Below are 144179 nucleotides of genomic sequence, written 5' to 3'. Positions count from 1 at the left end.
AGGATAGGATAGCCTGGAGGGCTGCATCAAACCAGTCTCAGGACTGAAGAGCACAACAACAACAACAAGCTAAACGGCACTAGCCGCAGCGTAATCTAGTTTTCTAATCTACACCGTGGACTTAGCCGCTTTATAACTAAACAAGTAAGTACTAGCCTGATCAACACAAGTACAGAAAAACACAAGCATGCGGCAATGGCCTTGCTAGTTATCAGCTGTGCAAAGCGGGCAACCTCGATAAAGCACGTTGTCCCTTACAGCCAGTAGAGAGTAATCAACCCAAGCCAGATACTGGTCAACACAAACAACCTAAATTAGGCCGCAGACGTGCGTGCAGTGAAAATCCATTTGTGAAACACAGTCACTTAGGAAAATAAAACAATACGATTAAGAAAATTTCATAAAAGACGCCCAGCAAAATTAAGAGAAATTCATAAACACAGGTCAAACTCCATGTTCACTCGGACGAGGTCTTCGCGAAACACATGTCCTCCGACAGTCCAGATGTGGATGCACCCGACCGAGAGACGGTTTAAACCACACTGATGTAGTAACTCTTAATTATCACAAGCACATTCAACTGTAGCTACTGAAGGTTCAACGTAGTATACAAGTGAGAGTTACTGGTCCTTTCCTTCAAAATAAAGTGCCAAACTCTTTTCCCCTTCAATTGATTGACTCTGTGACTCATGCATTTATTGATAGAGGAAACCAGTACAGGATTTCACTAAAATTGCACAGACACAATGATATTAACAGATAACTGATCGTCTCACAGCTGAGAGAAACGACTCAAAAACACTTCCACTTCCAGGGAAATACTAAGTAGTATGTAACCCCACCCTTATGCGCACGTCGGCGCCATGAGAACATCTCATATCAACTCCTACATGTACGAGTTGACGCCTCAGTGATTTAAACACGAAAAAGTCCTATCACCATAGAGAATACTGCTAGCGCATTCCGTTTCACTCCGTGTCCCGAGAGCAAAGACACAACCTCCGGCCGACTACAAGTCTTAGGTCGCGAGCTGCCAGGCAAAACCACGTGGAGAGCGCCGCACGCTGTACGCTGCAGGATTTTAAAATACATGAAAGGGAGGATCACATGGCTGCGTATCTGTACTGCACTGAAAACACTGCACAAACCTGCAGATGTAGGCGGTATGCGCTGTGCGACTTGTTTCCATTCGCACACAGAACCTACTGCTGTAAAAGTAATGCTCTACTTATCTCGTTGCCCTAAAGTTTGCTTTCAGTACTGCTCGATTTTATCTAGAATTTTATTGTCCGGTAGTGTTAGGCGCACATCAACAATGGCACGCAGCACTACTGTGGATAGGTTTATTGATGAAGACTGTACCCTGGCCTCTCCCTACTTTACCTGTTCCAATTGCGAATGGTGATTAGGATGAACGATTGTGGTAAGCCTCCGTGTGAGTTCGAACCCCCCCAGTTTTACCAAAAAAAAAAAAAAATGTTCAAATGTGTATGAAATCCATGGGACTTAACTGCTAAGGTCATCAGTCCCTAAGCTTACACACTACTTAACCTGAATTATCCTAAGGCCAAACACACACCCATGCCCGAGGGAGGACTCGAACCTCCGCCGAGACGAGCCGCACAGTCCATGACTGCAGCGCCTTACACCGCTCGGCTGATCACGCGTGGCCCAGTTTTACCTACAGGGTCTTTTCTAAGTGATTCAAATGGCTCTGAGCACTGTGGGACTTAACATCTATGGTCATCAGTCCCCTAGAACTTAGAACTACTTAAACCTAACTAACCTAAAGACGTCATACAACACCCAGTCATCACGAGGCAGAGAAAATCCCTGACCCCGCCGGGAATCGAACCCGGGAACCCGGGCGTGGGAAGCGAGAACGCTACCACACGACCACGAGCTGCGGACAGGGTCTTTTCTCATGCTGTACATCTGAGAAAGTAATATATCCTGCCACAGTAGTTGAATGATCACTTCCGTGACGCTTTCACTCTCTTAAATCAAACCTCTGACGAAACGCACTACTCTTCTTCGGACCGTCCTATTTCCCTTATCAAACACCAATGGAACGGGTCCCAGACTGACGAGCGGTATTTAAGGATCGGTCTAGCAGGTTTCTGTAAGGTATGCCATTCTTGGATTGCACTTCCTGAATTTTCTTCCAATGAACCTCTGTCTTGCATCTACCATTTCAGCAATTTAATTTTATAAGTCGTTCCATTTTAATCTTCAGAACTGAACTACTTCAAGCTATGAAACAAAGTTTTGCTTCAGAATACGTACTGATATACTGGATATATACTGGAATAAAATATCTAGACAGGTTTTCAAGTTTTTTCACCTTTAATCATTAAAAAAATTATGTACATTATTGTGCACAAAATGCAGCAAAGATTACCAGAAACAAAGTAATGTTGAATACAAAATACTTTTCTTTCATGGAAATGAGAGAAAAATACATGAATAACTAGAAGTCTAACAATAATACAATTAAAATGCTTAGTGTTTACTTGACTTTATGGAAATCAAAAAATAATTGTGATCCTTTTTTATACATATATGTATGTAACTTTTGCCACAATAAAAATGAGTCTTTCTGTTAGAGTTTTCGTATTTGCACCTTTTTCCTTTTTCATTTCCATTCAGGTGTGGTGTATGATTTGTTGCATCAGGTCTTACTTCATTAATAGGCTTACATTCGTTACTACTCTTCTCATCGAATCGTAAATTGCTGTCGTGACAGGGTCTTCCTCTCTTTCTTGGCCCTACTTTTCCCACTTTTATAAGTCCTTCACCAACTTTCATGCAAAACTGCATCAGGTCTAGTATATTTTTCTTTGTATCACTCTGCACTAATACTGCACGGAGGATAATGGGTGATCTGGGGAAAATGTGTCGTTTATATTGCTCTTCTTGCAGAGTATCTAAGTTAGTGTATTCACCCAGTTTATCAGATTCTTTTACATATCTTTAGAAATATAAAAGAAGGCGTGATAGCTCAGCATTATCATCCATCATTCCACTTTCTTGAAAAGTTCCTGGCCTGATAAACACACCTTTCTTCCGTTTAACTTTGTTCTTAGTAGTGACTGAATCGACATTTTCTCCAATCACATGAAGATCTTCTCTAATCACACGATGATCTATCTTTTCTAATCACACGATGATCTTCTCCAACAACATGATAATCTTCTCCAATCACCTGATGGTCAGAGCTGCAATTTCAGTGACTTGAGGGTCAACGTCTTCGGATATACCTGCCACATCATCAGCTCCAGTTTTGTCACCACACACTTGTGTGTAGTTTGGTGAACTGGGATCCACTTGCAGCAAATTTTATTATGCTTCTGCATCATTCAGTTCTACGTCGGAGCCAAAACCAGAATCTTTTAGTTGAGCACAGTCTGTACGTCCTCTTCCTTATGTAGCTCTAAAATGTCTGTATAGATGTTGATAGATTTCAGTTCTCTATGATACATAGTGTCGTAATTACTTGCCTTACAAATCGGTAATCTACTGTAATTACAGAGATTATTATGAACGTACATCAGCCTGGACGTTACAGATAAAGGTATAGCATAAAACTATCTCCAAATAGTCCAGAAACTCAACGTAACGTCAAAATTCTTTCAGTGCTAAACAAACAATGAGATTACTTCAATTTTCTGCTACACCATTAGTGCACTGTGTTTAATTAGTATATGCCATCCGTCAATTATTTCAACGTTGAATTTAACGTATGAAGAGAAAACACGACTAGATAATTCATAGAATCGTCCTAGGAGTAATAAGACATCTATGTCTCAGTCTAATTCTTTGCCGTCATGCTAGTGCAGAGTTGCAGCTAGTTCTTCTGCGTGATCATGGCTTCCTAAAGCACTTAAAGGGTCAACAACCGATTCACAATAGTAAAAGGAAGTAGCACACATACTTTCAGTGCTTTAGGAACGTGTTAATCGAATGTAAAGATAATTGAATGTGGTAGTGCATAATTATGCACATGGGTTCTGAAGGGCTTAAATCATTCTGTACGTACACTCCTGGAAATGGAAAAAAGAACACATTGACACCGGTGTGTCAGACCCACCATACTTGCTCCGGACACTGCGAGAGGGCTGTACAAGCAATGATCACACGCACGGCACAGCGGACACACCAGGAACCGCGGTGTTGGCCGTCGAATGGCGCTAGCTGCGCAGCATCTGTGCACCGCCGCCGTCAGTGTCAGCCAGTTTGCCGTGGCATACGGAGCTCCATCGCAGTCTTTAACACTGGTAGCATGCCGCGACAGCGTGGACGTGAACCGTATGTGCAGTTGACGGACTTTGAGCGAGGGTGTATAGTGGGCATGCGGGAGGCCGGGTGGACGTACCGCCGAATTGCTCAACACGTGGGGCGTGAGGTCTCCACAGTACATCGATGTTGTCGCCAGTGGTCGGCGGAAGGTGCACGTGCCCGTCGACCTGGGACCGGACCGCAGCGACGCACGGATGCACACCAAGACCGTAGGATCCTACGCAGTTCCGTAGGGGACCGCACCGCCACTTCCCAGCAAATTAGGGACACTGTTGCTCCTGGGGTATCGGCGAGGACCATTCGCAACCGTCTCCATGAAGCTGGGCTACGGTCCTGAACACCGTTAGGCCGTCTTCCGCTCACGCCCCAACATCGTGCAGCCCGCTTCCAGTGGTGTCGCGACAGGCGTGAATGGAGGGACGAATGGAGACGTGTCGTCTTCAGCGATGAGAGTCGCTTTTGCCTTGGTGCCAATGATGGTCGTATGCGTGTTTGGCGCCGTGCAGGTGAGCGCCACAATCAGGACTGCATACGACCGAGGCACACAGGGCCAACACCCGGCATCATGGTGTGGGGAGCGATCTCCTACACTGGCCGTACACCACTGGTGATCGTCGAGGGGACACTGAATAGTGCACGGTACATCCAAACCGTCATCGAACCCATCGTTCTACCATTCCTAGACCGGCAAGGGAACTTGCTGTTCTAACAGGACAATGCACGTCCGCATGTATCCCGTGCCACCCAACGTGCTCTAGAAGGTGTAAGTCAACTACCCTGGCCAGCAAGATCTCCGGATCTGTCCCCCATTGAGCATGTTTGGGACTGGATGAAGCGTCGTCTCACGCGGTCTGCACGTCCAGCACGAACGCTGGTCCAACTGAGGCGCCAGGTGGAAATGGCATGACAAGCCGTTCCACAGGACTACATCCAGCATCTCTACGATAGTCTCCATGGGAGAATAGCAGCCTGCATTGCTGCGAAAGGTGGATGTACACTGTACTAGTGCCGACATTGTGCATGCTCTGTTGCCTGTGTCTATGTGCCTGTGGTTCTGTCAGTGTGATCATGTGATGTATCTGCCCCCAGGAATGTGTCAATAAAGTTTCCCCTTCCTGGGACAATGAATTCACGGTGTTCTTATTTCAATTTCCAGGAGTGTATAATTACAGATATTTAATGAATGTGACTCCTTTCGCTGGTTGTTCATCAATCGGGTAATTATACAATAACGGGTCTTTCCACCTATTTAACACGATACGTTCCATTTGTTTATATTAAGCGTCAGCCGCCAATCCCGAGCACTAAGCTTCGACCTCTGCAGGTCTCTTTATATTCTGCTGCAATTTTCTAGGGTCATGACACATCGGTATAGAACAGCCTCGTCGGTTGACAGCTGTGTGAAACGTCCGACGTTATCAGCTCTCTTATCATTTTTCAAACTGATATACTGTGAACAGTGACGGAGCTATAACGTTTTCCTGGGATGCGACCAATGTTATATCGAATACATGAGGATTAAAAAGTGGCACTAATCTTCAGGAAGGAACTGTCGGAATCCGGTCGACCATCGCAACCTGTTATGGTTTGAGTAGTTGTAGGCTTGATGCTGAAGTTTCCTATACGGCCGACTTTGTCAACTTCTGTCATCAGGAAATTGCAGTCTTTGTCAACGCCCGTGGAGCCGTTACGTACTATTAGCATGAACGTGTCTAACGTATTGTATACGGCCGACTTTGTCAACTTCTGTCATCAGGAAATTGCAGTCTTTGTCAACGCCCGTGGAGCCGTTACGTACTATTAGCATGAACGTGTCTAACGTATTGTTCCATCTTCAGTGATAATCATACCTATTAAGTAAGACAATCCACCTTAATTTGACCCTCCTTGTAACTCTGTTCTTTTACATTAACATAGTAACTTTTTAAAGTAAAGGGAACACCGTGAATGTTAAATTTCACTTAGATCCTCTAAGTTATGACAACACATACAGTAGATCATTTCGTCACAGTTCCTCCTTAAAGCTTGGCCTTGATTTTCACTTTGCCATGGCACTGAACTGTTAAATTAAGAAGAGCCTCCAGTAAGTTTCCAGACTCATATATTTCTGCAAGTCGCTTTGTTTGTCCCACTATGTGACTCTGCTGCTTCCATGAACCTGCTGCACATTCTCATGGAATACTGATTCACTACTAGTAGAAGCCAAGACAATTCCTTTCTACAATTTCATGATACCAACCCATTGGTGTTGCACATTTGGTAACGGAATTGCAAGTTTCCATCTGACGGCGATAGCTGTCGTACGAAATCTGCCGGACCCAATGGTGCGCGCCCACTGAACGTCGGCTACAGTAGCTCGGTACCATGAGAGCCCTCTGCCGTCACAATTGGCGATGGCGGGTGGGAACCACTCGCGAACTTGTACTTGGAGTCTCATCGCTATGACACCATCGTTCGCACTTAGCTCAGTGGGCCTCAGCCAAGTTGATGTTAAGACAGCAGGCCTCTGTTTCTTGCACAATTATTGGTAATGAGTCATCATACATTTGGAGAAATACAAACTAAGTGAATCTTTTGTTTACTGTGTTAACTTGTTCGTTGCCAGCCGCTGCGGTCGAGCGGTTCTAGGCGCTTCACTCCGGAAGCACGCGGCTGCTACGGTCGCAGGTTCGAATCCTGCCTCGGGCATGAATATGTGTGATGTCCCTAGGTTATTTAGGTTTCAGTAGTTCTAAGTCTAGGGGACTGATGACCTCAGATGATAAGTCCCATAGTGCTTAGAGTCATTTGAACTAAACTTGTTCGTTAATCATTTCTACTCCTATTCAGCTTTCCTACGATGACAGTTTCCACACAGCTCAGCACTCCACACACCTCTCGTTACCACTGTGTGTGAAGTTGTACACAATAGATAAGCGGCAATTTGCTCACAGCTAGCTTTTAAGCAGACCGTCAGCGGCTGTGCGCTTACCATGATGTATTGGGGCAAGTTGAAACCATATACCGCAGCATCGTGGCCAGAAGTTGAGGCCACCCGAGGTTGTTTCTGAATGATGAAACTATTTTTTGTGGTGACGATGATGATGGTGGTGGTGGCAAATTGCTCATACTGGTTATGATATAACCTTCACTGTTACTACTTCCTGGCGAGGTAAGCCCGCAGCTCGTGGTCGTGCGGTAGCGTTCTCGCTTCCCGCGCCCGGGTTCCCGGGTTCGATTCCCGGCGGGGTCAGGGATTTTCTCTGCCTCGTGATGGCTGGGTGTTGTGTGATGTCCTTAGGTTAGTTAGGTTTAAGCAGTTCTAAGTTCTAGGGGACTGATGACCATATATGTTAAGTCCCATAGTGCACAGAGCCATTTGAACAATTTTTTTGAACCTGGCGAGGTAAGAACATTGTATTTCTTTAAATCAAGAAAGGGTGAACTTTGTCATCACTGACTGACTGACGTAACTAGAGTTGACATGGCCTCCTGTGTCAAGTAACGCATACGAAATCGGCGTGACGTCATGCTGCCAGATTTCGTGTCACCCCCTGTGACGTGTCCTCGGAGTCTTTCGCGATGTCATACATGAATAAAGCGTTCTCGGTTTTCAAGTAGCGTCAATTCGAATTAAATCCTCGAGCTTTCGATGACCATCTCCGCCATCGTCGTCAGGACTTCACTGACTGCCGGGGCTGCTACGGTTCCTCGCTTATGTAGGCATGATGACATCATCAGCACCAAATCAGGTAGACCCAATGTGGCGCGCGCGCGTAAGTCGACCCGGGCAGCTGGCGGAGCTATTGCCCGTGGCAGCACCGGTGACGTCAGGTAGCTCCAGGGGCAGGCGCCACGTTTGAAACTGCCGCTCCCGCGTCGCGCATCTGTCTTAGCTTTCTTTCGATGTCCAGCGCCGGCCCCCATCCCTTATGAGTATGTACCCCTGGTCTCTGTTGAAACTGTTGTTGTTTAATCGAATCTCGGCCGCTTCCTTTATAACGGAGTCCCGATATGTAGATGAATGAGCCAACACTTTTGTATTTTCGAACTGTATTTTATGTCCGTTTTCTAGGCAATGCTCCTCTATGGCCGACTTGTCAAGCTCCCTTTGTTTTATATGGCGCTTGTGCTCAGTACAATGCTCCAAAACCGTGCCAATTGTTTGTCCGATATACATGCTGCCACATTCACAGGGTACACCACACACGCCGGACACTCGAAGAGCAATGTCATCTTTAACAGAGCGCAACATATCTTGTATCCTGTGGGCGGACCGGAACACTGGTCTTAGTCCATGTTTCTGCAGCAGACGTCCTAACTTGCTGCTAGTTGCTCCACAGTATGGCAGGAATGCAGTCCGTCTGGCCTCTTCTACTGATTCACCACGTGTATTTCGTCGGCGGCCCGTGAAAGCGTTTGCGATGACTCTTTTGCTGTATCCATTTTCCCAGAAAACACGTTTTAAGTTCTGCGGTTCAGACTTGAGGTGGTCGTTGTGAGAGATAATCTTCGCACTAAGAACCAACGTGTTCAGGAATGCTTTCTTGTGTACAGGGTGGTGGAAACTATTGGCGTTCAAGTACCGATCAGTGTGGGTTGTTTTCCGGTACACTGAATGACCAAGCTGGCCTCCTGCCTTCTGCTCAGCCAAAACATCCAAGAATGGTAGCTTGCCGTGCCTCTCCATCTCGACAGTAAATTTAATGTTGGGATGGACACCGTTCATGTGATCGAGGATTTTATTCGAATTGACGCATCTTGAAACACCGAGAACGTTTTATTCACTCCCTGTGATGTAGGAACGCTAGGAGCGCTACCAGACGCATTAGAACGGAAATAACTGGTCAATTCTCTGTAGTCTCTCAATTGTGTTGCTGAAGATGTTAATAACTGATTATCATGTGGTTCAAATGGCTCTGAGCACCATGGGACTTAACTTCAGAGGTCATCAGTGTATCATGTGGTACTGGTAATGTTTTATGGGGTTCATTGTTAGAGATAAGTAACTGATACAGAGTAGGGATGTACTATGTGAATAGATATAATCAGTTAATGGGTAAAGACTGCAGACGGTTTCAGTGGTGTTGTCCGAAGAACGAGGTCCCATGGCAAAGTTGCTATTTCAAGACGGAGCCACAAGTAAGGACAGTAGCCGCCTGACATAGCAGCGAAATAGAAACCTCGGAGTAGATTGTCTATTCGGAGGTTCTACTGCTCTAAAAAATTATCGACGTATCGATATATCGATAATTCTCCCAAAAGATACCGATATATCACAGCGATGTTTTCTCCCCGATAGTTAGATATATCCATATCGAGTGGGAATATCGAGTGCCGATATTTTTACTTTATATTATATTTCTTTCGCAATTTTCGGGAAATACATGAAATTTTTCCTTTGAAATTGTAATAGAACATAATTTTACTTTCACTAAGTGAAGGAGTCTTACTACTTCTTGAGCTCCCATCATGTCCAGTCTCTCTCTCTCTCTCTCTCTCTCTCTCGGACTGTGTGAAACAAGTATAGGTTGGACAAAGAAGTAGTCCGATTGCACTGGGGGGGGCGGGGGGGTGGCGATGTGAATGGAATAACAAGATATCCGATGTGGAGAAATAGCACACCATCTCCGTTAATAATGTTTTTAACGCAACTAGTGTGCTATTTCTTCATGTCGGCATCCTTCAAAAACAGCTGCTGAAAAAGATGACCATAATCTAAAGGACAAAACTGGTTTCTGCGGTGAGCGGAGAAATGTGAGGGGATGTGCCGACGTAATGAGCGCTCGGTGCTACCAACAGAAACTACGACGTCTAGCTCCTTCACGCACTTTTCACACCAACTGCTAGGTCGCTGGCTTTAGCAGAAATGAGAAAACAGGAAAGTCGTCATGAAGTGATCCACACAAATTCGATATGAGACGAAACCGAACGACGGACCCGTCGGACATCTTTTACTGAGCCACTCACATGCAGTTACCATTGTTAGCAAAGTGGTTATCGCCTAGCGTGAACGTGAATCGTTTTCCTTTCAGTTCTTTCTCTAAGGAGGATAAGCAGCCAGATAGCTTGTTGATGTACAGAATATCTCAAGATAAATCAGTACTTAAATATACAGATCTAAAACCCGCAGAATATTTACAAGCTACAGCCAATATTTTTATAGAATGACATGTCGATAATTTTTCATCGATGTATCGATACGCTTACGATGACAGTACCATCTTACTTCAGAGCCAACAGGCGAGTTGTATTGTAAGAACTGTATAGAAGTTTATAGTCAATTTTACTCCGGAATGAGACTATTATTCTGTATTGTGTCATGTGATAAGTCATCGAATACAGCTGCAGTAACAATCGTAAGTGACAATCCCGTGGACATGGATTGTTTCCAGGTTATGTATTCTATCTTGTTCAAGTTTTAATACAGTAATGTAATGTTTTGTGTGCCATAGTACCTGATCGACCACTTCCAGAAGGGTTCCAGGCTTTCTACGAGCAATTACAGTGCCGTCACGAATGTCTCAAATGTCTTTTTGTCACGCACGTTTCTTATACTGTTATCAAATGACCAACGTACACCCGCCTTCGCCTGAATTAAATAATGCAGTTTCTGTCGCTCGCTGTCTTCCCATCTTGATATTTACAGAATATACGTTTCTTGAGAATATCTTGGGATACGTACATAGATATTCCGTTGTGGAGCAAGGTTCGTGACACTAGGTGATAGAAAAGTTAGAGATATATTACCTTAACGAATTTGGCCTGCTGACTAAGCCAAGGAGAACAGCCAGCTTGATCTCTTCTTCTGTGGTGAGCGTAAAACAATTTGTGATTATGGAAGCACCATCATGCAAACACTTTCGTTTATGTCAGGGGCGGGCAGGAATCCTGCACGTGTGCGGTGCACTTGCACGCGTGCAGTTAACAGGTGTTCCGCGTGCACACAGGGGCAAGCTGGCCACTCGCTTACCTCCCATCCCCACCATACCTTCTGTCCGCTCCTTCCTCTGTAATGCGTTTTGTTTCCTAGCTTGCTTTATTGAGTGAATGAATAAGGTTAGTAGGAGTACTTGAAAGAAATCATGGTTTGAAAGAGTACCTATTACCTACGATACGTTTTATTTAATTGTCACAGGTGGAGTTTACAATACGTTTAACATCTGGAACAAAATTTCTACATACAGACAAACACAAACAGTTACGTAAATTTTCATCACTGATGTTTACTCTTAACCGAGACTTATTAATTCAGCAAATGGTTTTCCAGCTCTCGCTATATTAAGCGCAGTCTTATAACTTGCACATACCGCTGGGCTATTGTTGTTGTCGTCCTGAAAACTTGAAAACAGTGCTCCATAAAATGTTAAATCAGTTAGATGAGAGACATGACGAGAGAAAGTCGCAGATCTCTCGTGACAACAGCAACTACGACAAATTCAAATGGCTCTGAGCACTATGGGACTTAACTGCTGTGGTCATCAGTCCCGTAGAACTTAGAACTACTTAAACCTAACTAACCTAAGGACATCACACACATCCATGCCCGAGGCAGGATTCGAACCTGCGACCATAGCGGTCGCGCGGTTCCAGACTGTAGTGCCTAGAACCGCTCGCCCCTTCGGCCGGCCAACTACGACAGATTCATCTGGTTTCGTCAGATCGCTCTTCTTAAGCTCAATCAATTCCCCATCCGCTCAGAATCCGACAATAAATTGTACTCGTCCTTGTGAAATTTATTATAATGGCCTTCAATACTAAACTTCCGTTGACCAGCGAGAATACTGCCACATATTAAACATTTCGAATTTTCACGTTTTTGCACAAAGAAAAAATTATTCTCCCGTTACTTTTTAAAAGATAGCAAATCTCCACTTCTCTGTTTCTTGAAATACAACGTTCACTACATAGTGCTCGCTTCGCATCAACGTCCGCAGCTTAGCCTGACACTACACTGCCGCAACCTGCCGGCTGTCGCCACAGCCCCGGTCGACACCTACACGCGAGCAGCACATGTGCAGCGCTGTGCGCTCATGAGCCGCATGCAACGTTTGCCCGCCCCTGGTTTATGCGATTCCCCAAAATACTTTTATCAAATTACCGCTATCTTCAGTAGGTTCTTTATTCTAAAACATGAGAGCTACTTTCGTTACATTATATTACAAGAAAACGTTATTATAATTATGTTATACTCAATTTACGGGTGTCCATCATAATGCGTGGACGAAGGGCTTCAGCTGATGATATATATGAGAAAAAGTACCACAACAGCTGTATCTAGAGGATGTATTTATTCTATCACACGACTAGTTTCGGCTACCCATTACCTCCATCCTCAAGCCCCATCACAGCCTTGATGTATTTACTGTGGGATCCTAGTTACTAACACTCGTGGGCAAGTAACAATGATCCCGCAGTAAGCGTGCCAAGGAAAACAAATTCTGTTTTGACAGTGGTGGGGCTTGAGGATGGCGTTGAAACTGGTCGTGTGATAGAATAACGACATTCTCAATATACAGCTGTAGCTATACTTTTTCTCATATATATGTTACACTATTTGGTTCCTGATACGTGTGCGAATAATCTGATGTTATCTTGTTACCGTATAGACATTTCAATTCGCTTAAAGCCTTCATGGAAAAATCTTGGGTGTTATCTTGGGTGATAATAAACCGCTTCACCTGTATTTAGTCCTTTATTTTTAGGTCCGAACCGGTTTCATGGCTCTAAGTCACATCTTCAGGTGAACATATAACTGAAACATTAGAGCTAAAAAACTCGGAACTTTGTACCCATCATTCGATGTCCGTTAGAACAAAACACCAATAAAAGTCGGTATGCCATGAAGTAAAACAGCCGGATTCCTATCCAAAATAGTGGATGAATCCACTTCTCCCATCTAAAAGCAATCGCGAGCACAGGACGCAGCCGCATGCTGTGTCTTCCTGGAAAAATATTTAGTGTTGCCAATGGAACAATGACGGTTCCCAGGCGTGCATCTCTTCACCCGAAGGAAATCAGACGGCCACGAATGTCTTTCTTCATGCCTCCAAACATATGCAAATCACATGGGGAGAAATCGGTATTGTATGGAGTCTTCGCATCGAAACTTCTGCAGCGTAGTCCAAACATCCTGGGCAACATGTAGCCCACTCACATGTCTGTGTGGGGGTGAGGTGAGATGCGGGGAGGGGGTCATTTCTGTGCTGCGTCATGTGTCAGTTCCCTTTAAGCAGTAGAGAATGTGGTTGCTGCAGAGTGGTCGTTTTTGCCTTCCTCTCTGCTGCTATAGGTTTTTGTATTTAATATTTTCGCTCTAACATTAATTGACGATGTAAGCCAATGGTTCCTAACCCATCTTAAGCCATTATCACTGAGTGCAATCAGACATTAGCTAGTATCCTCGTCCTCCTTTCATCCCCCCCCCTCTCCCGCCCCCCTCCCGCGCTGTCTGTGCCCCTTCCCGTCCTCCATATCATAACAAACTTTAGCACATAGCTTAACTATAGAATGAAAGACATTTCTTAGAACACTTTTATTTATAAAATGATGGAAGATGTGAAAGATGAATGATATTTAATGTGTGTGTGTGTGTGTGTGTGTGTGTGTGTGTGTGTGTGCGTGCGTGCGTGCATGCGTGTTAGAATGAATGATGAAGCAACCAGCTGTGCATCGCAAATGCTGCCCACAACTGCCTTCTCAGATAAGAAAGCTAACTATCCACAATGAGGCTACACACTTGTTGCAAAACTTACGTCACCTGCATTACTCTTCTTCACTTGCTTGAGCTGCACACTGTAACCCTCTTTCAAATCAAACAATTTCAAATGCGGGTACTATACTTACTATTCGTAAACTACATCATTGCTGCATTCTGTACTACTGAATTTGAAAGGTTTCAAGCAGTTAATGCTTTCTGTGTAACCACTCTAATAATAATAATAATAATAACAATAATAACACTGTGTACAGCTCTGCTGACCATTATGTAGCTCCTGGTGTATCGAGGTGTCAGTTAATTCATTTATCTGTTTCGAAGCGATAGTGAAGCAATTTGTGGACTACTGCAGGTAATATCTATAACTCGGAGAAGACATTTTTTTGAAATATTTAGCAGTTGTTACGTACGTGTCTTACTTTTATCGTGAGCTATGTACGGGATAAAGGACGACATACGTGTGTGTTGGGTGTCCTATATCAGGAATCTGTAACCTCCACCACATTAATGCTATTATCTGAGAAAACGTAATTAATTATAACGTATATAATCAGTATTACAGTCCTACAAAGTTGTGATAATGACCTTTCGAAAATAATTTGGATCCGTGGACTGAAACAGAATCGAATTGTTTAGTTTTTATCCTTCAGAAAATTTCAAAAAATGTTCAAATGTGTGTGACACCTTATGGGACTTAACTGCTCAGGTCATCATTCCCTAAGCTTATACCCTACTTAACGTAAATTGTGCTTAGGACAAACACACACACCCATGCCCGAGGGAGGACTCGAACCTCCGCCGGGACCAGCCGCACTGTCCATGACTGCAGCGCCTTAAACCGCTCTTTTTTTTTCATTTTGTTCGTAGTTGATCGTTGTATTTGGTCGTTGCGGACGTCAGATGACATCCGTCAAAGGTCGTTTGTTGATCCTTCCACTCAGTTTTTTTATTACAGAGGCCAACCAGCTCTCTGACCGAACACGCTCAGCTACCGCGGCGGCTGTAACCGCTCGGCTAATCCCGCGCAAGCCTGGAAATTTCATTTTACCCCTAAGGGGTAATTACCCCCCCCCCCAAGTTGGGAAACACTGGTCTAAACCATTGCTGTGTTTCAGAACGTGTGTATCATATTCGAAATCTATACGGTGGTGGTTTTCATTTATTAAGTGTTGAGCGAATGTGGGATGTGTGCTGTCACTCTTCAGAGCTTCCATGTGTTCTCTGTAGTTTTGATCGCACTCGCATCGTGATTAATTTGAGGCCGTTCCTGCTGGGTGTTACAATTTTCCCGTACGTGAGTACCTGCGGACCGAGGCTCGTGTGCCCTGGTAGCCTTTTAGTTAATTGCGCACTGATTTACTCGAGGCTACGCGCGAGTCAGCCGGAATGAAGCACTGCGCGGGTTGAGATACGGCGCCAGACGTGGTCAGCCGGAAGGCGGTCCCGAGGACCGTGCCGCTAGCCTTGTGTGTTTACGGAGAGGGGCCGCCCTATTAAAATTAGTTACGGGCGCGCGGCTGCAGATAGCGGCCGCTGTCGTCTCCGGGCGCGAAATTGGAATGGCTTATCTCCGCGCCGAGGAGCGCCGTGCCGCGGGCGTGACCGATGCTACAGCGCAGGACTTCCCTGCTGCGGCGCCGCTTCTTGCAGGTAGGCGGGCGTGCTATTGTTCCCCACGCGAGAGCGTTGCTACTACTGGCGCGTTACCGTCATTGTCTGAGGAACGCGTACTATCTGTCTGCGGGGCATTTGTCTGACCCCTCCATACTTCAGCGCACATATCTTCTCACCACACTGTTGGAAAGCATTCGCGGCTCTGCGTCGAAACTAGCGCTTTTTGTAGAAGTGAACGTCTCGATTCGTTGTTCTTGTCGTCGTAGTATTGATTAAGTGTAGTTGGCACGTGAGTAAACGCAGAGGAACTGAAAAGAGTTCAGCAGACACACTGACGAAAATGAAAGATATTACACCGTGATACAAGAGTCCGAAGTTTATCAACGTTTATGGGCAGGTTCATGGCGCAGTGGGTGTTAACTGATTCAACTTTCAATCTACTCGTACCTCTTGTCCATCAACAACATCAGTATAAAGTCTGATTCCAGGGTCGTAACTACAGAGATGAAGGCCTCTGGGCAAGTACCTCTGCTAGGTTTTTGTGCCCCATTGTAAGTATTCTTCACACACACACACACACACACACACACACACACACACACACACTCACTGGTCATACCGGACTCGAGAGTCCATTACCGCAGCAACGTATTTTCGCCATCTGTCCCTGTCTTGGGCTATTTCCTTCCATTGACCTTCAATACCTAGGCTCCTCAAGTCAGCCTTCACATTGTCCTCCCATCTACGCCTCGGTCTCCCTACAGGACGTTTACCCCCTAAGTGTCCTACCAGTACTCTGCTCGCTGCTCTGCCCTCATCCATTCGAGCTACGTGACCCGCCCATCGCAGCCTACGTGATTTAATAATGCTGATTATGTCAGGGCTTGAATAGAGTTCGTGAACCTCTTCGTTATGCACTTTTCGCCACTCTCCGCTAACGTCATCCCTTTTTGCTCCGAAAATTTTCCTCAAAATTTTCTTTTCAAATACTCGAAACGGCTTTTCATTTTGCACACCGAGAGACCAAATGGTTCAAACGGCTCTAAGCACTATGGGACTTAACATCTGAGGTCATCAGTCCCCTATATTTAGAACTACTTAAACCTAACTAACCTAAGGACATCATGCCCGAGGCAGGATTCGAACCTGCGACCGTAGCAGTAGCGCGGTTTCGGACAGAAGCGCATAGAACCGCCCCTGAGAGACCAAGTCTCACACTCATACAGCATAACTGGTAGAATAATAGTTTTGTGTATTTTAATCTTTAAATTCCTAGACAATATCCGTGATGAAAGTAATCTATTCAGTGAGAAGTAGCACGCATTTCCCATCCGTAATCTCTTCTTCAGTTCGGATTCAATCACATTTCTCGAAGTGATGTCCACGCCTAGACACTTAAATGTATTTACTTTTTCAAACTGCACGTCTCCAACTTTTAACATTTCCTGATCTACTGCTGTTGGCATTCTAGTAGTAACCAGGTATTTAGTTTTGTCTTCACTTATCCTTGGACCTACATCTTCACTAGCCTTATTAAACGCATTTGCATTTGCTATTACAGCTTCTTTCCTATCGCTAAAGATGTTTAGATCGTCTGCATACCCTTATATCTTAATATTTCCATTTAATTCCACATCCTCTGAATTATCTGCTGCCGGCCGGAGTGGCCTTGCGGTTCTGGGCGCTACAGTCTGGAGCCGAGCGACCGCTACGGTCGCAGGTTCGAATCCTACCTCAGGCATGGATGTTTGTGATGTCCTTAATTTGGTTAGGTTTAATTAGTTCTAAGTTCTAGGCAACTGATGACCCCAGAAGTTAAGTCGAATAGTGTTCACAGTCATTTGAACCATTTTGAATTATCTGCTGCCATTCGTACAATATATTCTAGGACTAAATTATTAAGTAGCGGAGACAGGACATCTCCCTGCTTAAGTCCGTTCTTTATTACAAATTCTTCTGACTCCAATTTCCCCACGCGTACTCTACCTTTTGTGTTTTTCAAACTCGCTTCTATAAGTCTAACATACTTCATTGGTATTCCAAGTTCCAAAAGAATTCTGTACAATTTTGATTGCAGTACTGAATCATATGTTTTTGTTTATTTTTTATACAAATAAGGGGAGAGTTGCTCGCGTAATAAGGCATCCCCCTCTCCCCTCTCTCTCTAAATCTCTACCTTCCCTTCGCTTTCTCTGTTACCTCCTTGTGTCTGTCCTTCTCTTCCATCAATCGCCCTCTGCCCGTCTCACCCTTCTCCAAAGTCTCACTGTCCATATCCTCTTCCCTCTCTCTCTGTCCATCTCCTCCTCTCCCCTTCCTCTGTCCACTTCATCATTCCCCCTTCCTCACTATCCATCTCAGCCCCCTCTCTCTGGCCCACATGGGCAGCCTCTGAAAGGCAGGCCAATACAAACCACAAAATACACCTCCTCTGTCCCCTACCCCGGAAATCAATCTATCCATCTTCTCCTCCCTAATTCTCTCTGTCTATCTCATCCTCCACCACTCTCTCTCTCTCTCTCTCTCTCTCTCTACCTATGTGTCAGCAATAGAAAACATCTTCTTGACCGTTTCTCAGCTCCTATCGGAGCTAGGAGGTTCTCGACGCAACAGTGCTAATTCTCATTTAAAAAGTAGCATGTGTACCAAAGTTTCCTGAAATCACTCCAGTGGTTTACGAGGAGCAGACATGTGAATTAGATGAAATACACATATCTGATATGCAAATACAAAATGCGAAATACCTATTTTTATTTTGGATTTGAAATTCTTTTTTCAAAGGTATTTTCTCTTTTATTTGAGATACTTGCAATATAGCTATTTTCTATTCTTAAACGGCAAAATGTTTTCCTTGAATTTTTTCTAAAAGAATTTTGCAGTTTTTATTAATTAAATGAGTCATTTGTTTAAACGAAAATAGTTCGAATCGGATGACCCTAATTATTATAAAAGACAGTAAGATTTTAGCACAAATTATATTATATTATTATTTGTGTAACGTAAAACATACAGAAATGATCTGATATTACCATGTGCTTTCAAAAGGAAGTGAAGGAAGGAGGGAGTGAGATAAAAATAGCATTTTTGTGAGGTCACGAGTTCACTTACGGATAACACTGAGGGACTTCATTCGATGTGGCGGTCAGAGCTATACCTTTGTAAAAAACTTCTGCATCTACGGAGGAATGGAAAAGCTGCTTTATCTTCTACTGTCGATAGTCGTACACTAAACATCATCCTCCCCATTAGCTGCCGGCACTGTAGCTCAGCGTGTTCGGTCAGATGGCTGGCTGTCCTCTGACATAGAAACACTGAGTAAATCAATCAAAGATGAACCTGAAAGGGTTTCAAGCGACCTCCGTCCAGACCATATGCAACGAACAACCACGAACGAAATGGGAAGAAATGTGTTCAGCGCGTCTGACTACAATGCACCAGTCCCGGTTTCGATTCCCGGTCGGGTCGGAGATTCTCTCTCCTAGGGAACTAGACATTTTGTTATTATCATCATCCTTTCATCATCATCATCGACATACAAGTCGCCCAACGTGGTGTCAGCTGGAAAGACTAGCAACTCGGCGGGTGAACTACCCCAGGTGCAGACTCCCGACCATTAATGCCATAAGCTCATTTCACTTTTTTTTTCAACTGAACATCAAGTTGTTAAACATCATAATATAGATAGTTCTAGAGAACTAACCTAAAGTAGAATTCCAACATTATCGATCTATGTTTGGCGACGTGTAAAATTGTATTGAAAATTATTAATTTACAGTCGCTGGAGTACACAACAATGCTTAGAAGTCTACTTTTCGTGGATCTCATAATGCACCCTAAGAGTTGCTGAAGGTGTATATTTCTGCGCTCTCGGCTATTGTCTGTCTATAGTTCATACACGACAAGAAATCGCCTTGGCCCTAGTTCTTGTCTTGCCATGTCGGCACAATTCGGAATATTTCGTGTCGACTGCTTCCGTTTTCAAGTTCTTCTCCTGTTGAACGACTGTTTTCCTTTGGTGGAATGATACTGAGGCCACATAGGTGGAACATGAGAGACTAAATATTCGAGCCATTAATAGTGTCAAAATCAGTGAGATAAAGTCTGTAAGATGTTTACTAATTAGAGGTATTTTATTTGAATAAAGATATTTTGCGTTTTGTATTTTAATACTTTTATTTAAAATTATTTTTATTTACGTTTTAAATAGAAAAAATAACCAGGTATTTTCATTTTGGATTTAAATACCTTTAATAAACTATTTTGCACATCTAACATGAGGAGATGCTGGATATCATACCTACAAACACACCCGCTTTTGTATGTATAAGGATAGTTTAGGTTTAAAAAGAAAACAGTTGTTTGATTTTTAATGTTTTAGTAAAACAAAATGTAGTCGTCACAATATTTTCTCTAGTATGTAAACACCTGAACCAGATACTTGTTTGTACGTTAATATACATATCAGATACTGCTTACAGCTGTTGTGGTATTTGATCGAAGATTTCGTTGATGGAGCTCACCATGATTGTTTACTCTTCGTTTCTGCATAGCTTCTCCAACCTACGTCCCTTGAACCTCATTAACGAAACTATGATCATGTGGTGTTTCAAACAAAATGCACGACTGGTTTGTGAATTTCTTGGTAGGGCGTACGCATCAAGTTGTCCTAGATGGATAGTGATCAACATACGTATAAGTAACGTGAAACCTGTCCCATAAAAGTGTGTTGTTTTATGACCGTTAATATTCTCTTTACATAAGGGGCGATCAAAAAGTTTCAGTTTGAGGGCGTTTGTGCAGTGTATGCTACGTAGTGTGACCCTGATGGGGTATATAAGCACCGACTTGTAGGCAAGGGCTTAATGTGGTATTTGTGTCTCACCGACGTGTGCACGTGAACTTTGGTGACGTTATTACCACGTGCGTCTAAAAAGGACCAAAGTACTGTTATTATTCTCTAGGCTGCCGAAGGTCGAACACTGGTATTAATAACAGCATAGCTGCCAAAAGCTACCGTAGTTGAATGCTAGATCAGAGGGTGCTGTTAGTTCGTCACATACGTCCCCATATCACCAATGGCGTAACGCAGAAGTTACGCCAACTTCAGTGATATCAGTGGTACACACTCGACTACCCGTTCTGTAATCCCGATCCCTCCCCATGTGATTATCATGCCTTCGGTCCCTTAACAGGGTTGATGAATCTTATCGGACGAGGATGTGACGGACTTCTTCAAGCAGCGGGACACGGTGGTTCACCAAATCCGTATCTTAAACGTGGTGCGTCGGCGAGATGATTGCCTCAATGTTGATGGTGATTTTGCTTGTATTCATACCGACTCTGGACTGTACGGCCTTCCAAAGGAAACATTTTGAACACCCCTTACACTGTTCGGAAACTTTGCCTTGAGTACTGATAGGAGACTGGCTCTCGGAAACATTTCGTTGATACATGATTCTGTCGAATACAGTAAAGATCAATCTCATCCTACCCCCCAGGGGGTTCACAACTCTTTTGTGGACACGTGCGTAGCGAGCACGGGACCCCGAGCTAATGTGGCCCTCCTTCCTTTCCGGGCTGCATACCTTCCCTTTCCTCATCCTTCCCCCTCCCCTATCTTCGCCCCCCCTCACCTCTGGCTCTTTCCTTCCCTTTCTCCCCCTCTGGGAGTATGGTTTGTGCCTACGTCCGGAGACGGACGCTCTAAACTGTTACAAATTCCTTGCTTTCTATACTTGCAAGTCTTCGTCCTTCCTTTGTCCTTCTCTTTTCCTTCCCGCTTCTCTCTGCACTTTTCTCTGCTGCGGCGTTTGAGACCCCTCTTCTTTCCTTTCCCTTTCTCTTTTTTTCCTCCCTGTGCGTGTCTGAAGGCCGCCCCCGCACTTCCATGCGTAGCCGGTGACGGGGTAACGCGTAATTCCCCGCCCCGGGTAGACAGGTAGGACACGTACGTACCCCCTGGTAACGGCCAGGCCCAGGGAGGGGTGATTACCTGAGCTGATACCTTCCGAAAGTGCCGATTGGTCCCTCCGTCCGTTTGTCGGGAGGTGTGACCTGAGGTGTGAACAATCACCTAAGGCGGGAGTGCCCTCAGTGAGGGCCCCCACAAGGGAGGAGCGCGCCATCGGAGACGCTGGTAATCATGGGGGATTTTCCGCAATGGTTTCCTCACCTTCCACTATGTCTGCTCACAAACGTAAGTTCACTGAGTCTCAGCCACAGACAGTTCTTCCATCGTTGCCACAGTTCCTTGTTGTTTCTCGGTCTGACGAAGGTCACGACTTCTCCACGGTCAACCCTTTCATTATTCAGAAAGGTGTCGACACAATTGCAGGTCCTGTAAAGTCTTGTTCCAGATTACGGAATGGCACCCTGTTGTTAGAAACAGTCAGTGCCCTCCAGGCACAAAAATTGCTGCGTACTTCTCTGCTCCACACCTTCCCTGTCCGGGTGGAACCGCACCGTACCTTAAATTCCTCGCGTGGAGTCGTTTATACACGCTCCCTCGATGGTTTGTCTGACGAAGAAATTCAGCACTACCTGTCTGACCAGGGCGTAACGGCTGTTCATAGAGTTATGAAAAGGGTTGACACGAACATCATTCCAACCCGCACTGTCTTCTTGACATTTGACAAAGTTCAACTCCCATCGAAAATCAAAGCAGGCTATGAGATTATTTCTGTTCGCCCTTATGTCCCAAACCCTACGCGTTGCTATCGGTGTCAGCGGTTCAATCACACCAGCCAGTCCTGTTCCAATCCGGCCAAATGTGTTACGTGTGGCAAGGCTGCCCATGAGGGTGCTTGTCCTCCTCCATCCCCTCGCTGCATCAACTGTATGGGTGACCACGCTGCTTCCTCTCGAGATTGCCCCGTTTTTAAGGACGAAAAGCTCATCCAGGAAATAAGAGTGAAGGAAAAGGTGTCGACCTTTGCTGCTCGAAAATTATTCGCCAGTCGCCAGCCCACCGTGCCTCAGACAGGAAAATACAGCACTGTCCTTGCTTCTCCTCGGCCAACAAAGGAGGCGGCCACGCAGACTTGCGACCTCACCTTTAGTGCCACGGTCGTCAGATCGGCCAGCGCAAAGATTGCTCGTTCAACCTCACCACTTTCGCCTGCCCACTCTATGGCTCACCCTTCATCGGGTTCTGCTAAATCTCGAGCCCAAAAGTCAGACACCAAGCCTTCCAAAAAAGAGCATACTCGTGAAGAGTTTTTACGTACCGCAACTTCCCAACCATCTGTTCCTCCTCCATCCAAACATCATACTTCTAAGAAGGCAACAAAGAAACCCAGTTCCTCTCCTTTTCCGCCAAGGCGTGTCCCATCTACAGCACCACCTGGCGGAAATCGCCCTCGGCCGTCTTCTGTGTCGCCGAGGCGCACTGCTGGTGGCCGGTCAACCGGCCGATCGCTGGTGGCAGGAGCTGCCCCTGACCAACCTATGGATCAGGATCTTCTGCCTTCGGCTGAATGCCATTCCATGCTGTCGGTCGCTAGCTCCGAACAGTCTTTGAGTTGACAGCAACTTTGGTCACATTCCTCCATTTTCTGTTCACCCCATGTCCATTATCCACTGGAATATCCGCGGCATTCGAGCCAATAGGGATGAATTGTCGATCCTCTTACGATCCTACTCGCCGGTCATCTTCTGTCTTCAGGAAACAAAGCTGCATCCCCATGACCGCTTTGTTCTCCCTCATTTTCAGTCCGTCCGATATGGTCTCCCCTTTGTTGAAGGCACTCCAGCCCATGGAGGACTCATGATTCTTCTCCATGATACTCTCCATTATCACCCAATCCCCTTAAACACTTCCTTCCAAGCTGTCGCCGTCCGTCTTTCCCTTTCCGGATACACGTTCTCTCTTTGTACTGTATACATTCCATCGTCCACACCAATGGCACGAGCTGATCTCCTTCATCTTCTTGGTCAGCTTCCACCCCCCTATTTGCTGGTTGGGGACTTCAATGCCCACCACCCGCTTTGGGGATCTCCACATCCTTGTCCACGTGGCTCACTATTGCTAGACGTCTTCCACCAAGCGGATCTAGTTTGCCTCAACACTGGGATCCCTACATTTTTATCTGCCTCCACGACAAATTTATCTCATTTGGACCTTGGGGTCGGTACTGTTCCGCTAGCTCGGCGCTTTGAATGGTTCGCCCTTGATGATACACACTCGAGTGACCACTTTCCATGTGTCCTTAGACTGCAGCCTCAACTGCCATACATGCGCCCGCGACGATGGAAGTTTGCCCAAGCTGATTGGACACTTTTTTCGTCTCTAGCGACATTCGATGACCGTCACTTTCCCAGCGTCGACGACGAGGTCACACGTATTACCGACGTTATTCTTACGGCTGCGGAACATTCAATACCACGCACCTCCGAATTGCCCCGGCGCCCCCCAGTTCCTTGGTGGAACGAGGCATGCCGTGATGCCATACGTGAGCGGCGACGTGCTCTCCGCGTTTTCCGCCACCATCCTACTTTGGCCAACTGTATCCGCTATAAGCAGTTCCGTGCGCGATGCCGTCGCGTCATCCGCGATAGCAAGAAGGCAAGCTGGAAATTCTTTATTAGCTCATTTAACACCGTCACTATCTCCTCGGAAGTTTGGAGTCGGCTTCGACGGTTCTCAGGCGCGCCTAGTTTCTCCCCGGTCTCTGGGCTCACTGTTGCGCATGATACATTCGTGGACCCCGTCGCAATTTCTAACTCGTTGGGTCAGCACTTTGCTGAGATTTCGAGCTCTTCTAATTACCCGCCAGCGTTTCTCCCGAAGAAACGTGCAGCGGAAGTGCGACCTCTTGCTTTCTCCTCTCAAAATCGCGAAAGCTATAATACTGTTTTCTCCATGCGGGAACTCCAACATGCACTCTCTTCTTCTCGCTCCTCCGCCCCAGGACCGGATGGTATCCACGTCCAAATGTTGCTGCATTTATCAACCCATAGTCTGCATTACCTCCTTCGCCTTTATAATCGAATTTGGACCGACAGTACTTTTCCCAGACGTTGGCGGGAAGCTATCGTCGTTCCCGTTCCGAAACCTGGAAAGGACAAACATCTCCCCTCTAGCTATTGCCCCATTTCTCTCACGAGTAGTGTCTGTAAGGTTTTGGAGCGTATGGTGAATTACCGTCTAGCGTGGTGGCTGGAGTCCCGCAGTCTTTTAACACCTGCCCAATGCGGATTCCGAAAGCATCGTTCTGCCGTTGACCATCTTGTTGCTCTCTCCACTTATATCATGAACAATTTTCTCCGGAAACGCCAAACAGTAGCAATATTTTTTGATCTGGAGAGAGCATACGATACCTGTTGGAGGACGGGCATCCTCCGCACACTGTTCTCTTGGGGCTTTCGAGGTCGGCTGCCCCTTTTTCTCCGCGAATTTATGGCAGAGCGCACATTTAAGGTGCGGGTGAACACTACTCTCTCCCGTACTTTCTCCCAGGAAAACGGGGTACCCCAGGGCTCCGTGATGAGTGTTGTACTGTTTGCCATTGCCATCAATCCAATTATGGATTGTCTCCTTGCTGATGTCTCGGGCTCCCTCTTTGTGGACGATTTTGCGATCTACTACAGCTCTCAATGGACCAGCCTTCTTGAACGGCGTCTTCAAGGATGTCTCGATCGCCTCCACTCTTGGAGCATCGAAACCGGCTTCCGTTTTTCTCCCAGTAAGACCGTTTGTGTTAATTTTTGGCGACGTAAGGAGTTTCTTCCACCCTCCTTACATCTAGGACCTGTCAACCTTCCGTTTTCAGACGTCGCTAAATTCTTGGGTCTTATGTTTGACAGGAAACTATGCTGGTCCTCCCACATTTCGTATCTTTCGGCTCGCTGTCTGCGATCCCTCAACACCCTCCGTGTCCTGAATGGTACCTCCTGGGGAGCAGACCGAGTGGTCCTTCTCCGCCTCTATCGCGCCTTAGTGCACTCGAAATTGGACTATGGAAGCATAGTCTACTCCTCTGCTCGGCCGTCTATTCTTCGGCGTCTCGACTCTATCCACCACCGTGGATTACGTTTAGTGTCTGGAGCTTTTTACACCAGCCCTGTGGAAAGCCTTTATGCTGAGACTGCTGAACCTCCGCTGTCCAGTCGGCGAGCAGTCCTTCTGAGTCGTTATGCCAGCCATCTGTCTTCCATGCCTGCTAATCCAGCCCATGACATATTTTTCGACGCCTCCTTTGATGTAGGCTATGCAGGCCGCCCCTCCTCCCTACTACCACCGGGAGTCCGTTTCCGTCAACTACTCCATTCTCTTTCCTTCCGCTTTCCAAAAACCTTCTTGACAACTTGGGGTACAGCACCGCCTTGGCTCCGTCCCCGGATCTGCCTGTTCCGTGACCTTTGTCGATTTCCCAAGGTTGGTACCCCTTCACTTGTTTATCGTCGGGCATTTGCTGCTGTATGTGCACAAATGACGGACGCCACATTTATTTACACCGACGGCTCGAAAACATCGTTAGGTGTAGGGAGTGCCTATGTTGTTGGCGACACCCCAAATCACTTTCGGCTTCCCGACCAGTGTTCGGTCTATACTGCGGAGCTTTACGCTGTTCTCCAGGCTGTCCACTATATCCGCCGCCATCAGCGTATACAGTACGTTATCTGCTCCGATTCTCTCAGCTCTCTCCTCAGTCTCCAAGCTCTTTACCCTGTGCACCCTCTGGTCCACCGGATTAAGGACTGTCTGCGCTTGCTCCACCTGGGGGGCGTCTCGGTGGCGTTCCTCTGGCTCCCGGGACACGTTGGTATCTGCGGAAATGAGGCGGCCGATATTGCAGCCAAGGCTGCAGTCTCTCTTCTTAGGGCAGCTATTCCATCGATTCCCGTCGCCGATCTACGGAGCGTCTTATGTCGTCATATTGTTCATTTATGGCACGCGCATTGGTCGACAATTCCCCAAAATAAATTGCGGGACGTAAAAACTCTTCCTTGTGCTTGGATCTCTTCCTCCCGAACGCGTCGTCGGGAGGAGGTAATTTTAACTAGACTCCGGAAAGGGCACTGTCTTTTTAGCCATCGACATCTTTTAAGCGGCGATCCTCCCCCACTCTGTCCCCACTGCTCTCAGTTGTGGACGGTAAGACACCTTTTAATTGAGTGCCCCTATTTTACTCCGTTACGCGCCCGTCTACAGCTGTCGCCTGATATATCGTCAATTTTAGCAGATGACACGCGATCGGCCGATCGCGTTCTAGAGTTCATTCGTGCCAGTGAAATGACGTCAGTCATTTGAAGTTTTTTTTTTGGGATAACCAACCCCTTTCTGTAGTGGATTTGTAAGCCTTCTTTCTGCTTTTAGTTTCTCCAATTTTATGCCTTCGTTCCCACTGCTGCTGGTTTCTATTTTAGGTTTTTTACTGTTTCTTAAGTCCCGGACCGGGCGCTAATGACCGTGGCAGTTTTGCGCCCTAAAACCACAAAAAAAATCTCATCCTAGTATTCCAGTATTTCATTTTTAATAGGACTGAGATCTTTCAGTTTGCCACTTCCTTATGCACTGTTTAATGCATGCGCTGTAGCCGGCGGCCAAACGAGAAGAAACCAATCGGAACAACGGAGGCTGCGAGAGATCAAGTCGAGAGGCAATCAGATTGCCTCCAGTTGTGGTAAGGAAAGTGAGCCTACACATTAATTGCTAAAATCCACCGTGTATGTTAATCCCAACACATCTTTTTAGTCGGAAGTATTACATTCAGGAAGACACCGCGTAGTATGTAGTATGTACACCCATAACAGTTACACACTGTTATTTACTCCTGTCTGCTGTTCCATCTGCAAATAGTGTGTGCGGAAAACGGCGAGCCTATAACTAAACTCCAGTTTCTCTGTTTTACCCGTCGCGCTTATTTCGCGAGATAAACATGGGAGGACGTAACAGATTGCCTGACTCTCCTTCGAAAGTGGTTTTCCCTCGTTGCGGTTCCAGCCTGCTGCATTAGGAGCGAAGTGTTACTTCCTCTCTCTGTAATCCGCTTAAGTGGTCGTACCAATTAGTGAGATACCTGGGGACGTTGCGCTTCGGTGTGTTACTGCCTCTGATTTGAGATTCTGCCGCTCGGCGGTGCTCTCATCTACGTATGCTCAGTGGTTCAATAGTCACTAGCTACACTCCTTCCCGTACGTAGAGTAACTTAAACTAAGGACATTTGTCCTTCTAGGATGGTAGGACTGTTTCTCGTTAACTCACCTAGGTCTATTCTTGAAATAAATCTGTGCCAGGCTAAATTTCGTAAAAGCGAAGTGTTACCAAATAAAAGTATGAGTCAAATAAATCGATTTAAAAGTCTAACAAATTTTTAAACACTCTGCATGGGTAGTACAACCAGTTTTATCGTTTGTAAACGAGCTCTCTCAGTTTCAAAGCTCCTAAACTAACAACGACACTGCTGGTCACTGTTAATGAATCTTCGACAGCTTTAAGAGTATTACGCACATGGAATAAGGTGTCTAGTTCTCTGCCTAGCGCAAAGTTGTTGATATCAAGAAAGTATACTTTTTGTTGTTATAGGTCGCAGAATAACGTAACTCAAATGTTAACTTGATATGGGAACGGCTGTATCTATGCAGTGTCTCACGTTCAACTGTCTCCGTTCCACTACAATGTATAGACTGAAATACCATGTAGTCATAAAGTTGTCTGTTTTGGACTGTTGGTCGGAAACAGATACGCATTGGATGTTGATGCCTGCTTGTGATCCTGTTCCTTTATCTTCAACAGCCACAAAACGGCAGCTGAATTCTGATCAGGTGAACTCTTGAACATAATTAAGTGAAGGCCACAGTTCAGTGTATGATACTTAAAAGTGGACAAATTAGAAATGGCCCAGACAATATTTCACACCCTTTCACCCAGCTGCTTACATCATCTGAGCTGGGAGCGAATGACGTAAATTTGGTTGCCTTTCTTAAGGTGCATGAAATATTTTCTGTTCTAGTTTTACACTGTTCGATAATCCTTAAGGAACATTGTTGGACAGGAATAATCACAGACCGTGGTGGACGCATAAAACACAGTAGATACATAATAGAGATGGGATGATATATTTATAACAAAAATGGTACAGTGTTCACCACATGTGAAAGCAGTGTAAAAGACATAAATAATGTTCACGTTTGACACAGGTCAGACTCCGAACATAAAGATCGTTATCGGACCATTAGTAAGGAATATTTTCTCCTTGGGCACTAATGCATATTTGGGACCTGTTAACCATGCTGCCGCCAAATTGTAGAGGAGTCCTTGGGATATATTGTCCTACTCCTCTCTCAAGGCGGTTTTGAGTTCCTGCACGGTTCGGGGAAGGGGTGCTCTTTGAGAACATCATACCAAGCATGTCCTCTAGGGTTTAGGTCCAGAGTGTAACCTAGGCCCATCCATACCTTCAGTACCTTCACTTTCCAATGTGTCCGATAACGCAGCAACCCTGTGTGGGCGGGTATTGTCATTCATGACCGAAAATTCGGGACCTACCGCACCCCTGAACAGAAGGCCATGATCCAGGGTGATGTCCCTGCAGTACCGCTGTGCTTTAATGGTACCTCGCGCAAACATATGCAGCGGTAATCAGCCTTTGTGCGTAATACTTTTCCACGCCATAACGCCTAGGCCTTACCTATGACGTCCGTCAGCGTTCCGTGGCGTGTCTCTCGGCATTAACTGGTGAAAAGAATCACTTACCACAGTGAAGCGGGATTCGTCGGAGAACATCACCCTGCAACACTGTTGTTGACGTCAGCTAACGTGCTCCCTGTACCAACGAGCTCTTTTCGGTGATGGCGTGCTTGAAGTGAGATGCATTTAACAAGCTTCCCAGAATGCAAACCAGCCTGATTTAATCACCACAAAATGGTTCTGGAAGAGATATGTATACCGACGGTCGTTGCAACATCCGCCGCGATCTACTGAGGAGTGAGATGTCTGCTTCTTCACACCACTAGGACTACTCCTTCGATGTCGTCGTCCACCGGTATGTTTTGTATAGCATTTTGATCTTCAGAAGTCTTTTTTAATCGCGCAGTGAGACTTTTGAACTCACCCACAGTACAGTAGTGACATTTTGACCTCTTCGAGCCGTCCAACTGTTCGATCTCGTAGTCATTTTCTCGTATCATAAAGAATGTTGCATAATCAGTTTCACAATAAATTTCGCAAACACTGAACTGCACGAACGAACACAGTGCGTTCGTGCGCAGGCTTCGCTGCAGCTAACACGTCCCGCCATCTACATTTCCTTCATTGTCGTTGGTCGTCTGTTCCACAGCAACTGGCAGTTGTTCCGTAGAAGCTGGCTGGCAGTTGTTTCTTAGCAAGTGGCACTTGTCCTTTAATATCTGTCAAGCAGTGTATTTTTCCGAACTTGTAGAGGGCGCCACGTTGTTCAGAAGAAGAGGTACTACGCACTTTAAACGAAACTTTTAATATGAGACAGATTTGTACAAGATGGAAGCCACTATTCTTGAAATTAGAAATGAATTTCTCGTATTCCCTCAGTGGCATCTGTTACAGACAAATTGAACCGTGTTGGCCGAAGGCACAATATTACACTGAAAACTTGGATGTGAAACACAACTCCACTGGCAAACGGAACAAAAGGCGGTTCGTAATAATCATTGCTAGGCGAAACTGAACTACTGGTTTCGACAACTCCTCTCTACAATTGAAGGTGGAACATCACCAAACTGCTACTGTGCATATATGACGCCAACCATTTATACCTTGGGTTCGCTAGATGCGGAAAGGAATTTCGTTGACTTCTTATGCAGCCGACTAAAAAGAAATAAAAAGTTTCCTCGAATATCTTGACCGTCTTAGTGTTGTCAATAGTACGTAAACATTTGATAAACACTCGAGGATTTCTTGTTAAAAATTGCAGTAAAATGTAATTAACGAGTCTCTGGCCGGCTGTTGTGTCCGAGCGGTTCTAGGCGCTTCACTCCGGAACCGCGCTGCTGCTACGGTCGCAGGTTCAAATCCTGCCTCGGGCATGGTTGTGTGTGATGTCCTTAGGTTAGTTAGGTTTAAGTAGTTCTAAGTCTAGGGGACTGATGACCTGAGCTGTTAGGTCCCATAGTGCTCAGAGCCATTTGAACCATTTGAACGAGTCTCTGTATGTATGTATGTATGTATGTATGTGTGTGTGTGTGTGTGTGTGTGTGTGTGTGTGTGTGTGTGTGTGTATGTGTCTATGTGTGTCATTTCTTTGCTTATTTAGAAACTGGCTTGCAACTTGAACGAAGAGAGTTTTGGCCACTGTACTTGCTCTGGTACGCCAAAACATTAGATAACCTGCTTGGTTGCATGCTGGTCCACCCATAGGTACATCATACATTCTGCATGAGATAGGTTAGACACGTCGTTGGTAGGTTTCCGGAGGTACATGGCACCAGACGTCTAACCAAAGGTCACGCAGTTTCCGTAAATTACGGACGAGCGATTGTGGGCGGGGATCTGGCGCCATATAGCGTTCCAGATGCTTTCTGTTGCATTTAGTGTAAGCATATTTGGTACCCAAGACATCAGTGTCGCTCCCATGCTCCTAAGCCAATAGGAACACGATTTAGGCGTTTTGGAACGGACAGGTATCCTGCTGGAAGCTGCCATCGCCATCGGGGAACCAATCAGCCATGAAGGGATGCAGGTGGTCCTCAATAACGTTCCCCCCGTAGACCACAGTTGCCACGATGCCTTCGTTTACTACCAAAGGGCAAGTGAAAGTCCTCCTTAGCATAGTGCTGCAGCCATTCACCTAGATGGCGCTATATCCAGACAGGATCATCTGGCAAAGCAACACATTTCTTTGAGCCACGGTCCAACCTCGACGTTCCCGTGCCCACTGAAATCTTAATTGACGATGTCAACAAAGAAACGCCTGAGGGTCGTCTACTAGAGAGCCCCATGTTCGGAGCAAGCGCGGAGGCGCTGTGGTTAGCACACTGGACTCGCATTCGGGAGGACGACGGTTCAGACCCGCGTCCGGCCATCCTGCTTTAGGTTTTCCGTTTATTTTCCTAGATCGATTCAGGCAAAATGCCGATATGGTTCCTTTGAAAGGCACAACCTACTTTCTTCCCCATTCTTCCCTAATTTGAAGGACCGATGACTTCACTGTTTCGCTCCCTCCCCCATATCAACCAACCAACCCCAAGTTAGGGGTCCTAAGCACAAGTACCTGGACCAGCGTTGTACTCTGACTTCAGATCTGTCACAAATTGCCGCCTGTCCTGTAAGTAGGCTGTTTAGGTTTGTGTGTTGGTAACGCCACGTAGCGTTCTATAAAAAAGCAAGAGAAAAAACAAAAAAATTACAAAAAAATAAAAATAAAAAACAAAAAGAAACGAAGAAAAAACACTATGGAACGTCCCCTTAGAAAAATTATGAATGACTGTGCTAGTAAACTTCTACGTTATTTGATACAAAGACAGCTGAATAAAACTCAACGTACTCAAACAGTTTTCTCTTTACTTATTCTGATCATCACTAAACTGACACACAACGCTATCTGACTTTCAAAAACCCCTACAAAAAATCGCCCCGACATACAATAACCTATACCTTTCATGAATCACATTGGTCACAAAAATCTTCGTTACTCGAACTATTGCTATACAGCGAGCGCAATACTGTCAGTTAAATAAGAGATTCTAACTACTGAAGGCAACTACTGACAGGCATAGTTAGCAAATGAAAGATTTTGATAGAGAACGAACAATGTTTTGACCTTAATAGTGTTCAAAATTCATCATATATATCTATAAATTCATGACATCCATGTTTACAAATTTCCTTTTTCTGGTGGACACACGTCCAGATCGTCCGCTTATAGTAACCTCTCAAAACTCTGGCATCTCTCTCTCCAAATCCACCACTGCTGGCGGCTCACCTCCAACTGCGCAACGCTACGCGCTGTTCCCATCCAACTGCCCAAAACTCCAATAGCGAATATTCCAACAATGAGTTCAATCAACCACAGACTGCACACAGCACAGTCAGTGATTTTTATACAGAGCCCTACGTGGCGTTACCAACATAAAAACCTAAACAGCCTACTTACATATATGTAAGTAATGCAATCATTAGGGGAGAGAGTTTGGTACTCGTGTGAAGTGTGCGTAGGAACTAATGATATTTCTTGGTCGGTGTTGCAGTCTAGGGACTGATTTTACACTCACATGAATGAATGCGCACAAGAAACCGCCATAAACAGTTTCCGGCATTGTTTACTGTTTCTGTTGCTGTGGGACATGAATTGGTGTTTTGTGCAACATTTGTAAATATTAAGAGCTGTGCACATTCAAGTGCTGTAAATCATGTAATCTGACCCGCCAGAAAATTATGGCCACCGACCTACTGTTGATATAAACACGTCCAGACGATAGCAGCTTCACGTAGCGAGGAATGACTGCTAGTCACACACACGCACTTCGCACGGAGTACTAGAGAGCGTGCTGTCCGTGTGTAGAATGAAGAAGGCGCGTAAACTACCTGAGTCTGACCAAGGGCAGATTGTGGTGGACCAGAGGCTCGACACGAACATTTCGGAAACTGCACGAGGAGTGCTGTTGGTGAGTATCATTAACACGTGGCGTAACGTAGGTGAAACCACGTCCAGACGTGGTGGGGTTGCGGCCACAACTCATTATACACTACTGGCCATTAAAATTGCTACACTACGAAGATGAAGTGCTACAGAAGCGAAATTTAACCGACAGGTGTGATATGCAAATGATTAGCTTTCCAGAGCATTCAAACAAGGTAGGCGCCGGTGGCGACACCTACAACGTGCTGACATGAGGAAAGTTTCCAACCGATTTCTCATACACAGACAGCAGTTGACTGGCATTGCCTCGTGAAACGTTGTTGTGATGCCTCTTGTAAGGAGGAAAAATGCGTACCATCACGTTTCCGACTTTGATAAAGGTCGGATTGTAGCCTGTCGCGATTGCGGTTTATCGTATCGCGACATTGCTGCTCGCGTTGGTCGAGATCCAATGACTGTTAGCAGAATAAGGAATCAGTGGGTTCAGGAGGGTAAAACTGAACACCGTGCTGGATCCCAACGGCCTCGTATCACTAGCAGTCGAGATGACAGGCATCTTATCCGCATGGCTGTAACGGTTCGTGCGGCCACGTCTCGATCCCTGATTTAACAGATGGAGACGTTTGCAAGACAACAACCATCTGCACGAACAGTTCGACGACGTTTGCAGCAGCATGGACTATCAGCTCGGAGACCATGGCTGTGGTTACCCTTGACGTTGCCTCACAGACAGGAGCGCCTGCGATGGTGTACTCAACGACAGACCTTGGTGCACGAATGGCAAAACGTCATTTTTTCGGATGAATCCAGGTTCTGTTTACAGCATGATGATGGTCCATCCGTGTTTGGCGACATCGCGGTGAACGCACATTGGAAGAGTGTATTCGTCATCGCCATACTAGCGTATCACCCGGCGTGATGGTACGGGGTGCCATTGGTTACACGTCTCGGTCACCTCTTGTTCGCATTGACGGCACTTTGAACAGTGGACGTTACATTTCAGATATGTTACGACCCGTGGCTCTACCCTTCATTCGATCCCTGCGAAACCCTACATTTCAGCAGGATAATGCACGACCGCATGTTGCAGGTCCTGTACGGGCCTTTGTGGATACAGAAAATGTTCGACTGCTGCCCTGGGCAGCACATTCTCCAGATCTCTCACCAATTGAAAACGTCTAGTCAACGGTGGCCGAGCAACTGCCTCATCACAATACGCCAGTCACTACTCTTGATTAACAGTGGTATCTTGTTGAAGCTGCATGGGCAGCTATACCTGTACACGCCATCCAAGCTCTGTTTGACTCAATGCCCAGGCGTATCAAGGCCGTTATTACGGCCAGAGGTGGCTGTTCTGGGTACTGATTTCTCAGGATCTATGCACCCAAACTGCGTTAAAATGTAATCACATGTCAGTTCAAGTATGATATATATGTCCAATGAATACCCGTTTATCATCTGCATTTCTTCTTGGTGTAGCAATTTTAATGGCCAGTAGTGTATATGCCAGGCGTCGTAGGCTGGGCAGACGGTTAAAACAGAACAGGCGGCGAACCGTGGTGCAACTAACATCAGCCTTTAATGCTTGGCAGAGTACGAGAGTGAACACACAGAGGACTCAATACTCCTAACGACCGGCCTCCACAGCCGACGATGCATGCATGTGTCAATGTTAATTCCACGACATCGGCGCGATACCTTCTTAATCCTGATGGGAGGGCGCGAATTCGTATTCTTCGAGAGGAACAGCTCATTGACACTTGAACTGTGGGACGGAGTAAAGCTGGCGGCTGCTCCATTATGCTTTGGGGAACATTCAAGTGGGCATCCATGGGTCCAGTGGAGTTCGTACAAGGCACCATGACGGCCAAAGGCAATCGTACACTAGTTGCAGGCCACGTATACAATGACGATCATGTTTTCCGACAGCCGTGGCATTTTTCATCAAGTTAAAGCGCCATGTCTCAAGGCCACTTAGTGGTCCAAGGAACACAATTGCGAATCCTAATTGATGTGCTTGCTCCTGAGTTCGCCAGATGTGTGCCCGATCGAACACATATGGTATATGAGTGAACGTGGCGACAGAGCTCATAGCCTCCCTCCCCGAAATTTATGGGAATTGGGAGACGTGTCTGCAGAAGACTTGTGTATGCAGATGTGGTGCCAACTCCCTCCACCAACCTGCTATGGCGTCATTGCTACCATACCACGACGAGTCGCCGCCGTTTCCGCACCAAAGATGGACACACCGACTATTAGGTAGAATGTCTTAAAGTTCTGGTTGTAGAAAAGCTCAAAACGTAGTTTTTAATATGTTACAAGTGTTCATATGTGCCCAGCACTGATTATGCAGATATCGGGTTGATAATATTTTCCCACGTTCGGCGCAGGGCGTCTCTATCAATCTATTCAAAAGCGAGATCACAGCTCTGGTAGGTCTGCTGGTAAAGGAGGCGTAAACATTGAATCTTTCACGTTAACCCACACACAAAAATCTCGTGGAGTTAGGTCGGGAGAGCGTGAAGGCTGTGACATGAATTTCTGATCATCTATCGAGTCCGCAGCTCGTGCTCTAGTGGCCAGCGTTGTTACTTCAGGGTCAAGGAGTCCCGGGCTCGATTCCCGGCCGGGTTGGGGATTTTCTGTGCCCGGTGACTGGATGTTTGCGTTGTCCTCATCATTTGATCATCATTAGTGAAAGTGGCTAGACTGAACTGTGTACAGATTGGGAATTTATACGGGCGCTGATGACCGCGCTGATGAGCATCCCACAAACCAAACATCATCATCGAACCACGATCGATGCATCTGTTTCTCAGCTTCCTTTAAATAATTCATGAACGTCATGATTGAAGTGGGGTGCCCCATCATCATGTTGGCAGACGAAGTCCACACTGCAAGTATCTAGTTGTGACATGAATCAGTTTTCGAGTATGTCCACATACTCATGTCTTGTAATGATCTTTTCGCGGAAGAAAAAGGGACCTGTTGATTTCCCCTTCCAGAGGCACACTGAAGATTTAAACTACGCATACTATCGCCGAACAGAGTTTACGATTGTTGTATCTCTGCTGAGCGTCGATCTGAAGTGTCGTTGCACTGTTACAGCAGACTGATGTGCTGGACTCCTTTGAAGCAGAACATATGCTTTCTCAGCGCCTGTCACCATCTTGCCCAACTTTTCACTACTGCACTCTCTTGGAAGAAATCTTAAGTGCGGCTGCAATAATAGAAAGCTTTTTGAATTTTTCTATGTGAGTGCTGACTTTTGTGACAGCATGGCAGTTGATGTATGTATAGTAAATTCATGAAATCGCTTCAATTATTTATAATATCCTTATATTTCTTATTTGGAATATATTGTTAATTCTTCAATTACAGCGTTTTATGATTAGTTAATTCTATATATTTCTAAAACTAGTTACATAATGTGTCAAAAATTAAGCCATTCTTCGTAACTCGTGCATCATCTTGCATCTCATCACAAAAGAAGTTCTACTACCATGGAACACACTGTATTTGCAAATGGACTGAGTTTCTTTGATGTCTTAACAATTTTCAATATTTTGAAAGTCGAAATTTGTGTTAGTTGCCAATGGCTCCCATTTCAAAATATTTTAACTTGTAACTGGTACCGATAATACTTCTTTTTAATCTGATTTCACATACTGATTATTGGTGTATAGTAGCGTAATAATGTAATAAGTAGACCGTCAAATACAGTACTTAAATTTGAATGTTAAATTTGAATTTTTCATGTTTGGAAAATCTTACTTTTGCGGATTAAGAAAGGACTACAGAAGACAGAATGTTATCATTTCAAAATGGAATAAGAAAATATATTAAACTTCTGTTTGTTCTGGAAAGTGTTCGAAGGATCTGTTTCCTAATTAAACTTGAATATTGATTTTATATGTGTTCACGATACAATTAAAATGGATACGAAAATTTTAAAATAGGGAAAAATACAAAATAATAGGATATCAAGTTACTCCAAGCTTCAGCAACCACAGTGGTGGATTATTGTCTTTCAGAAAAAATATTTCGTCTGTTGAAACTAAAATACTGGAATGTTCCACGTAATTGTTATGAAATATGGGACAGATGGGTGAGACACACCAGGATTGAAGATTAAGGAAGAAACAAAGCAGTAGTTTGTAGACGGAAGTGTATATGAGATGGTGATGTAATGAACTTGTGAGGAATTCATGTTGGAGAGGCTTCCACAAAGCTAAGAACATGTAAATATTATTTCAGCTGTCACTGGTATCGGGGAATAAATTCGTATGCGACGGATGTTAAGTAACAGTATTTATCAGAGGGCCAAAATGACGCCACAGTCAGATTAACTGTAGTTCCTAAAACAAACATAACCTGGTTGTTACCTCTTGTCCTGCAGCCTTTGATTATCGGAAGGTACGGTCGTTGTCCGATGCTATCAAGCGCTGGCCAGATTGTCTTCTGCTCGCTTTAGTCTGTGTCACATGTTTTTCGTGGAAAAGCGAGGATCTACTACATGTATCAGTGCTTCGACAGACGACGGCATGCATTAAACATGTATGAGGACCCGAGGCGGCGAGGACTCGACGATACGCAAACCTTTTCTAGAAACACAGGAAATGGGTCTTTCAGTTGCCTGTTTGACAGCTAATTCTCTTTTTGTGGTCTGTCATCCGCTTTGCTTTGAATACTGCACCGCAAGCACCGTTTTATGTAACATGTGCTTGAAAACGGAACCAGCGAAGAAAATATATTCTGAGTGATGTGGCGAAACATGTCTTAGTCAATTTTTTTTCCGGCGTTCTTCTTTTGGATTCGTTTCTTCTCAATCATATGGAACACATATCAAAAGACTGGATCGTTTTCGTGACAGCTATGTCATACGTGATGCAGCCCTGTGACTCTTTTGTTCTCGGCATCTCACAGGGGAAAATGATCGGGAATATTGTGATGTTGGCTGCAGAGCTGTTCTCCTTTGGTATGGCGTGATAGTAGCCCTCGTATTACGTAAGTGTTCAGTTTAAAGAAAAATCTCAGTTTGCTGACGGAAAACGTGTGTTATAACAATCAGAGTCGTTGCTTAAGTGTCCCATTAATTTTTAATGTCCAGTGTTATCTCTGACCAATTGGTTTGATGTTATAGCATATTTTAATACAGTACTCTGGAAATTGACTATTTGAAAACAAAAATGACCATTATTTCAAATAATATATATCTCCTTCGAAACGTAAATTCAAAATTGGCCCAAAATTTCTTAAAGTAATTTAAATTTTAGTGAGAGGATTACTGCTGGTTATCATTTTATAACATTAGATATCATGAATGAAAATTGAATGCTCATGACAGGTTTGGCATCAAGCCTGTCGTACTATATATATTTTGTCGACACATAAGCTGAGAACGATGATTCTTACATTTACATGGTGACCCAAAAATCCGTTAACGTTTGGAAAGTAATACGTCATGGAGTAACTTATGTAGAGACGTAATAATTGACGCACATGCTTGAAATGACATGGGATTTTATTGAAACAAAAAAGTGCAAAAAAAGACCAGTAGATCCAAAAAATGGCCCTCCATATGATGCAAAAGCAACAATTAGTTCAACAATTGATTGTTAGCGAAGACGATGTTCTTTATTATAAATGTTCAACATATCGGTTGTCATTAATCAACAATACCTGTAGTCGAGGGACATGTTGTGAACAGCACTGTACAGTAGGCATGGTGAGAAACTTCAGTCAGATGTTGTCTTTTAGCATCCCTGTTGAGGTCGGGCTATCGTGCTAGAGTTGCGACCTCAGGTAATCCCGCAGCCAATAACCACACTCACTGAGGTCTGGGGACCTGGGAGACAGAGCACAAGGCACGTGGCAACTAAGGAGAGGATTCTCATCAAACGATGTGCGCAAGAGATCTTTCACGCGTGTACCATTACGTGGAGCGGCTGCATAAAAATCGTACCTACCAGCAAGTGATTACCAGCCAGGCCAGGGACGATCTGACCTCCCCTCTCACTACAGCTCATTTTACATGCGGCTGTCATACGACGTCACTGACATCTTGCTTCATAGAGGCATCGCTTGGCCAGTTTCCACTCGTTTTTGGTTTCAATGAAACCCCATTTCATCACAGACACGTGTATCAATTTTTTACCTCTGCCTCCATTGTTCCATAAATTATTGAAAATTCAGATGTTAACGGACTTTTACGTCACCTTGTATATAGTCGTCTTTGGTAGCACGACCTCTTGGAGTCAGATGACTACTGAAATTAGTAAGTGGCTGCGAGGTTTAGTACTAATCGGGCAAGCAGATAATTACACCAAAATTTTATTCTATGTACAGTATGCCAAATGGAACTCTACTATCCAAGTACGTTACTGTTTTATCCATAGCTATTTTCTCCGTTGTTTACTATTTTCGTCATTAAAAATTCCAGGTAATCGTGTCAGTCAAACCTAGAGAATTCTGAACAGCACATGCAAGCTTAAAGAAACCCAACAAACAATCCTCTGAATAAGAGACACTCTGGAATTACACATGAAATACGAATCTGACATCCCTGCGTTTACCTGTTTGTCTTTTCTAACCGAAGATGATGCACACCTAGAGAGTGAAAGGACATAGAAAATATGGGCATTTCGTGCAAGCACAACTTATGTAGATACTTAGTGTACCTGGCAAAGTGAAATTCAAAGACACTGAATTCTCTAGATATTGGACAAATAAAAAAATAGTCTCAAACAGAGAAAAAAGCTGGCGAAGGGTCTGTAGCGTCTACAAGCAGTGCATCAGATATTTCATGTTATTAGACAGTAAAACGTCAGTTTAATTTTAATTTTGAACACACCTCTGTAAATGTACGTATTAATTTCTAATGTAGATGCAGCTGTTGACTCAAAGATCTTTGAGCGCTACTAGACCGCTGACGCGTCCTTCAGAACAACGAATAGCGGAGTACGGAAACAGCTCACAGCGCTCCGACGCAAACCGTCAATTGTGGTTTGATCGGGTAATAGTTATTATTTAAAATATGTTTTTTGAGGGGGGAGGGCGCATGTAATATGGTGTGCCTAGGGGGCAAAATTTTTAGATCTTCCACTGGTCCCAGGGTGGCAGTTGCAGGAAGAAACCGTTTCTTCCGTTTTGTGGGAATAGTACTGACATTATGATAAATGTCATTATGAAGATTAAAGCAGACGCAGTTAGCAGCTAAGTATGACACAGAATACAACAAACAATTAGTATCCAAAACAGACGGTGTTCAAACCTGGAGAAAACTCAAAAGCCGGCCGGGGTGGCCAAGCGGTTAAAGGCGCTACAGTCTGGAACCGCGCGGCCGCTACGGTCGCAGGTTCGAATCCTGCCTCGGGCATGGATGTGTGTGATGTCCTTAGGTTAGTTAGGTTTAAGTAGTTCTAAGTTGTAGGGGACTGATGACCTTAGAAGTTAAGTCCCATAGTGCTCTGAGCCATTTGAACCATTTTTTGAAAACTCAAAAACGGAAATAAAAAATTTTGACAGATGTGTGAAAACTCAAAAACGGAAATAAAAAATTTTGACAGATGTGTGAAACGTCCACAAAAGTTAAGCGTGATATGTATACTAAGATGGTATCTGTTCTTTTGGACATGTCCGAAAGAACAGATACCATTGGTGACCATGCAGCTCGTTAGAATGAAATTACAGTGAAATGAACACCCTTAGCTGCTATAGATGAAAATGTGTGCCCCGACCGGGACTCGAACCCGGGATCTCCTGCTTACATGCCAGGAACTCTATCCATCTTTTTTTTAATCTTTTTGTTCGTTTTAGTTCATTGCATCTGCTCGGGGCGGACGTCGAAAGACACCCGTTTGAGTTCGTCATTTATCCATTAGTTCAGTTTTTTTGTTACGGAGCGCTGCTAACTCTCTGGCCGAACACGCTGAGCTACCGTGCCGGAATCCATCTGAGCCACCGAGGACACAGAGGATAGCGCGACTGCAGGGATTTATCTCTGGCACGCCTCCTGCGAAACCCACATTCTCAACATATTGTCCCGCACTACATTCGTTGTGCCCCCGCCCATTATACTCATTACTCGCGGCGCGTTTCCGATTCCCGTAAAAGTTCGGGCACTGTTTGTGCATTCGCACAGAAGAAGAAGATGGTCAAGTGGCCGGTGAGCCTTAACTATATATATGCTAAGATGGTATCTGTTCTTTCGGACGGCTGGTTAGAAAAATTAAGTTTAGACTGTAGCAAAAGTTTAGTTATCATGCTAACATATTTAATAAGTGAGATGTGTAAAAACGGATATTTCTCCACAAACTAATATGAGTGTATTTCATAAATAACAATGAACGGTGAATGACGCCTCAATCTCGTTTGTTATGTCAGCCGTGTAGCAAGGCTTTCGGTGGAAATCACACCTTGTTTTGTAGTAACAGAAGTTACACGTAGCCTTCTCACTCATCCAGTCAGTATATTGGCTTTTTGGTATCAGTAACGATATAGTATAACTGAAACTATAAGTTACAAATGTTCGACAGTGCTTTAAGTGAAAATTGTGGTTTCTCAATAGTTCTCAATAATTGAGTGCGAAGTGCAAACGCCGAGACATTGGCGTTCACGGACAAGCTTTTCTTTCATCGAATCGTCGTTGTTGATGAGTCATGGATTAGAGACTTTGAGCCGGAGTTTATATCACGGTCGAACGACTGGAGAGGTCAATATTCCTCAAGACCAAAAACATTTCAGTATGAGGATTATGATGCACATGTTAACTTAAAATCATACCATGTTTTACAAAAAAGGAAACAATAAATCATTACTTCATTGTATTTCACCACTAATATAGATGTAACGGCATTCTGTCTATGTTGTCCATGTAGTATTACGTACATTAAAAGTATTATGACGTAAGACAATAAAAATTAACAAGCATCATACACACACTGCCAAACACATAAGACTCTTCGTTACATATACGATGGTATGACGTTCATAATTATTGGTGCTGCTCAACACACTGAGAGACTAGCGTTTCGGACTAACGAAAGTAAACTGCCAATTACCTACCACAGAATGTAAGATCTTGTTACGTATACATCAGTTCTACCAACTATGCAACTGTTGACTCAAAGACCTTTGAACGTCCGTACGTCAGTGTCAAAGAAAAACCTGAAAACAATCTTATACCTATGTTAAAATCGAATTTGTTAGCTAAACACATGGCGTCTTAGATAGAATAGTAAAATGTACCGTCGGAGGTCTGCCGCTGAGATGCAGGCAGACGATACCGAAGGACTGTAAAGAGATTATATCAAAATTAAACATGAGAATAAATAAAATTTTCTGTTCATTGCTCACTAAGACATGTATGTTACATTTGGAGCAGAACACTCAGTAATTTACAAGGAGATATTATAAACTACTCGAAACGAAAGTTGAGCAATTCAAATAGCACTGTTCGAAGACGAAAAGACGTGAGTAATTCTTTCGTTACAATAAAATTTAGAGTCTGTAAGTAAGGAGACATCCACCAAATCCCGAACAAAGCAAGGGTAGATTAAGTGCCAGAACTATCGCATAATTAGAATTAGAAGAACGGAGAAGAAAACTGAAGAGCCGTTTCAGTACGATCTGTTTGGCTTTGGGGAAAGGTAAAGGCACTAGAAAGGCAATTCTGACGCTGTACGTGATATTGGAACCAAGAAATAAGAAAAATAAAAACACGTTCGGCAAAGCAAAATTGCGCACGATGTTCGAAATTCTCTGCGTAAAGGACATTTCGTTTAGGTTTTAGTGCAAGTCGCGTAAATATACAAGCAGTACAGGAAAGAAGAGGGAAAAATCAGAATGGAAAACCAAGAACTATAGGCTCGGATTTGAAAGAGTGTAAGACAGGGCTACAGTCTTTCATCCACAGTGTTCTATCTCTGCATCCAAGAAGCAGGACATGACAGGGAAGTTTCGGATTGGTATTAAAGTTCGGGGTGAAAATATAGCAGCGATAAGATTAGTTGGTATCCTGCTATTCTTAGTGAAAATGAGATAAAATTCCAGAACCTGTTGAATAGATTGAATAATCCAATGATCCTTCCTCCCCCCCCTCCCCCCCCCCTTGAGGAAGAGTAAACTGAAGAAAGACGAAAGTAGTGAGGGATAGCAGAAAGGAGATTAGTGGAAAATTAGGGACAGTTCAGTGAAGAAATTGTGCTACCTAGGTAGAAAAATAACCAAAGGCAATAATCTCCACGGTACTATAGAGAAGTACTAGACAGAACTGTATAATATTGTTAAGCATTGTAAATGTGAATATCCGTATCAATAAAAAAATCCTTGGTTGAAGCCAGGAAAGCGTTTGCAGGTAAAACACGAGAAGAGACTGATGTGCATAGGTGCATATCGTAGTTAAACAAAACCCTTAAAAATGAACATTGATGTCCCAAAAATACTCTGTTCATTACTTATAAATGTATGTAAATAGCAGTTTTCGTTTAGTTGATTGTAGCAACAAAGATAGTTAACAGTAAGACTTTGTTAAAGGGCTATGCATAGTCCACTTCCTTTTCTTTCATCATTTGTCCTCCAATGTGACACAGGTATCTTTTTTCCTCACGACCACACAGTGCTCCAGCTCAGTTCGATCTTCTGGTCCGTGAATACATCACAGCTAAGTCACAAAAATCTCGTTCTCCTTGTTACATACGTTCTCTCTCTCTCTCTCTCTCTCTCTCTCTCTCTCGCTCCCTCACACCCACCCACCCACCCACACACACACACACACACACACATACACACACACACACACACACACACACACACACCACTTCTTGCTATGAGGAACATGACGTTATGAGCTCAGCATCTGAATGAATATTATTGGGGCTTACAAATGGTATCTGGAAAACTCTTGCAACCATTAAGAGAGTTCTTACAGCGAGTAAATTCTAACATCTTTCGACGTTCTACGTGAGTTCGTAATAGTTATTTTGAACACATACTTGAAGTATTTTGTCTTCTAAAATTTGTGAAACACATATTTCAATTTTTATAGTTTGATGTTAGTTGTTAAGAAAGTTCGCTAATCTATATTCTCGCTTTATTTCTTACTTAATCTACCTGATTCACAGAACACTTATTGCAAGAACAGAAAAGAAAGCATTCCTTTTCTCGGTGGGAAGTGGAATCCTTCCTCCCCTCCAAAAAACTTTAAAAGACACCATCGCCAAACCTCGTATAAATTCTGTGACTACCGTGAAGTGACTTGTCCGCACGCCTGATACGTGATGCGGATTGTTGTATCAAACTGTCACCTTATGATTATGAAGTGTTGCATACCGTTGAACATAGCTAAATTAGAACCATCATGTCCCGTCTTAAGAACGAAGTCACTCAATGTGGAAAATTAGCAGAAGGACATACAGTTAGAAAAGAAAACTCCTAACATTACAGGAAAACTTTCACTTACAAAAAGACCTACCAACAATAAAGAAAGATGAATGACCAAATCAATATAAGCAACAACTCTCTCACCACATCTGTCACTAAACAGTAACAAAAACAGTGACAAAAAGATGTAACACACAACCAAACTAAACAATAAATTAACCTCGTCACCCCCTCCTCTCTCTCTCTCTCTCTCACACCCACCCACACACACACACACACACACACACACACACACAAACAGAAAGAGAGAGAGAGAGAGAGAGAGAGAGAGAGAGAGAGAGAGAATTCCTCACATAATCACACAGTCGCACACAAACCAATACACAAACATACATTTTAAAAAAAAGTGAGACTACATAAAGACACACAAGGACGAATGATAAACAGTTGGAAAGTCTACACGCTGTAAAGATACACGATGAATACGCAATGGAAAAGAAAGTTAGGTTACTATTTAAATGTGTTCGAAAAAACACCGAATATTAGTCATCTACACCAATTAAATACAGTTCCAGGATAACACACGTCCGTTAATAACATCACAAATCGTTCGTAACACCAGTTTGCAATTTAATCTTGTGTTGAAACAGTTGTTATTCATCTAAAAGGTAAGAGAATAACAAGAAAATATATAATACGGTAACATACTTGTACCTAATATTCATTGTAATTACTATATAAATAAAATAAACATGTACACACATCAAAAACAGTTTTGCATCACCGCATTTCCCAGAACTGCTGAAGATAGACGTTGAATGTGGATACTGTACCACAGACACAATCCCTTTGACTGTTCAGATATGTCACTAAGTCCGCTCAATGATGAAAACAACCGTAAATGATCCGCGCCTATTAGATACAGGGGGTCCGACAACCGATCAGTTCCAGTCATTCCACCAGGAAGGAGGTACACCGGCTCGTGTTGTGTGTAGTTGGGTTGGGTTGTTTGAGGGAAGAGACCAAACTGCGAAGTCATCGGTCTCATCGGATTAGGGGACAGGGAAGGAAGTCGGCCGTGCCCTTTCAAAGAAACTATCCCGCCATTTGCCTGGAGCGATTTAGGGAAATCACGAAATACCTAAATCAGGATGGCCCGACGCAGGATTGAACCGTCGTCCTCCCGGACGCGAGTCCAGTGTGCTAACCACTGCGCCACCTCGCTCGTTGGCTGTAGTTCGACCATGCATAGATGGTCAAAACCACGGTTGATCGCGTCCGCATTGTTACTTTGTGCCAGGAAGGGCTCTCAACAAGGGAAGTCTCCAGGCGTCTCGGAGTGAACCAAAGCGATGTTGTTCGGACATGGAGCAGATACAGAGAGACACGAACTGTCGATGACATGCCTCGCTCAGCCCTCCCAGGGGCTACTACTGCAGTGGACGACCACTACCTCGGAGGAACCCTGACAGCAACGCCACCATGTTGAATAATGCTTTTCGTGCAGCCATAGGACTTCGTGTTACGACTCAAAATGTGCGCAATAGGATGCATGATGTGCAACTTCACTCCCGACGCACATGGCGAGGTCCATCTTTACAACCACGACGCCATGCAGCACGGTACAGATGGGTCCAACAACATGCCGAATGGACCGTTCAGGATTGGTATTACGTTCTCTTCACTGATGAGTGTCGCATATGCCTTCAACCAGACAATCGTCGGAGACGTGTTTGGAGGCAACCCGGTCAGGCTGAACGCCTTACACTCATTGTGCAGCGCGTGCATCAAAGTGGAGGTTACCTGATGTTTTGGGGTAGCATTATGTGGGTCCGACGTACGCCGCTGGTGGTTATGGAAGGCGCCGAACGGCTGTACGATACGTGAATGTCATCCTCCGACAGATAGTGCAACCATATCGGCAGCATATTGGCGAGGCATTTGTCTTCATGGACGACAATTCGCGCCCCCATCGTGCACATCTTGTGAATGGGTTCCTTCAGGATAACGACATCGCTCGACTAGACTGCCCAGTATGTTCTCCAGACATGAACCCTATCGAACATGCCTGGGATAGATTGAAAAGGGCTGTTTATGGACGACGTAACCCACCACTCACTCTGAGGGATCTACACCGAATCGCCGTTGAGGACTGGGACAATCTGGACAACAGTGCCTTGATGAACTTGTGTATAGTATGCCAAGACGAATATAGGCATGTATCAATGTAAGAAGACGTGCTACTGGGTGTTAGAGTCCAGTGTCTACAGTAATCTGGACCATCACCTCTGAAGGTCTCGCTGTATGGTGGTACAACTTGCAATGTGTGGTTTTCATTAGCAATAAGAAGGGCGGAAATGATGTTCATGTTGACCTGTATTCCAATTTTCTGTACAGGTTTCGGAACTCTCGGAGCCGAAGTGATGCAAAACTTTTTTTGGTGTGTGAAATACCGACCACTGAAGATGTTTCACACATTAAAGATGCGAAACGGGTATCGCACGAAACAAACTGACTTTTCTGTACTTGCAAAGACGGAATAGCTCTCCGTAAATGTATAAGCAACTAAGGAAAATGGAAAACACATAAAATGACGATCAGTAGCAGAAGCTAATAAACTGTATGACACATTAATGTATATGAACACACTAGGGTTTGAAAAGTTTCGTTCATAAGTTAGTTATGAGTTTGCACAACGTCAGCTCAGACAGCTGTTCAGAGACTTACAGAGTAACTGCTCGCTCTTCTGGTCACGATCTCCTACATGTTACAGAATAGAAACAAACGACGAGCAATCTATTTCACATGACGGTACAAGTGTCTCCGTTTCCCTGCGATTACGACTGTAAATGTGAATGGCATATGTAAAATATATTAGACAGCGGTAGTGAAAACACTTTTAACAGATAGGCGACGCGCCCAATAAATGTGAAACCTGTCAACGTGCATAAGAAAGTCAGCCAAGAGCGCGGTAAATACAATTAAACAGGTACAGACATTCAAATTACGCAAATATACCACAGGAAAGTTTCCGCAGAAGAACAAGAGTTGCCCTCACGGCACGATGGGATCTCGAAAGAATCCACCAGAAGATTGGACAGCGATAACTGTTAATGAAAGGCTCTCCTCCATATTTCAGGTAATAGTATCTAAAATGAGACGATAGCTCTCATTTTGGCACAAAGCTAAAATGATAAGTTTTGGAATTGCAGCACAACCGATCGAACAGTCGTAATCGACCGAACATAACGATGATCAGTCTACCTAAGCACGTCAGCTTCATCACAGACGTCGCAGTACCCGACGCCCAGAATTTGCAAACCACTTTCAATGAAAAAATGGCGTAATACAATATATGGCAGAGGAGATAAAAGTCACGTGGAAACGGATGTCTGTGCACACTGTCCCCGTAGCGATATCGGACACTAGCATTATATAAAAATCCACTCTGGGAAGTCTACTAGATATAAGACTGCATTCTTGGGTCTGTTAGTAAATGCAAAAGTCATCTGTGCGCAACACCAGCATAGCATTTCGTCCAGTTCTCAGAGAACATGATTACCTTCTGTGTGAACTGGTTTTTAAGGCTTTTCATTATTTCTATAGCTTGTAAAACAGGTCACGAAAACTGACAACGGCCGGGAGAGCGGTGTGCTCGCAACATCTCCCTCCGTATTCCGCTCCGTTGACACCTAAGGGCTGACGATATCACGACGGCCTGTCGTACTGTTGGACCTTGAAGGCCTGTTTGGGCGGTGTGTGTTTTTTTGTTTGTAAAAATGGATAAACGGATAGTAACATGTGTTAAACGATGTTATGATAGCTTTTAGCGGTAACTGTTTTATTGCCTTATAGCAAATTCGGCTTTTGTTCCAATTTCAACGATGAGATCTGATCGTATAATGTGACGTGCTCATAAGTTAAAAATAACTTTCTGATAGGGGTGTATCTCTCGGTAGTAACATAGGAAACAATTGTTATGGATGACACAGGTGGTTTTCTCTTTAGATGCGGCTTGAATTCTATTACAAACTCATGTTATTCGTAACAACCATTCTCTGTATTACTAACAAGAGTCGCACGGCCCAATAAAAACATTATATTTAGTTTGTCTGTATGGCACAATGTAACACAAAATTTTTTGCTTCAAAATGACACGACAGCCGAGATTTGAATAGCGCTATAAAATTGTTGACAGCTAAAAGCGAACATGGCATAATTTAATATATACATAGGTTCATTTTTCCACCGTGTACAAACTCTATGGGTTGACCGATGAGAGGATACGGAACAAAAAAGTCTAATGAACTAATGCCCGTAAATGCATGGTTTCCAGGCTAGAGACCAATTATTCAATCATTCTTTGTTACAGAGACTGCAGTTTAATACGCCCTGTATGTTCCAGCCACAATTACAGTACAGACAGTTTACTCCTGCAGTGTGGCATTGTTCCTCATACGTTGTGCCCTCGAGTCCTCTCCTGCCATAGTAATTGGTAATGTTGTGTCCGATTCACTTACCTTGCTGTACACAGTGGTTCCGTATTCGAATCGAGAGCTAGCCGACATGTGTTTACTTACGAAAAGACAAATGGCAACTGGCTGTGGGCAGCAAGGTTATACGAGGAGACCTATCCGCACCGCCAACAACCACTGGATTCAATTTTTGCAAGAATGTTTCGCTGTTTGTCTGAGACAGGGTCGTTTCAGGAAGCAGGAAATCATGAAGGACGTACCCGAAACGTTCGAACACCAGGCATGGAGGAAAATGTGTGTAAGGCGACCGCCGTGTCAGTACCAGGCAGTTGGCCAACCAGTGCATGGTAAAGCAGACGACCGTGTGGAACACTCTCCATGACAATTTTTACTACCCTTATCACTTAAAGCGTGTGCACTTTCCACATCGGGTGAAGTTTGGTCACTGGTTTCTTCACCAGGCAACCACGATTGCGGGATTTGTGTCATGCGTTCTATTCACAGATGAGGACACATTTACCCGGTGTGATATCTTCAATTTTGACGACAGTCATCTGTGAGATAGTATGCAAAACTCACATGGTATAGTGACAGCGAGTCATCACCATCGGTGCAGCCGGAATGTGTGGGCCGGGGTAATTGGCGGCGGTATTTTGGGACCATCTTCCTTCCACGTCGCCTAACAGGCCGAAAGTATCGGGTGACTTCGCCTCCCCTGATAGAAGAAGTGCCACTCATGATTCTAAGAGTTATGTGCCTGCTAGATGATGGTGCTTCAGCGCACTCCACAGTCAACGTCCGAACGCATCTCAATCGTATCTTCTCCGGTCGATGGATCGGACGAGGGGATGCAGTTGCAAGGCCTAATCGTTCACCAGACTTCGACCAGTCTGATTTCGGTTATGTGGCCATCTTAAAAGCATCTTGTATGCAGAGCCCATTCCAAATGTGGAGACACTGGAGCGGTGTATTCATACTGCCTTGGCATCGTTCGGATGCAGCCTAACCGATGTGAACAAGTGAGACAGAACATGCTAAGGTGGGTACACACACCCGTTGAGGCACAGGTAAACATTTTCAACACATACTGTAACTGTGGCTGCAAGGTACAGCACGTATTAAACCGCAGTCTCTGTAACAATGTCTGATAAGTCCGGTATGCTGAATAAATTCGCAGCCAAGCTATAGGGTAACGGGAAGTTTTCTCACCAAGAGTAGCTGTACCGGCCAGGAAAAACCCGTCACAGACAATTTGACCCGTACCTCTCCCGCCAGGGGCAGCCTCTGTCCGTTAACTGTTCGACATCTGTGAAAACTGGGATATGGAGGCGGCAACTTACAGATCCTACGAAATTCAAAATACCAATGCAGATCGAGCAGGGACACAACGCTCCCGGAGTCAAGGAGACCACAAACGGGATCCTGATTGAGTAGAGCACAGACAAAGGGAAGTTTCGAGGAATTAGTTGTCCCGACATGAGCACAGCCTTTCGGTAACCTAGAACGATAGTCCCCCTCCCCCCTTTATCCTCTGGCGTCATCGACCTCTTTTGCCCCGACGCTGCTCGGGGCAACTCCTGACGAGATGGGTGTCAGATCCGCAACTTAAACACCTCCGGTCAGTTAACGACCGATGAGGCAACTGTGCTAGCTCAGACGAAAATTCAGGTGCCCTGGTCGCGGCGCTACTAAGGCCTCTCTGCTCATCAGAAACCCTAAGGGCATCTATAGAGGTAGCCAACTCAGATAACTGGGCGTAGGTAGTAGTCTTCCCAGCGAACTGCGCCCTTGATCGATCCTCAGGTCTCATTCCCTACAGATCAACCTCCACATTCCGCTGTTCGGCAACCTCCGTACTGAGGCGCGTTCAGCAGTACCAACTCGGTCGATATATTCTACTAAGGTTCAGATGGTCCCTGAACGCGCCAATAATACCGGCGCTCCAATTCGTTGCGGGCACGAGGTGAAAGCTTAGATGTAATATTAGTTCGTTGGAGGTAGGCGAGGATAGGTCGTTCTCGCAGTAGTTCTAAGAAGATCCCCCACACTGAGTGGATACAACTAACTCAGAATGGTAGATTCCGGCACCCCCAACGCCCCAGCATGCAGCTGGAGATGACGACAAACCAGAGAAAATGTTGAATTTGGTCGACACTGTCAATGGCGAGTTGGGTAACATCTCGGAGCAAATACATGACTGGGTTCGGCAATTTGGCAAACTGTACCGACACCTCTCCCTCCAGTACGCCAGCACCTTGCTCTTGGGAACTGCCTGGCTGGAGTGTTTGGTTATGCATAACTTCTAAATCTTCCTCTATCCCAATAGTACTGGCTTTGGCTTGTAACTGAGTAATTCTGCTAGCTAACTCGTCTATCTCTTCCTTGGACCGATTATCGGTTTGGATGGAGCGAAGATCACCTGATCTGGCCTGCCATTGACGAAGTTGGGCCTAAATTCTTGTCCTTTGTTTCGGACCGACTTGAGTACTCTCCAAAAAATTCAAGTTCTGCTCAAGCTGGTCAACAGCCTGCTTAATCAAAGGTATAACTTGGTCTCCAGGATGCCAGGAGAAATGACAATTGGCTCATGTAATGTAGCCCGTAACTCGGTTACAGTCCCCTCGGTTGACTGTTGACGAATGGCGAGCTCATAACGCAGATGGTCAATTTTTAACTATGACCACCTTGGACAGTTCATGGCGGCCATGCTCGTTTGAACCCCCGACACGCTTCGCTCGTAGCCCGGAAAAAACCACGCTCTGCTACCTCTGATATGGTCCTACTGGATATATCGTTATGTACGAGTGGGTGTGGGAGGGCTAGGCCAAGTGCCGGGGGATCGAGCAATACAGACTCCGACAGAGATATCGATTGGTGCGCCTCAGAATAGGCAACTCTCTCAACCCAAATACGCGCCCAAGGTACAGGGTACAGGATCACGGCTGGGTGCGGAACATCGGTATCCAATGTCGGCCTTGCAATGATCATAAATACAGAGTGGTCCATTCATAGTGACCGGGCCAAATATCTCACGAAATAAACATCAAACGAAAAAACTAACGAAACTCGTCTAGCTTGAAGGGGAAAACCAGATGGCGCTATGGTTGGCCCGCTAGATGGCGCTGCCATAGGTTAAACGGATATCAACTGGGTTTTTTTTTTAAAAATAGGAACCCCCATTTTTTATTACATATTCATATAGTACGTAAAGAAATATGAATGTTTTAGTTGTACCACTTTTTTCGCTTTGTGATAGATGACGCTGTAATAGTCACAAACATGTGACTCACAATTTTAGACGAACAGTTGGTAACAGATATATGTATAAAAGAGTTAAACAGTACGCATGTACATAAAACTAGAAAAATGTAATCAACCAAGCAACAAGCCCAGAATACTACAGCTGATGGCCGTAAGCTACCAGGTAAACCTGCTGCGGGTAAGACTATTAAATACCCAGAATTATTTTACCTTTGGAATATTAACAGACATAGACAGAGGACTACAACAAGATAATCGTTGAAGCAACGAGTAGGAGGTGTTACTGACAACAGTAATACTTGTCGTCAGACCTGCTGCGTCCCAACATATACATACATGAAAAATAAGGGAGTTTGAACAGCAATATATATATATGTTATTTTGCTGGCAACGCTACCAATCTGTCGCCAGACCTCCTGCAACCCAACATATACATACATTAAAGGGGTTTAAACAACATTTAAAAAAACTAAAACTATGTAATCAACCAAGTCACAAGCCCAGAGCCGGCCGCGGTGGTCTAGCGGTTCTAGGCGCGCAGTCCGGAACCGCGCGACTGCTACGGTCGCAGGTTCGAATCCTGCCTCGGGCATGGATGTGTGTGATGTCCTTAGGTTAGTTAGGTTTAAGTAGTTCTAAGTTCTAGGGGACTGATGACGACAGAAGTTAAGTCCCATAGTGCTCAGAGCCATTTGAACCATTTTTGAACAAGCCCAGAGTACAACTGCTAGTGGCTGTAAAACAATGGGTAATAACAGTATTTTCAACTGTAGGCTGATTGAGCACTCAACGGCACTCTGTCGAAAGGCTGTTCTTCTTGCTTGCCGTTAAACAAATCGCCATGCACGCTAAAAACAGGAACATCAACGGCACTCTGTCGAATAATAGTAATCTTGCCAACAGTATTTAACAATCACAGAGCAACGACGTATTTGATTGTAACAGTAATGTCAACCGTACGCTCCCTCTTGATTCTTGCCGTTAAACAACTACCATTCAACGGTGCACGTTAACAACAATAATAGGAATATCAACGGCGCTCTGTCGAAAGGTAATAATGTTACCATCAGAAGCCTGGAACTCGATAATACAAACGGCAGTACATCAGTACTGGCAACTGACCCTTAACATAGACAAATGTAATGTATTGCGAATACATAGAAAGAAGGATCCTTTACTGTATGATTATATGATAGCGGAACAAACACTGGTAGCAGTTACTTCTGTAAAATATCTGGGAGCATGCGTGCGGAACAATTTTAAGTGGAATGATCATACAAAATTAATTGTTGGTAAGGCGGGTACCAGGTTGAGATTCATTGGGAGAGTCCTTAGAAAATGTAGTCCATCAACAAAGGAAGTGGCTTACAAAACACTCGTTCGACCTATACTTGAGTATTGCTCATCAGTGTGGGATCCGTACCAGATAGAGAAGATCCAAAGAAGAGCGGCGCGTTTCGTCACAGGGTTATTTGGTAACCGTGATAGCGTTACGGAGATGTTTAACAAACTCAAGTGGCAGACACTGCAAGAGAGGCGCTCTGCATCGCGGTGTAGCTTGTTCGCCAGGTTTCGAGAGGATGCGTTTCTGGATGAGCTATCGAATATATTGCTTCCCCCTACTTATACCTCCCGAGGAGATCACGAATGTAAAATTAGAGAGATTAGAGCGCGCACGGAGGCTTTCAGACAGTCGTTCTTCCCGCGAACCATACGCGACTGGAACAGGAAAGGGAGGTAATGACAGTGGCACGTAAAGTGCCCTCCGCCACACACCGTTGGGTGGCTTGCGGAGTATAAATGTAGATGTAGATGTAGATCATACCTCCAGGCACCTCACCTCACCGCGCTTCTGGATGAGTCGCAACACAAACCGCGGCGAGGCGTGGCTTCGCACCCCAAGATAGCTCACCCTACGATACAATCCCGATCGCGAAATGGGGCCGTCCACGTGGGCCACCTACCACCAAATGCCCGTACGCTAGTACGTCCTCTCTCTCCGAAAGCCGCCAGCGATTGTACGATCATGTGACCCCCTCTGGCGATCGGCTCAGGGTGCAGAGACGAAGATGTATTGTGGCTGCACATAAAAGAAATTCGGGAGGTAGGCTGTGTTCTCGGTCGTATTAAGGCTAGATGTCGAAATAAAGTCAAGGGGTCCGCATGTAAGTACTCGAACGCAGCTGCGTACGGTGCTCTCGTAAAGAAAATGTGTTCGTACGTGACACGATACGGTAATGGTCTCCTAGTTACCAAATTTAATTTTGTAGTCTTCTTAACAACTTTCTTGCTAAAAGTTTCTACAACGTCCAATAGAACGGTAATTCATCAGCGACGACGATTTTCGTTTACCTCGCAATACTTTTAAAATTTCGCGATAAAATATATATCACAAGCATCTATAAATTTTGAGAATGTTTCCATATTTTTTAAATCGAAATATGTCAGTGGTTCTGCTTTTCCACATCTTGAAGTAAAAAATTATTTTTCTTCAGAATTTCTTGGAACGTTAGTTTATGTCTATATACAGGGTGAGTCACCTAACATTACCGCTGGATATATTTCGTAAACCACATCAAATACTGACGAATCGATTCCACAGACCGAACGTGAGGAGAGGGGCTAGTGTAATTGGTTAATACAAACCGTACAAAAATGCACGGAAGTATGTTTTTTAACACAAACCTACGTTTTTTTAAATGGAACCCCGTTAGTTTTGTTAGCACATCTGAACATATAAACAAATACGTGGTCAGTGCCGTTTGTTGCATTGTAAAATGTTAATTACATCCGGAGATATTGTAACCTAAAGTTGATGCCTGAGTACCACTCCTCCGCTGTTCGATCGTGTGCATCGGAGAGCACCGAATTACGTAGGGATCCAAGGGGAACGGTGATGGACCTTAGGTACAGAAGAGACTGGGACAGCACATTACGTCCACATGCTAACACCTTTTTATTGGTCTTTTTCACTGACGCACATGTACATTACTATGAGGGATGAGATACACGTACACACGTGGTTTCCGTTTTCAGTTACGGAGAGGAATAGAGTGTGTGCCGACATGTCAGGCCAATAGATGTTCAATGTGGTGGCCATCATTTGCTGCACACAATTGCAATCTCTGGCGTAATGAATGTCGTACACGCCGCAGTACATCTGGTGTAATGTCGCCGCAGGCTGCCACAATACGTTGTTTCATATCCTCTGGGGTTGTAGGCACATCACGGTACACATTCTCCTTTAACGTACCCCACAGAAAGAAGTCCAGAGGTGTAAGATCAGGAGAACGGGCTGGCCCTACAGATGCTGCTCGCCGACCGTGGCCCGTGTTTGTTACAACACGCAACTGAACGTCGGAGGCTTTAAGCGTCAACTTTAGGTTACAATATCTCCGGATGTAATTAACATTTTACAATGCAACAAACGGCACTGATTACGTATTTGTTTATAAGTTCAGATGTGCTAACAAAACTAACGAGGTTCCATTAAAAAAAACGTAGGTTTGTGTTAAAAAACATACTTCCGTACATTTTTGTACGGTTTGTATTAAACAATTACACTAGCCCCTCTCCTCACGTTCGGTCTGTGGAATCGGTTCGTCAGTATTTGATGTAGTTTACGAAATATATCCAGCGGTAACGTTAGGTGACTCACCCTGTATATTGCGTAGCAGTACGTCAGAATTTTCATTTCGAAAGTACTCCATCATATTCTAGGCTAAAAATAGAGACACTAAAATAGAGTTGTTAAACTTTTTTCGAAGTTTTTACTAAAATTTGAAATCATCACTAACTAGCAGTGCTGTAAGTCAGAGTGATGACACTGATGTGCCTATTTTCGAGATAGTCGCTGTACTGCCGTCGTATCCATAAAGGGCGTACCACTGAGGCTGTGACGTCAGTAGGCGCAGCCGCTGCGTCCCTACTGCGTAGGCCTCCATCTGACTAACGAACATGGCTCTCAAGTTCGAGTATTGTGCAGGTCATGTACCGTGAGATGGGGAAAAACCGCCACCACTGTGGGCAACATGTTGCCGTAGCGATGGGACAACGTACTGGCTTTAACGTGAATTTAATTTTATGAAATATGTTACAAGTCCAGTTCTTGCCTAATGTGCTGCAATACCAGATTTTATGAGAATAAGTAACGTTAGATATCACAATAAAACATAACAGAAGCAACACATTACATATTGTATGCGTGGTGTCTGATCTTTAGGACATGTGTGAAAGAACAGACACAATTTTGATCCCACAGCTGTTATGAATCAAGACCAAAGAAATTAAAGACATTAGCTGACAGTCGGGGTGAATTTCTAATCAATGGATGTGCAGAGTTGAAAATTTGTGCCAGACTGGAAGTCTGCTGCTTTCTAGCCAGATGTGCTGACTGCTGCACCAGCTTTTCTTCTCTTTCGCTCTCTCTCTCTCTCTCTCTCTCTCTCTCTCTCTCTCTCTCTGTCTCTCCCTCTCTCTCTCTCTCTCTCTCTCTCTCTCTCCCTCCCTCCCTCCCTCCCTCTCTCTCTTTCCTCTCACTTCCTTTTTTTGCGCTATCCGGACACAGTTGTCATCAGAACTGCATAGGCTAACCCTAACTGCATAGACCTAACCCCTCTCGTCAGACACAAATTCTCAATTTATCAAATGGTTCAAATGGCTCTGAGCAGTACGCGACTTAACTTCTGAGGTCATCAGTCGCCTAGAACTTAGAACTAATTAAACCTAACTAACCTAAGGACATCACAGACATCCATGTCCGAGGCAGGATTCGAACCTGCGACCGTAGCAGCAGCGTGGTTCCGGGATGGAACGCGTAGAACCGCACGGCCACTTCGGCCGGCTCTCAATTTATCCCTACACAACTAACATAGTGACCCTTGCACCATTATGCTCATTATTCGCGGAAATTCGCCTTTTCTGTAAGAGTTAGAGCGTGATTGGTCAGCCTCCCAATAATTGTGTCTGTTCTTCTGGCCATGTCCAAAAGAACTGACGCCACATACGCCAAGTGTTCGAAAATTCCCGTTGTTTCTTCTAGGACTTGTAGAGAAGAGTGCGTAAATAACATTTTGAATACGAACACATATCTGAAACGTACCGTTTTACTTCTGCGATGGTTTTAATTCAGATGTGTAACGTCTCCACATCTTCTGAGGGGAAGAGTTCAAGTCTCAGAGTTGTTTGTCCTAGATCGGAACATGCTTTGTAGGTACAATGTCTGTAACAACGTTGGCGGTCGCCACATCGAACCACTGCTGTAATGCATTAGTACTGTTCTTTACCTACAGAATCCTGGGTTCTCTTTGTTTTTTGCAATCATGTAAACACGCAGTGTGTAAGTGTTAATACAAACAAACGTACTTAAGTGATAAATGGATGTTTCGTTATTGTTTCCTTTAGAAAAAAAATGGCTCTGAGCACTATGGAACTCAACATCTTAGGTCATAAGTCCCCTAGAACTTAGAACTACTTAAACCTAACTAACCTAAGGACATCACACACACCCATGCCCGAGGCAGGATTCGAACCTGCAACCGTAGCAGTCCCGCGGTTCCGGACTGCAGCGCCTGAACCGCTAGACCACCGCGGCCGGCTGTTTCCTTTAGAATTGTTACCTAATAATCCAATCCGTCAAGCAGAAGTGGATGAGGTAGACATCTAAATTGAAACCGTCGTAGAACGGAAACGGTACGTTTCCGCACACGGGTTCAAGAAATGGTTCAAATGGCTCTGAGCACTATGGGACTCAACTGCTGTGGTCATAAGGCCCCTAGAACTTAGAACTACTTAAACCTAACTAACTTAAGGACATCACACACATCCATGCCCGAGGCAGGATTCGAACCTGCGACCGTAGCGGTCGTGCGGTTCCAGACTGTAGCGCATTTAACCGCTCGGCCACTCCGGCCGGCTCACACGGGTCCCTATTCAAAATATTATGTAGTGAATACCCTCTGTAAGTCCTAGAAGTCTGTAACGGGAATTTCCGAATACCCTGTATATAATGAAAGTGAGGACGACCGGTTGATCACTTCCGTGCGAAAGCACAGTACGTTCGAATTCTTGCGGGAATCGGCGAAATGCCCCGAGTAATGAGGATATTGGGGAAGGGGCACCATATGAGTAGTGTGTAGCATAAATTGAGAATTCGGGGCTGACGGGAGGTGCGCTGGGGTAGTCCTTACGGTGACGATGACCACTGTGTCCGGACGGTGCAGTGGTCAGTGCATCTGACTGTTAAACACGAGAGCCGAGTTCGAACCCCGGTCCATCACAAATTTTCAACTATCCTCATTGATTTAAACCAATCACCACTGGCTCAAGTAAAAAATTGTGCAGTGATGCGGACACCAGCCCGCTAACGCTTCTGGGTAGGACCTCCCTTTCGCCTACAGTCTGGTAGAGGAAAGGCGTGTCTTAAGTGCGCCACGAGGGTTGTTGCGTACAGCCGAGGCTCAGTAAAATTTCTAAGGAAACGCAGTAGCACAGATGGATGTGTATCTAGGATGAGATGTGCAGGCTGTCTGATATTTGTTTTATTAATTCTAAAATGTTTTTGTAAGAACGTTGTAAAAAATTTATTTAAACTAAATGTCTGCGATTGTATACCGTGTTCCATGGTACGTATCGTAAGCGTAACTTGTAAGTTCCTCCAGTTGATTATATATGTTCACGGAAGTTGATTCACTGGTCTGGTGTAGACATGAAGAGCTTGCTTATCACCTTAGTAGGTACTGAAGCCTAGTTGCGACCTTATTATACGACAGTCAATTTATTTTTGTCATAGTCCAGATATACCACACTTAACTTGCAGCAGTACTTTAGTTCAGTCGTATTGTAACAAACTAGTGCGAAGGTAGTGAACGAACTGTTACAGCGAAAGCCAATACATAACCAACCACCAAAATTCACGTATTCCTACACGTTGCATGACTCGCAGAAGAGACTGCCCCTTAGTGAGCCGGGATGGAAGAAGATGCTAAGCCAGTGAGTGACACACCGACACATGCCTGACAATGTGAACATGAATTTCGTTAAAAATTATTGGTAACACTGCGTTGTGTTTATTTTAGGTGCCGTCTCTGTCGTTCTGTAGAAAGTATTCAAACAGATTGTTATGTTTCGCAGCGAAAAACAAGGGTAATATGGACTGAATGAAAATATTCTTTGTTGTCAAGCCTACCGTGTCAGTATGTATATTATTACACACTATACAGCATTATTTTATATTGAGCTTAAAGTAATAAACAAAACACAAGCATTTGCCTTCTGAACTAGAGAGAGCAAATTATAGCTACTGTATCGTTTTAGTAATATTACCAATTAGTTTAAATTTGTGTACGCTTCACAATCACTGGTGGTAAGTGTTAAGTGCAAGTAAGATGAATGTTCTGTTGTCCTGATCCAGCTCATTCAGAAATGGCGATCCTTGTGACACAGCTGCGTCCATCTTCAGGCCGTCGTCGTCACCCGCAGAGCGAGAAGCAGCCGTGGTGTCAGAGCATTGCTGTCTAGTTGGTGTGGACCTGGTACACCAAGTTGAACAGCTGGTACGTTCCCTTCAGCAGCTGTAGAGAGATAAGAGAACACACCGTTGTTGATTATAACTTAAGAGAAAGATGAACATTTGTGACAAGCCAGAAAAGCTGATACTCCTCGCGCCTGACAAACCGACTCGAAGCTTCAACTTCAGTAGTAGCTCCTTCCATGACATAGTTCCATACGTTACAATTACTGGTACTGTAGGAAACCTGCGGAAAACGAAATTTTAGGAAAAGGTCACATGTTTCGGTGTAATATCTAAGAGAGTGTACCCAAATCCGGTTCCTGCATATTGTTTACTGAGTCCTCCCGACTGCGTGTCCCAAGTAGCTAACGCTAGCCTGACTGCTGGTGCTCGACTCGGAGATAGTCTATTAAAAACCTGTTGGTGGGCAACTGTTAGTTGGAACATTTCTTGGGTATTGTTTATCTGCTTGGGACCCTTGTCAAGGGGAATTTTAACGAAAAAGACGGACGAAATTCTAAGAAGAGCTGCGCTGATGTTCATGGTTTGTTCAGTCAACTTGAGAGTGCAGCGGAAATCTTCAAAAAAAGTGCAAATCCAAGAAACACGTTTCAAAATAAGTGCACACATTTACTAGGGCTGCCAAAATACGCTTCACATAATGAGTACTAAACTAAAATTGGAGGTGACGTCGCTTATCTTACCAGTCCACGTAATTTTCAACACTACTTCTCATAAGCTTCGATTCTCTTTCATTAAGGTCTGCGTGTGATACTCCTTGCTTCGCTGCATGTATTATTTAGCTCTGCTATGGTCGCAGGTTCGAGTCCTGCCTCGGGCATGGATGTGTGTGATGTCCTTATATTAGTTAGGTGTAAGTAGTTCTAAGTCTAGAGGACTGGTGACCTTAGATGTTAAGTCCCATAGTGCTTAGAGCCATTTGAACCATTTTTATTATTTAGCTACTAAAATAGCAAAATTCTTGAACTTCGTCTAGTTCTTGATCACCAGTTTTGATGTTAAGTTCATCATTAACCTCACTTCTACCACTCTTTGTTACTCTGGTTTCTTTCGGTTTTCCTCTACGCATTCTCACTACTCATTAGATTTTGACCCAATTCACCAGATCCTGTAATTCGTCCTCACTTTAACTTAGGATAGCAATCTCATAGGAAATCTTAGCACTGACATCCTTTCACTGTGAATTACAGTCCCTCTCTTGAACCTTTCTTTATTTACGTTATGCCTTCTTCGATGCATAGATTTAACATTTGGAGCTAAAGACAACATCTTTACCTTACACCTTTCTTGTTACGGGTATTCTTTTTCTTTTCTTCCATTTTTATGTGATTGAAAATCAATTTTTCTGTCAATAATCCATCCATATTACGGCCAACGCTAGCCTTCTCTCTAATTTCCTACAGGTATTTTATACTACAGGTCTTTTCCTGTGGTTAACTCCTTCTTTTCTCATAATTTCGATCATCTTGCGCCATTTCATATTGTCGAACACTTTTTCTAGGCTGCCGAATCCTATAAACGTATCTTCCTCCCTTTATCAACCGCAGCATCCTAACTGGGGCTCTGGTGGCTTTATATTCCCAAAAGCCAAAATAATCGTCATCTAACAGATCATCAGTGTACATATTATCCTTGTCAGCAACTTGGGTCCATCTGCCGTTCAGCTGATTGTGAAAAAGTTCTCGCATTTGTGTGCCAATGGCTATCTCCATTACTGTGTGGATGTTATTTTTCCAGAACACTTAAGGTATGTCTGCAGTCTCGTGCATTCAATACACCACCTCGGTCGCCACTTAATCCAGTGAGCTTAGAAATTCCAGCTTATTGGGTCTTCGAAAGCTCTGTTAAACTGTAATACTGGATTCCCTATGTCATACACATCGATTACATTTCTATTTCTATCACATCATAAGACAAGTCATCCTCATGACAGAGGCCTTCAATGTAATCTTTACAGCCTTCCATCTCACTCTTGTATTCTTACCAATGCAATTTTGATTGCTCTCTTAATGTCGATGAGCTTCGTTTTTTCACTAAAGGTTGCCTGGACATTTCTGCATTTCGAATTTGTCTATCCGTCGACCATTTCTTTTTCGAAATCTTCTCTCTTTTCCTGCAGGTATTTGACGTTTACTTGGCTCCACTTCTTATTCCTTTTATTTCAAAATGTCTTTTTATTCCCATACTCCCGGAATTCCCTTAAAATAGTAGTACTTCTATCTTTCGTCGATCATTTGACCCAAGGTTTCTTGATTGTATCAATGTCTTTGTATCCATCTTAGGTGATTGACCTTTTTAGAGATGTCCATTTCTCTTCAGCTGAACTACATACTTGGTATTCATTATCGCAGTAACTACATTCTTAGTGAACTCGGCAAATGTGTCATCATTCCTCAGTACTTCAGTATTCCACTTCCTTCCACACTGATCTTTCCGGACGATTCTCTTGGACTTAGGTCTACCCTTCATCACTACTAAATTGTTAGCACTATCTAAATTTGTCACTGAGTACTACTTACAGTCCAATATCTGATTTCGTAATCTCTGTGTTACTATGCTCGTCTGGCCAGAAATCGTTACCAGAAGCTGCGACATCATCGCGGATAAAAACTGTGTTCCGTGAAGTGTAGAATATCTTTTTGTTCTAGTCTTCCATCGAAAATACTTTTTTGTCCTTGGAGTACCGATTTCGGTCAGTGGTGACCATCTTCAGATTTGTATGCAATGTATCTTAATATAATAAAACCATGATGGCATAACGAAGAAATACAGTCGGCCGGGGTGCCCGAGATGTTCGTGGCGCTACAGTCTGGAAACGCGCGACCGCTACGGTCGCAGTTTCGAATCCTGCCTCGGGCATGGATGTGTGTGATGTCCTTAGGTTGGGTAAGTTTAAGTAGTTGTAAGTTCTAGGGGACCGATGACCTCAGAAGTTAAGTCCCATAGTGCTCAGAGCCATTTGAACCTTTTGAAGAAATACAGTACCCAGGCATCTTTGAGTACGATTAACAATATGGAACGTGATACTCCACAGTGCCAGCAGAAGCATCTTGTTGGGTAGACGTATTGTTAGCCACATTCGACAATGCCTAGATGGATGCATTTCTTGATGATGCCACTCTGGCCTTATTTTATTAAGACATGCTGTGAACAATTATAGAGATGGTCACTATTGACCGAAATAGATTGTGACAGTTGTGGAGGACATCTTTCTTTTTGCGACCATATACCGCAGTAAAAGAAACGAATTCTAGAATCCTGTTCTTCTTTCCATTGCACTTCACTGACACTCCCCCCCTCCCCCAGTTATCATATCAAGACTGAGTTTCTGCATTGAACTCTGAAGATTTTCTAGCTTCCGTGCCACGTTCAAACATCTGAAATTACGCACTCTGAATCGTCGGATATTCAGTCTTATTCTGACAGTTATCTGCCCCTGGTAGCCCCGTTATCTGAGTGGCGGACTAATTCGTATTCTTTTGCCAGTGGAGAGATCTTCAAGACATTATTTCAGTTAGTGGCCATACGCCTTATGGATATACCTTATGCATGTAAAGGTTTCCTTTGCCTTGTGCAGCATCGCTCCGTTAATCATTGCAGATTCTTCCGCCTTTTGAGGACATCTTCCCACATCAAAAGAAAAAGATTGCCCTGAAACTCAGTCCAACCCTCTGCCCATTTTGACAAAACTTGCCATTTTAGTTGAGGTTTCTTTTTGGAATTTAAGCAGAGGTTTCACTCGAACTGGGGAGCCACGCTATTTTTATGACTAGTCAAAGAGGCTATCCCTAGACCACGCTGAAATGTGTAAACTAAATATTTGAGGACTTTGGTTTTAAGAGATGAACAGACTGGTACTGAAGACAAAGTCATGGCGGCTCATTTCAGACAAGTCAGAAAACTTGTGGGCAAAAAATCTATCACTTGACAGGACCGTGTAAGGCAATGAAAAACCATGTCCACTCTCTTTCGAGGTGGGTAATGGGCTTAGAGGCTCCACGAAGGTAGTAAACTGACACCTACGGTCAAACTTTTATGGACTATGAATATTCTTTGTGAATTTGTAATGTAGGCGGAAAAAGTAGAGTGATGGTCTCTACGAGGATGGAAGATGAGACAGGAGTCGATAGGGGGGAAACAAGGGATCCATTGTTAAAACCAGAATTTAGAAGAGCTTTGGAAGACCTAAATTCAAATACGGCAGAAGGGATGGATAACATTCCGTTGGAATTTCTAAAATCATTGTGGGAAGCAGCAACAAACGATGATTCACGTTAGTATGTAAAATGAATGATTTTGGCGAATCCAATCTTTCTTCCTGAGAAATATCATCCACACAATTTACACGTTTGCAAGAGCCGATAACTGCGAGAATTATCGCAAAATCAGATTAACAAGTCATGCATCCAATCTGCTGACAGTAATAATATAAAGAAGAATGGAAAATAAAAGTGAGTATCTGGTAGATGACTATCAGTCTGGTTTTAGGAAAGGTAGAGGCAGCAGGGAAGCATTGCGTTGATAATGGAAGCAAGACTGAAGAAAAGTCAAGACACGTTCATAGGATCTGTCGACGAGGAAAAAGCGTTCGACAAGATGTTCGACATCATGAGGAAAATAGTGTAAGCTATAGGGAAAGATGGATAATATACAATATGTGCAAGAACCAAGAGGGAACATTAACTATAGAAGACCAAGATGTAAGTGCACGGATTTAAAAAGGGTGTGAGAGAGGAATGTAGTCTTTCGCCCATACTGTTCAATCCATACATCGAAGAAGCAATGACGGAAATAAAAAGGTTCAAGAGCGGGATTAAAATTCAAGATTCGCTGATGACATTGCTGCGCTCAGTGAAAGTGAAGAAGAGTTATAGGATGTGCTGAATGGAATGAACAGTCTAATGAGTACCAAATATGGATAGAGAGTAAATCGAAGAAGGAAGAAAGTTATTAGAAGTAGCGGGAATGAGAGCAGCGAGACACTTGATAGCAGAATTCGGGGTTATGAAAATGATGCAGTTAAAGAATTCTGATACGAACGGAGTTAGGAGGACGTAAAAATCAGATCAGCACTGGCAAAAAGGACATTCCTGGCCAAGAGAAGTCCACTGGTATCAAAGATATATTTAATTTGAGGAAGAAATTTCCGAGAATGTACGTTTCTAGCACAGAGTTGTATGGGAGCATAGCATGGACTTTGGAAAATCGGAACAGAAAAGAATCGAAGCAATTGAGATTTGGTGCTACAGAAGAATGTTGAAAATTAGGTGGACTGTTAAGTTAAGGAGTGAGCAGCTTTCTGCAGAACAGGCGAGGAAAGGAATATATGGAAAACACCGACAAGAAGAAGGGACAGGATGAGAGGACATACGTTATGACATCAGAGAAAATGTTCCAAGGTGCTAGAGGTAGCTGTATAGGGTAAAAACTGTAAAGGAAGACAAAGAGTGGGATACATCAAGCAAATAATTCAGGACATAGGGATATCACTCCACGAATGATCCTACACGATATAGAAGAGTAAAAGAGGATAAATGTAAAGTGAGTATATGAGATCTTAGTGTTTTGGAAATAACCAGCACTTCAGCGAATGGCAGAGTTCCAAAGTCACTGATTAAATCTGTCGCGATCTATGCAGAGAATGGTCTCTGTATGTCCGTCTTTTTAGAGATGGTTGCGGGACTCGGCTGTTCGGTACAGGATGTCATGTTAAACACCTTTCAGCCGTCTAATTTCCAAACTGTTATTTTTTTTTTTTTTTTTGGCTACCAGTTTCGGCGATTTACTGCGCATTTTCAGGCCCCTGACTGACTTGTAGGAAAATTCCAACCTCGGTTCCGGTCAAAGTAGGGGCCAGCATTCAAATACTGGTATCTGTAGATTTATGCCTATTACAGCGATCACGTCAACCATCATCTGCCGACTCAGTAATCTACAGATACCACTATTTGAATGCTGGACCATATTTTGAAAGGAACTGAGGTAGTTACCTTCCTACACGTCGGTCAGGTGGCCTGAAGACGGCGTGGAAATTAGACCACTGAAAGAAGTTCGATTTGACATCCTATACAGTGAACAGTTTGCTACTATGTGTTAGTGAAACATAGTGACTGACCTCCTGGAAGGTGGCCCTGGAGAGCTCGATGAGCTTGCCCACTCTGATGCAGAGGGGTTGCTCGGCGCGCGTCATCAACACCCGGAGGGACCTCTTGAAACGCTGGTCGGCGTCTGCCCAGCCGCAACTGTAAGCGGAGTCGGCGAGACGGTTGCTCTGGAACATGGCAGACACACCGCTATACGCTGTGGAGCCAGCAGCCAGGTGGGGTACTTTGCTTCTGAACGACAAATAATATTAACCGAGGAGTCTACAGTTCACAATCCAACATCACACACAAACAGTAACAAGAAATACATCACTTCATCCCACAAACGTCTTCCGGAAAGAGGGTGACGGTAGGTAATGTGACATAAAAAGTATGTCCATAAGTAAGCTTACCGATATTCGGTCTTCTCGCGCACCTGTGTCGGAAGAAACTGGAATACACCCTGAGGAAGGCTTCTTGCAATATTCGCCGAAACGTCGGAATTTTATAGTTGACAATGCGGTTCCAAACGCAGAAGAATTTTTGTTGACTGTGACAACGACAACGGAAGCCTACGTTTACAGGAAACAGAAAAGTTGTAGTATTTTGTTGTTGTTGTGGTCTTCAGTCCTGAGACTGGTTTGATGCAGCTGTCCATGCTACTCTATCCTGTACAAGCTTCTTCATCTCCCAGTAACTACTGCAACCTACATCCTTCTGAATCTGCTTAGTGTATTCATCTCTTGGTCTCCCTCTACGATTTTTACCCTCCACGCTGCCCTCAAATACTAAATTGGTGATCCCTTGATGACTCAGAACACGTCCTACCATCCGATCCCTTCTTCTAATCAAGTTGTGCCACAAATTTCTCTTCTCCCCAATCCTATTCAATACATCCTCATTAGTTATGTGATCTACCCATCTAATCTTCAGCATAATTGAGCGTTTGGCGTCACTGGCCGGGAGGCTCCTTGCGAGGCAGGTCCGGCCGCCTTGGTGCAGGTCTTTTACATTCGATGCCACACTGGGCCACCTGCGCGCCGGATGGGGATGTGTGTGTGTGTGTGTGTGTATTGACTAAAGCGGCGAGTGAAAATTTGTACCAAGGGCGGGAAGCAAACACGGGTCCCTTGCTTACGAGGCAGGTGCATTAGCGACTAAGCTACCATGGCATAGCCTTTCACACAACTGCACGGATTACGCTGGCACGCCTCCCTCCTCGATCCAAATTCTCACTGGCGACCCAGTCTATTTTAAATTCCTCATTACGCAGGAACAGAACTGCCAATCGGTATTAGCCGAGCGATCTCAGGCGCTGCAGTCATGGACTGCGCGGCTGGTCCCAGCGGAGGTTCGAGTCCTCCCTCGGGCATGGGTGTGTGTGTTTGTCCTTAGGAAAAAAATGGCTCTAAGCACTATGGTACTTAACAGCTGAGGTCATCAGTCCCCTAAACTTAGAACTACTTAAACCTAACGACCCTAAGGACATCACACATATCCATGCCCGAGGCAGGATTCGAACATGCGACCGTAGCAGTCGCGCGGTGCCAGACTGAAGCGCCTAGAACCGCTCGGCTACCACGGCCGGCCTGTCCTTAGGATAATTTAGGTTAAGCAGTGTGTAAGTTTAGGGACTGATGACCTTAGCAGTTAAGTCCCATAAGATTCCACAGGAACAGAACTTTCGAGGCTCTCCATGTTCTGGACTGGTACCTCAAAAAATGGTTCAAATGGCTCTGAGCACTATGGGGCTTAACCTTCTAAGGTCATCAGTCCCCTAGAACTTAGAACTACTTAAACCTAACTAACCTAGGGACGTCACACACATCCATGCTGGAGGCAGGATTCGAACCTGCGACCGTAGTGGTCGCGCGGTTCCAGACTGAAGCGCCTAGAACCGCTCGGCCACACAGGCCGGCGACTGGTACCGCAGCATCGAACGTAAATGAGGGATCCAGCCTGAAACTCATTTGGAGGTACTTATACATATGAAATGATACGATTTCAGATATTTACTGGCTTCATGCAGATATAATTTTACGTATGTGCACTGAAGCGGCGAGTGAAAATTAGATATAAGACAAAAATACGGAATCACCACAAATACATTACCATGTCTAATACGGTGCTGACGTTCAAAACAGCTTGCATTCGTCTCGGAATGGAAAAATGCATCCTGAATAGTATCAACGATCTCTCATACCATTATTTCCGCAAAATAGTGGTAAATTCAGGTAACAACGATGGAGGTGTATAGCGCTCACGCACCCTTCTCCCCGAAGTGTACTACAAAGTGTCAATAACATTGAGATATGGTTATTGTGGTGGCCAGGGGAGATGCAACAGTTTATCCCCGTGCTCACAAAAGCAGTTCTGGACAATGCGAGATGGGTGAAGAAGGGCCTAGTCGTCTTGGAACACAGCATCGTTCGGGACAAACACTGTACTATGGGATGAACCTGATCAGAAGAAAATGGTCACATAATTTCTGGCAGTAATACAGGGTGAGCACAAAGTCTTGCCTTTGTTATAAAATTTTTTAAGAGAATAACCGTTTGACACAATAAGTTACATTTGATGCCGTTACATAGTTTAGTGTTACTCGTTGTTGTGACTAATAGATGGCGCTAGTGGTCCACAACACCGACGCTCTCTGTTAGGTCACATTAGTTGCTGGCGGAATGCCGTCGAAGCAGGAGAAAGCGCAATGTGTGCTTTGGTTTCACGAAACGAAATCGCCCATCAGTGTTCAGCGTAAATTTCGGGCTTCTTATGGACGCAGCCCTCCTGACGTTAAATCAATACATCCATGGTATGCAAAGTTTAACGAAATGAGCAGCGTTGAAAATCGTCCTCGAAGTGGCAGGCCTCGTGTGTGTGATGCAACTGTTGATCGTGTTCGGCAATCGTTTCAACGGAGTCCGTCTAAATCAACTCGTCAAGCATCACGTGAACTTCAGATACCGCAAACAAGTGTGGTGAAGATTCGTCATGAAAGGCTTAGGTTGAATGCTTACAAAGTGCAAATCGTGCAGGCCTTGCAACCGAATGATTTGCTGGCACGTGCTGAATTTGAAACTGAGAAACTCAACAGGATTTATTGCGCTAACGATTACTTAAATCGCATATGCTTTACCGATGAATGAACCTTTCATGTCAGTGGAATGGTAAATAGGCATAATGTCCGTATATGGGGTTAAGAGTCTCCACATGCTACTGTACAGTTACGGCAAGACAGCGGAAAAGTGAATGTTCGGTGCGGCCTCATGCATAACAAGGTTTTTGGACCATTTTTCTTCGCGGAAAAATCCGCTAACATTTTTTAAGACGTTTTGCAACAGTTCATTGCACCACATTTAGAAGAATATCAACCATGGATACTTTTCCAGCAAGATGGAGCACCCCCCCCCCCCCCGCCCCACTGGGATCGGTGGATTGGGATTGGAAGGAACGGTCCAACACCGTGCCCATCCCGCTCTCCAGCCTTTACGCACCTTGACTTTTTTTTCTGGAACTATGTCAAGGACACAGTCTTCGTCACACCAGTAGCTGACGTCGACGAATTGAAGGCTAGGATACAAGCTGATGTGGGTACTATGACCTACTGTGAGCTACCAAGGGAGCACACGTTGAGGTTTACTAACGTAAGTGGTCTTAAAAAAAAACTTGTAACACTAACCTACGTAACGGCATCAAATGTAAATTACACTCCTGGAAATTGAAATAAGAACACCGTGAATTCATTGTCCCAGGAAGGGGAAACTTTATTGACACATTCCTGGGGTCAGATACATCACATGATCACACTGACAGAACCACAGGCACATAGACACAGGCAACAGAGCATGCACAATGTCGGCACTAGTACAGTGTATATCCACCTTTCGCAGCAATGCACGCTGCTATTCTCCCATGGAGACGATCGTACAGATGCTGGATGTAGTCCTGTGGAACGGCTTGCCATGCCATTTCCACCTGGCGCCTCAGTTGGACCAGCGTTCGTGCTGGACGTGCAGACCGCGTGAGACGACGCTTCATCCAGTCCCAAACATGCTCAATGGGGGACAGATCCGGAGATCTTGCTGGCCAGGGTAGTTGACTTACACCTTCTAGAGCACGTTGGGTGGCACGGGATACATGCGGACGTGCATTGTCCTGTTGGAACAGCAAGTTCCCTTGCCGGTCTAGGAATGGTAGAACGATGGGTTCGATGACGGTTTGGATGTACCGTGCACTATTCAGTGTCTCCTCGACGATCACCAGTGGTGTACGGCCAGTGTAGGAAATCGCTCCCCACACCATGATGCCGGGTGTTGGCCCTGTGTGCCTCGGTCGTATGCAGTCCTGATTGTGGCGCTCACCTGCACGGCACCAAACACGCATACGACCATCATTGGCACCAAGGCAGAAGCGACTCTCATCGCTGAAGACGACACGTCTCCATTCGTCCCTCCATTCACGCCTGTCGCGACACCACTGGAGGCGGGCTGCACGATGTTGGGGCGTGAGCGGAAGACGGCCTAACGGTGTGCGGGACCGTAGCCCAGCTTCATGGAGACGGTTGCGAATGGTCCTCGCCGATACCCCAGGAGCAACAGTGTCCCTAATTTGCTGGGAAGTGGCGGTGCGGTCCCTTACGGCACTGCGTAGGATCCTACGGTCTTGGCGTGCATCCGTGCGTCTCTGCGGTCCGGTCCCAGGTTGACGGGCACGTGCACCTTCCGCCGACCACTGGCGACAACATCGATGTACTGTGGAGACCTCACGCCCCACGTGTTGAGCAATTCGGCGGTACGTCCACCCGGCCTCCCGCATGCCCACTATACGCCCTCGCTCAAAGTCCGTCAACTGCACATACGGTTCACGTCCACGCTGTCGCGGCATGCTACCAGTGTTAAAGACTGCGATGGAGCTCCGTATGCCACGGCAAACTGGCTGACACTGACGGCGGCGGTGCACAAATGCTGCGCAGCTAGCGCCTTTCGACGCCCAACACCGCGGTTCCTGGTGTGTCCGCTGTGCCGTGCGTGTGATCATTGCTTGTACAGCCCTCTCGCAGTGTCCGGAGCAAGTATGGTGGGTCTGACACACCGGTGTCAATGTGTTCTTTTTTCCATTTCCAGGAGTGTATTATGTCAAACGGTTATTCTGTAATAAATTGTTATAATCAGGGCAAGACTTTGTGATCACTCTGTATGTCATTGTAGGGTAGCTATAGGGCTATGGAATATCACTATATGGCTGTCCAACACATTACCGAACCCTCCGCCAGGTTTCATTCTTGGGATGTAAACTTGGACAGAAGCTGGATACAGCGTGCAGCAAGATTCATCCGACCGTATGACCGTCTTGCATTGCTGCATAGTCCAGGTTCTATGACTTCGTTACCACGTTTTCCTGTCATGGGCTTTTGCATTTATGATAAGTGGATTTGGGATTCCAGCTCCCCAGCTTATGGTACTCAGCTGGCCTTGTTTTAATGCTGACACGTTTCGCGAGTTCTGCAGTGATATTTTCAGTCGCCGTCTTCTTCTTTTACTTGACAATCCTCTTCATGAGGATCTTTCAACACATACTTTCTTCCGCGTTTTGACGTAGTGGATGATTATTTTCCGCTTTTCCTGTACGCAATACAAATCTTCGATACGGTGTCTCGTGGAACACCAGATACTTTAGCTACCATGGGTATGGATGCCCTCATCACAGGAGCACCAACAATTTACTCAGGCTCCAAATTACTTGGCTCCGACATATTGCACTTACAGCTACACGGAACACTATTGTCATCACGGCTGACACCTACAACGTATTGACAACATTCACAGCGCAACCTGCAGGCGTGGCTAGTATCTCCATTTATTTTCAAGCATTGATTTCTCTTGATGTTTCCATATTTTTATCCAACCCCGGCATCTGTCATTGTAAAATTTCCTCATTGTTCTAATTCCATATACATTATGATAATTATGGGTTGACATAAGCTGCACAGAGTGCGGTGGTGCGCTCTCTGTGGAGAAGATGAGTGCCTACACCTTCGTAATAATAGGTATGTGGAATGGAAATAACTCTGTTAAAATCAAAACACTTTTTATTTCTGTTAACAGCACAACGTACAGCAATAAGCAGCAGTTGTGTAGTTCATTTTAGAGTGTTTGAGGGGCAATGAATCAATACAGAAGCGTGGTTTATTTTTAAGGCTTTTGAGGGATCCACTTGTACTTGGAGCCAGATTTTGTGATATAATTCATGAAAAATGACGTGAAACGATTGTCATATGTAGGAGAGATTGTATTTTTGACACCACTGAACAAAAGATGTTGTCTGAGTGGCAGAGTCGATTGTAAACAGGGGCGCGCAGAGCGCAGGAACAGTTGGCGTTGCAAGGACATAAGACTTAAAGCTAGTGGCTAGCTGTGAGAATTTAGTGTTGGTCTATGGACGCAGCATAACACAGTTTTTGCCGGCCGAAGTGGCCGTGCGGTTAAAGGCGCTGCAGTCTGCAACCGCAAGACCGCTACGGTCGCAGGTTCGAATCCTGCCTCGGGCATGGATGTTTGTGGTGTCCTTAGGTTAGTTAGGTTTAACTAGTTCTAAGTTCTAGGGGACTATTGACCTCAGCAGTTGAGTCCCATAGTGCTCAGAGCCATTTTTTAACACAGATTTTAAAAAGTGAAGTGATGAATGACACTGTAACTCAAAGGTAAAGCAACAAGGACAAATTTGTAAGGTAATGATGCAGCAGCTCAATGTGGCTTTCGCTAATTTTTAGTGCTGACTCTTGAAAGTAGGAACCAAGTGTTTCCCCATCAGATTTAATGTATAGGTTGATTAGGTATTTTGTGTGTTTTGTAATCCTGATACATAGGAGTTAAATTTTTGAATCTGTTTTGTCAAATGATGTCATACTTTTTGTTGTGTACCAATCCAAGTGTTTTTAATTACGACAGTAAGTGAGAATTGTAGAACAGTTGACAAGTTCACTGATTTTGAAGTTAATGTAAAATGTTTCAAATCAGATTTTGTGAACATGAAACTTTATTTTGAGTACAACTTTCAGACTGAAGCATTTGGTCTTAGGATATCCCCTTATCAGTACCTCATCCTCTTCCATGTCATGTTTGTTTGAGCCCAATGAATGTTTTGTTTAAAGAAATCATTTTTCAATCAGAGTCTGAAAAATATTAATGTGCCAGAATTAGAAAAGTGACAATGTTTGAAACAGCTTCAATGCGGGCAACACTGCACGGCGCTGAGTCCATATCCAGTATTTTCACTGATCATTTGCAAGGTTATTCATTTATCAACCACCATCAACTGATATTCTTTGTATGGAGATATTTTACGGCCAGCATTGCACTTCGCTGTGCCAAGATTGAATATTTTCTATGGCTAATGTGGAGAGAACAGAATACCAAGATTACACCCGTTGCTACTCTAGAGCTAAGGAAAATTTATTTCATTGTTTATTTGCATAGGGAATTTTATCAGTTTCTTGCACAGGGCCATAGAACTCGGTGCTCATGAGACGGATTAAATTTCAGAGGGACTGATTTCATTACAAAAACTGCGTATTAGTTTTGCAGATTAAGTCATTTGCTCAACAAAAAATCACACAGTATATTTGCATAACGCAAACCTTACGCATTTTAAATTCATTAGCAAACAAACAAACAAAAACACAAATCTTTTTTATAGAACGCTACAGGCTATTATTCATGTTTTATTTAAATCTAAAGTATTTGTTCTGATGTACTCTTGATGCTGCATTACTTAACGGTTAGTTAGCTCTGATTAAACTTGAATAGGTTGTTAATTGATATTGGAAGACGTGTGTCAAGACGCATCCCATATAACTTCTTACTTCTTTTTGAATGCAAAAAGCGACGCTGGAAATAGTTACTCACAAGAGCTCACCTGGTCAATAATCGCCTGTCCAGTGAGGCAATACAAACCACTCTGACACATGAAGACTGGAGCAGCGAGGAACATTTTGATTTTAGTAGACATACTGGCGTCCGTCTCCAGCATCTGTAAGACACGTGTTTACTCTTAGACTATATCTCAAACACATAGAAACTAAACACGTAGCAAATGTAGCAAAAGTTTTAGCACCGATGAAACCCAACAGTGATATTTCCTATGTAGCAATGACATTTGAAAGTTTGCTTCTTCGATGTGCAGGTTGAATAGTAAAGACAAACTGCATCCCTGCCTTGCGCCCTTTATAACACGTGACGTTTGGTCTTAATTACGTTATTTAAGGAAACATGAAGTGTTCGGCCACATGTCAAACGTAACCACGACCTGGAACAAATGATGATGCCCAAGCAGGTGTTTGAGGTGCTGTCGCGGCTAACCCGCACATCAGTAGCAGACAAATTGCGCGATAGTCGGGAATCTCAAAAACGTCGGTGTTGAGAATGGTACATCAACATCTATTGCACCCGTACCATATTTCTATGCACCAGGAATTGCATGGCGACGACTTTGAACGTCGTGTACAGTTCTGCCACTGGGTACAAGATAAATTACGGGACGATGACAGATTTTTTGTACGCGTTCTATTTAGCGACGAAGCGTTATTCATCAACAGCGGTAACGTAAATCGGCATAATATGCACTATTGGGCAACGGAAAATCCACGATGGCTGCGACAAGTGGAAAATCAGCGATCTTGACGGGTTAAAGTATGGTGCGGCATTATGAGAGGAAGGATAATTGGCCCCCATTTTATCAATGGCAACCTAAATGGTGCAGTGTATGCTGATTTCCTACGTAATGTTCTACCGATGTTACTACAAGATGTTTCACTGCATGACAGAATAGCGATGTACTTCCAACATGGTAGATGTCCGGCACATAGCTCGCGTGCGGTTGAAGCGGTATTGAATAGCATATTTCCTGACAGGTGGATTGGTCGTCGAAGCACCATACCATCGCCCGCACGTTCACCGGATCTGACGTCCCCGGTTTTCTTTCTGTGGAGAAGGTTGAAGAATACTGGTTACCGGGATCCACCGACAACGCCTGACGACATGCGTCAGCGCGTTGTCAATGAATGTGCGAACATTACGGAAGGCGAACTACTCGCTGTTGAGAGGAATGTCGTTACACGTATTGCCAAATGTACTGAGGTTGACAGACATCATTTTGAGTATTTATTGCATTAATGTGGTATTTACAGGTAATCACACTGTAACAGCATGCGTTCTCAGAAATGATAAGTTCAAAAAGGTACATTTATCACATTGGAACAACCCAAATAAAATGTGCAAACGTACCTACGTTCTGTATTTTAATTTAAAAAACCTACCTGTTACCAACTGTTCGTCTAAAATTATGAGCCATGTGTTTGTGACTATTACAGCGCCATCTATCACAAAGCGAAAAAACTGGTCCAACTAAAACATTCATACTTCTTTACGTACTACACGAATATGTAATGAAAATGGGAGTTCCTCTTTAAAAAAAAACGTAATTGATATCCATTTGACCTATGGCAGCGTCATCTAACTGGCCACCAATAGCGCCATCTGGTTTCCACCTTCAAACCATACAAGTTTCATTTTTGTAGTTTTTTCGTTTGACGCCTATTTTGTGACATACTTGCCCCAGTCACGATCAATAGACCATCCTGTATATGCAACTTGACTAAGAAGAAAATATAAACATTAAAGACCTTCAGACCAAACTCTGGCAGCCTCAAACGCACTGATCATAGCTTTTGCTAAGGCTAGACTGCAACAAGTGGCTTACGGTACACTGAAACGTACGTTCTCTGATCACTGACTCCAACACTGAGACTCCACCCTTCCTGGTCATCGTTTCCTCCCTGAGGCCCCAGGACGCAGTCGGACGAATGACTTTCAGATACTCCACGAGACAACCCTTCTTAAGGTATCATGCATGTTTCCACATACTGTATTCTATCGCGCCGTCTCATTTCCTGTCGTGGTGCTATGAGGAGTGTCTCAGTTAAGGAAACTGCTTCCCGATTTCAGTCATGTACGATTGCTGTCCAGTGAGTAAGTTCCCATTGATCGCCAAATGGAAACCACAGTGCAAATCAGAAATCTTTTATTTGTAACAGTTAGCTACACCTTCCAGCTATTTCTCTACGTAGTCGCCGTTCTGACTTAGACATCTGTCGTTGCGTTGTACCAACTTTCCAATACCTTCATCATTGAAGACAGCCGCTTTTCCGCCAATTCTCTACGCAGGCCTACAGCTCGTTGTCTGTGCCAAAATGCTGTCTTCATAGCCAGCGGTTCATGTGAGCAGAGATGAAACTCAGAGGGAGACAATTACGGGCTGTATTGTGGGTAGTCAAACATTTCCAATTGAAAACGATGCAGGACCATCTTCATTACCCCTGCAGAAAGCGGTTGAGAATAGTCTTGAACAAAAAACCACACGACAGTTAAGTAATGTTGGCTGCATAGCTTGAGGCGAAATTTCTCACCAGGCCCTCGTACTTGGCGGGAAACACTATTTGCTAGACATCTTTACGCGCTCACTGTGAGCTCAGAAATGAGAAGTGCGATGTGTTGCTATCTAGGGTCATACTAGAGACACTGCCCAATACATCTGTGCAAAGCTTTTTCGGATTTTCATAGTTTTTTCCATTTCGTGACCGATCGGAACTTACTTTCTGGACACCCCTCGTACGTGTTTTCTAGTAGGTAAACAGAGGACGAGTCTCTGACGCTGTTTGTTTGCTCCTATTTTTCTCTGGGTTCTCGTTGAACGTCAAGGAGGTGTGATTCCAACGAGACAGTATAGGTTCTCCAGAGGAGCTGGCCATAGAAAGCCTGTAATGTACATGTCCTCTGATTTAGTGTGGTTCGTATTTGCCTGTAGAGCAACACGAAACTACCACGGAAATCTTTATAGTTTCTGATTGCGTTCCCGATTTGTTCCGGGAAATTTGTGCGCAACACTATTTTTGGCAGCCAGTTTCAGCTTGATGTGTTTAAAAGGCTAGATTCGGTCCATCAGAGATCATAACTCTTCTTAAGTTGCTCGAAATTGAAATTTTTTTTTTGCCTCCCTTTTCCTCAGTTGAAAAGCCCATGGTTGTATTTTTAGTAGCTTTGGTTGGAAATCGTTCCTTTCACGGCAGGCAGACAGGGTTCCTGGAGCAGTCGTCACTTTTCTAGCTAGAGAAGAATCGGCTTTGTAGTCGGTGATAGTAGTTAGGGAGAGAGGCGTCGACTAGCCGAGCACTAATTGCCGTACTGAGGATCATGGATACAAAACTGAGACGCTATGTACTGCTGAATTTTTTGCGAACTAAATTTGACAGGTACACAAGTGCGATCCAAAAAACGGCTCTGAGCACTATGGGACTTAAAACATCTGAGGTCATCAGTCGCCTAGAACTTAGAACTACTTAAACCTAACTCACGTAAGGACATCACACACATCCATGGCCGAGGAAGGACTCGAACCTGCGACCGTAGCGGTCGCGCGGGTCCAGACTGAAGCGCCTAGACCCGCTCAGCCGGACCGGCCGGTTGAAGTGTAAGCCAAATACTAAAGTCATAAGCGACAAGCAATAGAAGATTATAGGCAATTAACACAATACAAGCGCTCAGATATCATACTTACAACTACTAGTGAGAAGACGTGCGAACATAAGTTGAGAATGTTTATAGAAAGAACGGCAAATATTCCCATGCTTACTGCCTTTTCTAACTCGCTCACACACCTGTAAAGAAAAATGAAGAAATGGTTATCGCACTGCATGAATGCCAATCAAAGCTCAAAACAATGGGCAACTCCCACATCATCAAGAACGAAAGTGTCTGTCTAAATTTGCCATCTTCCTTGTAGATTCCCCCCTCCCTTTCATGTGTGACAACTCTTTTGAAATATTAACTTTGTTTATATGTACTTATCTTAAAAGAAAAATCATTGTCAACTGTATGTAAACAGAAAATTACTACAGCGAAAACAAAAATCATACATGTAACATATAACAATATAATATTCGCAACATGGAAATAAATTGAAAGTCCTTTTAAATATTCACAATTAAAGGCTTCAGCAACGTTCAGCTCATTCTTGATAATTATAGCGTATTTTAGATTTGTGGGAAGTTGTCAGCAATTGCTATTCGGCCTATTTCCCGAATAAAGTGCGTTGATGGTGTTAATGAGATTGTTATAGAGCACAGGGCCTATAACAAATCCCCATATATCTGGTTTTTAACTGAGGATAGGCGGTATTAACCCCTTTACAAAAGTGTAAGAAAGAACTCTTTTTACTAGCTTATTCTGTTACTACATGTAACATATACCGGTGTCCCTTCCGTTTAGTTGTTAATTTTTACCTTTGTTCCTCATAAGATGAAAATGGTTTCTCTTCTAAAGGCACAGTTTAATGTCGAAGTCGACAACTTTCTTAACTTGCATGTTCAGGAATTTATTCATATGTTTCTCCTGGAACTGTTCGTGACCGTGGTTTAAACCAGGTTGAAATATAAATTTGTTTTGCGCTTTAAGAGCCCAAATAATAAAATATGGCTTAAACGTTTCCAGCAAACTGCAGACATTCAGATTCACTTCCAACAAAAATGGTAAAGTAAGTACTTACTTAAACTCTGTCAAAAATCCTCCTTTTGAAACAGTGTGAGTGGAGATTTTTGTTTTATAGTATAAGTTCAAATAAACAGAATTCACTGTAAGTTACCATATAGTAACGAATTACCGTTTTGAAAAGGGGAATGAGTTCAGATTGATGAATGAAGGAATGAATTCTGCGTAATATTTGCCAGAAGGTCAGTTTCGAGAACAGTTAATATAGCTAAGTATCGTGGTTCACAAGTTTAGTATCTTTGTTGGTGGTGTTTCTGTTGTGTTGGCAGAAGAGCCAACACCGTGTTACGAATGGAGGCCGAAATCCACGCGTTTTAGATCACGCAGCTGGCGTGAGGAGGGAAGAACTATACTGACGTGAGGTCTGGAACATGACAAGGAATGAGAATTCAGAAAGCGGACGTAATTAGTTTGATACTTAACTTTAATCCATTAATGATGAACGTCGCTCTTGACGGTAGATGGTTCAGAAAGTAATTATAGTAACTGAATATGGCACCTTGTTAGGTCGTAGCAAATGACGTAGCTGAAGGCTATGCTAAACTGTCGTCTCAGAAAATGAGAGCGTATGTAGTCAGTGAACCATCGCTAGCAAAGTCGGCTGTACCACTGGGGCGAGTGCTAGGGAGTCTCACTAGACTGGACCTGCCGTGTGGCGGCGCTCGGTCTGCAATCACTGATAGTGGCGACACGCGGGTCCGACGTATACTAACGGACCGCGGCCGATTTAAAGGCTGCTACCTAGCAAGTGTGATGTCTGGCGGTGACACCACAGTTTCAGATGTACTCACGTTGTTACAGAGCTAACAAGGTTCATTATCATTTGACTTTCACCTCAATACTATTTACATTTTTTCACATTTATGGGGCTCATTGCAGGAAAAAGCTTGTGAGTATTGCCACTGACACCTAAACTAACGTGGTGTTAAAACTTCCTGGCAGATTAAAACTGTGTGCCCGACCGAGACTCGAACTCGGAACCTTTGCCTTTCGCGGGCAAGTGCTCTACCAGCTGAGCTACCGAAGCACGACTCACGCCCGGTACTCACAGCTTTACTTCTGCCAGTACCTCGTCTCCTACCTTCCAAACTTTACAGAAGCTCTCCTGCGAACCTTGCAGAACTAGCACTCCTGAAAGAAAGGATATTGCGGAGACATGGCTTAGCCACAGCCTGGGGGATGTTTACATTCTGGTAACGTGGTGTTATTGCCTACGGTGGAAAATGCGTGGATCAGCAGTTTTGTCTGTTCGTAAAGAAAGAAGTTCTCTCCAAATAGACATTTTACAAGTAATAAATTCTGAATTAACAATAGTTTTTGACAAACGATAACGCGTATTGTGTAAATCATGTCCTGATGTATACTTACACGACAATTAGTTGATGGTGCTGGATGCTCTTTACTAAGAGCCAGTACATTTCGTCATGAGCACTTTTTCCTTGTTTGGAGTATCTTGAAGTGAAGTCGGATATAGAAGTACTGACCAAGCCAGCTTCAGTTCTGGTAGAATTTGGGACGATTATCGACTCGTCTCTAGATGCAGTATCTTGGTCCGTTCTAGCGAACGTGGATGAAGTGGTCATCGACTGTAGACTAGTTACATAGGTAGTTGCCTTTCTCATACTCTGAATGTTGCTGTTGAGGACGTGTATCTCGGCCGTGACGCTTATGATGAGAGTGACGAAGACGACGTCGATGAAGAGAGAGAGCTGCACGCCGCTTACTATCATCGAGGACTCCAGCGTCCAGAGGAACCCGTAGTTTGATGGATCGCTCTGGTTGAAAGGCAGCCAAACAGGCAGCGGCAGCTGGGGCTCTTGATCCGCGCTGCTCAGTGCATGGCTGATCAGCGGGTCAAGGCACCAGAATGTCAAGTGCATCTCCGCCGGCACCTGCACACATAACAACCTCCAATCAGATAACTGGCTCTGAAGAGGAATCATGGCAGTAGTGGCATTTGGTGACCTGCTGTGAGCTGACGAGTCCCTGGCTCTTCGACCAGTCCAGGTTCCACCTCCTTCGTCAACTGAACACAGCACAACCTGAAATCGCGCACCTAGCCCTGGCTGAATGTCATCCACTGTTGCAGGGGCAGCTGCCGCCCGTGCTCTACCCTGCCTTTCCCTCTTTAGCAGAGAGACACTTTTGTCACCGTAGTCATCTACATATTGCTCAACCTCAAATCACAGGGATAGATCTGGTTGATGAGTAGCCAAATCATCAGTGGATGTTGGCGGATTGGCGCTCAGAACCTCACTAATCAATGAACCAAGGCAGCAGAAGGACAAGTGCATCACTGCCTTGATCTACCCGTAGCCCAATTTCGAATCATAGTCGCCAGCATTCACTAACCACACTGACGCGCCAAAGCATCCTGGTCACAACCCAGGGCAAGATTAAATGGCGCCTGCTGGCTGTGAGGAAAGCATATAACCAGAGCAGAGACAGATGGAGAGTCATTCCAGTGACGATACTGGTCTAAAATGGGTAAATACACCGAATTACGTGACTCTGACGAAGGTCACACTGTGAAGGCCCGGTGGATGGGAACGAGCAACTCGGGAACGCCAAAGATGGTCGGCTGATCGCATACTACTACCATTAACACGTGTGACAAGTGCTTGAAGGACGCCGAAACCGCGAGTAGGCGACAAGGTGTTGGACGCATTATTGCTGAACAGGAAATCGGATGCCCGGACACTCCATACGGCAGGATACAACGATGATTTCAAATCTGTGACACCACCTGTTGTGTAAGAATGCCTATTTGGTTCTGTAGATAATGAGCAGCTCAAATGGTGGAGTACGGATTGCCATATTGAACTAATGACATGTCATTAATATTTGATCTTTATACCATGATAATTGGAATGAAACCGAAGCCGGCTAGTTACATTACAGGACATAAGTAACAGCTGTTTGGACTTGCCCTCAAAAACATGTTAAAGGAGGATAGGTGGCGACAGCGTAAAATGCCATTGCAGGACAAGTGTTTTGGAGCAGGTTATTCAAATCACATTGTTGAATATGGGGCTCCACAGTATATGACCCCTTATTTTTTCCGTGTTCTCTAAACTATAGTGTCAGTTACGATTTCCGTAAGCTCCCGATCATTGAGAGTGGATTATGGCTCAGTGTAAACGAGTTGCCTCGTTGGAAGGTCATGTCTGGATAAAGTGTCACCCAGGCGAGCGGCTGCAATATTGTGGTGTAGGGGACATTCACTTGGGTTTCTATAGGACCTGCGGGAACCGAAGGCAGTAAGACACCTGTGGATTATGTGAACATTATCGCGAACCCTCTGCATTCCTTCACGCTTGATACCTCTCTCGACGGGCGAGGTCATCTTCCAGCAGGATAGCTCTCCATGTTACAAGGCCAGAATCGTGCTACAGTGGTTACAGCGGTTTTAGAGCACGAAAGTGAACTCATCTTCCTGTCTTGCCCACTGCTATCAACCAGATGCAACACAGCCAGTACCGTGTTCATGAAGTATCTGGCAGTAATTTGTGGGCATTGCATGACTTTTGCGTAGACATCCGATGTCGCATACCTCCAGGAACCTATAAATGACTTGTCGAGATTACTCAACGCAGAACCGCTTACGCAGTGCGTTCCAGGTAAACTCATATTCCTGTCTTGCCCACTGCAACCAGATGCAACACAGCCAGTACCGTGTTCATAAAGTATCTTTCGGCACATCATTTTTCCCCTTTTTTTGGGTCATCTGTCTTCTGATTGGTTTGATGCGACCCACCACAAATTCGTCTCCTGTGCCAACCTCTTCATCTCAGAGTAGCACTTGCAAACTACATCCTCAATTATTTGCTGGATGTATTCCAATATTTGTCTTCCTGTACAGTTTTTGCTCTCTACAGCTCTCTCTAGTACCATGGAAATCATTCTCTGATGTCTTATATACTATCATCCTGTCCCTTCTCCTTGTCAGTGTTTTCCATGTATCCTTTTTCTCTCCGACTCTGCGCAGAACTTCCTCATTCCTTACCTTATCAGTCTATTTAATTTTCAATAATCTTTTTTAACACAAATCTCAAATTATTCGATTCCCTTCTGTTCACGTTTTCCCACAGTCCATGTTTCAGTACCATACAATTCTATACTCCAGACGTACTTTCTCAGAAATTTCTTCCTTAAAGTAAGGCCTATGTTTCATACTAGTATACGTTTCTTGGCCTGGAATACCCTCTGTGCCAGTCATAGTCTGCTTCTGATGTCCTCCTTACTTCGTCCGTCATTGGCTATTTTACAGCCTATGTAGAGGGATGTAGCAGAATTCCTTAAATCCTGATGTTAGGTTCCTCACTGTTCTCATGGCTGCTACGTCTCATTATTTTCGTCTTTCTTCGATTTACTCTCAATCCCTATTCTCTACTCATTAGATTGTTCATTCCATTCAGCATATCATGTAATTCTTCTTCAGTTTCACTCAGGATAGCAATGTCATCAGCGAATCTTATCATTGATATCCTTTCACCTTGAATTTTAATTTCACTTCCAAACCTTTCTTTTATTTCCATAATTGCATCTTCGATGAACAGATTGAACAGTAGGACGAAAGACTACACCCCTGCCTTACACCCTTTTAACCCGAGCATTTCGTTCTTGGACGTCCGCTCTTATTATTCCCTCTCGACTCTTGTGCATATCGTATATTATCTGTCTCTACCTATAGCTTAGTCCTATTTTTCTCAGAATTTAGAACATCTTGCACTATTTCACATTGTCGAACGCTTTTTCCAGGTCTACAAATTCTATGAACATGTCTTGATATTTCTTTAGCCTTGCTTCCATTATCAACAGCAACGTCAGAATTGCCTCTCTCTCGTGCCTTTACGTTTTCTAAAGCCAGATGTATCGTCATCTAGCACATTATATACTGTATAATTCATTATATGTCTGGTGACTTTCCCATGCGTACTGAACTTTACTAATGAATCTGTGGTTTGGAGTTAGCGTCTTCGACTAGTCATCAAGATTGGAAGAAGCTGCCAAGTTGATCATCTGTGGCAAAACATTGAAACACAGATGGTGTACTTCGCGGCTTCGCTGCATCACTACACAATGGCTTGGAAGGTAGAAATTATGCCGTCGTGATGTGCAGTTTTGAGAAGATGTTACAACTCAGATGGGACCATGGTTTTAAGCTTTATTATGGCCACAGGCTGTATGGAATTGATAATAAAGAAATTCATAGCTAGAGTGGTACCAAGAGTAATGAATGTATAAAAGTTTCTCGGTGTTCCGGTCAGAGACTTCCGAAGATATGCACTCTTAGTGTCGTATGTAGTCTCTCATCTGCTAACTGACTTGGACTGGCCTATTGTTGGTGGAGCAGTGGCGCCTGGAGTGGAATTTGAAATCGAAAAAGAGGGAGTACAATATCCTCCATGCTCCTCTGCTTCTGGGCTGGAAATATGGACCGGAGGGGGGGGGGGGGGGGGGGAGAACGAAAACTGCTCTCAGCACTTTGGAAATCAAGCTTTTTCATTTTCTTTCTTCGTCAACGTTCCATTTATACTTTCAGGCTCCAAGTGCTCCTGAGATTATAGCTACTGTCTCCGTAAAACTGAAAAACTGAATAGTGCTCAACAAACGTGGGGCACGATCTTCATGTCTACAAAGGTAGTCTTAAATCCTTTGTTAAGGTTATGTTCCGATATTGCTACTTTCTTGTCTGAGCTTGATATGATGTTCAGTACAAGAGGATGAGCCCCACAACACAGAAACCAACCCATAAGTTATCCTGTGCACACAAAGCAACAACTTCACAGGAAAACAGCATTTTCACAAGGCTGATTTAAAGTGACCTTCACTGCTCCCACTGGCAATCAGCCAAATGAAGTCTGGTATTGTCGGCTCCTACTGTGTCGCCACTACCGCTACGCAGAGCAACCCTGTCAGTTCTCCAGAAGGCGCTCTCTCCTGACGTGAGCGTTTCGTCTATACGAAAGAAAAACATAATTCCGGACTAATTACAGTTGAGACCTGATTTATTACATGCTTACAGACACGTGTACCACATATGAATTGCATAGCGTTTTACACATTTTTATAGGCAGTAGTGGCTTTAAACGTCTGTATTCCTTTTCGCTTGTTCATTTGCTGATTTTTAAAGTGTTACCCGCTCGTCAGATTCTATGTCTCATACATTATGCAGGGATTTACACTGAACTTTGTCTTTTTTCCTGTTTGGTACTCTTCTGCTTTCAGGTTCTTCAGGTCCACCTCCTTAATTTCCTACCTTTCTGCAGTTTCTTCAACATCCTCTGCAACTACTAACTAATGAATTGTGGTCAGAGTCCACAACTGCCTCCGTAAATACTCGTATTATACAGTTTAAAATCTCCTTTGGAAATCTCTATCTTACTACTATGTAACATTTTTGAAATATTCCTACCTCCAGGTCCGCGTATACAATCTCCTTTCATGATTATGAAACCAACTATTAACTGTGACTAAATCACGCTCTGTGCAAAATTCTACCACCTGGTCTTCTGCTACTGTTACTTGCTTCCTTTTCCTCCTGTCGAATTCCAGTCCCCAATAACCCTTGAATTTTCAATCAAAAATGTTAAAATGTGTGTGAATTCCTAAGGGACCAAACTGCTGAGGTTATCGGTCCCTAGACTTACACACTACTTGAACTAACTTATCCTAAGAACAACACACACACCCATGCCCGAGGGAGGACTCGATCCTCCGGCGGGTGGGTCCGCGCAATCCATGACATGGCGCCTTGAACCGATCGGCAATTTTCGTCTCCCTTAATAATTTATCTCAACAGACATTCTTTGAATATTTTCACCATGAGCAGACCAAGGTGGCATATAACGGGTACTGCCGTCATGGGTGCTGTCTTCGTGTCTGTCTAGGATACTATAATGCGTTCGCTATGCTGCTCATGGAAAGTTACCCGCTTTCCTATTTTCTAATCCGTCATTAGGCGTAGTCCTACATTACCCCTGTTTGATTGGGTATTTATGGCGTTGTTCCATATGACCAGAAGTTCTGTTCTCCCCACTGTGGGACTTCACTAAGTCCTACTATATACAATTTCAACCTATGCATTTTTCATTTTGAATTCTCTTGCTTACCAACCCGATTAAAGGATGTAACATTGCACGATCCAACCAGTAAAATGAACGTTACGTTTTTCCTGACGCGTGAAGAGCCAGTTAATACGTGACGCTCTCTATCGGAGTTACATCGCAGCTCGCTTTCCGAAGGAGTTTCCAAAGCGTGAGTTAAAGCCTGACGTTCTCGAGTTGCAGCAAGACTCACCTCTGACGATCTTCACTGGGTTCCTAAGATGGCATATCCTCAGTCTTTCAGTCGTTCTCGTGAGTTCAGAAAGATTCGATTGTTTTCAAAGCATTCTCATTCGTAAAGAAGCGAAATCAAAGTGTAATTAGTAAGCACCCAAATCACAAAACAAACTCAATAAACTTGTTTTAATTAACCAAGAAGTGAAATATATATAAAACCCATTGAAAGAAGGAAAAGAATTTCGTTAAAATTTTAATAAATGCGTGTGAATTCCAAAGGGACCAAACTGCTGAGGTCATCGGTCCCTAGACTTACACACTACTTAAACTAACTTAAACTAACTTATGCTGAGAACAACACACACATACCCATGCCCGAGGGAGCACTTTAACCTCCGGCGGGAGGGCCGCCAAAGGTTTTAATACATAAAAAGAAATCAGTAAATACATATAGCCTAGTAAATTTAATTATAGTTTTTATTCGTAAAAAATAAATACTGTGGCACCTAATTCTGTCACTGACGTAAACTACAGAAAGTACTTAAGTCGTTGAAATAAAAAAAGGAATGAAACAGCGTCATCTATTGGTTCTTTGGTGTACTGCGAAACTAAGACCTTCGTTATTGCTTCTTTGGTATACTACACCATGATGACCGTGTCACTGAGTTATACATCCGAACCACGAAATTGCGCGGACTACCAAAACTTTAAGTTCAAATCTCTCCTTTTCCGTAATCTAATTTGATGAAATGAAGCGTATATGATGTCACAACCTACGCTAAAGTTACCTGTGAAAAGCTCATGAGGATTCATGTAGTAGATAGGGAGAGTCCGTGTGTTACCACCTTATTATTTTTCTGTTTAATCATAGCGAAATCTGTTTTGTGCTGGTGTCGAAAATATGAGCTGTTACAACCTAATGATTTTGGGTTTCTCCAGAGGCAGGTTGAACTTCATATCCATCTAATGCAGAGCTTTCTTTCTGTGAAGATGATCGCTACGACCGAAGCCGGTAGAAAATAAAAAATAAATTTGTTGTTGTTGTTGTATTCAGTCCTGAGACTGGTTTGATGCAGCTCTCCATCCTACTCTATCCTGTGCAAACTTCTTCATCTCCCAGTACTTACTGCAACCTACATCCTTCTGAATCTGCTTAGTGTATTCATCCCTTGGTCTCCCTCTACGATTTTTACCCTCCACACTGCCCTCCAACGCTAAATTTGTGATCCCTTGATGCCTCAGAACATGTCCTACCAACCGGTCCCTTTTTCTAGTCAAGTTGTGCCACAAACTCCTCTTCTCCCCAATTCTATTCAATACTTCCTCATTAGTTATGTGATCTACCCATCTAATCTTCAGCATTCTTCTGTAGTACCACATTTCGAAAGCTTCTGTTCTCTTCTTGGCCAAACTATTTATCGTCCCTGTTTCACTTCCATACATGGCTACACTCCATACAAATACTTTCAGAAACGACTTCCTGACACTTAAATCTATACTCGATGTTAACAAATTTCTCTTCTTCAGAAACGCTTTCCTTGCCATTGCCAGTCTACATTTTATATCCTCTCTACTTCGACCATCATCAGTTAATTTGCTCTCCAAATAGCAAAACTCCTAATCTAATTTCCTCAGCATCACCCGACTTAATTCGACTACATTCCATTATCCTCGTTTTGCTTTTGTTGATGTTCATCTTATATCCTCCTTTCAAAACACTGTCCATTCCGTTCAACTGCTCTTCCAAGTCCTTTGCTGTCTCTGACAGAATTACAATGTCATCGGCGAACCTCAACGTTTTTATTTCTTCTCCATGGACTTTAATACCTACTCCGAATTTTTCTTTTGTTTCCTTTACTGCTTGCTCAATATACAGATTGAATAACATCAGGGAGAGGCTACAGCACTGTCTCACTCCCTTTCGAACCACTGCTTCCCTTTAATGCCCCTCGACTCTTATAACAACCATCTGGTTTCTGTACAAATCGTAAATAGCCTTTCGCTCCCTGTATTTTACCCCTGCTACCTTTAGAATTTGAAAGAGAGTATTCCAGTCAACATTGTCAAAAGCTTTTTCTAAGTCTACAAATGCTAGAAACGTAGGTTTGCCTTTCCTTAATCTATTTTCTAAGATAAGTCGTAGAGTCAGTATTGCCTCACGTGTTCCAACATTTCTGCGGAATCCAAACTAATCTTCGCCGAGGTCGCTTCTACCAGTTTTTCCATGAAATTATTATATTTTTCTTGATGTCTGAGGGTGTTTCGCCTGTCTCATACATCTTGCTCACCAAATGGTAGAGTTTGGTCAGGACTGGCTCTCGCAAGGCCGTCAGTAGTTCCAATGGAATGTTGTCTACTCCCGGGGCCTTGTTTCGGCTCAGGTCTTTCAGTGCTCTGTCAAACTCTTCATGCAGTATCGTATCATCGCCCTTGTATAGACCCTCTATATACTCCTACCACCTTTCTGCTTTCCCTTGTTTGCTTAGAACTGGGTTTCCATCTGAGCTCTTAATATTCATGCAAGTGGTTCTCTTTTCTCCAAAGGCCTCTCTAATTTTCCTGTAGGCAGTATCTATCTTACCCCTCGTGAGATAAGCCTCTACATCCTTACATTTGTCGTCTAGCCATCCCTGCTTAGCCATTTTGCACTTGCTGTCGATCTTATTTTAGAGACGTTTATATTCCTTTTTGCTTTCCTCATTTACTGCGTTTTTATATTTTCTCCTTTCATCAATTAAATTCAATATTTCTTCTGTTACCCAAGGATTTCTACTAGCCCTCGTCTTTTTACCTACTTGATCCTCTGCTGCCTTCACTACTTCATCCCTCAGAGCTACCCATTCTTCTTCTACTGTATTTCTTTCCCCCATTCCTGTCAATTGTTCCCTTATGCTCTCCCTGAAACTCTGTACAACCTCTGGTTTAGTCAGTTTATCCAGGTCCCATCTCCTTAAATTCCCACTTTTTTGCAGTTTCTTCAGTTTTAATCTGCAGTTCATAACGAATAGATTGTGGTCAGAGTCGACATCTGCCCCTGGAAATGTCTTACAATTTAAAAAATTTGTTGGCTGATGGCAAATAAGTCATTATATGAATGTGTGGTTTCCATTTCTTTGAGCATGACCCAAAGAACAGACACCACTCCACGCGGAAACTATATATAACGTAAATTGAAGGTGTAGGGGAACTAACGATATCAGCAGCTCTCTGTCATCAGGCCTCAAGTGGCCATCGGGACCATTCGACCGCCGTGTCATCCTAAGCTGAGGATGCGGATAGGTGGGGCGGGTGGTCAGCACACCGCTCTCCCGGTCGTTATGATGGTTTTCTGTGACCGGAGCCGCTACTATTCGGTGGAGTAGCTCCTCAATTGGTGTCACGAGGGTGAGTGTACCCCGAAAAATGGCAACAGCACATGGCGGCCCAGATGGTCACCCATCCAATTGCTAGCCTCGCCCGACAGCACTTGACTTTGGTGATCTGAAGGGAACCGGTGAAGCCACTGCGGCAAGGCCGTTGATAACGATATCAGCAGCGACGAGTGAAAATGTGTGCCAGACCGGAACTAGAACCTGGGATCTCCAGCTTACTAGGCAGTTGAGTTAAGCACTACACCACGCGGACACACGGTTTATTGCAAAGGTGCGGACTAACACTACACGCCTACTGGCCGACCCACATTCCCACCCAGCGCCACCTATCCGCAGAACCTATGGCGTCCACACTCACTAATTTTAGATTCCCGGTCTAAGTCGAATGTAAATGTGCACCAGCACTGAAGATTGTAGATTCATTTTCCATCGAGGCAAATCAATTATATGAATGCATTGTGCCTGTTCTTTTGAACACTTCTTCCCTTTCCTTTTCTTTATCCCCCTCCCTCCCCTCTCTCCCCTTCAGTTTACATAGTACATATCACAGCTGCGTATTTCGCTTGGTTTCTATTCTCTCGGACACGTCCGACAGAACAGACATATAATTGATTCTCCTTGATGAGCAATAAAATCCTCCAAACCCTCCTTGACCAGTTCACCACTTGGTGTAACCACAGGTTCCTTCGTCTCAACCCCTCCAAAACCCGGCAATCGTCATAGGCCGCACCACCCGCTCCTTCCGCCTCCATGATTTGTACCTCACCCATTATGGTCGTCCCATCCAGCTCACCCCCACCATGAAATACCTTGGCCTCACCCTCAACCGTCTCTTCACCTGGATCCCTCACCTCCTGACCATCCAGCAGAAAGCCCATTCCCACCTCCACCTCCTGAAACTCCTGTCTGGCCGGACATGGGGATTGCATCCTTCCACCATCCTCTACACCTACAAACCCCTCGTCCATCCTGTCCTCTGTTACGCCAGCATAGCCTGGCTCTCCGCACCTACCTGCTTTTACAAGGCTCTCCAAATCCTTGAACGCCATGTGCTCTGCCTTGCCTTCCGTATCCACCTTCCTTCCCCCACATGGCTCCTGTATTACTCATCCCCTTCCCCCACTTCTTCCTTTTCCTTTACCCTGTTTACAGGCTTGATCCCCCCTTCCCCTGGTTTCCTCCTTTCTCTCCACCCCCCCCCCCCAACAGTTGCCATGCCTCTATCTCTATATCCCTCCCTCTCTCTACCTCCACACCCTCCATCTCCTTCATCAGGGCAATTTCCAGAACCTTCCCCTCCCAGATGTTGAACTTTGGTGTGACATATACCCTTCCTTCCTCTCCCCTCCTTCTCCCAGAGCGGATTTTCCCGTTTTCCCCCACCCCCGAGCCCTGCATCCCCCTCCTCAACTGTGTCCCTCCAATGTCCTTCCTTCCCCAGCCCTCTCCGACAGGACCCCACTCGTCTCCCCCATCTCCCCCCTCCCTCCCTTCTCCCTTCTCCATGCCCCTGGCAGATCCTGTGATTTTCTCATCGTCATCTGTGCTACATCAGTATTGTGTTTGGGGCTGTTCTTCGTTTTTTTATATCTCTGTACACCTTTACATTATTTTTAAACGTCATCTATTATATGTTTTCTGTCTTTCGGCTGAAGAGCAGCGCATATGCTGCTGCCAGCCCACCCCAATGGGGAACTGAAATACAACAACAACAAAAAAGAGCAATAAACCCACCACCACCTTCAGTGAGGACGCACATTTACGTTCGATGTCCGGTGGGAATCTGAAATTAGCGAGCATTGAGAACGGGGACAGAGATTGTGGACAAGTGGCGCAAAGTAGGTGTGTGTACCGAGATAGTCCGCACATTTGCAATAAACACTCTGCTCGGGAAGGAAAGTAGTTAATGCAGTTCCCTGTTGAGCATGAGGTCCTTGGTTCGAGTCCTAGTCTGGCATACATGTTCACTCGTCATCGCTGATTCCGCGTTAAGTCCCGATGCAGCTGATATTATCAGTTCTTTTCCTTTCCTTTCCTTTCTCCTCCCTACCTTCCAGTTGAATGAAATAGAAAGTTTTTGAAATTCCCGACGTCTCCTTAGAGTCGCCTGTTAGTTTAAATCAGGCTGTAGTGCCTGAGAGTGGCAGGCAAGATGAGGTGAGGGAGAGTGCTAACCAGCCAGATGAAGCCGAAGACAGCGGCCTGGCGGGCGTAGCGTCGGCGGGTGCCCTCCTCTTCCCGGAAACTCCTCCGGATGTCCACCAGGCTGGCCACGAGACGGCGCAGGCGCCACCGCTGCCGCACCAGCGACAGCGCCTGTCGGCACACACCGCTGGTGAGGGGCATGCACAGTGGAAGTCACACCTGCACACACTTACTACCATCTATGTACCTTCCATTATATGGCACTACTTACAAGCACGAGGGGCGTTCAATAAGTAATACAACACTTCTTTCTTCTGAATGGTTCAAATGGATCTCAGCACTATGTGACTTAACATCTGAGGTCATCAGTCCCCTAGAACTTAGAACTACTTCAGCCTAACTAACCTAAGGACATCACACACATCCATGCCCGAGGCAGGATTCGAAGCTGCGACCGTAGCGGTCGCGCGGTTCCAGACTGAAGCGCCTAGAACCGCTCGGCCACACCGACCGGCTCTTTCTTCTGAAAACAGGTTGGCTTTATTCTGGATTTCAATACACCACGTACTTACTCACTCCTCTGGCTACAAAAATCTATTTTTCAAAATAATCTACGTTCAATGCGACGGGCTTCCACTGCCTTTCTGGGAAGGCTTCTATGCCCGCATGGTAACACTCTGCTGATCGACGACGCAGCCAACGCCTTGTTGGATCAGTAACCTACCCATTGTTCTAACCGCGACCGGGACGGTCGCGGGGTGGTCGAGAAAGCGCGGCGGGGCCAAACGGAGAGCGGCCCGCGAACAAACAAACGAATGGAAAGGACAGACATGAAACAATGACAATCGAGAGAGACCTTACGACGACAACACGTAAGTGGCAACAGGGTTACAGAGACAATCAAACGAATCCAAGACGTCCACTAGTAATGAAAACAAAGAAAGGTAATCACGCAGTCTGTTGTCGAGGCGATATGGTAAGACCCACGCAATGACTAGACTGGCCGGCTGAGCTTTTTTTTCCCTTTATTGTTAATTTGACACCTTATACAAAGGTAGGCCAGCAGCGGCATTACTACGCCGCTCTTCGGCCACAGATAAGACATTGATTACAATTGGAGACATCGAAAAACGAAACAAAATGGTGGACAGACAACAGTAGACACACAAATTTAAAAATACATGAAGCCGTTCACAAGTGCAGCGTCCAAAGAAAACCGTTCAGCACTCGGGCACTGACAGAGACGACAGAAATGGCACACGTGAACGAAGGAGCACAAATGACGAAACACTGGCACACTAACACGATGGCACACACAAAAACACTGGCGACGATCTCCGGCGCGCGAAAGTTTACTTGACGTGTACGAGTCCGGGGACCTGCCAAAAGGAGAAAAAGGGGGGAGGGAGGAGGGAGAGGGGAGGGTGTAGATGCCAGTGGCAGAGGAGATGGGAGGGGGAGGAAAGAAGGTAAAACCGGCTGAGCGAGAGGCTGGCGCTTAAATACTTGATCGGGGCGCCGCTGTTCGCCTCCGGGACCACGTGCTCCACTGTGGCGCCCTCACACCAAGTGTGGGCCAGGAGGCGCATGCCGCCACGGCTTACGGCGCGATTGTGCAGAGACTACTAGGGGTCTTCGACGTCCATGTTGTCTGGCGCGGATTCAAATTGAGGTGCGAGATCCGAGCTGTAGGGTGGATGAGAAAGAACAGTGCTCTGCGACCTCCTCTGGAGTGTGCAGACTTGTATGAAACCTTGTGTCCAGTTGAGGAAGCAGGAGTTTGTGATCCGTCGATCACCTTGAATGAGACTTACGTTCCAACACTGCTGGAGTCGCAGCTGTATGCGGCCGGTCGACAAGCTGGACATCAGACAGCTCACCGTACTTTTACAAGCACCTACGAATACCTGTAATGCCCTGGTTTTCCTACAAAAGAAACTCAATGAGGGCTCCCTGCTTGTAACGCACCTCCATAGAGATGTAATTTTTAAGTATATGTATAGCGCCCCACTTATAGGAACCTCAAGCACGTTTCACTATATACCACAACAAATTTCACAGTTTTTCGATCATAATTGGCCGAGAAAAAAAGGGTTTGCATTACTTATTGAAAACGCCTCGGAAAACACTTTCATGTACCAGAAGAAGACCACTGTGAAAAGCAAAAGTAATTTACTACCTGGTTTCACACAAAAACCCTAAAAGTTAATCGCCTTACATAAATTCACTCTCGTAACAAACACACCTTTGCAGTCGTCCAGTGTTTATACTGTACCGATTCAGAGAATATTAAATACCAAGTTACTAAGTTAGATTTTCCGGAAATGTTCACTGGCGAAGATATGTGCCGTTCCTCCTTTGAATTGCCAAATGTATCAGAACTAACAATCTATTAAAATACTGAAGATAACTATACATGGTAGTCTCTTCTGCAGGCTAAAGAAGAAGAATATATGTAATAGGCCATATGTGTATTTCCTTTAATTGAAGTTTCTCCATGCATTCGACAATTACATCTTCCTTCACCGTCCCACCCACCCCCATCTGCGCTCTCCCATACTTGTAAGCCTCCCGTCCCCCAAATTCCTAGAATTGCTAGGTGTGTCCCAATCCACACTAACATTTTGTTTTCCATAAGGAAAGTCTTATATTAATCAAATATAGCTGATGTTCCTGAGACGTATTGAGTCTCAACTTTGTCTACGGTAATGATGTAGGCTGAAACAATGAATCAAAATTTGTACCAGCACCAGGTGTCCTGCTTAGGTGTCCTGCTTAGTAGGTAGAAGCAATAACTGCTGTGCCACATTGGCAGTGCAGTTACTATTCTTGCACAGATTGCCCTAGTACGTCTCCCTACCCAATAAAAATTCCAAGCCAACTGCTGTTCCCTTTTAAAACTCGCATAGGTATTGCAAGGCCTCTCCATTATTGGAATAACACCTTAGCAATGAGTGAAATGCGGTTAATCCTGCCAAAACGTTAGGCATAAGTGGTATAGTAATTATTATATGATTAATACATCACCTATACCTATGGTACTGGCAGGATTAACCCCATTTTTCTCAATGATAAGGTTCTGTTCCCATACTGGAGAGCCTTATCAATACTGATGCGCATTTAGAGAAGGAATAGCAATGGGCTGAAGTGTGAATTGGAATTTATACCGAAGGGGGAATGTACTGGGGTAATCCGTGCAGCTGCGGTAGCCAAAGTGTGGCGCAGCAGTTAGGGCAGCTGCCTAGTAAGCAAGAGACCCGGGCTCGAATCCCAGGGCTGTTTAAGTTTAGATTCATTGCGTTAGCCTACATCATTATCGTAGGACAGTCATATCTTTAACAAAATTGTTTTACACTCCTCCCGCCGTCCTAGTGTCATCTACATATGTCACCACTTTTTCATTGCCACCCCTACTACACACTTTTACTAGAGATGCCTTTTTACTTGTTTTCTACAAGTGTATCGAAAGACATAGCTACACTTACAAGAATTTAATTTATCTCCCCCCAAACGCAACACTATCAACCTTCACTACCACACGAGTTATGTATTATTTTCACCACCACGTGAGAGGTGAATTACTGCTCTCAAGATATTAAACAATATTCAGCACTTTACAATAAGCGAGAGTTTGCATTCATCTCGTTTTCGCGTCTATTCATAATCCTAGCGGTAATTGACTCTACCCCTGATCTCGTTCATGACACTCGAATTTTTATTACATTTGTTGTCAATTATAAAAATGCTCGTGTAACGACTAAAAGGCGTACAATTTCTCCTATAAGTATACGCTACTAAATTTAAAAACAAGATTCCAGAAGAGAATAATGAAATTTATCAAGTGGGGAAGTTTCTTCAAATGTAGAAAGTACATTGCAAAGAAAACAATAAAGGACAACAATTCAAATTTCACATCTACAAAAGAAATCACATGAGTATTTTATCGAAGAGTGGAAGGGATGACAGAGTAGATTAGGAGAACACTCGAGCTTTAACTGTCCGTTTTGATACTAAATTTGAAAGACGTTAATCGTTTCATTTCTGTTTTCCTCATTTTCTGAATTTCATGCCCATGCAGGCCAGTGCTTCAAACACAGTTTTCTTATAATCTTTTACTGAATTGGTTTACATTTATGGGTGCTTGAAGCTGTTTCATTTTATAGAACTCTCTTTCGACTCTTTCATTCCTCGCTACTATCTCTCTCTCATATGTAGCCTCTTTCTCTGTTCCACTTTCAACACAGCAGATGTCGCCTACCTCTTGTACAGACTCTTGACCACGTTCAGGATTCAGCCCTATAGCATCTCCATTTTATAGCTATCATAAAACACAACTTCCATTTCATTAGCAACTGGAGTCAGTTCTTATTCACTGTCTGCGACCTCTGCTATAGCTTTAGCAAATTATATAACTCGGATTTTCTGTCCATCTCTGTCTCAGTTGCTAATAATGTTAAGTTATGCCTAAGCGCATTTATAAATTACAGCATTATTCTTCTTTAAAGTGAGAATATTTGTGTAGTTCAAGAGACTGAGGGTATTTTAGTAAACATAAATTAAATTTATTCAGTTGCACATTGACAGCTAAGTAGTCATTAATGTAATCTTATTATTCAGATAATACCATTGACTGTCAATAACTGGAAACATCTAAAATCATAAAATATATAGCTATCATTGTGGTCTCGCTTCCCGCGCCAGGGTTTCCGGGTTCGATTCCCGGCGGGGTCAGGGATTTTCTCTGCCTCGTGATGACTGGGTGTTGTGTGCTGTCCTTAGGTTAGTTAGGTTTAAGTAGTTCTAAGTTCTAGGGGACTGATGACCATAGATGTTAAGTCCCATAGTGCTCAGAGCCATTTTTTGTATCGTTGTGGTTTAATATTACAAAACCCAATAAAAATAGTCGTTCATTGGAAGACCTCAGAGAAAGTGTCATTGGTCCGAGACTGACACAGCGAACCAAGTCCTCCTTAGTTCAAACGTTAAATTTTACTTATTAATGTGGGGCAATTATTAAACGCAACTAACAAAGAAGATATTCGAAGATGTGTTCGTTACTTCAGGTGCTGATTGAGCCAACGCTAAACAGTTATGAAATAAGTCGCAAATCAGGTCACTGAAGATTGCTGCCTTGAACTCGTATCACATGGTAATGAGCCAGAAAGACGCGATGTTACAGAAAACAGAGCCGGAGCTATAGCTTTGACTTTCATAATTGATGACCTCCTACACTTACAGAAAGGTCTCAGCTTTCAGTTGGGAAATATAATTTATGCGCTGTCCGCTGCAAGGACTGCTCAAAAGAGTTATCAACAGGAAGAAAGATACGTTGCGTTTAAACGTAGTCACTTGTTTACCAAAGGATTTATGGTTTCCCAGCGTGAATCCGCGTGTTAAAAACTCACGCAAATCACTAATGAGTGACCTCCTGTAGATATACACTCAGCCGAAAGGTTGTCAAAACCAGTTAAAACTACTGTTCAATGTCCTGTCCTAGAACATAGCAACTTCCTTGATTAAACTTATTCCAAAGTATAGCTTCGGTGTCTCATTAAGTACTACGAAATTCTTCTGTCAGACTTGAATAATAAGATATTCCGACATTACGAATCAGTCCCGACTGTTAAACAAAGATCTTGTGAAATTCATTCATGTCTTATGAAAGACAGTGGCCGAAACTAGGTAGTTGAAATCCCTTATTTTTGAAAAGTGACGAAAACCGGGTAGCTGAAAGCGTCACATGTCCCCGTTATGTGCGAATGTGAATAGCATCTGTTGGACTTTACAATTGTTCTGTGTATTGATTCATATATAATAAATGCTTTTCAACGAATTTTCATAAAATAATATTTAAGTTATGAAGGTGGTTCAAATACTGGGTAACACTTTATAGCAGTTTTCTATTATTTTATTTATTTGAGGGATTTAAAACCCATGAAGACAAAATCCTTTTATGAAATCTTTATTTGGACTGATTACTAGTTTCAGCTAACAATCTGGCCGTCCTCTGATGACAAAACATTCTTGATTACTGCTGATGCCATTACAGATTCACACATTGTTAAGTTCTTTCTTGAGATGGCAACATCCACACAAATTAATAACGGCGTTTCATCGTTCGTGGCCAGTGTGACTGATGATGGTCATAAAACATAGATGTTACACCATAAAACTTAGTAACTGACGCAATCAGTATTTACATCAGTGACCTCTGTTATGAAATCTGTTACTCTTCCCTCAAACGATGAAATGCTGTTTTTAATTCTGTATGGATGTTCTCATTTTAAAAAAACATTTTAACGATGTATGAAGCCGTAATGCCACCAACATCTAATCAAGAATGTTTTATGATCTGAAAATGGCCAGATTCTTAGCCGAAACAAGTAATCAATCTCAATCAAAAAGATTTCAAGTGCGATGTTGACTTCGTGGGTTTTCAGTAAATAAATTTACAAAAGATCTCGGATATCCTGAATGACAATGTCAACAAACTTCAGTTTTCTAGTGGCTGACGTAGTGTCTCAGGCAATAGGGAATAAGTGAATCATTATCAATTACAGAAAGGTGGAAGGAGTATATAGAGGGTTTATACAAGGGCGATGTACTTGAGGACAATATTATGGAAATGGAAGAGGATGTAGATGAAGACGAAATGGGAGATAAGATACTGCGTGAAGAGTTTGACAGAGCACTGAAAGACCTGAGTCGAAACAAGGCCCCGGGAGTAGACAACATTCCATTAGAACTACTGATGGCCTCGGGAGAGCCAGTCATGACAAAACTCTACCATCTGGTGAGCACGATGTATGAGACAGGCGAAATACCCTCAGACTTTAAGAAGAATATAATAATTCCAATCCCAAAGAAAGCAGGTGTTGACAGATGTGAAAATTACCGAACTATCAGTTTAATAAGTCACAGCTGCAAAATACTAACGCGAATTCTTTACAGACGAATGGAAAAACTGGTAGAAGCCGACCTCGGGGAAGATCAGTTTGGATTCCGTAGAAATGTTGGAACACGTGAGGCAATACTGACCTTACGACTTATCTTGGAAGAAAGATTAAGAAAAGGCAAACCTACATTTCTAGCATTTGTAGACTTAGAGAAAGCTTTTGACAATGTTGACTGGAATACTCTCTTTCAAATTCTGAAGGTGGCAGGGGTAAAATACAGGGAGCGAAAGGCTATTTACAATTTGTACAGAAACCAGATGGCAGTTATAAGAGTCGAGGGACATGAAAGGGAAGCAGTGGTTGGGAAGGGAGTAAGACAGGGTTGCAGCCTCTCCCCGATGTTATTCAATCTGTATATTGAGCAAGCAGTAAAGGAAACAAAAGAAAAATTCGGAGTAGGTATTAAAATTCATGGAGAAGAAATAAAAACTTTGAGGTTCGCCGATGACATTGTAATTCTGTCAGAGACAGCAAAGGACTTGGAAGAGCAGTTGAACGGAATGGACAGTGTCTTGAAAGGAGGATATAAGATGAACATCAACAAAAGCAAAACGAGGATAATGGAATGTAGTCAAATTAAGTCGGGTGATGCTGAGGGAATTAGATTAGGAAATGAGACACTTAAAGTAGTAAAGGAGTTTTGCTATTTAGGGAGTAAAATAACCGATGATGGTCGAAGTAGAGAGGATATAAAATGTAGACTGGCAATGGCAAGGAAAGCGTTTCTCAAGAAGAGAAATTTGTTAACATCGAATATAGATTTAGGTGTCAGGAAGTCGTTTCTGAAAGTATTTGTATGGAGTGTAGCCATGTATGGAAGTGAGACATGGACGATAACTAGTTTGGACAAGAAGAGAATAGAAGCTTTCGAAATGTGGTGCTACAGAAGAATGCTGAAGATAAGGTGGGTAGACCACGTAACTAATGAGGAGGTATTGAATAGGATTGGGGAGAAGAGAAGTTTGTGGCACAACTTGACTAGAAGAAGGGATCGGTTGGTAGGACATGTTCTGAGGCATGGAGGGATCACAAATTTAGCATTGGAGGGTAGCGTGGAGGGTAAAAATCGTAGAGGGAGACCAAGAGATGAATACACTAAGCAGATTCAGAAGGATGTAGGTTGCAGTAGGTACTGGGAGATGAAGAAGCTTGCACAGGATAGAGTAGCATGGAGAGCTGCATCAAACCAGTCTCAGGACTGAAGACCACAACAACAACAAATGTGAAGAATGTTTGGAGTAGTACAAGTAAGCTTCAGTATCGAAAACCGATGACAATTATAGCAGACACAGTGTCGGCTTTTGGTGTCACAATACTGTTTTAGTTCTGAATACCTGTTTGATTGTCGTCGTCTGTCAAACATTACTGCTTTTCTTACTTAGCATATTGTTTAAGCCACAAGTGTTTGGTAATGTTATAGAACAATTATACAGTAGGATAGTTTAGACATGGAAGTAACATTGTGACATTTAATTTGAGGGTGACAGTCGTGTTTTAGGGGACAAGTGTACCTTAATCTACACGTTACACCAGTAGTTTCAATAAAAAGAGTGACATCTGTTTTTTAACTCTTACAGGACAATTATGAAGACAGTGTAATGGAAACATTATTGTGACACTTAATACGAGGGTCAATTGTGTCCTGCACCAGGTGGTTTAAAAAGATCAGGCTTTAGTCTAGTTCGGGTGCCAAACGGGAGAAAAAGAGAAGTAGATGTCCTAGTCTGTGCGGGTATATACTGATGGACTGCTTCGTTTTTAATGGCTGACAAAATAATGGACTACATACGTAATGTACGCTGCAGCGCTAAGTGTATTTACCTTTGGTCAGAAACACCACAGATATGCTACTAACACTTTACTAAAAATCACTGATCCATCGTAAATAAGAATTCCTGGCCAATATTAAGCTGAATTATTTGGTGCGTCAAATAATTACAGTGAATAATACTTAAGATAACTTAATGTCTGAGACGAAACAGCAATCAAACTATTGCCAGTGAACACATACCAAAGTAAGTGGAGTTGATTTCATCGCTGGGACGATAGTGTTTCCTGGGTCATTAATTACCTCCTCATCCCTCAAAAAATCGTTTTATATCAGGACAATTTATGTTCCAAGAACGATGGTTTGCCAGTGGGACATTTGAGGTTTCTGATGAGCGAATACTCATATTTCGATTTCCATCTATTCACATATTTGAAATTTAAGTTCAGTGAGGAGACTTCGAAAGTTTTGCAGACTTTCTAGGTTTTTTTATTAGGGTATGCATCGACTCACAGAGAAGAAATGAACAGCGTCGTGATATTTTTATTAGAAAATAACATTCGGTACATTTAATATGAAATCGTGAGGAGGCGGCTCCAGCTTAGTAGGTACAATGTTATTAAAGAGGTTGAATTCTATGGCTTATTAACTACAAGAGTGAATTTCTAAACACTTAACGGGATTACTTGCGACTGTTTAATGGATTAATATTTTCTCTTACTCCAGCGCAGCTTCAGGCTACTGAGGTTCAAACACCAAAGGAAAATGGAATGTATGTCAACAACGTTGAGGTACGGGATTCGCGCTGAGAGAGTAATTGACAGCAAGAGACAGCATATCTCAATTTTTTTTCTTATGCACTTTTCATTCTCCTCTCCAAGGAGCAGGACAGGTCGTTTTAGACCTCGGCTATTTTAAAGTTGTTGCCCTTTCCAGTTGATTAGTTGCTCGAAAGGGTTCAGAATTGGGAATAAATGCGCCATTTCAATATTACTTTTGGTTTCACTGGACGCTAGTACGTTTGTGTGAGTCCGTGCAAACGGCAGTTACTTTCGTGACCGAGACAACCGTTGATATGATCGAGAGCTCTGATTTTCATAAAGACTTAAGTCGACAGTGTATACAACACAGCGGCCGCGAAATATTTGTTTGTTGTTGTTGTGGTCTTCATTCCAGAGACTGGTTTTATGCAGCTCTCCATGCTACTCTATTCTGTGCAAGATTCATCTCCCCGTACCTACTGCAACCTACATCCTTCTGCATCTGTTTAGTGTATTCAACTCTTGGTCTCCCTCTACGATTTTTACCCTTCACACTGAACTGGTGTTCCCTTGATGGCTCAGAATATGTGCTACCAACCGATCCCTTCTTCTAGTCAAATTGTGCCAAAAACTCCTCCTCTCCCCATTTCTATTCAATACCTCCACGTTAGTTATGTGATCTACCCATATAATATTCGGCATTGTTCTGTAGCACCACATTTGGTATGTTTCTGTTCTCTTCTTGTCTAAACTATTTATCGTCCACGTTTCACTTCCATGGCTACACTCCACACAAATACTTCCAGAAAAGACTTCCTGACACTTAAATCTATACTCGATGTTAACAAATTTCTCTTCTTCATAAACGCTTTTCTTGCCATTTTCAGTCTACACTTTATATCCTATCTACTTCGACCATCATCAGTTATTTTGCTCCCCAAATAGTAAAACTCCTTTACTACTTTAAGAGTCTCATTTCCTAATCTAATACTCTCAGCATCACACGATTTTATTCGACTACATACCATTATCCTCTTTTTGCTTTTGTTGATGTTCATCTTTCATTCTCCTTTCAAGACACTATCCATTCCGTTCAGCAGCTCTTCCAGATCCTTTGCTGTCTCTGACAAAATTACAATGTCATCGGCGAACCTCAAAGTTTTTAATTCTTCTCCATGGATTTTAATTCCTACTCCGAATTTTTCTTTTGTTTCCTTTACTGCTTGCTCAATATACAGATTGAATAACATCGGGGATAGGCTACAACCCTGTCTCACTCCCTTTCCAACCACTGCTTCCCTTTCACGCTCCTCGACTCTTATAACTGCCAACTGGTTTCTGTAAAAATTATAAATAGTCTTTCGCTCCCTGTATTTTACCCCTACAACCCTGAAGAATTTGAAAGAGCGTATTCCAGTCAACATTGTCAAAAGCTTTCTCTAGGTCTACAAATGCTAGAAATGTAGGTTTGCTTTTCCTTCATCTATTTTCTAAGATAACTCGTAGGGTTAGTATTGCCTCACGTGTTTCAACATTTCTACGGAATCCAAACAGATCTTCCCTGAGGTCGGCTTCTACCAGTTCTTCCATTCGTCTGCAAAGAATTCGTGTTAGTATTTTGCAGCCGTGGCTTGTTAAAGTGATAGTTCGGTAATTTTCACATCTGTCAACACCTGCTTTCTTTGGGATTGGAATTATTGTATTTTTCTTGAAGTCTGAGGGTATTTCGCCTGTCTCATACATCTTTCTCACCAGATGGTAGAGTTTTGTCAGGGCTGGCTCTCCCAAGGCTGTAATTAGTCCTAATGGGATGTTGTCTACTCCCGGGGCCTTGTTTCGACTTAGATCTTTCAGTGCTGTGTCAAACTCTTCACGCAGTGTCATATCTCCCATTTCATAATTATCTACATCCTCTTCCATTTCCATAATATTGTCCTCAAGGACATCGCCCTTGTACAGACCCTCTATACGCTCCTTCCACCTTTCTGCTTTCCCTTGTTTGCTAAGAACTGTGTTTCCATCAGAGCTCTCGATATTTATGCAAGTGGTTCTCTTTTCTCCAAAGGTCTCTTTAATTTTCCTGTAGGCAGTATCTATCTTACCCCTAGTGATATACGCCACTACATTTTTACATTTGTCCTCTAGCCATCCCTGCTTAGCCACATTGCACTTCCTGTCGATCTCATTTTTGAGACGTTTGTATTCCTTTTTCCATGCTTCATTTACTGCATTTTTGTATTTTCTGCTTTCATCAATTAAATTCAGTATCCGTTCTGTTACCCAAGGATTTCTTTAGCCGTCATTATCGAAATATTTAGTGTTTATAATAAATGAGTCTTAACTGATACGACTGATATTTGTGACTGGGAATCATCACTTGATGTACGAACTGCTATTGAGTCTGAAGTACTTAAGAGATTAGGACACTCTAACAGTTATTACACACACGATCCTGACAACTTATACGCCCCACGTCTAGTAATTTCGTACTAGCGTTATTCAAAGTATTAGCAATGCTAAGTGCGCAAATCTGGCACACGGTGGATGTTAGTGTCGCATCTGATTGTGGTGTTAATTAATAATTTAGAAGATCACATGTCGGGGACGGGGGGGGGGGGGGGGAGAATTTTACCGCCCATGTTTGAAATATTATGAACTCGCGTACAGAATGCGGTCTCCAACAAATGTAGTTTTTGCTAAGCAGTTTTCGTCGATCGTGCAAAAGCTTCCTGCACCCAAAGCAAAAGCCACATACTTGTGTATTTTTCGTGAATACCCATGCTGCCGAAGGCAGCGGATTTCATACCATTCGATATGTACAGAGTGAGCTACGGGAAAAGGACTGTTTTAGGATGGCTATATTTTAGATCAGCCACTATATTTCTGTCAGTGGTGAAAGGGAGGCGATGCATACGTCATTCATTTCGTGTCTGCCCCACTTTGCCTTTATACAAATGAAAGTTTCTTTGTTAAAAATCAACGTACCACTGTTCTCAGTAATTACAGTTACAGCCAACCGGTTGCTTAAGTTTAATGTACAAACCTTGACCTGGTTTCGATATCACTAAGGGTACCTTCCTCAGAAGGAAGTAACATAGATTGCGATACTACTGCTCTCTTGAAAACTGTCTCCGGTAGGTCATCCCGTAGAACGGAACTGTTTATGGCAGCAACTTACTGAGGAATATTGGCACCTTTTGAGAAAACTGCAACCCGCCACCCTTCCCCCCCCCCCCCCACCCCCCACCCCACCTCCTCCGTGCCGGTAAATTACTTGCCGTATGCCGTGTTGCGTGATGATTACAGCGAAATATGTAAAGGTTTACGCGTGAGGAAGTTATTAATGTCGTTGAACTAATGGGCGTAACGTGAAAAGTAAATTTCTTTTGAGGTAAACAATTCAGGGTCAGAAGATTCCCCAGGTCGTATTTACTTATTTATGGTATATTTAGCCTGATTATAGTATGGCCATGAACAACACAAACTAAAAATATCACAAAAGAATATCAGTTTTAATATATGCTTTACGTTCAATGATGTACATCTGAAAAATCGTTACGAACACGATTATAATTATCAACAAAATAATAATAGTGAATGACGATAATAATTTTCATTAATAATAATAATAATAATAATAACAGTATAGGACATTAAGGACAACAATAAAATTGATTAGTTCAACACAACTGAACCCGTATTTAGTAACATGAGAAACAGAAGAGATAATGAAAGAGGAGAAGATAGAAATGACAGTGACAGTAGCTGTTGAGAAAGAACACAAATTTGCAGTAGAGGCTCTGTGGACAAGGGAGAGGGAAATGTGATGGGGATATGAAAGAGGTTGACAAGAATGTGCCACAGGCAAATACATAGAAGAGATAGTTATTGCAATAGAAGGTTGTTACAGTCAAATCTGAAAGGAATTCAATTTTTCTCGTCTTTTGCGCAAGATCTTCGAACGCCGGGTTGTTGATACAGGATGCGATTTGGTAATATGGGTATCATGTAAGGGAAATTATTTTGTTGCTAAAGATTATTTCTGATGTGCTGTTCGGATAATGCTGTAACTGCTGAAGATAAGAAGTGCAATGATTGAGAAAACGATGGATCAAACACTATAAATCTCTGTTTATCGTCGCGTAGAAATGACAGTTTTTCTTAGGTAGGAGAGGAACGGTAGGAGTGATATGGCCGAAACAGTGAATGTGCCGCTCACAAGCATTCGTCGTAAGTTGCAGCCAGCGTGAGCTCTCGTAAGGCAAGTCGCTGAAGGTGTTACTTACAGCTTGGAATTTTTTTTTAGAAATTTGTGGTAAGGTCTTACGAGACCAAACCGCTGAGGTCATCGGTCCCTAAGCCTAAACACTACTTAATCTAACTTGAACTAACTTACGCTATGGACAACACACACACCCAAGCGTGAGGGAGGACTCGAACCTCTGACAGGGGGAGTCGAACGGACCGTGACAAGACACCTTAGACCGTGCGGCTACCACGCGCGGTTCACTTACAGCTATTGACAAGAATTTTGCGATACATGTCACATATCTGAGCAGGCAAGTATTACGCACCTGGGACATTTCCGAACGTGTCTTACGCCGATATTCATTATCATAGATCTTTGTCAAAGTTGACATGTCAAATATTTATCTCAAAGAAATTTGAAGCCGCGCCGAGTGGCCGCGTGGTTTGAGGCACCATGTCACGGTTTGCGAGGCCCCTCCTACCGGAGGTTCGAGTCCTTCCTCGGTCTTGGGTGCGTGTGATGTTCTTAGCACAAGTTAGTTCAAGTTAGTTTAATTAGTGTGTGAGCCTAGGGACCGATGATCACAGCAGTTTGGTCCCTTAGGAATTCACACATACTAAGAAATTTGGTAGTGTAGGGAGGAACTTGTCAAAGCTCGCCTTTCGTCGAAGAAATATAATCAAATTTAGAGCCTCATAGTAGAATTGATCATAAAAGTCGTTCCTCTTCTGTTCACTGCAGTGTGAAATATAACCGCTTACACCACTTGGATCGCTATAGCTATTCGACTTCTGCAGTGTGTTTGTAAACATGGTTGCAGAGTTGGTATGTTCCTTCGATTCTATATAATAATCTTGCCTAGAATTGGGTGCGGGGCTAGCAAGCAGCACAATGCGTGCTATTAGTCGTGTGCTGATGGGCATGTGTGATATATTACAGACTTCTTCAAATCTACATCAGCAGCCATCCACCTCTACATCTGTAAACAACCAGACACATTTTCAGCAAGCCGCAATAGAGGACGTCACGCTATAAAATTAAAAAAAAAACTTAAAACTCTTAGCTCTCCGTTCTACTTGATCAATTTTTGAACACTGGAAGCCCCAAGTCTAAAAGTTCTTTATCTGTTATTGGAACACTAATTGTGGCGTCGATAGTTACGATGCCACAACGTGGATGCGCGCTCTCGTAAGTTGGCACTATGAGAAAAGACTAACTACGCTGACCACATCGCCCTCTGGCCGACGCTGTGGAGCTCAGCGAGTGCCGTCTTGATTTCTGCCCCCATTTTATCAATAGCAGACGGCCTGGAAATATCGCTTCTACTACCGAGTGGGCTAGCTTGCTGTTGCGACTTTGATCCGACTTGAACTACGGCCTCACACCTACGTGCTCATCCTAGCCAAAGTTATGTAAGCCTTTGTTATTTACTTGTGTTTTCTGACTCTAGTAAAAAAGTGTTAGTTACATGCAGTGCCGAAGTGCTTCACCTCTCCTGCCCCTACTTGCTTCCTTCACTCTCGGCCTATATTACAGAGGCAGTTCACAGGAGCAGACTCAAGCGCCGCCTATCCAGGCGGGATACAAAACTAATTCTATTAATTACGTTATTCAAAAATAAAAATAGTTTTAATGCCCATATATCCCTTGTTTATCTTCAGATATTCCTCCTTCAGTGCTTTACAAATCGCTTTATACGTATCTGGAATTGTTTTGGTTAATGTGCACTGTGGTATTCGAGTGATATACTGTAAGCTAGAGTAGTTCTCTCCAGTAGCAAGAAATCGCAGTGTTATGGTAAGATTGTCCTCTGCACATATATCATTTCTCAAATGAGTATTCCGCTTTGTAATATGAGCAGCCACTTTACTGAGCAAACACTGAAATGCCCTCTCTTCCATTCGTAAGTAATTTATTTAAGATTTGACGGCGTCCACTGCTGCTCTCGTAACAAATTTCGCTGAATGCTCGACGTACAACCCACGGCTTCATCCAAGTATGCTTCCTTTATTCCCGCCGCTTCTCTCCAAACGCACACAAAATGCAATTGTGGTACTAAGCGTAGTAACGAGTTGTTGTTGTCCGCCATCTTGAACTTTTGTGAAAAACATGAAAACATGATGACAGCGTAATACCCCTTTTTAACGTCAGGTCAAAAATCGTTGTCGAAGAAATTTGACGAATACTTGATCGTATTTCTTCGTCAAAGAAATATGATAGCTTAATACTGGCCTTAGTGACAACACGATTAACGTAGAAGTAAATATCCTCGGAGTAGGGAAGCAACTAAAAACACTTAATAAAAGCAAGACTGTATACCATTTAGGTTCCTTTCCGAGTATGCTGATGCATTAGTTCCATACTTAACAATCAAATACAACTGTTCACTCGACGAAAGATCCATACCCAAAGACTGGAAAGTTGCACAGGTCACACCAGTATTCAAGAAAGGTAGTAGGAGTAATCCACTAAATTACAGGACAATATCGTTGTCGTAGATATGCAACAGGATTTTAAAACATATATTGTGTTCGAACATTATGAATTACCTCGAAGGAAACTGTCTATTGAAACACAGTCAACATGGGTTTAGAAAACATCGTTCTTGTGAAACACAGCTAGCTCTTTATTCACATGAAGTGTTCAGTGCTATTGGCAAGGGGTTTCAGATCAATTCCGTAGTCCTTGATTTGGTTCAAATGGTTCAAATGGCTCTGAGCACTATGCGACTTAACTTCTGAGGTTAGAGAGGCCTAGAACTTAGAATTAATTAAACCTACCTAACCTAAGGACTTCACACACATCCATGCCCGAGGCAGGATTCGAACCTGCGACCGTAGCGGTCACTCGGCTCCAGACTATAGCGCCCAGAACCGCACGGTCACTCCGGCCGGCCATTCCTTGATTTCCGGAAGGCTTTTGACACTGCAGCACACAAGCGGCTCGTAGTCAAATTGCGTGCTTATCGAATACCGTATCAGTTATGTGTCATAGAGGTCACAGTTCGTAGTAACTGACGGAAAGTCATCGAGTAAAACAGAAGCGATTTCAGGCGTTCCCTAAGGTAGTGTTATAGGCCCTTTGTTGTTCTTTATCTATATAAACGATTTGGGAGAAAATCTGAGCCGCCGTGTTCGGTTGTTTGCAGATGACACTGTCGTTTATCGACTAATAAAGTCATCAGAAGATCAAAACAAACTGCAAAACGATTTGGAAAAAAATATCTGAATGGTGCGAAAAGTGGTAGTTAACCCTAAATAACGAAAAGTGTGAGGTCATCCACACGAGTGCTAAAAGGAAATCGTTGAACTTCGGTTACACGATAAATCATTGTAAAAGCCGTAAATTCAACTATATACCTAGGTATTACAATTACGAACAATTTAAATTGGAAAGAACACACAGAAAATGTTGTGGGGAAGGCTAACCAAAGACTGCGTTTTATTGGCAGGACACTTAGACAATGTAACAGACCTACTAAGGAGACTGCCTACACTACACTTGTCCGTCCTCTTTTAGAATACTGCTGCGCGGTGTGGGATCCCTACTATATAGGACTGACGGAGTACATCGAAAAAGTTCAAAGAAGGGCAGTACGTTTTGTATTATCGAGAAATATGGAAGAGAGTGTCACAGAAATGATACAGGATTTGGGCTGGAAATCATTAAAAGAAAGGCGTTTTTCCTTGCGACGGAATCTTCTCACGAAATTCCAATCACCGACTTTCTCCTCCGAATGCGAAAATATTTTGTTGACACCGACCTACATAGGGGGGAACGATCACCACGATAAAATAAAGGAAATCAGAGCTCGCACGGAAAGATATAGGTGTTCATTCTTTCCGCGCGCAATACGAGATTGGAATAATAGAGAATTGTGAAGGTGGTTCGATGAACCCTCTGCCAGGCATTCAAATGGGATTTGCAGAGTATCCATGTAGATGTAGAGGTAGATGTAGATGAACACGTACCTTGATCAGATTGATTATGGAGACGGAGAAGAGGAAGGCGGTGATGGAGGCCCTCTCTGTTTCCTCCGACCTGTCGGTGAAGAGCTCTACGCCGGTGGTGGCGACCAGTAGGATGTTAGCGACGATGTTGACCGCTGCCCCGGCGAACCTGCCGCACTCGGCCAGCCGGGCGGTGATCGAACTCCGGTCCCCGCTGGCCAGGCCCAGCAGCGCGCCCGCCGTGCCCAGCACCTGGCGCTCCTCCTCAGATAGCCGCGCCATCTCTCCTCACCTGTCCTGTCCTGCAACAGAACATACAGGGTGTTTCAAAAATGACCGGTATATTTGAAACGGCAATAAAAACTAAACGAGCAGCGCTAGAAATACACCGTTTGTTGCAATATGCTTGGGACAACAGTACATTTTCAGGCGGACAAACTTTCGAAATTACAGTAGTTACAATTTTCAACAACAGATGGCGCTGCAAGTGATGTGAAAGATATAGAAGACAACGCAGTCTGTGGGTGCGCCATTCTGTACGTCGTCTTTCTGCTGTAAGCGTGTGCTGTTCACAACGTGCAAGTGTGCTGTAGACAACATGGTTTATTCCTTAGAACAGAGGATTTTTCTGGTGTTGGAATTCCACCGCCTAGAACACAGTGTTGTTGCAACAAGACGAAGTTTTCAACGGAGGTTTAATGTAACCAAAGGACCGAAAAGCGATACAATAAAGGTTCTGTTTGCAAAATTTCAACGGACTGGGAACGTGACGGATGAACGTGCTGGAAAGGTAGGGCGACCGCGTACGGCAACCACAGAGGGCAACGCGCAGCTAGTGCAGCAGGTGATCCAACAGCGGCCTCGGTTTCCGTTCGCCGTGTTGCAGCTGCGGTCCAAATGACGCCAACGTGCACGTATCGTCTCATGCGCCAGAGTTTACACCTCTATCCATACAAAATTCAAATGCGGCAACCCCTCAGCGCCACTACCATTGCTGCACGAGAGACATTCGCTAACGATATAGTGCACAGGATTGATGACGGCGATATGCATGTGGGCAGCATTTGATTTACTGACGAAGCTTATTTTTACCTGGACGGCTTCGTCAATAGACAGAACTGGCGCATATGGGGAACCGAAAAGCCCCATGTTGCAGTCCCATCGTCCCTGCATCCTCAAAAAGTACTGGTCTGGGCCGCCATTTCTTCCAAAGGAATCATTGGCCCATTTTTAAGATCCGAAACGATTACTGCATCACGCTATCTGGACATTCTTCGTGAATTTGTGGCGGTACAAACTGCCTTAGACGACACTGCGAACACCTCGTGGTTTATGCAAGATGGTGCCCGGCCACAACGCACGGCCGACGTCTTTAATTTCCTGAATGAATATTTCGGATATTCGTGTGATCTGTTATTCGGTTTTTGCGTAGTGAAGGTGTGAAACCTATTGAAATTCATCGAAGAATGAAGGTTCAGTACGGAGACGCACGTTTGTCACAGCAGCAAGTCTACAAATGGAGTAGGAAGTTCGCTAATGGTGTGACTTCAGTGGAAGATGCTCCTCATCCAGTTCAGGCACAACGAGTTGTGACTCCACAGAACATTGGAGCAGTTGAAGCCGTAGTGAAGGAAAACCGCCGAGTGACACTGAATGACATTGCAGCATGTTTACAGATTAGTCATGGGCCAGCACACTACACTGTGCATGATGTGCTCCAGTTTCACAAAGTGTCTGTTAGATGGGTGCCACGGCAACTGACTCCTGAAATGAGAGAACGACGTGTTGATGCTTGTGAAGAACTTCTTCGGCGCTTTGAACGAGAAGGTGATGGCTTCCTAGCAAGAATCGTTACTGGGGACGAAATCTGGGTTCACTTCCACCAACCAGAAACGAAGGGAGCGAGCAAGGAATGGCGCCATTCCTCATCACCAAAACAAAAGAAGCTTCGAAAAGAACAATCAGCAGGGAGGGTTATGTTGACTCTCTTTTGGGACGAAAAAGGCGTCATTTTGAAGCAATACATGCCTGGAGGGACCACTGTCACCAGGGCATCGTACACAGATCTCCTCAAAAATCATCTGCGGCACTGCAATCAAATCAAACTGACGTGGATTGCTGTCAGCAGGTTTCCTTTTGCAACAGGACAATGCAAGGCCCCACACTGCCCGTACAACAGTTGCAGCAATCAGAGACCTGCATTTTGAGTGTCTTCCTCACCCACCATACTCACCAGACCTTGCCCCAAGTGATTTCCACATGTCTGGACCACTCAAAGACGAAGTGGGAGGAAAGAAGTTCCGTTCTGATGAAGAGGTACGCCACGCGGTGCATGAGTGGTTGCGCGGACTACCAAAAGAAATTTTCTAAAGGAATTCATGCACTTTGTAAGCGCTGGAGAACTAGCATTGAGCGTCGGGGAGATTGTTGAAAAGTGTTACAGCTTTGTACCACTTCTGCTCAATAAATAATATTTAAAAAATATTTAAGGTTTTCATTTGACTCACCCTTGTACAACAGTTTGTGTGCTCACGGCCTGATGCGAACATCCCGCGCGATATATTCGAGCGAGCAAATGCTAAGCAGCGTACGCGGTTGCTGTGCGGTTACGCAGCGCAGCCGTGTGACACGAATCAATGACCATTTTAGCAAAACTCAACAAACGCCCGGTTTTTCAGAACGTACCTTATTTAGGATTCTGATACTGTAATATGAGCCCCACATAATGGCTAACAGAAAATACGACAAAACAGTAATTTCTGTTGCAAACGTCGTCCGAATATAGCAAACTTTCACGTAACTCTACATCTCCATTTTTCAAGATTTCGAAAAACTCAACCAACCCTTCTTTTATACTCTATCATCAACATTTTGAACACAAAATTTAAACACATCAAATGAGTTCGCAATTGCGAATAAAGACTACCATCAGCTGTAAAATGGAATGACGACAATGAAAATTTGTGCCGGACCGAAACTCAACCTATAATTTCCAGCTTATCGCGAGCTGTCACCTTACCATTTGGCTATCGGTGCACGACTCCCTGTCAGATACAAACCAACATATGCCTCTACGGCTTGTGCTCATACATCCGTCATGTACAGGGTTATTACAAATGATTGAAGCGATTTCACAGCTCTACAATAGCTTTATTATTTGAGATATTTTCACAATGCTTTGCACATACATACAAAACCTCAAAAAGTTTTTTTAGGCATTCACAAATGTTCGATATGTGCCCCTTTAGTGATTCGGCAGACATCAAGCCGATAATCAAGTTCCTCCCACACTCGGCACACCACGTCCCCATTACTGAGTTCGAAAGCATCGTTGATGCGAGCTCGCAGTTCTGGAACGTTTCTTGGTAGAGGAGGTTTAAACACTGAATCTTTCACATAACCCCACAGAATGAAATCGCATGGGGTTAAGTCGGGAGAGCGTGGAGGCCATGACATGAATTGCTGATCATGATCTCCACCACGACCGATCCATCGGTTTTCCAATCTCCTGTTTAAGAAATGCCGAACATCATGATGGAAGTGCGGTGGAGCATCATCCTGTTGAAAGATGAAGTCGGCGCTGTCGGTCTCCAGTTGTGGCATGAGCCAATTTTCCAGCATGTCCAGATACACGTGTCCTGTAACGTTTTTTTCGCAGAAGAAAAAGGGGCCGTAAACTTTAAACCGTGAGATCGCACAAAACACGTTAACTTTTGTGAATTGCGAATTTGCTGCACGAATGCGTGAGGATTCTCTACCGCCCAGATTCGCACATTGTGTCTGTTCACTTCATCATTAAGAAAAAATGTTGCTTCATCACTGAAAACAAGTTTCGCACTGAACGGGTCCTCTTCCATGAGCTGTTGCAACCGCGCCGAAAATTCAAAGCGTTTGACTTTGTCATCGGGTGTCAGGGCTTGTAGCAATTGTAAACGGTAAGGGTTCTGCTTTAGCCTTTTCCTTAAGATTTTCCAAACCGTCGGCTGTGGTACGTTTAGCTCCCTGCTTGCTTTATTCGTCGACTTCCGCGGGCTACGCGTGAAACTTGCCCGCACGCGTTCAACAGTTTCTTCGCTCACTGCAGGCCGACCCGTTGATTTCCCCTCACATAGGCATCCAGAAGCTTTAAACTGCGCATACCATCGCCGAATGGAGTTAGCAGTTGGTGGATCTTTGTTGAACTTCGTCCTGAAGTGTCGTTGCACTGTTATGACTGACTGATGTGAGTGCATTTCAAGCACGACATACGCTTTCTCGGCTACTGTCGCCATTTTGTCTCACTGCGCTCTCGAGCGCTCTGGCAGCAGAAACCTGAAGTGCGGCTTCAGCCGAACAAAATTTTGAGTTTTTCTACGTATCTGTAGTGTGTCGTGACCATATGTCAATGAATGGAGGTACAGTGAATTTATGAAATCGCTTCAATCATTTGTAATAGCCCTGTATATTCCCGTACACGTGAGACGTTGCACTTGAAAGTCGCTTCCCATGTATCGGCACATAAATACGATATTACAGTGCCTGTGTAATTCTGGTTACGATGCGAAGTTCCTTTGGAAATGCATGTATTCTGGTTACGAGAGCAAAGGTACTTCGCATCGTAATCAGAATAACACAGGCATTGCAGTATCGTATGAAATTTAAAAGTTAAATTCAGTAACCTTTGCACTCACATGTGTTTCCTGTTGGGAATCTTACAGCATCTTACAAGATAATCCATCTACTTGCTAAGCGACTGTTAGACAACAATGCATACTTCTCTTTCGTGCTTACCCACTGCGTCACTATAAGATTAGTAGCTGCTCTAGAACGATCTGGTTGCAAGAGCATTATTAAGACGTTGGAAGAGTCAGAATATCTGCAACAATCCAGGAGGCGATAAAAGGAAGAAAAGCAGAAGTGGCCAACGTCAATAGAGTAAGAGAAAATATTAACCTCAGATTATTTTCTTGCTGTTGTGGCTCCCGAAACGAAAACTCCACAGTAATGGCAATGCTTATCACTTACACTGAAAGCTCAAAGGTATATAAGGGGATTCAGCATTATTTCCCAATACGTGGATGTAACCGCTTGCCCAAACGTGTAATGAAAACCAAATTGCCTTTTAAGATATCTGAGCCAAGAATACTACATTATGCAAAGATACCTAATACCAGGGTCTTTTCCAAAATGCTTGCTTTGCTTAACTAATGGACGTTGAGATGCTGTAATAATGTCTGAGTACCTCAGCTTCCATCATTGAATCATGTAAGCAGAAGTGAAGCTAATGAGGTGATGAAATTTTGTCTTGTTTTGAAAACGATTCAGAGAAAGTATAGAGTTCTGTTTATAAGTTTACAAGGGATGTTAATCATACTGAAGACAAAATTCTGCATTAGGAAGTATCTTTACGTTAAGGAAAACTGTGTTTCCGTATCGTTTTGGATTTCACACGGTATGTAAACTTTGTCTTAAAATTTGTACTGTTTTTTGAGTTGTCATTTAAATGCATCACAATTAGTTTCACAATAGGTATAAGATGTGAGAAATAGATTTCGCTACTCTGTAAACTTTTCTTCGTGTGCTAACTAATAAGGAAAATATAAATTTACTAATACATTGTTAAATGATATTATCCACAAAATGTAATACACAGGGTGTTTATAAATAAATATCGGGGTTTTAACGCTTTATAATATTTATTATATTAAACTTAGTTATAAATGATATGTCAAATGAAAGAGCAACTCAAACAGTTTTACCAAGAACCTTATAAATGTACAGTGTGAGCACGATTTGTCACACGGCACACATCACGTCTATAGCCGAGTTCTTCCCAAACGTTGATAAGCGTGTCTTCAGTGATTGTGGCAACAGCTGCTTCAATCCGGTTTCTTAATTCAGGGAGGTCTGCTGGTAGCGGAGGCACGTACACACGATCCTTGATGAAGCCCCAAAGGAAAAAGTCGCATGGCGTTATGTAGGGTCAACGTGGAGGCCATGAAAAGCAAGCCCTGTCATTGGGCCCCTTGCGGCCTATGCAGCGCTTGGGTACAGTTAAGTTCAACCAATCGCGTACTTCGCTATGCCAGCGAGGTGGCGCACCATCTTGCTGGAAAATAAAGTTCTCTGGCTCTTCTTCTTCCAACTGAGGGAAGAGCCATTGCTCTAGTGTACCAAGGTAAGAAGTGACAGTTACAGCAAGTTCACCAAAAAAGAAAGGTTCAGATGGTCCAAATAGCTCTGAGCACTATGGCACTTAACTTCTAAGGACATCAGTCCCCTAGAACTTAGAACTACTTAAACCTAACTAACCTAAGGACATCACACACATCCATGCCCGAGGCAGGATTCGAACCTGCGACCGTAGCGGTCGCGCGGTTCCAGACTGTAGCGCCTAGAACCGCTCGGCCACTCCGGCCGGCCAAAAAAAAAAAGAAAGGCCCATAAATTTTTCGGCGGGATACGGCACGAAGAACAGTCACTTGGAACATTTATAAGGTTATTGGTAAAACTGTTTGAGTTGCTATTTCATTTGACTTATCATTTATAATTGTAAGTTGTAAATATTACAAAGCGGTAAAATCCCGATATTCATTTATAAACACACTGTACTTAAGATCCCATTGATTTTAAATGCTTAGAATGTGTACTTGTGACACCTAGCTTAATAGACTGGAGAATAAACAAGCATGCAAAAGGGGATATGTTGCCTTTTGTAAAAATTTACAATTTGTAACTATTTTCTTAATAAGTTGGTGATGATCTTCAGGTATTCATTCATCAATCGCTGTCTGCATGGATGACCAGTATCGCACTTTTTTGAAGTTTTTTAATTAACAGTACTGAATACAACTAAAAAATACGGCGTTAGTTGAGTTTCCTTAAAAAGGTCCACAACTGTCGCCGCAGCGCTTGAGCGGATGTACCGGCAGCTATGAAATACTTATTATCCTATTTTAAGAAAATTACTTGATGAAAAAATTTGATTCTTTCACATCCTACAGCCTCATATCTTCTCTCGATGACCGACTGCATGTTCTCTCATTAATAGTCACAGCTACTGTCTACATCAAATTAAATAAATAACTACGCGAAATGTTAAGAAATAATTTAAAATCCAAGATCGCTTAAATGCTGTTTACTGGATAACCGGTTACAATGCACTAAACATCTACATCTACACCTACATTTATACTCCGCAAGCCACCCAACGGTGTGTGGCCGAGGGCACTTTACGTGCCACTGTCATTACCTCCCTTTCCTGTTCCAGTCGCGTATGGTTCGCGGGAAGAACGACTGTCTGAAAGCCTCTGTGCGCGCTCTAATCTCTCTAATTTTACATTCGTGATCTCCTCGGGAGGTGTAAGTAGGGGGAAGCAATATATTCTATACCTCATCCAGAAACGCACCCTCTCAAAACCTGGACAGCAAGCTACACCGCGATGCAGAGCGCCTCTCTTGCAGAGTCTGCCACTTGAGTTTGTTAAACATCTCCGTAACGCTATCACGGTTACCAAATAACCCTGTGACGAAACGCGCTGCTCTTCTTTGGATCTTCTCTATCTCCTCCGTCAACCCGATCTGGTACGGATCCCACACTGATGAGCAATACTCAAGTATAGGTCGAACTAGTGTTTTGTAAGGCACCTCCTTTGTTGATGGACTACATTTTCTAAGGACTCTCCCAATGGATCTCAACCTGGTACCCGCCTTACCAACAATTAATTTTATATGATCATTCCACTTGAAATCGTTCCGCACGCATACTCCCAGACATTTTACAGAAGTAACTGCTACCAGTGTTTGTTCCGCTATCATATAATCATACAATAAAGGATCCTTCTTTCTATGTATTCGCAATACATTACATTTGTCTGTGTTAAGGGTCAGTTGCCACTCCCTGCACCAAGAGCCTATCCGCTGCAGATCTTCCTGCATTTCGCTACAATTTCTAATGCTGCAACTTCTCTGTATACTACAGCATCATCCGCGAAAAGCCGCATGGAACTTCCGACACTATCTACTAGGTCATTTATATATATTGTGAAAAGCAATGGTCCCATAACACTCCCCTGTGGCACTCCAGAGGTTACTTTAATGTCTGTAGACGTCTCTCCGTTGATAACAACATGCTGTGTTCTGTTTGCTAAAAACTCTTCAATCCAGCCACACACCTGGTCTGATATTCCGTAGGCTCTTACTTTGTTTATCAGGCGACAGTACGGAACTGTATCGAACGCCTTCCGGAAGTCAAGAAAAATAGCATCTACCTGGGAGCCTGCATCTAATGTTTTCTGGGTCTCATGAACAAATAAAGCGAGTTGGGTCTCACACGATCGCTGTTTCCGGAATCCATGTTGATTCCTACATAGTAGATTCTGAGTTTCCAAAAACGACATGATACTCGAGCAAAACACATGTTCTAAAATTCTACAACAGATCGACGTCAGAGATATAGGTCTATAGTTTTGCGCATCTGTTCGACGACCCTTCTTGAAGACTGGGACTACCTGTGCTCTTTTCCAATCATTTGGAACCTTCTGTTCCTCTAGAGACTTGCGGTACACGGCTATTAGAAGGGGGGCAAGTTCTTTCGCGTACTCTGTGTAGAATCGAATTGGTATCCCGTCAGGTCCAGTGGACTTTCCTCTGTTGAGTGAGTCCAGTTGCTTTTCTATTCCTTGGACACTTATTTCGATGTCAGCCATTTTTTCGTTTGTGCGAGGATTTAGAGAAGGAACTGCAGTGCGGTCTTCCTCTGTGAAACAGCTTTGGAAAAAGGTGTTTAGTATTTCAGCTTTACGCTTGTCATCCTCTGTTTCAATGCCATCATCATCCCGGAGTGTCTGGACATGATGTTTCGAGCCACTTACTGATTTAACGTAAGACCAGAACTTCCTAGGATTTTCTGTCAAATCGGTACCTAGTATTTTACTTTCGAATTCACTGAACGCTTCACGCATAGCCCTCCTTACGCTAACTTTGACATCGTTTAGCTTCTGTTTGTCTGAGTGGTTTTGGCTGCGTTTAAACTTGGAGTGAAGCTCTCTTTGCTTTCGCAGTAGTTTCCTAACTTTGTTGTTGTACCACGGTGGGTTTTTCCCGTCCCTCACAGTTTTACTCGGCACGTACCTGTCTAAAACGCATTTTACGATTGCCTTGGACTTTTTCCATAAACACTCAACATTGTCAGGTGCATTCTTCGGATCTGAATGTAGCTTAACATTTATACCATTTGGTTACACCGATACATGAGACAGACCAGCTGATATAAAATCATTCTCACAAAAAATAAAAAAAAACAATTGCTCTCATGGTCAATCTTTTCCATCAGATATGTAAAACCGAAGTCACAAGATAAAACTATTTGGTACATGACCGCTGGTTTGGTCCAACAGGAATCGTCGACCTTTTTTTAAGATGCCAGAGGAGTGATAATCGCATGGGAGAGACAAGGACTATAGGGCGGATACACGAGAGTCTCCCGCTAGAGTAGTCATGACTTCTGCGTTACGACATTTGCGATATGGGAATGTGCAGTATCACGGAGCACCAGCACCACAACAGTGGCTTTCGACAGACATACTGTCCCATACACATTCTTCATTCTCCTACGGATGTGTATCGCTGTTCGTCTTTCGGCAGTCAAGAAAAAACTAACAGTACGTTAGTCCCGATTGGACGCATTTGGTAACAACATCGCCATAGTGGACGTTCCCATATTTACCACACGCACTTGGGAAAGACAGAAACGCCACAATAAGCCCTTGTGTAGATGTTGGAGTTTAGAAAGGTGTCTCACCAAAGAGTCGTCAGGCACACTTATTCTAATTTTTCAGCAGATACGTGCAACTTCGTTCTTGCTCTGCGGAGCTGGAGTGATTATTTTACTTGCCCATTCGTTAGAGCAGTCCCATATTAGTCTAGTGAGATATTTGTTTTATAGATTTATATTATCTGGGACAGTAAAACACGAAGAATATCTAGCGATCTAGCAGTGAGTCAGAAGCTCTGAATGCTACGCGGCAGCAGTCAGCCCGAGCCACGACAGTGATGATAAAGCAAATATCGCACGAGACTAATCTGGAAATGCTCTATGGAATGGGCACGTAAGATTCCGGTTTTTCTAAAAGAAAATTTTTTGTGACGGGGAAACAAAGCGACGTTGTCCGTCGACGCTGAGCGTCACATGAGATGTGAGGATCATATACAGGGTGACAATTATTGACCTATGTGAAAAGAATAGTAAATTAGTTAAAAACTACGGCACACAATTTATTTAACATGCAAATATCACTACAGATATGACATGCTCGATATACATGCCGCACTTGGCGATGATGTGGCGCAGACGAAAAGCGAAATTCTGCATGATCCGTTGAAGTGTCGGAACATCGATGCAGTCGATGACCTCCTGAATGGTTGTTTTTAGCTCAGCAATTGTTTTGTTTGATCTACATCTTGTCTTTAATATAGGAGTCGCATGTGTTCCGATCCGGAGAATATGGCTGCCAGTGGCGTCTGCGTATCTCAGAGCCAGAATGCAGTCTCCAAAGTGCTCCTCCAGGACATCAAACACTCTCCTGCTTCGATGTGGCCGAACTGCATTGCATGAATCACATCTTGTTGAAATCAGGGTCACTTTGGATAATGGGGCTGAAATCACCTTCCAAAACATATAGGTACCATTCGGTAGTCACCGTGCCATCAAGGAATATCACACCGATTATTCAGTGACTGGGCGTTGCACACCACACAGTCATCCGTTGAGGGTGAAGAGACTTCTGGATCGCGAAATGCGGTTTCCTAGTCCCCCAAATGCGCAAATTTTGCTTATTGACGAACTCACCCAAATGAAAGTGGGCTTCGTCGCTAACCTAACCTACTAATTCCCATCACGCTCCACAGACAACCGTACCTTTTTGAATGTCCTAACGCAAATCGTTCAGAAGTTAAGACGCTTTTATTTCAATAATTGTCATGCTGTATGTTTCGGCTGACTCCAGCAACGTAATGCAAATATGAAATTGCAAATATCTACTGAAACACCAGAGAAAAAACGTCTGACAACACTTTCTTGAGTACTGCTTGAGTGTCTGGGATGCGTACCACGACAGATCGAAGAAAGGCATCGACGTAGTTCAGGGGCGGGCTGCTAGATTTGATACCGGTAGGTTCGGGAAACATGCAGATGTTACGGAGATGTTTCGGGAATTCAAATGTGAATCCCTGGAAGGAAGGCTACGTCTTTTCGAGAAACACTATTGGGAAAATTTAGAGAAACGGCATTTGAAGCTGACTGCCAAACGATTCTACTGCTGCAAACATGCGTTGCGTGTGAGGACCACGAAGATATGATAGGTCGTTTTTCCCTCGCTCTGTTTGCGAGTGCAACAGGAAAGGAAATGACAAGTAGTGGTACATGGTACCCTCCGCCACACACCGTACATTGACTTTCGGAGTATGGTCGTTGTAGATGTAAAAGGTAGGAGAGCCGCCTTCTGTACCTTCAACAGATTCGTTTTACCTTCCTTATACGCTGCAGCAACGAACTCAAACAGAAACTCTGTGATCGCTCGTAACACTAAACGGCTGAACTGGTTACCTGGCTACCAAGTTCCAATAACAGGTTGCCTATCTAACGGCCAGGGTAACAAAAATTTGTTTTTCAATATTTCATATAATTATTAATCGAATTTAAAAAAATATCGTCCTGTAATGAGCCACTCATTAAGAAACAGAGACAAATAATCTTATGTTAAAGGTTAACACAATAAGTCAAGTTAGAAACTACATAACTTTGAGGCAGTGTCATTCCTTCCATCCAAATTATCCACATTACAAAAAATGGTTCAAATGGCTCTGAGCACTATGGGACTTAACATCTGTGGTCATCAGTCCCCTAGAACTTAGAACTACTTAAACCTAACTAACCGAAGCACACATCCATGCCCGAGGCAGGATTCGAACCTGCGACCGTAGCAGTCCCGCGGTTCCGGACTGAGCGCCTAGAACCGCTAGATCACCGCGGCCGGCTATCCACATTACATTCATTCACTTTCATTGCTCATGCAGTGAAAAATCAGCAGCAGTCACGTCGTTTTAATTACTTCTTACGTACCAGCTCTATTCGCAACACACTATGAAGACACTACGTACATAAATCACCGAATGTAGCTGCAAGATGATATCATTGTTTAACTAACGACAGTACAAAAATTTGCTTTCGTCATATCCGTGTTTCATACGTGGTAGCTAGATACTTTAAAGAATAGAGGAGTTACTGGTGGTTAAGAATATGGGAAAGATATTTCAGTTTTCACTACTACTGGAAAAAAATACTAGTATACGACGGATATTAAGAGAACTGTACTTGTCGATATAGTTGATGATCTTCCCCAGATGGCCAGTGCTGACGCCACTGCCACACTTTAGTTGCTAAAACCAGTGGTTCCCAACCTTTCTGAGACCATTACCCCCAAGTGCAATCAGATATTGGCTAGTATCCACCCCCTTGCTCACACCGTCAACACCATTGTCGTCTAACTAAACTGCAGAATGAATCCTCTTGGAACACAAAAAAATGATTCAAATGGTTCTGAGCACTATGGGACTTAACATCTATGGTCATCAGTCCCCTATAACTCAGAACAACTTAAACCTAACTAACCTAAGGACACCACACAACACCCAGTCATCACGAGGCAGAGAAAATCCCTGACCCCGCCGGGAATCGAATCCGGGAACCCGGGCGTGGGAAGCGATCCTGGAACACATTTTTATTTTTAAAATTATGAAAGGTGAATGATATTTTGTATGTATATGTATGTATGTGTGTGTGTGTGTGTGTGTGTGTGTGTGTGTGTGTGTGTGTGTGTGTGTGAGCAAAGGGGGGGGTGGGTGTTCGGATGAATGATGAAGGAATTTGCGGTGCATCGCAAGTGCTACCAACTCTTTCTCAGGTAAGATAGCCAACTATCCACAGTGTGGGTAGACACTTGTTACAAGAAATACTTCCCCTGCATTACTCCTCTTGATTGCAGCACTTGCTTGGCCTGCACACTGCAACCCCATTTAAAATCACGTTAAAATGGTTCGTAAATCACTTGATTGGTGCACTTCTTACTTCTGAACTGGCAGAAATTGGAAGACTTCAGGCTGTTAATGCCTTGTGTCTGACCATAGCCACAATAATAATAATAATAATAATAATACTGTGTGCAGAACTATAGTAGCTCTTGTGTAGCTACTGCTGTGTCGTGCTGTCAATTAATACCTGTTTCGAAGCGAGCAATGAAGCAATTTCTGGACTACTGCACGTACTATGTATAACTTCGAGAAGACATTGTGTTGACATAAATACCATCTGTTACGTATATGACTTTTTTATCATCAGCGATACACGGGACAAAGCACAACATATATGTGTAGTGGGTCGGCTGTGTGAGAAACCTGTAACCCACGCAGATTTAATGCTGCTAATTGAGAAAATGTAATTATTTATAACATACGTAATCAATATTACAATCTTACAAAACTGTGATAATAGTAATGACCTTTCGAAAATAATTTAGCCCCGTGACTGAAACAGAATAGTACTGAAACTTTCTGGCAGATTAAAACTGTGTGCCCGACCGAGACTCGAACTCGGGACCTTTGCCTTTCGCGGGCAAGTGCTCTACCATCTTTTTTTTTTTTTTAATTCTTTGTTGATCTCATTTTGTTCTATTTTGTTCGTTGTATATGATCGGGGCGGTCGTCTCATGACACCTGTTGAAGTTGTTCGTTGAACTGTTCACTCAGTTTATTTTATTACAGAGGGTAGCTAAACCCTCTGACCGAACACGCTGAGCTACCGTGCCGGCAACCATCTGAGCTACCGAAGCACGACTCACGCCCGGTACTCACAGCTTTATTTCTGCTGTGAGTACCGGGCGTGAGTCGTGCTTCAGTAGCTCAGATGGTAGAGCACTTGCCCGTGAAGGGCAAAGGTCCCGAGTTCGAGTCTCGGTCGGGCACACAGTTTTAATCTGCCAGGAAGTTTTATATCAGCGCACACTCCGCTGCAGAGTAAAAATCTCATTCTCAGAATAGTATTATTTAGTTTTTACCCTTCACAAATTTTACCCCCAGGTTGGGAACCACTGGCTAAGACAAACATTACCTGGTTGCTACCTCTTGTTCGGCGGCCCTTACCCGTGCGCTGCTCGGTAGGTACTGTCCTCGTCTGGGACTCTCAAGGCGGGGGCGACTTGTCTTCTGTTCGCTTCACTCTGCGTAACATTTTATACGTGGGAAAACGAGAATCTGCTACATGTATCAGTGCTTACGCGGCATACGGCATGCATTAAATGCAGATGAGAACCACCGACGGCGAGGACGCAGTCAAATGGAGACCTTCCCTACTGTGTATTTCGGTTATTAATTTTCTAGAAAAACTGAAAAATGGGATATTTCGGTGCATGTTTGACCGGTAATTATCGTTCAGGGGCCTGTTATCTGCTTTGCTTAAAGAAGTGCATCACGGGCGTACTTGAAACAGTGAAGAAATGCATATATTCTGAGTGATGTGGCGAAACACTTCTTCTTCCGATTCTCTTTTTCCGGATTCTTTTCATTTCTATTGTGTAGGATACACACCTAAAGACGGGCCACTCTCTCCCTATAAGTATGCCACTGTAACTGTTGCTTATGAATTTTTGATTCTTGGTATCACACAGAGGGAAGCTACTGAGAATACTGTGATATTCACAGCACGGCTGTTCTCCTTTTTAGGGCAGGTAACTAGTCCTCGTATTACATAACTGTTCGCTCTCAAGAACAATCTCAGTTTGACTAACGGAGCCTGCCGCACTGACCGAGCGGTTCTAGGCGCTTCAGTCCGGAACCGCGTGACTGCTACGGTAGCAGGTTCGAATCCTGCCACGGGCATGGATGTGTATGATGTCCTTAGGTTAGTTAGGTTTAAGTAATCCTAAGTTCTAGGGGACTGATGACCTCAGATGTTAAGTTCCATAGTGCTCAGAGCCATTTGAACCATTTTGACTAACGGAGATCGTTTGGTATAGCAACCGTGCCGTGGCCCCGAGTTTTGCAGCAGATTTGCATTACTCTACTGCAACGTGCCATACTGTTTTCGACAAGTTTTCTAAAGTCCGCTGTTATCGTGGAACCATTAAATTGCTTCTTTAGTAACTTTAAATACAATATTGTGGAAATGGCTTAGTTACAAAAACAAAAGCGACCATTATTTCAAATAATATTTATTTGTTCAAAATCTAATTTCAAATTTAATCCAAAATCTCTTAAAGTTCCACAAAAGTCAGCATCTTCGTGGCGCTTTCAGCGCCTTTGAAACATATCCTTATACAGATATGAACTGTGATATTTAATTTCCACCTATATGGAATTTTATTATCTTTATCCTTTAATTTTGATGGCAATAACATTTGCATGTACATTAAGATATTGAGAGTAAGAAATAAAGGAATATTAATTGTCACACAGTCCCCCCCTCCATCAGCTCAGGACACCATTTTGACAGAAAGTCTAAGGCAGGGGAAATAGAGCAAAGAAGGGCTGACATAGCGGATGTGTATGACGTAGTTATGTCTCTTACAAATTTTCAGTTTTATGAGTTCTGTTTTATCTGTTCAAAAAAATTGTCACAGTGTTTGCCTTTTCAGCGAGATTTATTTCTCAAATTTTCTTAAAATCCAAATTGTTGTAGGCAGCCTCAGTTAAACAATAAGAATGAAAAGAACTATATTAAGTGATATAATTAAAGAAACATTTTCGTATTTATTTACTCATCTGTTAAATGGAAATGTGTATAGCACAGTGTCCTTTAAGCATCGCAGTTACCTTAAACTGTTAGACACCTACTTACAAGTTCAGTGCTACGAGAAAAAACGAACTCAAGACACATTTAATATAATATTAACTCTTCGTCTTTTTTACTAAACCATTCACAAATATTCCTCATTTTCAGTATTACACAAATTGGTCTGCACATCTACTATATTTATATCAGCTTGTCGTCAGTTAGTCAGCTCTTCAAATCACCAGCAGTAGCAAAAGATTCCAGGAAATTTATAAACGTATTTTTTTCAACTGCAGAGAGAATGGGTTTGTGGCCAGCTCAGATGTAATGCATACACTTGTAGCCTCCATTGCTAAGGGTACCACTGTGCAAGTACACATGCAACAGAGATTTAATATGTTGAATGTTCGTCCGAGTTAAAATATTTAAGAATAGTAAGCTACAGCGCGCTGTTGTGACAAAGTAACACTAACGTCACAGAACTGCCCACCTTCACAGTAATCTATGTTTTAATGAAACAATTGAAACTCATTCTTAATTTCGCTGGTTTACTTTTTATTAAGCACTATGAATGAAAGATGAAATCTCGTGACGGATTCGGCATCCAGTCTGCTGACGTATTTATTTTTTCTCGACACTTAAGAGTGAGAACCATGTTTCAGTAGGCTTTGGTAGCACGGGCAAATGACGATAAATACATTGTTCACTGTCGCTCCCACATTCGTATTGACTGTTGAAATCAGTTAGTGGAAGCGAAGGTTAGTACCTATTCTGTTTTTCTGTCATTTTGTAGAGCATCTCACTCTTTAACAAAAACTGCGCTCTTCAAAGAAGCGGTATATTTCCAAGACAGTCAAAGTTTCTTCTCCAGCACAGCTGCTGCTCTAGTGAGAGTGGGAAGGATTCCAGGTAAGAATTGACACTTCTGGAAGGGAAAAAATGGGCTAAAGGTGGAGCGAAGTACACTATGTGCCAAAAATATCCGGACACCTGGCTGAAAATGATTTTCAAGCTCGTGGTGTCCTCCTTCCGTAATGCTGGAATTCAGTATGCTGTTGGCCCAGCCTTAGCCTTGATGACAGCTTCCACTCTCGCAGACATAAATCACGTGCTGGAAGGTTTCTTAGGGAATGGCAGCCCAGTCTTCACAGAGTGGTGTACTGAGGAGAGGTATCGATGTCGGTCGGTCAGGCCTGGCACCAAGTCGGCGTTCCAAAACATCCCAAAGGTGTTCTATAGGATTCAGGTCAGGGCTTTGTGCAGGCCAGTCCATTACAGGGATGTTATTGTCATGCAACCACTCCACCACAGGCCGTGCATTATGAAGAGGTGCTCGATCGTGTTGAAAGATGCAGTCGCCATCCCCGTATTGCTCTTCAACAATGGGGGGCAAGAAGGCTCTTAAAATATCAATTAAGGTCTGTGCTGTGACAGTGACACGCAAAAAATGGGTGCAAGCCCCTTCCATGAAAAACACGACCACACCATAACACCACCGCCTCCGAGTTTTACTGTTGGCACTACACACGCTGGCAGATGGGGTTCACTGGGCATTCGCCATACCGACACCCGGCTATCGGATCGCCACATTATGTACCATGATTCGTCACTCCACACAAAGTTTTTCCATTGTTCAATCGTCCGATGTTTACGCTTCTTACACAAAGCGAGGCGTCGTTTGGCATCTACCGGCGTGACATGTGGCTTATGAGCAACCGCTCGAACATGAAATACAAGATTTTCTCACCTCCCGCCTAACTGTTATAGTACTTGCAGTGGATCCTGATACAGTTTGGAATTCCTGTGTGATGGTCTGGATAGATGTCTTCCTATTACACATTACGACCCTCTTCAACTATTGGCTGTCTCTGCCAGTCAACAGACGAGGTCGGCCTCTACACTTTTGTGCTATACGTATCCCTTCACGTTTCCACTTCATTATCACATCGGAAACAGTGGACCTAGGAATGTTTAGGAGTGTAGAAATCTCGCGTAGAGACGTATGATACAAGTGACACCCGATCACCTGACCACGCCTGAAGTCCGTGAGTTCCGCGGAGCGCCCCATTCTGCTCTCTCACGATGTCTAATGACTACTGAGGTCGCTGATCTGGAATACCCAGCAGTAGAGTGGCAGCACAATGCACCTAATACGAAAAACGTATGTTTTTGGAGGTGTCCGGATACTTTTGATCATATATTGTATTTATTGGCGCGAAGCAGGGATTGGCAGCAGATCCTCAGCTACAGCTATTCGGCATCAAAATTAATTCTCTTAAACTTGTAATGATTTCGAATTATAGGGCAACAGAAAATATAAGCAATTCGAAAAACATCCCTAGTAACACATAGAGGTCGTTCCTAAGATGAACAGAAATGCAGTCGGCACCTTTCGTCTTTACCTCTTTCATAATCCATTTCTGTTACCACTTGTGCTGATGATTTCTTCGTTATTCTCTTGACACCTCTTCATGAATACATTGTTCCGTCTCTTGTGATTTTCTCGTTATTTCTTAGGTCTGTCTTTTAATTTTCTTCGTGAGTTTAATAGCTATAGTTTAGTTACTTTAATTTATATTCTAAAAAAAGAGCATTTAAACAAAACTTACGATGCATCCAACGTCCCATGACGGCCTTTCGCCACTGATGGCAAGTTACCTAAGCTCAGGCTTCTGTTTGCATTGAAACGTGTACGTAGTGTGAAAATGTCCTTATGCTAGGTATTTAATGTTTTTTTTTATTCTGGTGTATTTCTGGTCTTGTACTATACGAGCACGAGTTTTGAATTGCTGTTCATTGCGTGCTTATAATTTTACCTCGTAGTTTTCTGATGATGGCTTAGAATCGATTGCGCTCAAATACAGATCGTATCAAAAAGAATCATCCGATTTAAAAAGTCATAACTATTATGTTATTTGAGATATGGACGTGAACGAGAGCAAACTCTTGAGTTTTACTTGCTTCCCGTTAGGTTCAAATGGTTCAAATGGCTCTGAGCACTATGGGACTTAACATCTATGGTCATCAGTCCCCTAGAACTTAGAACTATTTAAACCTAACTAACCTAAGGACATCACACAACACCCAGTCATCACGAGGCAGAGAAATCCTGTTAAGTAGGAGCAGTGTGCACCCACTTCAATTCCAGTAAAAATGGTGTCGGGACAACAGAAAGTGTTTTTTGTTCTATGTTTTACGCAGTGCGGGACAGTAATAACTTGTTCAGTATCACTTTCGTACTAGGTATGGTGTGGATTCTCCTACAGCATAGAGCATTAGACGATGGCATGAACAATTCCGACAAACAGGTTGTTTGTGTTAAGGCAAGTCACCGGAACGTACCCACCATAGTTTCGCAAGGAGTCTGCAGAAATCCGTTCGCCGAGAAGTTCGACAGCTCAACATGGCGGATCCGTCTGGCTTGTGTTGCGTCGACGTTTACACATGAAACCATACAAAATTCATCTAGTGAAAGCTTTTCGTGAAGGTGATTAACAACAACGTGTGGAGTTCTGTAATTTTGTTCGTGGCAAGATGGAGGATGACAGTTTTCCTCCACTCTTCTTTAGTGATGAGGCAACATTCCATTTAAATGGAAAGGTGAACCGTCATGATGTGAGAATATTGGGTACGGAACAACCAAATGAAGTTGTACAACACGACAGGGATCGTCCAAAATTTAATGTTTATTGTGTAGTTTCACAGGAAAAGGTCTATGGTCCATTTTTCTTTGCTGGGAACACTGTTACAGGAAGCACATATGTCGGTATGCTTAAGAACTTTCTTTTTCCACATTTGGAGACTGATTCGAACGTCTTCATCTACCAACGGGTTGGGACACCGCCACACTGGCATCGGGAAGTGCGGGAATTTTTAAATCAAAGGATTACTGAACGATGGATCAGTCGCACTGGACCAAATGATTCACCCTTAGATTAGTGGCCTCCAAGGTTACCAGACCTGACTGACTGACTGACTGTGATTATTCCTTGTGGGGTTTATAAAAGGCTCTGTTTGTGTGCCTCCCTTACCAACAACAATGAATGAACTGAGACATCGCATAACAGCAGCTGTGGAAACTGTCACTCAAGACATGCTCGCTGCAATGTGGGAACAATTTGAATACCGTATTGACGTGTGCCGTGCATCTCAAGGGGGGCATACTGAACACCTGTTGAAAGGTATGAAAAAAAACTTTTTGAATTACATGTTCATCTAAAAATAAAATTCATTGTATGTGTTTTGAAGTTTCAGAAATATAGACGTGCTAAATAGGATGATTCCTTTTGATACACTCTGTATATTCATTGTTGTAAATACAGTGGCATCCAAACAAAATCGGGTATAGAAAGTACAACTGTTACCACACGCAAAGTTAATACAGATAGAGCACAAGCGCGGACTTAACAGGGGTGGGATGTCACCTGCGTCCTTTTTTTGAAGGAACCATCGCATTATTCGCCCAAAATGATATGGGGAATCTGCAGCAAACGTAATTAAGGATGCGTGCTCCGCTTGCGAGTACGCGAGTACAGTGCCTCAACCACAATGTCGGTTCGTTCAACTCATGTTACAAGACACCAGAGTACTGCATACTTTGAAATAAGACACGGTATGTTGTTCGCGGAGTTCACGCGTACACTAGGTATAGGACCAGTTGTGAAACAACGCTAAGTGTGTTTAGTAAGTCGTTTAAAGACTGGAGAGGTCAATGTTTCCACAGTGCGTTGTATTCCCGGTTCTCGGCGTGTGTCAACACATATCAGTGAGGTGACTGGAAGAGATTTAAAATCATAATTTATCGCATGTACATGTTACGTATATCTGCTAACTGGAAAGTGATAACTCGGTGACGTGGAGACTAGCCTTTGCCTTGTGGAATGGAACCATAACTTGGCGGTCGAGCGATATGAGAGTATTAATCGCGAGTAGATTATTGGTGTGTGGGGCACTCCAAGCCTGAGGACGTGATGTTTCACGAGACTCCATCATGTGATGGTCGTCAGAGTGAATGTCTGTCTCGTTCCTAGCGTTTATCCGATCATATGGAGCGCTTTTTCCATGATTTGGGACGCCATACCTGTCGCGACAGTACCAGTATGAATCATATAAACTTCGTTCTGTGTGTCATTTATTTAATTGTGTATCGTATTGTGGGAGGCGGAGAATGGATACTAGCCTAGGACATGCTTAAATGATCGTGGAAAACCCTTTAGAAACGGGACCGAAGGTTGCCTAAACCGCTGCGCTAATTCTATTCGGATCTGGCCATAACCTAGGGACCGGGCTCAATCTGAATCACGCCCATATCTCTCGAGGTAGACAACTGCCAGCACCGAATGACTGGTCGAATGAAACAACCGAATGAAGCTACTGTCTGTTGCCATGTCAGCTATAAGAATATCTTTTATTAACTTTTCGGGTTTGAGTGGTTTCAATAAATGTGAGATAATTGACTGAAAGAAGTCTCTGACCGTTATGTCAGCCTCATGAATGTTTTCTCTTAACATGTCAGTTAGAGTGGTTTCGCTAACAAATTTTTTTCAGCATTTTTGGCTATACATGCACCATAACGAAGTTTTCCAACGTTATAGACGCATAAGTTTGCAACATTTTCGACGCAAATAACCTATCTTGTTCCAAGGGCAGGTAAAAAGCTACATTTCTAAAAAATAAAATATTTTAAAAGTTCATGAATTAATTCCCTAATATTCGAATTTCGCACTTCCAGCTTTCAGTATCGATTTTTGGTAGGTTTTCAAAATCTAATAATTGATGGTGCATCTTAAATTTATTTTTAAATAGGTGAACAATTACGGCTTTATTTAAATTTATTGACGCTCTGTTTCTTCTCTGTGGTGTGCATCCATCGCCGATAATTCGCTTTCAGTAAATAACAAGGTGAAGTTAAGACGGTGCATATGGCAACAATACATGGCTACTATAAATGACTCATTCGTTTCCATATCACATGTACAAATATTATTGATGCGTAAACAGAACTGTAAACTCACCACGTTTGTGTTGTGCCCAGCAGTTGGCGCCACGAGTACCGTAACGTGACAAAATAGTGAGGAGCAATACAAGAGTTTTCGTGTGTTGGAGAATGTGAGATGTTCATCTGTTACAACACTGCAGCATCTATTTAGAGGGAAATATTGAACTGAACCTGCATGTAAACAGAGCAGTATGCGTTGTTATCGACAATTTATGGTCACTGGTTGTCTCTATAACCAAAAAAATACTGTTCGACTACGTGAGCTGGATGCACTCGTGGAGAGGGTGAGGGGAAGTTTCATAAGCAATCCCCCCCCGCCCCCCCCCCGCCCCCCGCCCCCCGCTCCCCGCCCCCCCCAAAAAAAGAACTTGGAAAACTGCAGCAAACTGCTTGGAAGATTTTGCAACGGAAGTTACATTTCAAACCGTACTATCTGCAGCTCACGAGGGGCCAGATGTCTAGTATCTTTCCCTCGGCCAGTGATCGGAAATTCGCGTGGTTTCAGCGCTGTCCGTCTCGGTTTTGACCTCCATCACAGAGGTGTCAACAGAAGGAGTGAAATGTGTGTGATAGCGGCTGTGACGACCTTCCAATGGTGTGACACGTTTACGGTGCACTGAGCTGAATTGTGTTGAAATCTGATGCCAGTGCGACATCATTAACCCTCCTTATACATTACGTGGACTTTTCCTCGCATGTGTCAATACCTTGCTGTTTGAAGCGTTGAGGAGCTAGGTGGTGACTTTTCAAGGTGCCAGGCTTTTGAACCGTTACAGAATAATGTTGTACGCATCTTGGAGCCAAATTTTAAACTTTAGCTTTGCAGTGGGTGACAGTTACAGGGTTCTGAAAGAGTGATACTTTAATTCTGTTGCGCAGTGCAGTTACACAATAATTAGTACTGGTACAACTTAATCAGCATAGATATCTTAATCAGTTTTAAATGATGAAAGGAAGAATTAGTTTATTCAGTATGTAATTAGATGAACATGTACAATGCTTATTTTAATTTTAGCGTACCAGTACGTCTACACATAACCCTGCGGTAGGGGTATCCTCTGCGGGTGTGGGTACCCCAGTCGTATACCACTGTTTTAGTTCACTGAGTAAAAGTACTACAACTTCGTTTCACTCAGAAGAATGAATGGATAGTTCAGTTAACCGAAAAACTAAAGAGTGGTTTCAGTTGAAAGAACTAATAGATGTTTCAGTCAACAATAAAACTACAGACTGATTTCACTTGAAAAGAAACAATGAATAAGTCACCCAAACCGTGAACCTGTTTTCCTTCGGACTGTTTTACTTCAGACTGTTTTACTTCGGACTGTTTTCCTTCGGACCTGGTTTTCTCCGGTTCCTTCCACTGACTAGTTTCACTCGAAAGAAATAAATGACTAATAATCCAACTCATATGTAAAATTACAACCACTGATCATTCCCACAGATTTATTTCACACAAAATAATAATTCAACAGATATCTAAAACTGCATCCGAATGAATCTATTCTTTTCCATGAATCAACAGAATCGATTGCGTCCATTAGGTTGTTCCCATCATTACACATCCACACACAGCTCTCATGCTTCGAGAAGCAATGGTACGTGCGGACGCGAAGGATAGTGGGAAACCTTGTAAGTAGGCTGTTTAGGTTTTTTGTTGGTAACGCCACGTAGCGCTCTGTATGAAAATCACTGGCTGTGCTGTGTGCAGTCTGTGGCTGGTTAGCATTGTTGAAATATTCGCTATTGTAGTGTTGGGCAGTTGGATGTGAACAGCGCGTAACGTTGCGCAGTTGGAGGTGAGCCGCCAGCAGTGGTGGATGTGGGGAGAGAGATGGCAGAGTTTTGAGAGCGGTTGATCTGGACGTGTGTCCACCAGAAAGAGTAAATTTGTAATACTGGAATCATGAACTGATATATATATATATATATATATATATATATATATATATATATATATATATGACTTTTGAACACTATTAAGGTAAATACATTGTTTGTTCTCTATCATAATCTTTCATTTGCTAACTATGCCTATCAGTAGTTAGTGTCTTCAGTAGCTATAATCTTTTATTTAGCTGGCAGAAGTGGCGCTCGCTGTATTGCAGTAGTTCGAGTAACGAAGATTTTTGTGAGGTAAGTGATTGATGAAAGGTATAGGTTATTGTTAGTCAGGGCCATTCTTTTTTAGGGATTTTTGAAAGTCAGACTGCGTAGCGCTAAAAATATTGTGTGTCAGTTTAGTGTTGATCAGAATAAGTAAAGAGAGTAATGTCTGAGTACGTTCAGTTTTGCTCAGCTGTTTGAAAATCAAATAACGTAGAGGTTTATCAGCACAGTAATTCATTAAATTTTTCAAAGGGGATGTTTCAGTCCCTCCAATTAGGCAAGTGAACCGGCCCTTCTGGGTGTCCCAGTCGTTGATGCCATACAACTTTAGTTCCTTATCACTGTCACTCTATCGACAGGAGACGCCATCGACTGTTGCGGATTGCATCTCTCGTTCGGTCGCCAGACAGAGAGGTGAGTGGATTACTGGTCGTTGCTGTAGTGTAGGCCACTTCTGTGGAAGTGTGGCGGGATGGGGTGATGTGCAGAGGTAGTTAATATTCCAGCTAAATTCCATTTCAGAACTGGGGATAAATTAGCATAACATCACTTACTGTAAGGAGAAACGCGTGTAGCATATCGATATATTTCTTGTAGAGTTGTAAATTCTCCCGTGCGTTTTCAAGTTAAACGTGTGAACAGTCCAAAAATTGGATGTGTTATGCCGTTATGTCCCTTCGACCTGACCCAACCTGTTATAGGGAGACCTACAGTGTAATGGAATCCGAACCACGTGGAAACCGGGCATTTTACTGTAGCAACAAACACTGTCACAGTTGAGAGAAGTGACATGTGAGAGTTAAAAAACCTATAACTGACATGTGGTCGAACTGATGACTATCGGATTCTTACTGCGGGATTTTAACACTTTTCTCATCTACACGAATATAATCTGTTACCGTATGGATAGAACTTTCTTCCCATCAGCAACGTCATCGACCTTATATTATCCCTTCCTTTCTGTGGTTATTAATTATCATTATTATTATTATTATTAAGTGAAACACAAGAAAGGGGCAATATATATATATATATATATATATATATATATATATATATATATATGTATATATACTCCTGGAAATAGAAAAAAGAACACATTGACACCGGTGTGTCAGACCCACCATACTTGCTCCGGACACTGCGAGAGGGCTGTACAAGCAATGATCACACGCACGGCACACCGGACACACCAGGAACCGCGGTGTTGGCCGTCGAATGGCGCTAGCTGCGCAGCATTTGTGCACCGCCGCCGTCAGTGTCAGCCAGTTTGCCGTGGCATACGGAGCTCCATCGCAGTCTTTAACACTGGTAGCATGCCGCGACAGCGTGGACGTGAACCGTATGTGCAGTTGACGGACTTTGAGCGAGGGCGTATAGTGGGCATGCGGGAGGCCGGGTGGACGTACCGCCGAATTGCTCAACACGTGGGGCGTGAGGTCTCCACAGTACATCGATGTTGTCGCCAGTGGTCGGCGGAAGGTGCACGTGCCCGTCGACCTGGGACCGGACCGCAGCGACGCACGGATGCACGCCAAGACCGTAGGATCCTACGCAGTGCCGTAGGGGACCGCACCGCCACTTCCCAGCAAATTAGGGACACTGTTGCTCCTGGGGTATCGGCGACGACCATTCGCAACCGTCTCCATGAAGCTGGGCTACGGTCCCGCACACCGTTAGGCCGTCTTCCGCTCACGCCCCAACATCGTGCAGCCCGCCTCCAGTGGTGTCGCGACAGGCGTGAATGGAGGGACGAATGGAGACGTGTCGTCTTCAGCGATGAGAGTCGCTTCTGCCTTGGTGCCAATGATGGTCGTATGCGTGTTTGGCGCCGTGCAGGTGAGCGCCACAATCAGGACTGCATACGACCGAGGCACACAGGGCCAACACCCGGCATCATGGTGTGGGGAGCGATCTCCTACACTGGCCGTACACCACTGGTGATCGTCGAGGGGACACTGAATAGTGCACGGTACATCCAAACCGTCATCGAACCCATCGTTCTACCATTCCTAGACCGGCAAGGGAACTTGCTGTTCCAACAGGACAATGCACGTCCGCATGTATCCCGTGCCACCCAACGTGCTCTAGAAGGTGTAAGTCAACTACCCTGGCCAGCAAGATCTCCGGATCTGTCCCCCATTGAGCATGTTTGGGACTGGATGAAGCGTCGTCTCACGCGGTCTGCACGTCCAGCACGAACGCTGGTCCAACTGAGGCGCCATGTGGAAATGGCATGGTAAGCCGTTCCACAGGACTACATCCAGCATCTCTACGATCGTCTCCATGGGAGAATAGCAGCCTGCATTGCTGCGAAAGGTGGATATACACTGTACTAGTGCCGACATTGTGCATGCTCTGTTGCCTGTGTCTATGTGCCTGTGGTTCTGTCAGTGTGATCATGTGATGTATCTGACCCCAGGAATGTGTCAATAAAGTTTCCCCTTCCTGGGACAATGAATTCACGGTGTTCTTATTTCAATTTCCAGGATTGTATATATACTGATGTGTAGGTGGCCAAAGATAAATATTAAATTATGTTTCAAATGAGCGCCAGGCTCCCTACAAATTATTTCAAATGCTTTCGGAAAAATTTAATGCAGGCTAAGTTCACTGACTTAGAATAGATCGTATCTTTGCAAGTATGCATTTTTTGACGAAATAAAATTAGTGAAGCTTTGCACTTTAGTTAATTGAATAACTTGAAACGATTCTTTCTGCTGCGGCTGTGGTGATGTGTTATACAAAAAAATAAATTTAAATACGCCGCGTAATGGCGGACAATTTTTGCCAGTCAAAGATCACCGCTGCTCGCTTCGCAGAGGCTGTAAAAATGATAAATAACTTCTTGAAATTATTAGTTCAGGAAGAATTGTTTGCATGGGTTCTTTAAGTAACGCAATGCACTCACTTTTTGTAAATATATATCCACTAAGTACAGTATACAAACTTGAATTATTCACTACGTACGAGAACAAATAGAACAAAAGCTACTGCTTTACAATAGCAAGCGTACTTTACATACAGCAGAAGAAATGATCTGACTCGAAGTGTTTTAAAATATCTTCTTTTTTCTCTTATATATAATGACAAAGATAATAATGTTAGTTTCGAGAAAGTTATGCACAACGATCTCAAATAATATACATAATGTCTTTTTATTACATTGAAATCGATATAGTCTTTCTTTGAAGCTAATTTAATACATTTTCATAAATAATTTGTCGTTTATGTCCATATAATATTATTCAGAGTCCTTTTATTACTTACTTCAAATATATCGGCTTGAATATTTCAAAAGGGATACTTTAACCTCTCGCTACATTCAGCTGCAACCTATATTAAATTTCCTGCTAATTAATGCATAACAATGCCAATGTTCCTTTTAAATATTTTTACTGTGTGCACATGTTTGCTCCTAGTCTTCAACAATTGTTTATTTTACATAGCTTAGTGTTTTGCACTGGAGGGTTTCCAACGAAAGATATGTATGTGTTTCTTGCTGTAATAATCAGATCGTAATGGTAGCGACATATTCTTCAAATAAAAAAAAAACCTGCTATAAAATCAGGCCGTGATTTACAATAATGTGACGAAAATTCGTGCGTTGGGATATAAAAATATGCAGATGGTGGTAATATCGCGTACACAAGGTATAAAAGGGCAGTTCTTTGGTGAAGCTGTCATCTGTACTATGGGGGTCATGTAGAAAGGTTTCCGACGTGATTATGGAGGCACGAAGGGAATTTGGGACTAAAATGGTAGTTGGAGTTCTATTGTGGAGCAGGCAGTGTGACGGAAACCCCACGAAGCTATGGAGCCAAGTTGTCAACAAGGCACTGTGCAAGCTGGTGATGGCTTCATAATGGTGGGAGCAGTGTTTACATGGAATCGACTGGATCCTCTGGTCCAACTGAACTGGTCGTTGACTGGAAATTGTTATTTTCGACTACATGGAGACCATTTTCAGCCATTCATGGACTTCGTGTACCCAAACAACGATGTAATTTTTATGGATGACAGTGCGCCGTGTCATCAGGCCATAGTTGCTCGCTACTGGCTGGAAGAATATTCTGGACAATTCGAATGAATTATTTGACCATCCAGTCGCCCAACATGAATCCCATGTAACATCGAGAGGTCAGTTCGTGCACGAAACCCTGCATCGGTAACACTTTCGTAATTATGGGCGGCTACAGAGGCAGCCTTCCTCAGTATTTCTGCATGGGACTTCCCACGACTTCTTGAGTCCAAGCCACGTCGAACTGCTACACTATTCCGGGCAAACGGAGGACCGACACGATTTTATGAGGTATCCTATGACTTTTGTCACCTCAGTGTACACAGGCCTCAGTTTATGTGCTCCGAGAATTTTTTTAAAATTCCAGCATGCTCATACTTTCTGTCCCTGAGGCATTGATTTTCTAAATCAAGAGAGTGTATTTTATCCCCAAGAAGCAAGACGGGACCCATAATTTCTTGGACTGTATAGTTGTACCGCACGGTCATACTTACCTGAACTGCTGTTGAAGTATTCTTCCTCCTGGAATCTTCTTCACAGACGTGAAACGGTGCTAGTGCTGACATTCAACCTCCAACAGACCTGCTTCTGTCACTGATTCTCAGCCTGCAATGGCCTCCAAATTTGTTCCCTGTGCTGGTAAATTTTGACTCGAAATCTGTGTCCCAGACGCACACGACAGATTGTCCGAGTAACTGTGTCCAAGCCCGCTGCATGTACTGACTATTGCAAGCCCGCTAAGGATTCACAAACTGGTGTGACATTTATCTGACGTGTTCCTGAGTTCCCCGCCACTGTTTATTCCACACTGTGTAGTCATGAGGCATTGTTCTCGTACGCCTTGAAAATCAAATATATTTTATTCATATATGTAACTCTTTGTAAAATACTTTCTCTTAGACGGCCGGTGTGGCCGAGCGGTTCTAGGCGCTTCAGTCTGGAACTACGCGACCGCTCCGGTCGCAGGTTCGGATCCTGCGTCGGGCATGGATGTGTGTGATGTCCTTAGGTTAGTTAGGTTTAAGTAGTTCTAAGATCTAGGAGACTGATGACCTCAGATGTTAAGTCCCATAGTGCTCAGAGCCATTTGAACCATTTTTGAATTTTCTCTTAAAATTTGACTCTGAAAGGGTTTCCTGTTTGAAACACAGTCACTGTAGCATGAGCTACTAACAAAGTTTGATGGCCTCTGTCTGTGCTTACGTGTGTGTGTGTCTGTGTGTATGTGTGTGAGGGGTGGGGGAGGGCGTTCGATCTGTTCTTTATAATTATTCTTTCCTATGCTTAATTATTACAGTGTGCTAACGACCATAAAATATCCCCCTGCCACAAAGTTTGTGGTCATGGTGGTCCCATAGTTCCCTTTTTTTCTTTTAATGTGTCATTATTTTATTTTATTTGCGTGATATGACCGTAAAACAGAATAGAAGCATCTCATGACATGTGTGATAATAGTAATATTGATTTCATTGTCAGATTGCAAATAAATTCGACATCTCTGCAGAAGCTGCCAGCAGAATTCACCCTCGGATTACTTCCTTGACAAATGACAGAGCAACAGATCCATCATTACAGAGGGCTTAGTGACACAGGAGTCTTAAGAGCAGCACGTGAAAAATGAATAGTCAAGTCCTGCTCTAGGAAACAATGGACATGTTGTTGTGTTGTTGTGGTGGTCTTCAGTCCAAAGACTGGTTTGATGCTGCTCTTTTGAATGGTTCAAACGGCTCTGAGCACTATGAGACTTAACATCGGAGGTCATCAGTGCCCTAGAACTTAGAGCTACTTAAACCTAACCAACCTATGGACGTCACACACATCTATGCCCGAGGCAGGATTCAAACCTGCGACCGTGGCAGTCACGCGGTTTCAGACTGAAGCGCCTAGAACCGCTCGGCCAACACGGCCGGCTGATGCAGCTCTCGATGCCATTCTATCGTGTGCAAGCTTCTTCATCTCCGAGTAACTAATGCAACCTACATCCTTCTGAATCTGCTTACTGTAATCGTACTGTACGATTCCCACCCCCCTCCCCCTCTCTCAATCCCCACCCCCTCCTCTTCTCTCCGCCATACTTCCCTCTAGTACTAAATCGGTGATCCCTTGATGTCTCAGAATGTGTCCTACCAGCGGATCCCTTCTTCTACGTTTAAATCTTCAAGTACACAAATACTCCGCAAGTCACCGTATGGTTCGTGATGGAGGGTACCATGTACCGCTACTTGTCATTTCCTTTCCTCCAGTCAGGGCGAGGGATAAACTACTGGCTATGTGTCTCCGTACGATCCCTAATTTCTCGTATCTTATCTTCGTGGTCGTTATGCGCAATGTTGAATCCTTTGGCAGTCAGCTTCAAATGCCTGTACATTTTCTCAATAGCGTTTCTTGAAAAGAACGTCTCCTTCCCTCTAGAGATTCCCATTAGAGTTTCCGAGGCATCTCCGTAACACTTGCGTGTTGTTCTAATGAGCCAGTAACAAATCTAGACCCTGCCACTGAAATGCTTCAATGTCTTCCTCTAATCGGAGTTGGTACGGATCCCAAACACTCGAGCACTGCTCAAGAAATGGTCGCACCAGCGTCCTGCTGCGGCCTCCTTTACAGGTGAACAACTTTTTCCTAAAATTCTCCCAACAAACCGAAATCAACCACAGTTCTCACGTGCTCGTTCCCTCTCGTATCCCTTCGCAACGTTACGCCCATATGTGTACTCCAATTGACTGTATCAAGCAGAACATTAGTGATACTGCATCCGAATATAACAGGTCTGATGTTCCTACTCATTCTCTCAACTCCGACACCTTACCGTACACCACTATGTCATCATCAAACAACTGCAGATTGCTGCCCACGATCTCCGCCAAATCATACATGTACATAAGAGACCGACAGCGGCTGTATCACACTTACCTGGGTCACACCTGACGATACCCTTATTTCTGATGAAAACTCGTCGAGGACAACATACTGCGTTCTATTATTTAAGAAGTCTTCAAGCCACTTAGGTATATGTGTACTGATGGGAACAATAACAGCTACTGAGGAATATAAATATTTAGGTGTGAAAATTACAAATGATGGGAAACAGGACAAAGAAATTAGATCAAGAATAAATTCTGGAAAGACGACAATCTCTTTATTGAATGGAATTCTCTGGGACAAACACATAACAACTGATAACAAAATAAGGATTTTTAAAACAATAGTTAGGAGCATTATTACATATGGTTCAGAAGTGTGGACAACAAAATGGCAACTGAAATCAAAATTATTAGCCACAGAAATGGATTTCTGGAGACGTTCAGCAAGAATATCAAGACGAGAAAGAATAAGAAATGAAGTAATCAGAGACAATATGAAATGTAAAAATTCAATTATTGATTTCATCGAGCACAAGCAACTTAAATGGTATGGACACATCAGACTAATGGAACAGGAAAGGCTACCAAAATGCATAACCGACTGGGTACCAATTGGAAGAAGAAAAAGGGGACGACCACCTGATACATGGATACAGGGAGTTCAGTCAGCAATGAGGAAGAACAACATTCCTGAAGATTTATGGACAAATAGAGAAGAGTGGAGAACAATAATTAGTGACTTACTGTAATCTAGAATAGGTGCTGGAAAAATGTACTCACATTGTAAATCCAGAATAATAATAATTCCATATGCTTGTACCTTCGTTAACAGCCTGCACTGGGGCACCGTGTCAAATTCTTTTCGGGAATCTAGAATTTTGGTTGTGCTATAACCCTGTATTCACCTGACAGAATTCCTGTTCCTCCTGCCACCGAACTTCACAAACACTGTATCTAACTTTAACGTATCCATTTGTTAAATTATCTATCCTACCTCCAAGATTAAGGGATCTGACATTTCACGCTTCCGATCTGTAGAACGCCAGTTTTGTTTCTTGTGATAACGACGTCCTTATGAGTATTTCCACTCCCCGCCCGGAGATGGGGTATGGGGGACTATATTACCTCCGGAATATTTTATCCAAGAGGTTGCCATCGTCATCGACATACGGAAAATTTTAAAACTGTAAATAGATAGATAAATTTGAATCTAAGCTTACGCATAAGTAAGGGCTTTTAACGTACTACGGTTTAGTGTGCATAGTGGGAACATTTTACATACAGACGTGACGGGTAATTTACCATTTCGCACAGTAGGATGCTTTGCTACACTGATGTAAAAATGGAGTACACGTTCTGTGCACAGCTCTCGTTAAGAGACTTTAAAAAGCGCTGTTGAATTTTTTATCCGAATTAAACCATGTTGAAATATCTCCCTCTTATATTTCCTTTACTTAACAGCTAAATTTTGAAGGTTGCCTGCTGTGCAGCTACTTTCAGTTATTTTGCGAACTCTTTATTGCTGAAGTAATATAAAGACGGTATTGTGTACCAAGAATCGACTGCAAACTGGTTAGCTTGTGTAGTCTTTGAAGTTCACGGAAAGTCAAGTGATGCGTTTCCGATTCAGTGTGCCAGTTACACTGCTGCTAGACTTTGGAATGTCTTCCATATGCTGATCGCTGTAAGTGTTTGCGATGCTAGTTCAGTCAACTTAATCATACTTTCATTCAGTTTAACTTATTTATCTTTTGTATTGTGTATAAAATGTGGTGTATATGATGTTTGCATGTTTAGCTTGCTTGTCATGTGTCTTTGTGCTACTAAGAGCTCAAGTATTATTCCATTTACCTGATTGTTGACTTAATTGTATGACGTAGAATTTAGGTATTCACCTTCATTTGAACTTACCTTCTCGTTGTATCGGTATTTAAGAGCTAACAGTTGCTAAATTGGTTCAAATGGCTCTAAGCACTATGGGACTTAACATCATCAGTTCTCTAAACTTAGAACTACTTAAACCTAACTAACCTAAGGACATCACACACATCCATCCCCGAGACAGGATTCGAACCTACGACCGTAGCAGCAGCGCGTTTCCTGACTGAAACTCCTAGAACGGCTTGGCCACAGCGGCCGGCTTAACAGTTACTCTGCAGTTATTACTTGATACCGTGTTACAAAACGCAACCGTTGTCGCTGACAACAGATGCATTTGATAGGTCTCGAATAGTATTCCACATCATTGATCGCATCCTCTGTTCCAAACATTATGTATTCTCGTGCTGCCGCACGGAGTGTCCGCGAAGTTTAAGGCGCCATGTCACGGACTGCGCGGCCACTCCCGCCGGAGTTTCGAGTCCTCCCTCGGGCATGCGTGTGTGTGTGTTGTTCTGAGCATAAGTTAGTGTAACATAGTTTAACTAGTGTGTAAGTCTAGGGACCGATGACCTCAGCAATTTGGTCACTTAGGAATTCACCCACATTTATTCCCGTGCTATTGAATAATTTAACAGAAAGTAAGGTAGATCATGATGTTGTTGCAGCTTGGAGAGAAGCTGTAAGTGATTATGCAGAACGGTGGATGTTCAGTGTTTCATGTTTGATTGTTATAATCACAAAACGGGATTCACATCCCAGCTGCAATGCTGAAACACATTCACTGTTGCTGGAATCTTATAATTGGTCCTTAATGGTCACTTGTATTCAATTTATTGATGCTGAGCCCACTATTTTATCATTCCGCTCTTTAACGACAGACTGTTCTGCTCAATTAACGTTCACTGTTAATGTTACAGTCAGACTGCGTTCGTTAATTCGTTGCTTGGATTATAATTTTATCTATGGTAGGACATATTTTTTTTCAAGTCAGGAAATGATGTTTTTTACTTACACTAGTAAACCAAACTTCAGAAAGAGTAGACTGTAACAATGTGTAATCATGTAATATGCGTTTCTTCTTGCTTTCTCTCAGTGTCTGCTGACACTGAACATGGCGGCCAATCGAGGCCCATGCCAGTGACCTCTGGGTATCCCGGAGCCAGAATGTGGTCCCCAAAGTGGTCCTCCAGAACATCAAACACCCCCCTCTTTCTAAGGGGTTGATCTCCGTCTTGCATTAACCACATTTTGTCGAAATGAGGGTCACTTTGGATAATGGGGATGAAATCATCCTCCAAACCCTTCGTGGGTACCGTTCGGTAGTCAGCGTGCCATTAAGGAATGTCGCACACATTATTCTGTGACAGGACATTGTACATCCGTTCACCCATTGAGGGTGAAGAGACTACTCGATCGCTAAATTGCGGATTCTCAGTCCCCCAAATGCGCCAGCTTTGCTTATTGATGAATCCGTCCAAATGAAAGTGAGCTTCGTCACTAAAGCAAACCACATAGCGCATACTAATTCCCATCATTCTCCGCGGCCAACCGTGCAGTTTGAACTTCCTAACACAAACCGTTCAGAAGTTATGACGATTTTATTTCGTATAAATCAATAATTGTCACCCTGTATATTTATCTGTAGCTAATATTAACATTAGGCGAAAAGCCTCATTTACTCGATTAATGTATAATTTCATTTTCACTGTGGAATCTGTCAGAAGTTAGCAGGTCCCTTAAATAGCTGTTTCCACACCTCTGAAAATTCAGATTACTATAAATTCTGCCTGTAAATTCGTCTATTCTTCAATAATTCTGTACATGTTGTTGTTAGTGCATTACTCATATTCGAAGAGCCCATTTCCTTTACTGCATTACCACAGGCATTTCAAGTCGTGTCCGTTATTCATTTTTACTCGTCTTTTGAAACGACCAGTCATGCTCGTTACATTGTTGTTACATTCTGTGTTTCTCAAACCACCACTGAAACTTTGGATTTGTTTATTTTGTAAATACATGTGTTTACAATAATGTGTTGTGAATTTAATTATATTGTTACTGTAATTGTGTACATCATCATCATTACTACATCCCTGTAATTATCAACATGACTGTAACTGAATCTGACACACCTTTCTTCATCTCGTTAGAATCAAGCTATCGATTGCTGCTGACAGACAAGTCTTATCTTTCTGACATAGGTGTAAATAGGGCCACAACAAACCAGACACCATGGAAATAAACAGAACAATTGTCTCACGTGACGGCTTGCACATTCCGTATCTATTTTGCAGTGAAGTAGTGCATTTAACAGAGGAAACATGCAGTGTTTCATTAAGCATTTTCGACGATTGAATGTTAGGTCATCTGAGCACCCATTAGAACATCACTTGCTCAGATTACCAATAAATGTAGTAGAATGTTGCGAGAACGGGAGAGAGCATTTTGAAATTTCAGCGACGCGGCATCCTTCTTACGGTTACATCTTCATTGTGTATTTAACAGCATGTTGAATATTGTGTAAG

At 43.6% G+C, this 144179-nt stretch overlaps 2 protein-coding genes across 2 annotated transcripts; both read right to left on the bottom strand.

The window, feature by feature from the left end:
* Nucleotides 1-59730: 59730 nt before the first annotated feature.
* Nucleotides 59731-77601, bottom strand: LOC126092549 (odorant receptor 2a-like). The gene is made up of 4 exons (XM_049908207.1): nt 77508-77601; nt 73812-73925; nt 65930-66085; nt 59731-59854 (listed from the first exon to the last, which is right to left on the bottom strand). The coding sequence occupies exons 1-4, from the start codon at nt 77574-77576 to the stop codon at nt 59798-59800; spliced, it is 396 nt and encodes a 131-aa protein (XP_049764164.1). The 5' UTR covers nt 77577-77601; the 3' UTR covers nt 59731-59797.
* LOC126092859 (uncharacterized) lies at nt 77600-109264 on the bottom strand. Its single transcript, XM_049908589.1, has 4 exons — nt 109004-109264; nt 91329-91469; nt 80121-80388; nt 77600-77607 (listed from the first exon to the last, which is right to left on the bottom strand). The coding sequence occupies exons 1-4, from the start codon at nt 109262-109264 to the stop codon at nt 77600-77602; spliced, it is 678 nt and encodes a 225-aa protein (XP_049764546.1).
* Nucleotides 109265-144179: the final 34915 nt, after the last annotated feature.

The sequence above is a fragment of the Schistocerca cancellata genome, chromosome 7 (genome assembly GCF_023864275.1).
Source record: "Schistocerca cancellata isolate TAMUIC-IGC-003103 chromosome 7, iqSchCanc2.1, whole genome shotgun sequence".
Lineage (NCBI taxonomy): Eukaryota > Metazoa > Arthropoda > Insecta > Orthoptera > Acrididae > Schistocerca > Schistocerca cancellata.
Note: the sequence above shows the minus strand (reverse complement) of the source record. Positions and strands in the feature narration are given on the sequence as shown.

Excerpts from the sequence above, each read along its gene's own strand:
- LOC126092549 (XM_049908207.1), bottom strand. The coding sequence starts at position 77,576 with ATGGGAATATTTGCCGTTCTTTCTATAAACATTCTCAACTTATGTTCG. Across the intron at positions 73,926-77,507 it reads ACGTCTTCTCACTAGTAGTT|ATGCTGGAGACGGACGCCAG; the intron begins GTAAGTATGATA and ends CGTGTCTTACAG. Across the intron at positions 59,855-65,929 it reads CCAGGGCCACCTTCCAGGAG|CTGCTGAAGGGAACGTACCA; the intron begins GTCAGTCACTAT and ends ATCTCTCTACAG.
- LOC126092859 (XM_049908589.1), bottom strand. The coding sequence starts at position 109,264 with ATGGCGCGGCTATCTGAGGAGGAGCGCCAGGTGCTGGGCACGGCGGGC. Across the intron at positions 91,470-109,003 it reads CCATAATCAATCTGATCAAG|GCGCTGTCGCTGGTGCGGCA; the intron begins GTACGTGTTCAT and ends GTGTGCCGACAG. Across the intron at positions 80,389-91,328 it reads TCTTCGGCTTCATCTGGCTG|GTGCCGGCGGAGATGCACTT; the intron begins GTTAGCACTCTC and ends TTATGTGTGCAG.